This window comes from Phyllobates terribilis, unplaced genomic scaffold (genome assembly GCF_046119375.1).
Source record: "Phyllobates terribilis strain yellow unplaced genomic scaffold, ASM4611937v1 Scaffold_3__8_contigs__length_932513732, whole genome shotgun sequence".
NCBI classification, from domain to species: domain Eukaryota; kingdom Metazoa; phylum Chordata; class Amphibia; order Anura; family Dendrobatidae; genus Phyllobates; species Phyllobates terribilis.
This window is the reverse complement of record NW_027362763.1, coordinates 9,548,161-9,692,339: the sequence shown is the minus strand read 5'-3', so window position 1 is coordinate 9,692,339 and position 144,179 is coordinate 9,548,161. Positions and strand designations below refer to the sequence as shown.

At 45.1% G+C, this 144,179-nt stretch overlaps 1 pseudogene; it reads right to left on the bottom strand.

Annotated features, from left to right (window-relative positions):
- Nucleotides 1–48,315: 48,315 nt before the first annotated feature.
- LOC141257871 (uncharacterized) lies at nt 48,316–129,150 on the bottom strand (annotated as a pseudogene).
- Between the last annotated feature and the right edge of the window lie 15,029 nt (nt 129,151–144,179).

Genomic DNA, 144,179 nt, shown 5'->3' with positions numbered 1-144,179 from the left:
CACAGATAACACAGTGATAACTCTGAGTACAGATAATGTAGTAGATGTCACCTGCAGTCCTATGTAATACCACAGATAACACAGTGATAACTCTCTGAGTACAGATAATGTAGTAGATGTCACCTGCAGTCCTATGTAACACCACAGATAACACAGTGATAACTCTCTGAGTACAGATAATGTAGTAGATGTCACCTGCAGTCCTATGTAACACCACAGATAACACAGTGATAACTCTGAGTACAGATAATGTAGTAGATGTCACCTGCAGTCCTATGTAACACCACAGATAACACAGTGATAACTCTCTGTGTACAGATAATGTAGTAGATATCACATGCAGTCCTATGTAACACCACATATAACACAGTGATAACTCTCTGAGCACAGATAATGTAGAAGATGTCACCTGCAGTCCTATGTAACACCACAGATAACACAGTGATATCTCTCTGAGTACAGATAATGTAGGAGATGTCACCTGCAGTCCTATGTAACACCACAGATAACACAGTGATAACTCTCTGGGTACAGACAATGTAGTAGATGTCACCTGCAGTCCTATGTAACACCACAGACAACACAGTGATAACTCTCTGAGTACAGATAATGTAGTAGATGACACCTGCACTCCTATGTAACACCACAGATAACACAGTGATAACTCTCTGAGCACAGATAATGTAGAAGATGTCACCTGCAGTCCTATGTAACACCACAGACAACACCGTGATAACTCTCTGAGTACAGATAATGTAGTAGATGTCACCTGCAGTCCTATGTAACACCACAGATAACACAGTGATAACTCTCTGAGTACAGATAATGTAGTAGATGACACCTGCACTCCTATGTAACACCACAGATAACACAGTGATAACTCTCTGAGTACAGATAATGTAGAAGATGTCACCTGCAGTCCCATGTAACACCACAGATAACACAGTGATGACTCTCTGAGTACAGATAATGTAGTAGATGTCACCTGCAGTCCTATGTAACACCACAGATAACACAGTGATAACTCTCTGAGTACAGATAATGTAGAAGATGTCGCCTGCAGTCCTATGTAACACCACAGATAACACAGTGATAACTCTCTGAGTACAGATAATGTAGGAGATGTCACCCGCAGTCCTATGTAACACCACAGATAACACAGTGATAACTCTCTGAGTACAGATAATGTAGTAGATGTCACCTGCAGTCCCATGTAACACCACAGATAACACAGTGATAACTCTCTGAGTACAGATAATGCAGTAGATGTCACCTGCAGTCCTATGTAACACCACAGATAACACAGTGATAACTCTATGAGTACAGATAATGTAGTAGATGTCACCTGCAGTCCTATGTAACACCACAGATAACACAGTGATATCTCTCTGAGTACAGATAATGTAGTAGATGTCACCTGCAGTCCTATGTAACACCACAGATAACACAGTGATAACTCTGAGTACAGATAATGTAGTAGATGTCATCTGCAGTCCTATGTAACACCACAGATAACACAGTGATAACTCTGAGTACAGATAATGTAGGAGATGTCACCTGCAGTCCTATGTAACACCACAGATAACACAGTGATAACTCTCTGAGTACAGATAATGTAGTAGATGTCACCTGCAGTCCTATGTAACACCACAGATAACACAGTGATAACTCTCTGAGTACAGATAATGTAGTAGATGTCACCTGCAGTCCTATGTAACACCACAGATAACACAGTGATAACTCTCTGAGTACAGATAATGTAGTAGATGCCACCTGCAGTCCTATGTAACACCACAGATAACACAGTGATAACTCTCTGAGTACAGATAATGTAGTAGATGTCACCTGCAGTCCTATGTAACACCACAGATAACACAGTGATAACTCTCTGAGTACAGATAATGTAGTAGATGTCACCTGCAGTCCCATGTAACACCACAGATAACACAGTGATAACTCTCTGAGTACAGATAATGTAGTAGATGTCACCTGCAGTCCTATGTAACACCACAGATAACACAGTGATAACTCTCTGAGTACAGATAATGCAGTAGATGTCACCTGCAGTCCTATGTAACACCACAGATAACACAGTGATAACTCTCTGAGTACAGATAATGTAGTAGATGTAACCTGCAGTCCTATGTAACACCACAGATAACACAGTGATAACTCTGAGTACAGATAATGTAGTAGATGTCACCTGCAGTCCTATGTAACACCACAGATAACACAGTGATCACTCTCTGAGTACAGATAATGTAGTAGATGTCACCTGCAGTCCCATGTAACACCACAGATAACGCAGTGATATCTCTCTGAGTGCAGATAATGTAGTAGATATCACCTGCAGTCCTATGTAACACCACAGATAACACAGTGATAACTCTCTGAGTACAGATAATGTAGTAGATGTCACCTGCAGTCCTATGTAACACCACAGATAACACAGTGATAACTCTCTGAGTCAACTGGTTCTACTACAAGTAATCCCGTTAGGCCGCGGCTCCACTATCAGTATCCGGTCAGTATTCGGTCAGTATTTTTCTTCAGGTGAGGAACAATCAGAGAGAAGGTAGAATAGAAACAAGTCACCAATTCTGCATTTATCACCCACTCCTGGTTTTGGCTCCCACTCCTGAGAGAAATACTGACCGAATACTGACCAGATACTGATAGTGGGGCCGGGCCTTAGTCTGATGTGTGGAGCTGTATTTCTGTGCAGTGTTACTGATTAGTGCTTTTATCTTTACATAGGACTGACTTGACGTATTTTGGAAAGAAAACCTGACACCAGACGACATGTCGGTAAGAGAAGTGTTTGTGCCCTCTGCTGCCGCCTTGTGGATTCTGGGTTCAGTGTTCACCTTCCCGGGTGAGCAGGGACCGGCCTGTCCGTCCAGTGATGTCCGTGTGAGCAGGACAGACGTTACATGATATTCTGTACAAAGACTGAACGTGGTCACCTGTCCACAGACCGGCTGACAACCTGCTGCCTGCTGGGACCGCACCTGACAACGGGGCTCTGCAGTCCTGTCTGAGCGGAGTATCACTTGAGCGTCTGCTCTGCCGCATTGTTCCTTGGCTGTAGGATGCTGAAGATATTCGAGGTTGAGGTGGTGCTGACTTTTCTAATGTTAGCCCCTGGGTGTGGTCACAGAGGAAGGTCACTCACATTCTTTACAATGTTAGCCCCTGGGTGCGGTCACAGAGGACAGTCACTCACATTCTTTCTAATGTTAGCCCTTGGGTGCGGTCACAAAGGACGGTCACTCACATTCTTTCTAATGTTAGCCCCTGGGTGCGGTCACAGAGGACGGTCACTCACATTCTTTCCAATGTTAGCCCCTGGGTGCGGTCACAGAGGACGGTCACTCACATTCTTTCCAATGTTAGCCCCTGGGTGCAGTCATAGAGGACTGTCACTCACACTCTTTCTAATGTTAGCCCCTGGGTGCAGTCACAGAGGAAGGTCACTCACATTCTTTCTAATGTTAGCCCCTGGGTGCAGTCACAGAAGATGGTCACTCACATTCTTTCTAATGTTAGCCCCTGGGTGCTGTCACAGAGGATGGTCACTCACATTCTTTCTAATGTTAGCCCCTGGGTGCCGTCACAGAGGACGGTCACTCACATTCTTTCTAATGTTAGCCCCTGTCTGCGGTCACATAGGACGGTCACTCACATTCTTTCTAATGTTAGCCCCTGGGTGTGGTTATAGAGGACGGTCACTCACATTCTTTCTAATGTTAGCCCTTGGGTGTGGTCACAGAAGACGGTCACTCACATTCTTTCTAAAGTTAGCCCCTGGGTGCGGTCACAGAGGACGGTCACTCACATTCTTTCTAATGTTAGCCCTTGGGTGTGGTCACAAAGGACGGTCACTCACATTCTTTCTAATGTTAGCCCCTCGGTGCGGTCACAGAGAACGGTCACTCACATTCTTTCTAATGTTAGCCCCTGAGTGCGGTCACAGAGGACGGTCACTCACATTCTTTCTAATGTTAGCCCCTGGGTGCGATCACAGAGGACGGTCACTCACATTCTTTCTAATGTTAGCCCCTGGGTGCGGTCACAGAGGACAGTCACTCACATTCTTTCTAATGTTAGCCCCTGGGTGCGGTCACATAGGACGGTCACTCACATTCTTTCTAATGTTAGCCCCTGGGTGCGGTCACAGAGGATGGTCACTCACATTCTTTCTAATGTTAGCCCCTGGGTGCGGTCACAGAGGACGGTCACTCACATTCTTTCAAATTTTAGCCCCTGGGTGCGGTCACAGAGGACGGTCACTCACATTCTTTCCAATGTTAGCCCCTGGGTGCAGTCATAGAGGACTGTCACTCACATTCTTTCTAATGTTAGCCCCTGGGTGCATTCACAGAGGATGGTCACTCACATTCTTTCTAATGTTAGCCCCAGGGTGCAGTCACAGAAGATGGTCACTCACATTCTTTCTAATGTTAGCACCTGGGTGCTGTCACAGAGGACGGTCACTCACATTCTTTCTAATGTTAGCCCCTGGGTGCGGTCATAGAGAACGGTCACTCACATTCTTTCTAATGTTAGCCCCTGGGTGCGGTCAAAGAGGACTGTCACTCACATTCTTTCCAATGTTTGCCCCTGGGTGCGGTCACAGAGGACGGTCACTCACATTCTTTCCAATGTTAGCCCCTGGGTGCGGTCACAGAGGATGGTCACTCACATTCTTTCTAATGTTAGGCCCTGGTACGGTCACAGAAGATGGTCACTCACATTCTTTCTAATGTTAGCCCCTGGGTGCGGTCACAGAGGACGGTCACTCACATTCTTTCTAATGTTAGCCCCTGGGTGCTGTCACAGAGGACGGTCACTCACATTCTTTCTATTGTTAGCCCCTGGGTGCGGTCACAGAGGATGGTCACTCACATTCTTTCTAATGTTAGCCCTTTGGTGCGGTCACAAAGAACAGTTACTCACATTCTTTCTAATGTTAGCTCCTTGGTGCGGTCACAGAGGACGGTCACTCACATTCTTTCTAATGTTAGGCCCTGGGTACGGTCACAGAAGATGGTCACTCACATTCTTTCTAATGTTAGCCCCTGGGTGCGGTCACAGAGGACGGTCACTCACATTCTTTCTAATGTTAGCCCCTGGGTGCTGTCACAGAGGACGGTCACTCACATTCTTTCTAATGTTAGCCCCTGGGTGCGGTCACAGAGGATGGTCACTCACATTCTTTCTAATGTTAGCCCTTTGGTGCGGTCACAAAGAACAGTTACTCACATTCTTTCTAATGTTAGCTCCTTGGTGCGGTCACAGAGGACGGTCACTCACATTCTTTCTAATGTTAGCCCCTGGGTGCGGTCACAGAGGACGGTCACTCACATTCTTTCCAATGTTAGCCCCTGGGTGCGGTCACAGAGGATGGTCACTCACATTCTTTCTAATGTTAGCCCCTGGGTGCGGTCACAGAGGACAGTCACTCACATTCTTTCTAATGTTAGCCCCTGGATGCTGTCAGAGGACGGTCACTCACATTCTTTCTAATGTTAGCCCCTGGGTGCTGTCACAGAGGATGGTCACTCACATTCTTTCTAATGTTAGCCCCTGGGTGCGGTCACATAGGACGGTCACTCACATTCTTTCTAATGTTAGCCCCTGGGTGCGGTCACAGAGGACGGTCACTCACATTCTTTCTAATGTTAGCCCCTGGGTGCCGTCACAGAGGACGGTCACTCATATTCTTTCTAATGTTAGCCCCTGGGTGCGGTCACAGAGGCCGGTCACTCATATTCTTTCTAATGTTAGCCCCTGGGTGCTGTCAGAGGACGGTCACTCACATTCTTTCTAATGTTAGCCCCTGGGTGCGGTCACAGAGGACGGTCACTCACATTCTTTCTAATGTTAGCCCCTGGGTGCATTCACAGAGGATGGTCACTCACATTCTTTCTAATGTTAGCCCCTGGGTGCGGTCACAGAGGACGGTCACTCACATTCTTTCTAATGTTAGCCCCTGGGTGCATTCACAGAGGATGGTCACTCACATTCTTTCTAATGTTAGCCCCTGGGTGCGGTCACAGAGGACGGTCACTCATATTCTTTCTAATGTTAGCCCCTGTCTGCGGTCACAGAGGACGGTCACTCACATTCTTTCTAATGTTAGCCCCTGGGTGCATTCACAGAGGATGGTCACTCACATTCTTTCTAATGTTAGCCCCTGGGTGCGGTCACAGAGGACGGTCACTCACATTCTTTCTAATGTTAGCCCCTGGGTGCAGTCACACAGGATGAAACAATAAAACAATCACATATTACAAAAATTCATACATATATAGTTTGTGATAAAAATGATTTGTCCCTAAGTGTCAGGATCGCTTTCTAATTACTAATAGATCTCAGAGCCGGTGTCAGGACTTTCCAGGACTTTTTGCTCCTCTCTTGCTTCATGTGTTCAATACTATTCAAACAACGCCAATTACCCAACGGGCAAATAGACAGATTGGGGTATATTAGAGCTGAGAAAACCAAACGGAAAAAAAAACCTTAAAAATAACTTTTATTGAGCACAGCTAAAAGTGTTTTGGGTAGTGTACCAACCAGACACCACCCACTAAAATGAATATCAATACATTGGGGTGACGGGTATCGGGAGGGCAAAGAGAGATAACGGACTCAGGCAATCCCTAGTAGTCCCTTAGTATGCTGATAACCTGTCTAACAGCGGGTGGTTAACACCTGTAAGGTAGCGCTATTCATCACGCTGGGGCACTCACTTCACCAGGTCAATCAAAGCACGCCTGCAACGTTCTCCGGTAATTCACAGTCCAGCAGTTTATTACATCTCATAAACCGCTCATAACATAGTCCATCTCAGTGGCTCGCCGACATGTTACACGTAATATCCCAGAGCCTTTCTAGTGACAGACATGCCCACTTGGCTCCAGACACAGCCTTCAGCAAGGTAACAATATCAATGTCCACATCAAGCAGCGTTTTTACCTTTGCCGGGTCGTAGCTGCTTCAGTCAGCTCGGTTCTGCCACAGCTGTGGCTTCAAGGCTTCCCAGATGGGGCCTCCGGGCCACGTACCTTCAAAGGCTACTGGTATCTCAAACACAGGGGGATCCAGCCTCTGCCTTCCAGGCTAGTGGAGTCCCACACAGGGACCAGGCCTCTCGCCCTCCAAGGCTACTGGTATCCTAAACACAGGGGGATCCAGCCTCTGCCTTCCAGGCTTCACCAGGCCTTTCTTTCTAGGCCTCACCAGGCCACTCTTTCTCTCCCTGTTTCAAAACTACCAGGGTTTATATATCCTTTTGTGCACACAGGACCTGTGATGATGTCACAGTCACGTGATCAGTCACCTGAGGGGGAGGTAAATGGTCAGCTAGAGCACACCCCCTGGACATTCTAGCAATGCAGCAAGCTGCTGCATTACACACCCTAGCAATGCGATTTTGTGCCCCCGCTCCACGTCGACTCTCCCTTGTTTACCCTAATAGCCCCTAAACAATCTATATAAATACAAATATAAATCTTCATTTGTTCAAAATCTTAAATCTCCGAAAGTTCTTCACTGATTGGTTCGAAATTTTGACATATCGTTGCATGTTTTTATGTACCTACTATGTTTTTATATACCAGCTGTTGGACATAAAAGCAGCAGTGAGAGGAGGGTGTTACGAGCTCAGTCCAAGGCTGACTCTCCCCAGCCGCCCGGCATTCTCCCCCCCTTAGTGACATCTCATTCATAAACCTTTCTCCCTCTCCTTCCTTCGCCCCAGCCACTGCCTGTACTCTTCTCCTTTCATATCCCCCGTGAGTGTTGGGGGGGAGGGGGGAATGACGAGACCGTCTGTTCGAGGCCGAAAGACGCTGCTGCCCATCACCACGACCACCTGAGAGGCGGCTGCCTCTGCTCTTCAAATAAGTGCATGTCAGATACAGACATCTAGCAGTCTGCAACACGATATAGTAGTATTGAAATGGTTATTAATAACAAACTCATTCAATGGACCGTGTGTAGATTGAAACACTCAACCCACAATCACAGTCCCCACACAGGGGTTACACAGATGATATTCACTCAATAGTAACCAAAAATAGAGGACTTATCTTAAGGTTGATAGAAAGTTCCACCTGGAAGCGTCACCACACTCTGTTCACCCTCAGGTATCAGTCTTTGCTTCTATGACCTTTCCGCCATGGCTGTCTGACTTCTATGCTTGTTATTATAGCATTCTGTATTATAGCATTTTTTTATATATACTAGTGTTGAGCGAGCACTAAAATGCACGGATGCTCGAAGCTTGGGCCGAGCTCACCGTGATACTCGGGTGCTCGACCCGAGCAACGAGCCCAATGTTAGTCTATGAGAGACCTGAGCATTTTTGCGGTGGCACCCCCGGCAGTCTGTAGAAAGCCTAAAAAGTGCCCAAAACGATAGTGACAGTGCGCAAATGACATGGGCACAGCATGGGGATCGCCTCAGGAAGCATTTCTGACCCCCAGGTCACTGCTGTCAGCAACGTGGTCAGAGTTATTAAGCCACTTTTACCGGCTCACAATAAAACGTTCAAAAACTAAACTGAAACTGCTTTCCTGTGAAATATGTAAAGGAACATCCTTTCCAGGGTAAAGACTTGTGTATAAGGTAAAATAACCAAAAACAAAAATACTCCTCCACACCTTGGGCTATGTTCACAAATAGCATTTTTTATGCGTTTTTGCACTTTTGTATTGCTTTCAACCATGACAAATGCATTCACCGGGAAATGTAATTTTAACATTTTACAACCTTATCTGGCCATGTGCTGTGTAACACATGCATACAGTGCTGAGTGACACATGCATACAGTGCTGAAAAGACATGGGAACAGCATGGGGAAGACCCCTGGAAGCTTCTCTGACACCCAGGTCACTGCCTAAAAGTGTGCCCATCAGAAGTCATCCTTGCCGCATCAGAAGAGGCAGACTTGCAACTATCCCCGTGCAAGTCCTTGTCCCAGGGCAGTGTTCAGTTGTACCTCCCCCATTCCTTGCAATGCAAGTGCAAGTATGCAGCCTGCCACCCACCGACCGCCAGGCTGCAATACCATACTGCTTGCTTGCACTTGAAATTGGGCCTTTTAGGCATATGGAGGCGGAATCTGGCCACCACGTCATGGCTGCGTCGGCGGCCTGGTATCCATACTCAGTCCCCAGCCGCTCGGCGGCCGAGTGTCCATACTCGGTCCCCAGCGCCGGGTGTCCATTCTCGGTCCCCAGCCGCATTGCGGCCGGGTGCCCACACACGGTCCCCAGCCGCCCCTATTTGTCCCGGTGCGCCTTATACACAAGCACACATACCAAAACATTACCTGTGCCCTCCCCAGTGCATTTAGTGGGAAGGACAGCCTAACCACAAACACATGGACAAGTGAATGTGGACAGGGATGGTCCATCTCACTGACGCCTTCACACTGGGTTAATATTGTGGAAGCCGGGACACAGTTGGACACTGGGATGCAACACGTCCTCCAGACATAGAGGATTGCGGGTCCTGGGTAAATCAGGCTTCCACACAAAGTTCAGAAGGTAGACAGCAACAGAGGTCGGCCTTCTACACAACGAGTAAATTATTCATGATCATGAGGCCATCCATCTCCTTAGCTTTCTGTTCCTTGGAATGCAAGCGCATGTATGTAGTAGCGGCTAGGCCTGAGGTGGTCAGCGTTTTGGCGCATATCCTACCTCCTCCGAGGATTGCTGGATGTTTTCCTGCTACTATCCCAGTTCTATGACTCCTGTTAAAACAAAGCTTCAGGTGATGAATGATGGATGAGGTGGTGGCAAAGGAGAAAGAGCAGGAGGAACAGGGACCATTCACATCAATATCAGGCCAGTCAACCACACATGTCTTGTAAGATATGTTTCTGTACCAAAAGGAGCGGTTCGGCTACACAGTTATAGGGCATACAGTGAGTGCAATGCCTACCAAAAATTTCAAGGCACTCCAATGCCCCTTGGAAGTGACATGGAGGTCAGAGGGCCTTAACTAAACCATTTTTTCCATTTGTAGCAACTGGGTCTTCTGTACACTGTTGGCCTAAGCAGTGAGTGGAAGGCTTTCCAAAAATTATGAGGAACTGCAATGCCCCTTGAAACAGACATGGATTACAGCGTACTAAAAGCCTTCTACCCATTATTGGGAAGTGGGTCTCCCTTAGTGTTCGCCTATGCATTGAAAAGCAAAAGCTGACTAAAATTAGGAGGAAATGCAATGCCCGTTGGAAGAGTCGTGAAGGTTAGAGGTAATTAAAAACAACATTTCAATGCCCCTTGGAAGAGCTGTGGAGTTCAGAGTGGTTTAACAAGACGGTTTTAATGACCCTTGGAAGAGACGTGGTGTTCAGAGTGGTTTAACAAGATGGTTTTAATGCCCCGTGGAAGAGACGTGGAGTTCAGAGTGGTTTAAAAAGACGGTTTTAATGCCCCTTGGAAGAGACGTCGAGGTCACAGTAGCTTAACAAGACTGTTTTAATGCCCCTTGGAAGAGACGTGGAGGTCACAGTAGATTAACAAGACGGTTTTAATGCCCCTTGGAAGAGACGTGGAGTTCAGAATGGTTTAACAAGACGGTTTTAATGCCCCTTGGAAGAGACATGGAGGTCACAGTAGATTAACAAGATGGTTTTAATGCCCCTTGGAAAAGACGTGGAGTTCAGAGTGGTTTAACAAGACGGTTTTAATGCCCCTTGGAAGAGGCGTGGAGGACACAGTAGCTTAACAAGACGGTTTTAATGCCCCTTGGAAGAGACGTGGAGTTCAGAGTGGTTTAACAAGACGGTTTTAATGCCCTTTGGAAGAGACGTGGAGGTCACCGTAGCTTAACAAGACGGTTTTAATGCCCCTTGGAAGAGACATGGAGTTCAGAGTGGTTTAACAAGATGGTTTCAATGCCCCTTGGAAGAGACGTGGAGTTCAGAGTGGTTTAACAAGATGGTTTTAATGCCCCTTGGAAGAGACGGCGAGGTCACAGTAGCTTAACAAGACTGTTTTAATGCCCCTTGGAAGAGACGTGGAGGTCACAGTAGATTAACAAGACGGTTTTAATGCCCCTTGGAAGAGACGTGGAGTTCAGAATGGTTTAACAAGACGGTTTTAATGCCCCTTGGAAGAGACGTAGAGGTCACAGTAGATTAACAAGATGGTTTTAATGCCCCTTGGAAAAGATGTGGAGTTCAGAGTGGTTTAACAAGACGGTTTTAATGCCCCTTGGAAGAGGCGTGGAGGACACAGTAGCTTAACAAGATGGTTTTAATGCCCCTTGGAAGAGACGTGGAGTTCAGAGTGGTTTAACAAGACGGTTTTAATGCCCTTTGGAAGAGACGTGGAGGTCACCGTAGCTTAACAAGACGGTTTTAATGCCCCTTGGAAGAGACGTGGAGTTCAGAGTGGTTTAACAAGATGGTTTCAATGCCCCTTGGAAGAGACGTGGAGTTCAGAGTGGTTTAACAAGATGGTTTTAATGCCCCTTGGAAGAGACGTGGAGGTCACAGTAGCTTAACAAGATGGTTTTAATGCCCCTTGGAATAGACGTGGAGTTCAGAGTGGTTTAACAAGACGGTTTTAATGCCCCTTAAAAGAGACGTTGAGGTCACAATAGCTTAACAAGACGGTTTTAATGCCCCTTGGAAGAGACGTGGAGTTCAGAGTGGTTTAACAAGACGGTTTTAATGCCCCTTGGAAGAGACGTGGAGTTCATAGTGGTTTAACAAGACGGTTTTAATGCCCCTTACAAGATCCATGCACTACAGCATATTAAAAACATTATTCCCATTATTGGGGAGTGGGTCTCCCATAGTCTTTGCCTATGCCTTCCAAGCAAAAGTTGCCAAAAATTAGGACCGAGGAACTTGCAATGCTGGCAACACGGACCACGGTCACCCTGGTGGTATAGTGGTGGTGGAGGCTGAGGATAAGGAGAAGAGCAAAAAACAGCCAAAATGAGGAAGCGTATACCCATGTGTGGGTGTGAAGCAGTGCATGGGAATACACCTCCTGAAATAACACAGTGGATTTGACTTTATGTTACTCTGCTGTCATTTGGTGATGATAAGTCTGGCCAAATCCAGCCCTTGTTCATTTTGATAAGGGTCAGCTTGTCAGCATTGTCAGTTGACAGGCGAGTGCGCTTATCAGTTATAATTCCCCCAGTGGCACTAAAAACACGCTCCGATAACACGCTAGCGGCAGGGCCGGCTATGACCTCCAAGGCGTACAGAGTGAGTTCATTCCAAGTGTCCAGCTTGGATACCCAATAATTAAAAGGCACAGAGGAATCACGGAGGAAGCTGGTAAGGTCGGCAAGGTACTCCCTCACCATCTTTTTAAACTTTCCACTCTTTGTGAGAGTACCCCACGCCTCAGGGCCTGTAAGCTGGGCGGGTCTCAGAAAACTGTCCCAGAACGTTGACAGTGTTCCCCTGCCTCTACTGGATTGGAGTTGCGTCTCTCTCGCCTGTACGCCTTGGTTGGGCAACGAACTGTGACCTCTGCCGCTAGCGTGTTCAGATGGGAATTTTTTTTAACAGTTCTGCAGCAAGGGCCTTCTGGTACTGCCCCATTTTTGTAGACCTCTCCACCTCAGGAATAAGAGAGTGAAAGTTCTCCTTGTAGCGTGGGTCTAAAAGTGTCACCAACCAGTAATGACTGTCACCCAACATTTGTCACACAACATTTTGACAACGTGCGGGTCACGGTTAAGGCAGCGTAACATAAAGTCAGCCATGCGTGCCAGACTGATAACAGGCAAGACTTCCGTGTCCTTACCAAGATGACGACTGACCATGCTCTCCTCCTCCTCCTCCTCCTCCTCCCCCCTGTCCTCAGGCCACCCATGCTGAACCGACGGTATGACAGTTGTACAGGTACTACCGTCTACAGCGCATGATACCAGCTCCTGTTCTTCCTCCTCCTCCTCCTCTCCCTCCTCTCCCTCATTGTCCCCCAATGCACATTGGGATGAGATAAGGCTAGACTGTGTGTAATCACCCACTACGGCTTCTTGATCCATCTCATCATACTCTGGCTGCAATGCCTCCTCTTTAATTCTCTGCAGAGAGTGTTGCAAAAGACAGACAAGTGGGATGCTGACGCTAATGATGGCGTCATCGCCACTCACCATCTTGGTGGACTCCTCAAAGTTTGTCAGGATGGTACATATGTCAGACATCCAGGTCCACTCCTGAGGTCTTATGTGTGGAGTCTGACCTGAATATCGACGGCCTTGTTGCAGCTAGTACTCCACAACTGCTCTCTTCTGCTCACAAATCCTTTGCAACATGTGGATGGTAGAGTTCCAACGTGTGGGGACATCACACACCAGTCGGTGTGCCGGAAGCTGCAAACACTGCTGCAACACAGCAAGGGTGGCGGAAGCTGTAGCCGACTTCCGAAAATGAGCTGACAGGCTGCGTACTTTGACGAGCAGATCTGGCAACTCGGAGTACTATTTAAGAAACCGCTGAACCACGAGGTTAAGCACATGAGCCAGGCATGGTACGTGTGTGATCTCGCCTCGCCTCAGAGCCGCCACCAGGTTACGGCCATTGTCACACACGACCATGCCTGTATGTAGGTTCAGCGGTCTCAGACACAGACCTGCCTGCTCTTTCACAGCTGTCCACAACTCACAAGCAGTGTGAGGTTTATTACCTAAGCTTATGAGTTTCAGCACAGCCTGTTGCCGCTTGGCTGAGGCAGTACTGCAGTGCTTCCAGCTTGTAACTGATGTGGTGATATCTGAGATGGAGGCTGAACATGAGGAGGAGGATGATGCACAGGTGCTGTACACTGGGGGGGCAACTCCGACTGACATAGGGCCCGCAATCCTCAGTTTGAGGAGGATGTGTTCCGTCCCAAGGTCCGACTGGGTCCCGGCTTCCACTATGTTTACCCAGTGTGCTGTTGGGGAGATGTACCGTCCCTGGCCACAAGCACTTGTCCGTTGTCAGGGGGACCCTCCCAGTAACTGCGTTGTTGAGGGCACGGCAGATGTTTTGGGACACGTGCTTGTGTAGTGCGGGGATGGCACACCGGGCAAAATAGTGTCGGCTGGGGACCGAGTACCGAGGGATGGCCACGCCATAAGGTTGCGAAGGATTCCATCTCCACGAGCCTAAAAGGCAGCATTTCCAATGCAAGCAGTTGTGAAATGTGCGAATTCAGGACTGTGGCCTGTAGGGCGTTGGCTGCGAATTTGCGCTTTCGTTCAAAGGTCTGGGATATGGACAATTGAACGCTGTGGTGGGACGTGGACGTGGACGTTGATGCCGTTTCTTGAGAAACTGCCATAACAAGTGAAGACTGAGAGCAGGGGGCATCTTTGCATGCTGTATGGACAGGGGATTGCCTTGCACGCACAACAGGGGGTTCTCTTACATGCACAACAGCACTGATACTGGTCGTGGACCCTGGGGTTCGCCCCACAAAGTCGGGTGCTTTGCTGACATGTCCCTGATCATGCTGGTGGTGGACAGGCTGGTAGTTTTGTCACCCCTGCTGATACTGGCCTGGCAGGTGGTACAAATGGCCTTTTTGGGGTTATCAGCAGAGTCTTTAAAAAAATTCCAGATTGTGGAAGACCTACCGGTTGTACTGGCAACGTCCCTCGTGGTGTGTTTTGGTGTGTTGGTGCTATGGGGAACGGTTGCCCGCCTTCTGTCGCGGCCACCACACTGCTTCTTCCTGCCTGTTGGGGTACTCTGCCTCCCTCCCCCTGTGTGCTGCTGGCCTCGCTCTGCGTGTCCTCCTGCCACGTTGGGTCAGTTACTAGATCATCCACCACCTCCTCCTCTTCCACTTGCGCACCACGATCCTCCTCCTCACTTCGTGGCAATTGTATCTAGTCATCGTCCACCTCTTGTGACAAATTGCCAGCATCGCCTTCCTGTGTCCGTGGCTGTTCAAATATTTGGTCATCGCTACATGGGATCTCCTCTTCCACCACTTCAAGCGGAGCAGGTGAGGGGCCCAAATATGGAAATGGACCAGTGAACAGCTCTTCAGAGTGTCCAAGTGTGGGATCAGTTGCTGTCTGACGACACTCGGCATGGTGGGAGGAAGGAGCATTAGGGTGAGGAGGAGTATGCAGTCGAGACTCACGGCTACTAACACTTGACCATGTGGAAGACAGACCGAAGGTGGTGGTGCCCAGGTAACTGGAAGTATTATCTGCTATCCAATTAATAACCTGTTCACACTGATCAGTTCGCAATACTGGTGTTGTTCTGTGCTTCTCTAGTAATTCGGTCAAGAACTGGGAGCGAGAAGATGTGGCTGTTGGTTGTGGCACATTTTCACCTTGGCCACGGCCCCGTCCTCTGCACGAACCATCACCAGAACGTCCACTTCCACGTCCCTTGCCACGCGCCTTGCCCATTGTAAATGAAGTAAAATAGCTTACACTCGCACTATCAATGGAAAAAGGGTAATAAAGAGTAGATTAGAACCGTGGAAGAGGAAAACCACAGCTCTAGTTCTCTGGCCTACACCCGACTCTTTTAAACAGATATATTTGTGTCTGAACAGTCAGCGAGACACTCAAAATGTTTTTTTTTATGCAAAAAGGTGGATAACGCCCAGATTTGAACCGTGGAAGAAGAAAACCACAGTTCTAGTTATCTGGCCTACACCAAACTCTTTTAACCACTTCGCGCCAGAGCCTGTTTTTGCCTTTGTGACCGGGCCAATTTTTTCAATTCTAACCACTGTCACTTTATGGGGTAATTACTCTGGAATGCTTCAACGTATTCCCCTGATTCTGTGACTGTTTTTTCATGACATATTGTAATTCATGATAGTGGTAAAATTTCTTCGATATCACTTGCATTTATTTGTGAAAAAATCGGAAATTTGGCGAAAATTTTGCAATTTTCAAAATTTGAATTTTCATGCCCTTAAATCAGAGCGATATGTCACGCAAAATAGTTAATAAATAACATTTCCCACATGTCTACTTTACATCAGCACAATTTTGGAACCCAAATTTTTTTTTATTAGGGAGCTATAAGGGTTAAAAGTTGACCAGCGATTTCTCATTTTTCCAACAAAATTTACAAAAACATTTTTTTAGGGACCACATCACATTTGAAGTCACTTTGAGGGGCCTTTATGACAGAAAATACCAAAAAGTGACACCATTCTAAAAACTGCACCCCTCAAGGTGCTCAAAACCACATTCAAGAACTTTATTAACCCTTCAGGTGCTTCACAGGAATTTTTGGAATGTGGAAGAAAAAAATTAACATTTGACTTTTTGAATGTAAAATTTGTTTGAATAATTAGCGGACGCCATGTCACATTTGGAGAGCCCCTAATGTGCCTAAACAGTGGAAACCCCCCACAAGTGACACCATTTTGGAAACTAGACCCCTTAGGGAACTTATCTAGATGTGTGGTGAGAACCTTGCACCCCCAGCTGCTTCACAGAAGTTTATAATATTGAGCCGTGAAAATAAAATTTTCACATTTTTCCCATAAAAAAATGTTTTTCATTCCCTAATTTTGCATTATCATAAGGGTAACCGGAGAAATTGCACCATGAAATTTGTTGTACAATTTCTCCTGAGTACGCCGATACCCCATATGTGGGGGGAAACCACTGCTTTGATGTACGGCAGGGTTCGGAAGAGAAAAGAGCGCTATGTTGGCTGGGATAGGCAGCAGACACCATGTCACATTTGAAGAGTCGCTGACATGCCAAAACAGCAGAAACCCCCACAAGTGACCCCATTTTGTAAACTACACCTCTCAAGGAATTCATCTAGGGAAGTAGTGAGTATTTTTTAATTTTTAAATTTATACCATTGGGCAGTGAAAAAAGCATAATTATATTTTTACCACAAAAAAATGTTTACCCTCAGATTTTACATTTTCACACAGGGCAATGGGTAAAAATGGTGCCGAAATGTGTCACACAATTTCTTCTAAAAGTGTCAATACCCCATATGTGTCTGTACCGTACCGCTCAGCCATACGGCGAGATCTGGGGGGGACCGAGCACTATTTGACAATTGGAGAACAAATTATTGTAGAATAGGCATTTGGATTTGGGAGCACAAAATTTTCTGAATTTGTTTTGGGGGGCAAGGGCCATTTTGCTTTTCCAGAGCCTTTCTGCTACCAGTAACTTGGAAGTCCCTTATATTTTTAACAGATGACGGACCTGAGTGGGGACTAGCTTTTTTTGAGGACTGAGTTGAAGCTTTTATTGGGAACATTTTACGTAACATTTATCCGGCGCTCGAGGCTGAGCACTTACATCGGGGTTTCCATCTAAATTTCCAAGTGATGTAATTCAGATGAAACCCCTGCGGGATCCATTCACTGTAATGAGGCAGCAGAGTTACTCTGGACTCCGTCTGGCCTCTGTTTAGCGGTGTCCTTTTTTTCAGAAGTGCACAAAACTGTGGCCAACCGCACTTTTATGCACGCCTAAAACAAATGACACCATGGGATCCCAGGCTAGACGGCGTCCACAGTGGCCTATATCTGCCTCATTACAGGGAATCTTCCATCATGGGTTCCGGCTGAATCATGTATTTCAGAGATTTACACGGAAACTCTGGTGTAAGTGCTCAGCGCAGAGCGCAGGATAAATGTGAGCAGAGCCTTACTGCGATCTTTGGGAGACATAATAAACTAATCAGTAGCAGGTGAAGAATTGGTTTTATTTATTTTTTACGCCGTTCCTTGTGTGGTATAAGTGATTAGACGACTTTATTCTTCGGGTCGGTGCGATTACAGAGATACCAGATTTATATCGGGTTTTTATGACTGACAGCTGTCACACACTAAAAGACGCTTTTTTTGCAAAATCTAGTTTTTGCATCACCATATTTTGAGAGCTATAATTTTTCCATATTTCGGCCGACAGAGTCATGTGACGGCTTGTTTTTTGCGGGACGAGTTGACATTTTTATTGGTACAATTTTTGGGTACGTGACATTTTTTGATCGCTTTCTATTCCGTTTTTTTGGAGGTAAAATTAACAAAAACAAACAATTCAGGAATTGTTTTTTGAGGGTTTTTTTTATGTGTGTGGTAAAAGTGATAAGGAAGCGTTATTCTTCGGGTCAGTACGTTTACAGCGATACTACACTTACTGTATTTTTTTTTATGTTTTGGTGCTTTTTTATAGAAAAAAATATTTTTTTTGCATTGCTTTATTCTGAGCGCTATAACTTTTTTATTTTTCAGCTGATGGAGCTGTATGGCGGCTTTTTTTTTTGCGTAACAAGATGACGTTTTCAGCGGTACCATTTTTATTTCTATTTTGCTTTTTGATCGCATTTTTTTCCACTTTTTGTTTGGCGATATGATGAAAAAGCATATTTTTTTGCTCCGTTTTTTATTTATTTTTATTACGGTGTGCACAGAAGGAGTTAATTAGTGTGACAATTTTATAGCTCGGGTTGTTTCAGACGCGGCAATACCAAATATGTATACTTTTTTTGGTTTTGTAAAAATATACGGATTTATTGGTTTAATATTTTATTTACTTATTTTTATTTATTTTGTGATTTTTTTTTTAATAGTTTAAAAACTTTTTTTTTTTACTTTTTTTTACATTTTTTCTTAGTCCCTGTATGGGACATTAATTTTTATTTTTCTGATCACTGATCTCATGTAATGTAATAGACATGTATTACATTACATTACATGAGATCTTCCCTGACTGTTTCAGTCAGAGTCTCCTGTCTGGCTACAGCTGCAGCCGAGCCAGACAGGACACCATATATGGCAGAGCTGGAGGCAGTCATGTGACCTCCAGCTGCCATAGCAACCCCAGGTCCTGGAAGGACTCGGAGGTCTTCGGAGAAGTAAGTTGACGACCCCCTCTCCTCCTGCTGTCCCCTATATGCCGCGATCACTATAGATCGCAGCATATAGAAGACAGCTAAGGGTTAACATCACTGGGACCTGATCTAATCAGGTCCCGATGATGTTCCCTGTCAGAGCTAACGCTCTGCACCGCTCCCACAGCGCTTGCAGGACCCTGGGGGTCCTGAGCGCTGCGAGACCACCCACCGTTTTTAAACGTCGGCGCTGCACAGAGCCCAGCAAGCGCCGACGTTTATCTACAGTGGGCGGTCGAGAATCGGTTAAACAGATATATTTGTGTCTGAACACTCACAGACGCACTCAATTTTTTTTGGGGGGGGTGGGAATACCAAAAAGTTAATAAGGTGGGTATTTGTACAGTCTGACTGAGGGGAAAAAAAAAAGAGGATTTAGATGAAAACGAAAGGATTTTTCCTGGCCTCTGAGACCTGGGGCTAAGTCTAGCAATTTGAAAAGCAGCAGCACCCAGGACTGTAATGCAGTGTTTGCTGGTATAACCACTGCGTCTCCTATACAGCCTGCCTACCTGCCTGATATCTGGGATGGATATTAGTCTTGAGAAGGACTGTTTGTTTGATTTGGCAGCCTTTACAGACCCTACACTAACTATTTCGCAGTATACATCTCTCCCTAAATCAGCAGCACTGACCCTACACTGTCTGATCCGGAGCGACTGTGTCCAAGATGGCGGCGCCCCGTTTTAAATACTCGAGACACTGTGCTTCCAGCCAATCACTGTAATGCCCACAACCAACATGGCTGCGGCATTACAGTGACTGGCTGGCAATCCCTGCATGTTCATTGGCTCTGTAAAGAGCGCCAAACATGCACGGCGGAGACCCGAGCTCCTGCCCGAGTAACCCGGAAATGCTCGGTGCTCGCCGAACATCCCGAGTAGCGTGATGCTCGGGCGAGTACCGAGCAGTTTCGAGCATGCTCGCTCAACACTAATATATACACATCTTCCAGCACATTTGGGCTATATTGCCCTTTTTCATTCATCCTGTCATGTGTTATCGCCTCCTCCTTTTTTAGGGAGTTTTTTTGTGAAGCTCTTTTGGCCATGATTGATGTCCATCACACTGTATATACTATATACCGTATACTAGGTGACTAATATTGTTGCTCCGGTCTCAGGCGACATTAGAGGAGATGCGTTTGCCCTATTATGGACGCATCTGACGGAATGTATTTTCTATAGCAATTTTTGCTATTTTAAATGTTTTTAATTGTTCATGTTTATCTTGGTGTTTAATAAAATCATATTATATTTGGTGATCAGTGTAGATTGCACACTTCTTTTTTTTGCCTTATACTGTTTGGTGTGCTACTGGTTGATCCCTACTTTATATTTGGTAGTGCCCTCGGACTTACAATGGTCAATACTTATTTCACCCGCTGTATATAGCAAATCATCGAAAATAAATTGTGGTAGCAGGATCGATGTGTGATCCAAATGAAGTCCAAAAGGATCAGACTCCCCCCTGGAGAGCGTTGCTTGTGTCTGGGATTGGTGTACGAGATGATATTCCGAGAGAGGCTGATTCTGAGCAGTGGTCTTCAGGATCCAGAGAAGATGATTGTCCTTGGTCCTCTGGATACTGACGTTAGCTACGGGCTTTTTATTGTTGATCATGGGCCCTTTTCTGTGTTGTGGTTCCAGTTTGTCCTCAGTAAAGCTGCTGGTAGTTACAGATGCTTTTTGTTTTAGCGTGATACATGTTCTGTGGGTTTTTTCATTGCTCTGTGAAATCCTGGAAGCGGACTCTAATCACCCTCTTACCAAATTTGTTGCCATAATGTTTAGCCAGATCACCCCCTACCTTTGCCAGTTTTTTATTTGCCTGTATTGCTATTATATATTGCTATACTATTATTTTTATCTATATATGTATAATACAACCCCTGGCAAAAATTATGGAATCATTGGGCTCGGAGGATGTTCATTCAGTTGTTTAATGTTGTTGAAAAAAAGCAGATGACAGACATGGCACAAAACTAAAGTCATTTCAAATGGCAACTTTATGGCTTTAAGAAACACTAAAAGAAATCAAGATTAAAAATGTGGTACTCGGTAAGGGTAATTTTTTTCAGACCAAGCAGACGGAAAAAATTATGGAATCACTTAATTCTGAGGAAAAAATATGGAATTATGAAAAACAAACACACAAAAGAACACTCCAATACATCACTAGTATTTTGTTGCACCACCTCTGGCTTTAATAACAGCTTGCAGTCTCCGAGGCATGGACTTAATGAGTGACAAACAGTACTCTTCATCAATCTGGCTCCAACTTTCTCTGATTGCTGTTGCCAGATCAGCTTTGCAGGTTGGAGCCTTGTCATGGACCAGTTTTTTCAACTTCTACCAAAGATTTTCAATTGGATAGAGATCTGGACTATTTGCAGGCCATGACATTGACCTTATGTGTCTTCTTTCAAGGAATGTTTTCACAGTGTTTGCTCTATGGCAGGATGCATTATCATCTTGAAAAATGATGTCATCATCCCCAAACATCCTTTCAATTGATGGGATAAGAAAACTGTCCAAAATATCAATGTGAACTTGGGCATTTATTGAAGATGTAATGACAGCCATCTCCCCAGTGCCTTTACCTGACATGCAGCCCCATATCATCAATGACTGTGGAAATTTGCATGTTCTCGTCATGCAGTCATCTTTATAAATCTCATTGGAACGGCACCAAACAAAAGTTCCAGATCATCACCTTGCCCAATGCAGAATCGAGATTCATCACTGAATATGACTTTCATCCAGTCATCCACAGTCCACGATTGCTTTTCCTTAGCCCATTGTAACCTTGTTTTTTTCGGTTTAGGTGTTAATGATGGCTTATGTTTAGCTTTTCTGTATGTAAATCCCATTTCCTTTAGGCGGTTTCTTACAGTTCGGTCACAGACATTGACTCCAGTTTCCTCCCATTCGGTCCACATTTGTTTTGTTGTGCATTTCCTGTTTTTGAGACATATTGCTTTAAGTTTCCGGTCTTGACGCTTTGATGTCTTCCTTGGTCTACCAGTATGTTTGCCTTTAACAACCTTCCCATGTTGTTTGTATTTGGTCCAGATTTTAGACACAGCTGACTGTGAACAACCAACATCTTTTGCAACATTGCGTGATGATTTACCTTCTTTTAAGAATTTGATAATCCTCTCCTTTGTTTCAATTAACATCTCTCCTGTTGGAGCCATGATTCATGTCAGTCCACTTGGTGCAACAGCTCTCCAAGGTGTGATCACTCCTTTCTAGATGCAGACTAACGAGCAGATCTAATTTGATGCAGGTGTTAGTTTTGGAAATGAAAATTTACAGGGTGATTCCATAATTTTTTTCTCAGAATTGAGTGATTCCATATTTTTTTCCCTCTGCTTGGTCTGAAAAAAATTACCCTTACTGAGTGCCACATTTTTAATCTTGATTTCTTTTAGTGTTTCTTAAAGCCAGAAAGTTGCCATTTTAAATGACTTTAGTTTTGTGCCATGTCTGTGATCTGCTTTATTTCAACAACATTAAACAACTGAATGAACATCCTCCGAGCCCGGTGATTCCATAATTTTTGCAAGGGGTTGTACATAATTTTATACTTTTATTGCATTAAGATGATTCATATGTATGGTGAACGAAGGGATTTACAGGTTTCGTTGACGGAGTGAGGCAAGAGCCGGAGTCAGGAGTCTATTTCTGTAGGTCACAGACTGGAGAGGTCAGTGATGCCGTGTTTGGCACTTATAACACACATTAAAATATTTACAATAAATGTAATGGTAAAAAGGACCAATCTCTTAAACCATCTCTTGAGAGGGAACGTGTCACTTTTACATTGAGCATAGAAGCATGGCTTCATTATAAATTGTAAATGAAAAAAAAAGAGCTAAAACTCCATTGAGCCCTTTGCCCTATGACACCCCCCCCAATAAACAAGTAATGGAAGATAGCCCAGGTTTTCCTAGAATGGAGTGCTGGGAAAGGGTTGAGGGAAGTGGAGGTATCTGAGAACTTCCCCACAAATATTTTATTGGGGACCGATCTGGGACAGTTGGTCGCTAAATACGTTCCTGACAACCCTCCCAGATCTGGTGCTTCATGTGATCTAAACGTTGATAATATGGATATTGATGTGGTATATGATGATAATGTATTTTGTTATACAGGGAAACTCAGCCATGTCATGCTTCAGGGGTGATGTTGCTCAGGGTCCCCTACCAAAAGTAAGTATCAGTGCTAAGGGCGATGGGGACAGGCTCGAGGACCAAGAGGAAGGTGGTCACGTGCAGCTGGCCAGTGTCATAAAGGACTGTGACATGACTGGTAGTAGCTGTGCCATGATTAGCACTGATCCTCAGGTATTACAGGGTGATAGGAAAGTGTTATCCACTGCCTGTCAAGATGATGGGAAAGTGTTACCCAGAGCCTGTCAAGATGATGGGAAAGTGTTTTATTCAGCCTGTCAGGATGGGGGAAATTGTTATCCCCTGTCTGTGAAGATGATGGGAGAGTATTATCCCCAACCTGTCACGATGGTGGGAAAGTGTTCTTATTCCCCAGTGAGACAACCTACATAACCACTGTCACTCTCATTCATAATGCCCAGAACACAGGTAATGCACTGCCCTCAAGACCCTCAATATCCAGAGGGATAACAGGATCAGTAACTAACTCAGAGCAGATCCCAGATAGATCCAGTGAGGTTGGGGCTTTAATGTCGCTTGTGGCTACCTCTAGCCAGGAGTTCCAGGCTGCACTTCATGCAGATGCCAGTGTAGAGGTGTTGATGGATCTCATGGAGAAGCCCACCAAGAAGGAGAGGGTATTGTGGGATCCAGGGAGGTTGTCCCTGGAGATGGGCTTAGGAGAAAATCTGTGAATTGGTGTAACATCCCTGGCGGCGTGCTTGCATAGTGCACCACCTCCCACTATGCAAGACCACAATCTTACCTGTCAGTCCAGCCTGCAAATCTTGCTCCAGTTCATGCTGTGTGCATGTCTCTTGACTGTCTGCTTAGGGCGGCGGCCCGGTTTCTTCCTGATTCTTATAGCTGCTGTGGGCGCACCCCTAATGTGTCTCCAGCCTATTGCTGTGAGTCAATGGATATTTAAACCCCCTCCACCCAGTAGGAGGTGCCTGAGCAACACTAACATTCAGTGTGCTCCTTGACTCTGAAGTTACCAGGTCCAGTTCTGCTTCTTGTCTGTTTCCGCCATCTCTGGGGGCTGCATACCCAGACCTGTTATCTGTGACTTCTTGTCCATTCCGCCACCTCTGGGGGCTGTATACCCAGGCCTGTTATCTCTGACTTCTAGTCTGTTTCGCCTCTCTGGGGGCTGTATACCCAGGCTCGTTCTTGTATCTCATTGCAGTAGCCTGTAGAACTGTATCCTAGCCTGTTACCTGTTTTTCTCTATGTCTGTACCTTCCCTTTTCCTGCAGTGTCTGAACCTGCACTTAACTCCAACTCGTTGTCTCTGTACTTCTGTTTATGAATTTTCTGTCCACTCGCTACTTCATAGGAAGTACCTTGTGTGTATCTGGTTCTGCTTGTCCCTTTTCCCTTCCTCTGTATCTTCCTCCTATGTTCTAGCCATCTTCCTGTATTTTCCAGTCTGTTCCATGTGAACAGAGCCCTGTCCTCTCTGCCTTGTCCACCGCACCTGCGGTTTCTCTCCGCTCTGTGTTGCCCACCCCTCCGGTGGTTTCTCTCTGCTCCGACTTGCCCACCGCTCCGGCGGTTTCTCTCTGCTTGTCTACCGCATCTGCGGCTCTGTACCTGTCTCCCAGTCTGTACTGGACCCTATCCAGCCTGCGCTCCAACCTGCTAGTACCTCCCTGTCTGCACTCCAGCCGTGCTTGCCAGTATCTCCCTGTCTGCATACCAGCTGTGGTTGCCAGTGCCAACCTGTCTGCATACCAGCCGTGCTTGCCAGTGTCCACCTGTCTGCATACCAGCCGTACTTGCCAGTACCCACCTGTCTGCATACCAGCCGTACTTGCCAGTACCCACCTGTCTTCATACCAGCCGTACTTGCCAATACCCACCTGCCTGTATGCCAGTCTAACCTGCTTGTTCTTGCATTCCCCGGTGTGGGTCAGCAACTGTGACCGGGGTCTGACCTGGAGTCGCACCTGGTCCCTCTGCTCGGTTCCTCCTTGGTCCACGGAGTCGACTAAGCCGCCGTGCGACCTTGGTCGGAGCGGGTTGATACTTACACTGTGTGCAGAATTATTAGGCAAGTTGTATTTTAGAGGATTATTTTTATTATTGATCAACAACTGTGTTCTCAATCAACCAAAAAGACTCATAAATATCCAAGCTTAATATTTTTGGAAGTTGGAGTGGTTTTTTTTTAGATTTGGCTATCTTAGGAGGATATCTGTTTGTGCAGGTAACTATTACTGTGCAGAATTATTAGGCAACTTAATAAAAAAACAAATATAATCCCATCTCACTTGTTTATTTTCACCAGGTAAACCAATATCAGTGCACAAAATTTAGAAATAAACATTTCTGACATGCAAAAACAAAAACCAAAAAAAATAGTGATCAGTAATCACCACCTTTCTTTATTTTGACACTCAACAGCCTTCCATCCATAGATTCTGTCAGTTGCTTGATCTGTTTTCGATCAACATTGCGTGCAGCAGTCACCACAGCCTCCCAGACACTGCTCCGAGAGGTGTACTGTTTTCCCTCCCTGTAGATCTCACATTTTATGATGGACCACAGGTTGTCTATGGGGTTCAGATCAGGTGAACAAGAGCGCCATGTCATTATTTTTTCTTCTTTTAGACCTTTACTGGCCAGCCACGGGGTGGAATAGTTGGATGCATGTGACGGAGCATTGTCCTGCATGAAAATCATGTTTTTCTTGAACGATACTGGCTTCTTCCTGTACCACTGCTTGAAGAAGTTGTCTTCCAGAAACTGGCAGTAGGTCTGGGAGTTGAGCTTCACTCCATCCTCAACCCAAAAAGGCCCCACAAGTTCATCTTTGATGATACCAGCCCATACCAGTACCCCACCTCCACCTTGCTGGCGTCTGAGTCGGAGTGGAGCTCTCTGCCCTTTACTGATCCAGCCTCTGGCCCATCCATCTGGCCCATCAAGAGTCACTCTCATTTCATCAGTCCATAAAACCTTTTAAAAATCAGTCTTAAGATATTTCTTGACCCATTCTTGACGTTTTATCTTTTGTTTCTTGTTCAGAGGTGGTCGTTTTTCAGCCTTCCTTACCTTGACCATGTCCCTGAGTATCGCACACCTTGTGCTTTTTGATACTCCAGTAACGTTGCAGCTCTGAAATATGGCAAAACTGGTGGTGAATGGCATCTTGGCAGCTTCACGCTTGATTTTCCTCAATTCATGGGCAGTTATTATGCGCCTTTTTTGGCCAACACGCTTCTTGCGACCCTGTTGGCTATTTGCCATGAAACGCTTGATTGTTCAGTGATCACGCTTCAAAAGTTTGGAAATTTCAAGACTGCTGCCTCCCTCTGCAAGACATCTTACAATTTTGGACTTTTCAGAGCATGTCAAATCTCTTTTCTGACCCATTTTGCCAAAGGAAAGGAAGTTGCCTAATAATTAAGCGCAGCTTATATAGGGTGTTGATGTCATTAGTCAACACCCCTCCTCATTACAGAGATGCACATCACCAGATTTACTTCATTGGTAGTTGGCTCTCAAGCCTATGCAGCTTGGAGTAGGACAACATGGAGAAAAAGTATCATTTGATCAAAATACGCATTTACCTAATAATTCTGCACGCGGTGTAGTTACGCCCCTCCAGGCACTCCTCGGTTCAGTGGGATCACTAATCACGCTCACGCCAGTCAGTCCGGGCGCGAGTGTAATAATTGGTCTCTCATGCCATCTCTAAAAGAGGGAGGTGTCACAAATGTAATGGTAAAAAGGACCATTCTTTTAAAACATCTCTTGAAAGGGGACGTGTAACCCTCCTATTGAGCATAGAAGCATGGATTCATTATAAATTGTAACTGAAAAAAAGAGCTAACAATCCATTGACCCCTTTGCACCATGACTCTCAGCTGTGAACAGGTAATTGAAGTAGGTTGTCTGCTGGAGACCAGACATGGAGTCTGTAGACAGAGGGAACTCCAGGCTGTGAGATGATACTTTTGTCTCCTGTGTAAAAAAAGTCTTCGAGGCTTCAAAGCCACATTTGGCTAAAAATGGCTGAATCTTTGGAGCCAGATACCAGATATGAATATTGCTTTTTTTGTGACAGGTGTAGGTCCTATAGTTATGGGAGACATATTTTCAGCATTGTGGCGCAGTGCATTTACTTGCATCGTTATGTGGTTTGCGCATCAGCCTCTAATTAACAAAGATGGATAACATTGTATATACCATGTCTCATATCTAATTTTTTTCTTTACGGCCTTCTGATCGATCTCGAACCATGGCAACTTGATGGATAAACGATCTGTAGGAGGATTGATCTTGTGCAAGAGTAGATAGGTCCACCAGGGTCTTCACCGCCATTATCTTTATGGTATCAATCCATCAGGTTGCTAGCCTTCCTCTATGCTTTGTTCCTTCTCTTCTTCCATGATGTCCTTCTCCAGTGATAGCTCTATTCGTATGATGTGTTCAAAGTAGGCAATTTGTAGCTTGGTGATCCTTGATTCCAGTGACATGTCGGGCTTGATTTGTTCCAAAACTAATTTGTTTGTTCTTCTTGCCGTCCATGGTATTGATAATACCGTTTCTGAATCCTGCTTGTTCCTCTGGTAGCTCTTTGTCAAAGTAAGGCCACGTTCACATGTTCATTATTTGGTCAGTATTTTACATCATTTTTGAAAGCCAAAAAAAGGAGTGGGTAAAAAATGAAGACGTTGAGCTCATGTTTCTATTATATTTTTCTTATGATTGTTCCAGTCCTGGTTTTGGCTTACAAATACTCATGTAAAATGCTGACCATATACTGAACGTGTGAATGTGGCCTAAGGCTGTAACTGTCTTTTCAGGATCTTCAATAGTATTTTGCTGGCATGAAGTATGAACGCAATAGTCCTATAGCCTCCACAGTCTATAGCATTTGCCTTCTTCGGAATAGGGATAAACACTGATCTTGTCCAGTCCTTGGGACATTTACCAGTTGGCCATATTTGGTGACACAGGCATGACATGTGCTACTTCGGAAGACTTTATTCGCTTTATTGGAATATTGTCACATGCAGGCGCAATGATTTTGTCTTCCAGGATGTTCGGCTCTCCATCATTTCCAGTGTCAGTTCCATCTCATATCACTGAGTCGTGTTTGTAGGGGTGCTCCATGTACTCTTTCCATCTTTATTTGATCCGTTCTGGCTCACTTAGTTTGTTTCCATTGGCATATTTCAACGTGCCCACTCTTGGTTGAAACTTTCATTGTATCTCTTTGATCTTTTGGTATGCCTTCCTGGTCTTGCCCTTCAGAAGTTTGCTTCCTATCTCTGTACATATCTTTTGGTAATAAAGTTCTCTGTCTGCTCGAGTGACTCTCTTTAGTCTTTTACTGATGTTGTCTCCGTCTAGCTTGTTACCTTTTGTTTTTTGCCATTCGTCTTTCTTCGATGATCTTTAGGATCTCTTCTATTAACCAGGACTGCATGGGTCTGTTCTGCCTCTTGTTTATTGTCTTACTGGCTTCTTCAGTAATAATAGTCTTTATATGTGCCCATAATTCCTCAGGCTTTCTTTTATCCATGTCTAGTGATGTAATTCGGTTATGCAGACCATTCCAAAAAGCTTCAGATATGTTATTCAGATCGAATTTGAAAACGACCTGTTGTCTAGTCCATTTGCACAGCTTGACTCTAATCTTTGATGTGAAATGTTCATGATCATTTCCACGGTCAGCTCTTGGCCTTGTTTTCATGGAAATGATTGACGACCTCCATCTTTGACGAACACATATGTAGTCAATCTGATTCTTATAGGCCACATTCAGTGATGTTCATGTGTAGAGCCTCCGTTTCTGATTTTGGAAGAAGGTGTTCATGATGGACAGTTGATTTGTCGTGAAAAAGGTAAATGAATCTTCCTCCAGACTCATTTCGTTCAACAAGTCCAAAGTTTCCAACAACGGCTCCATTTTTTGTCGTGGCCCACTTTGGCATTCAAGTCTCCCATGCTAATGAGTAAGTCTTGTTTTGACGTCTTGTCAATTTCCTCTTGAACTTGATCATACAACAGTTCAGGGTCCTACTCCTCAGTATCTCTTGTTTGTGAGTAGACTTGTATAACTGTGACATGAATTGACGCTCTTTGTAATCGTCTACATATGACTCTATCACTGACTGCATTGTACTTCAGGACAGTGCCAACCAATCTTTGGTTGAGAATAAAAGCAACACCATTTCATTTTCGGTTATTGTTGCCAGAATAGTAGACCCAATGTTCTTTTGACTGGAAATGTCCATATTGAGTCCATCATAATTCACCAATTCCAAGTATGTTGAATCCTGTTCTGTCCATTTCGGCTTTAACGATGTCGAGTTTATTTTGATCTTTGGTTCATGGCTTGTACATTCCAAGGTTGAACTTTATGATATCTCTGCAGCTATTGATCTTTCCTTTCAACCAAGCAGCATCAACACCAAGACGACCTTGTAGCTTTGATCCTGGCGCATCATGAGCATTGATCATACTCAGGTTGACCATCGGCTCTTCCCCAGTAGCTTGTTGAGTGCCTTCCGACCTAGGGGCGCATCCTCCAGCACTATACTGAAATCCTTTAATTGTACTCGCCATCAAATTTTCTTGGCATAGTACAGAAGTAGATTGCCAAGACTTTCTTACGCTCAGTAATGTGGCAACCGTGAAGGAGCCAACTGCATCAACGTTGTATGTTGTCAATACAAACCGCCTCATCACGCAACGCCCTGCTGCTGACGCTAGTGCTGGGCAGTATGCTTAGTATGGTACCTCAGTTGAAACCTATCTGCCTGGGGTGTCCCTGATGGAAAAATACATCGCCGACAGCATAGCTTCACCATCACTGATGCATGCAAATACACAGCACACACAACAAATACACAATACAGAAATCAAAAACACAATACACACAGCAGATGCACATACAGTCAACAAATACACAAAACAAAAGACATCAAAAGCACAGAACAAATATACAGAACAGCCATCAAATACACACAATAAATACACAACACACACAACAAATACACAATACAGAAATCAAAAACACAATATACACAACAGATGCACATACAGTTAACAAATACACAATACAAAAGACATCAAGTGCACAATACACAGAACAAATGCACAATACAGACAAATACACAATACATTCATCAAATACAGAATACACAACAAATGCACAATACAGAAAACAAATACACAGTACAGACAACAAACACACACACTACAAAGACAAGATGCAAACAACAAATGCAGAATACAGACAAATGCACTATACTGACATCAAATATACAATACAGAGGACACAACACACATAACAAATACACAATACAGGCAACAAACACAGAATACACATATCAAATACACATTACGCTTAACAAATACAAAGTGGCATATCAAATACACAACACATACAGCAAATAAACACATCAAATAAACAAAACAAATACAAAATACATACAGCAAATACACACAACAAATACACAATACACATAACAAATACAAGTAACAAATCAAATACACACAACATATTTTAACGGGATGCATTAAGAGGCATAGATGCTGATGAGGAGAAGATAATTTTACCTCTATACAAGTCATTAGTGCGACCACACTTAGAATACTGTGTTCAGTTCTTGTCTCCGGTGTATAAGAAAGACATAGCTGAACTAGAGCGGGTGCAGAGAAGAGCGACCAAGGTTATAAGAGGACTGGGGGGGTCTGCAATACCAAGACAGGTTATTAGAGGACTGGGGGGTCTGCAATACCAAGACAGGTTATTAGAGGACTGGGGGTCTGCAATACCAAGACAGGTTATTAGAGGACTGGGGGGTCTGCAATACCAAGACAGGTTATTAGAGGACTGGGGGGTCTGCAATACCAAGACAGGTTATTAGAGGACGGGGGGTCTGCAATACCAAGACAGGTTATTAGAGGACTGGGGGGTCTGCAATACCAAGACAGGTTATTAGAGGACTGGGGGGTCTGCAATACCAAGACAGGTTATTAGAGGACTGGGGGGTCAGCAATACCAAGACAGGTTATTAGAGGACTGGGGGGTCTGCAATACCAAGACAGGTTATTAGAGGACTGGGGGGTCTGCAATACCAAGACAGGTTATTAGAGGACTGGGGGGTCTGCAATACCAAGACAGGTTATTAGAGGACTGGGGGGTCTGCAATACCAAGACAGGTTATTAGAGGACTGGGGGTCTGCAATACCAGGACAGGTTATTAGAGGACTGGAGGGGTCTGCAATACCAAGACAGGTTATTAGAGGACTGGGGGGTCTGCAATACCAAGACAGGTTATTAGAGGACTGGGGGGTCTGCAATACCAAGACAGGTTATTAGAGGACTGGGGGGTCTGCAATACCAAGACAGGTTATTAGAGGACTGGGGGTCTGCAATACCAAGACAGGTTATTAGAGGACTGGGGGGTCTGCAATACCAGGACAGGTTATTAGAGGACTGGGGGGTCTGCAATACCAAGACAGGTTATTAGAGGACTGGGGGGTCTGCAATACCAGGACAGGTTATTAGAGGACTGGGGGGTCTGCAATACCAAGACAGGTTATTATGTGGCACCCCAGGGGTCTGGTTTCCACAGTAACGGCAGTGTTATGTCTGAGAGCAGGTGGGAGGTCTCTTGGTCAGGGATCCTGTGCATGCCACACCTCCTGCCCAGTCCTGGGAGGGGAAGAACTTCCCCTATATAAACCTAGGGCTGAGGCAGGGTTAGTGAGTAGAGAAGAAGTAGAGACAGAGAAGCAGTTATAGGAAAAGAACATCAGGAGCTCTGTGGGAGCAGTGCTACAAGGAGTCAGGGGCTGGCAGCTGCAGAGCTCTCCCTGACTGAGAAGTTATCACCGGACCCGGAGTCCGAGGCTGTGGGGACTAACTCCTATCCAGCAGCAGAAACCGACCGGCAGGGGATTGCAGGTCCTCTGGCCCAGAAACCCGAAGGCACGGTCACACGCGTGGGACCAGCACCGCCGTCGTGGAGCGGAAGCTACTAGAAGGCCCCGAGTCACTGGCCATACGGGTGAGCACCACACGGTACACTCAGGGACGTGGGCTACTTATACCCGCTTCTAGCAAGGTAGCCAGAAGAGTATCGTTAGTTTGGGAGGCCTACAACTCCGCCTGGCCAGGGGAGATCCCATCTGCTCAAGGACTGACCAGGCCCCAATCGCTAGCCAGTACTCCGGGAGGGTCTATCGTTGTCACCAGTAAAGACCCTGAACTACACCGTACCGTCTCCGAGTGGTTCCTGCTACCCCCATCATCCACGTCGGCTGCCCTGAGGCCATACCCCTCCCGTTGGGGGTTATACTATCACGCTGCACAATCCTACCACCGGCCTCAGCGGTCTGCCCTGCAGCAGCAGCTCCTTAGCTGTACTCAACGGGTGGCGTAGTCGTCCAACATCTACCGCTAATACAGCGCCACTTAGTCTGACTCCCTGGGCACGGACCGGATCACCGCCACGAGACTACAACCCTCAAGAGATCCGGCTCCGGGTAAGCTCCCGCGTGCGCAACGCAGCGCGACACAGGCCCAGGGGCGCGTCAACTTTTGGCGTAGTCGGCAGGATCTCGTGCCCGCAACCACCGGGTACTGCGTGCGTGAAAAAGACTGTTCAAACTTACCAGTGGTGAAGATTCCCGCCATCCGGCGCCATCTTCAGCCTTCTTCCCGCCATCGGTGAAGATTCCCGCCATCCGGCGCCATTTTCAGCTTTCTTCCCGCCTTCCGTGGAGTTTTCCCGCCGTTGGACGCCATCTTGAAGATGCCGCGCGGGAAGAAGAGGGGCGTGGACTCCAAAAGCGCGCGAGAACTGAAGCCCCGCCTCACGTCCGGACGTTGCGTAAGGTCCTGGAAGGAGCCCAGCAGACGCCGACGTCACAGGAGCGCGACGGAAGGTCCTCAACCCTGACGATTCACTGCGGAGCCGCGGCCTACGGAAAAGGATCATCGCAAGGTAGGCCACGGTCCACTAGGGGGGAGAAGGATGCCGGATACGGAGGAGAGCTTCACCGCTTCAACCCCCGCCAGCGCCACCGCTGTTGCGGTCATGCCTTTCACCATGCCCTATATCCCGGGGGCAGCCTGGCTACCCCAGTACTCAGGGGAGTCACATACCCTGCATGACTTTAGAGAAAAGCTGGATAGCCTCTTCCAGGTGTACCCCCTCACAGAAGAGCAAAAAGTGAGCATCCTGGTGGCCCAATTAACCGGGGCAGCCCAAAGGGAGGTAAAATCCTGGCCACCTGGGGGGAGGACTGTCGCAGGGATACTAACCCGGCTGAGGGACACCTTTGATACCCGCACCTCAGCCGAGATCAAGCTTAGATTCTACGGGTGCAAACAGCGGGCACATGAGAGTATAAGGGACTATGCCCTGAACCTACAAGAGGCCCTGAGAGCCATTAAGCAGACCGACCCTGACGGCGTGGGAGACGAGGACAGGCTGTTGACTGAACAATTTATAGAGGGTTTATATTGCAATGCCCACCGAACCCAGTTGCGGGCAATGGCCTTACAGGACCCTCATCTGGGATTTGCACAGTTCAAGGACAGAGCCATCCGGGTGCTTCGAGAACCGGCACCAGGTGGCGTTGTGACCCCCAGACGCCCCACTACCACTTACTACCAGGAGGCGGCGCCCTTGTCGGCAGGGCCTGTGGGAGCTGATGCGCAGGCTTTGAACAATGACCCGGCTCCAGACCTGCACCATCAGGTCCAAGAGCTAACTAAAAGCGTTGCTGTGCTAACCCGAACTGTGCAGTCTTTACAGGTTTCCACTCCAGGGAAGATCCAGCTGGCATCCGGACCGGAGGACATCCCGTGGCGTCGACCAAGGAGGACCCCACCGGCCAGAGGAAGACCCAGCGACCGATACAACGAGGACGGACGACCCATCTGCCGCCGCTGCAATCAACCCGGACATATGGCAAGGTACTGTCCTTTAAACTGGCACAACCTGGGGTAGAGGGCCAACCCCCAGGAAAAAGATCACCAGGCCCATCGAACTGGCGCGACAAATATGTGGGAGGACGTCCAGTCTTACCCGTGGTACTGGATGGCATTCCTATGAGTGCCCTACTGGACACCGGGTCACAGGTCACCACCATCCCGTACGTGCTCTTCAAGCAGTACTGGAATGACTCGAATATCACCTACCCTGACGATGACTTGAGTATCATCGCCAGCAATGGTCAGCCCGTGCCACAGATTGGATTTAAAGAGGTGACCATTAAAATTGGTAGAGTCGAACTGGCAGCACAGGGACTGATCATTGTAGACATTGACAAACACGAGAGTCACCCAAAGATAACTCTAGGAACTAATGTAATTGAAAATTGTCTTGCAGAGGTGATTTTCCTTTTACAGCAGGTTGCCAAGAACGCCAGCTCCGGCCAGCAGCGAGTGCTCCAGAAAGAGATCCGGGCACTGATGCGACGGCAACAGCTAGAACTCTCCGGTGGTGAGATTGGTAGCGTGCGAATGTGTGACCCTTTCCCTATTGCCATGCCCCCGAAAAGTGAAATGATGATTTGGTGCCGGGCAGCTATTGGTCTGAGAGGTAGAGATTACCAGGCAATGGTAGAACCAGTTTACTCAGACAGTAGGCCCACCATTTTGACAGCACGGGGGGTGGTCAATGTACGCCATGGGAGGGTGCCCGTTCGCATAATAAATATCGGGAAGAGGGAAGTGTACCTGCCCCGGTATGCCACGCTAGCCAAATTGTATACCATCAATCAAGATTCCATACAGTCCGTAGAACCCTTGCCTCCATCTTCCCCGGAGGAAGGTAACGGCTCTCAGAAAACAATGGAGGACTGGTGTCAGCAACTACATTTGGGTACTGACTCCACTCCCTCACACCAGAAACAGGGAGTCTATCGGGTGGTTCAAGAGTACGAGAGAGTGTTTAGTAAACACCCGTTAGACTTCGGGCGAGTCAAGGGGGTAGAACACCACATCCCCACGGGAGACCATCCTCCCATAAAAGAGAGGTATCGACCCGTACCCCCTGCACACTACCAACACGCCAAGGGGATGCTTAGAGACATGAAGGAGGCTGGGGTGATCAGGGATAGCTGTAGCCCCTGGGCAGCTCCACTAGTCTTAGTCAAAAAGAAAGACAACACCATGAGGATGTGTGTAGATTACCGGAAAATCAACCGTATCACACACAAGGATGCGTACCCCTTACCAAGGATAGAGGAGTCTTTGGCTGCTTTAATATCTGCTAACTTCTTCTCTACCTTGGATCTCGCTAGTGGGTACTGGCAGGTTCCTGTAGCAGAGGCGGACCGGGAGAAGACCGCATTCACCACCCCGATGGGACTTAGCGAGTTTACCTGCATGCCGTTCGGACTCTGCAATGCACCAGGAACCTTCCAACGATTAATGGAGTGTTGTCTGGGCCACAGAAACTTTGAGACGGTCCTGTTGTACCTGGACGATGTCATCGTATATTCCAAGACGTATGAGGACCACCTGAAACACGTGGCGGAAGTGTTCGAAGCTCTGGCAAGCTACGGCCTAAAGGTGAAACCCTCCAAGTGTCACCTCCTGAAACCAAAGGTGCAGTACCTGGGACACGTGGTGAGCGCTGATGGAGTGGCTCCCGACCCTGATAAGATCACCGCAATTAAGGAATGGCCAAGTCCCTCCAGTGTAAAGGAAGTGCGGCAGTTCCTCGGGTTGGTAGGCTATTACCGCAGATTCATCCCCGGTTTCACCAAGAAGGCAGCTCCTATGCAGGACCTCCTGATAGGCCAGTCCCGGAAGGCCAAGAACCAGAAGCCACCCTTCAGATGGGAGAAGTTAGAAGAAGAGTCCTTCCGCCAGCTGAAGATGGCCCTCACGGGGGATGAAATCCTGGCGTACCCTGATTATAGCCAGCCCTTTATCCTCTACACCGACGCAAGTAACATCGGGCTAGGAGCCGTGCTGTCCCAGATCCAGCAGGGGAAAGAACGAGTAATCGCTTACGCCAGCCGAAAACTGCGACCCACCGAAAGAAACCCTGAGAATTGCAGCTCATTTAAGCTAGAGTTCCTGGCAGTGGTGTGGGCAGTCACCGAACGCTTTAAGCACTACCTCGCTTCTTCCCGGTTCACCGTGTACACGGATAACAACCTGTTGACACACCTGGACACGGCAAGACTCGGTGCCCTAGAGCAGAGATGGATGGCCCGTCTGTCCAACTACGAGTTCACAATCAAATACCGGGCAGGACGCTCCAATACCAACGCGGACGCCCTGTCCAGGATGCCAAACCTACCGGACGTAGGAGAAGATCCAGAGGGACTGGAAGAAGTCGAACTCCCCGCGTTCCACCGTCATGGGACTATCCAGTATTCCCATCGGGTAAGGAGTAAGCAAGCCGCTACGTTTAACCCCTTGCCTCACTACAACTGGGAGGAAACGCAAGACAGTGACCCTGCCGTCCGGCTGGTGAAGGAGATGCTGACTCGGCCAGAGGCTCGCCTTGACCCAGACGCTCCGGAGGAAGCCAAGCAACTGTGGGCTGAGAAGAGTCGACTGTTCCTTTACAAGGGGAAGTTGTGCCGCAGAATGGTTAACTCCCGGACGCATGAACTAATCTGGCAAGTAGTGGTGCCACGGAGAGACGCAGCCATGGTGATGGAAGCATACCACGACGGGGCTGGACACTTCGGATGGAAGAAGCTGGAGTTCCTGCTGCGTGGGCGGTTCCACTGGGTAGGCATGAGGGGAACCATCGAGAGGTGGTGCAGAGACTGTGGCCCGTGCAACCTAAGAAGGAAGGACCGTGCCAGCCAGAAGACTCCCCTGCAGTCCATCGTCACCCGGCAGCCGTTGGAACTGGTAGCCTTGGATCATGTAAAACTGACCCCAAGCAGAAGTGGCTACGTCTACGCGTTAACCATTGTGGATCATTACTCCCGGTTCTTGGTTGTCGTCCCCGTTAAGGACTTAACGGCTCAAACAGCAGCTAGAGCCTTCCAGCAGCACTTCTGCCGTCCACACGGGTACCCGGACCAAGTGCTGACGGACCAGGGACCTGCCTTTGAAGCGGAGGTCTTCCAAGAATTCTGCACTCTGTATGGCTGCCGGAAGATAAGGACGACACCCTATCATCCGCAAACTAATGGACTTTGTGAGAAAATGAACCAGGTGGTGATAGATCTTCTGAAAACATTGCCCCTGGAAGAACGCAGTCTGTGGCCTGAGAGGCTGCCCGACCTATTGGACCTATACAACCACATCCCGGTAGGTTCCACCAACTGTACCCCGGCTTACCTAATGAGGGCGAGACCTGGTAAGTTACCTGTTGACCTGGAAATGGGAGTCCTGACACCCGAGGACACTTCACCAGAAGCAGACTGGGACACAGAGAGGCAGCAGCAGTACCGGAAAGTACAGGAGAGCGTGGAGCGAAGTCTCTGTCAGGCTAGGGAAAGACAAGAGAAAACTTACAACCAGTATGCTCCCGCTGTTCCCCTGGTACCCGGAGAGCAGGTCTTGAAGAGGAAAAGACGGCTCCACAAGTTGGACGACCAGTGGGAGAAGGACCCGTACACCGTACTGCCCTCAAGCCACGAGAACCCGAAAGTCTGTACCATCAGTAAAGACGGAGGGGAGACCATAGCCATTGTATCCCGGGATCACCTGAAGAAGTGTCCTGAACAGCTACGGAACCCTGAAGAGGAACAAGAAGACCATCGACCCGTAGAGGAAAGGGAAGATATGGTTAGTACTGTGCTCGGAGACTTCCCTCGGTCCTGGACTCAAGTCAATGGTGCAGTTGTGGTACCCGTCCTCACGTTCCTCCAACCTGCATCCCAAGTGCCTACGGAGCAACAGGTAGAGCTGGAAGAGCAGCCGGTCCAGGAGGCAGAAGACTCCACACAAGCAGAACAGGAGGATCAACCCTCTGCTTATAGTGAGCCTGCCGTACCCCTAGTGAGCCAAAGAGCCGGTAGACAGCTGCCCAGTTTACCCTTGACAGCTCCTACACCCTGTAGTTCAGGGCTAGACAGTCAGCTCCGTAGGTCCACTAGGGCCACTAGAGGCCAGTTACCCGCACGTTGGAGGATTTGAAGTGTATAAATTGTTTTATTTGTGGTTACCTGTTTTTCTTGTTGCTTGTGTATAATTATGTGTTTCTAGTTATTTATAGGAGTCCTTGGTGGATTTACCGGGAATCCTTTGTGTATAGTTGGAGCGTAACCCAGGACGGACTAAAGACTGTTAAGGACTCGGGGCAGGACAGACCCCTACCTGGTTACGTCTCCCTGTTTTGGTGAAATGGACACCTTGCTTTTCTTCAAAACTGCACCCGGTTGCGGACACGCCGTAACCATCTTTATGTGTTTTCCTTATTGTATTATTATTGTTTATACCTTGTTATGTTTTTCTAAAAATATGTTTAGTCCCGGAGTACTAAATTTCACTAGGGGGGAATGTGGCACCCCAGGGGTCTGGTTTCCACAGTAACGGCAGTGTTATGTCTGAGAGCAGGTGGGAGGTCTCTTGGTCAGGGATCCTGTGCATGCCACACCTCCTGCCCAGTCCTGGGAGGGGAAGAACTTCCCCTATATAAACCTAGGGCTGAGGCAGGGTTAGTGAGTAGAGAAGAAGTAGAGACAGAGAAGCAGTTATAGGAAAAGAACATCAGGAGCTCTGTGGGAGCAGTGCTACAAGGAGTCAGGGGCTGGCAGCTGCAGAGCTCGCCCTGACTGAGAAGTTATCACCGGACCCGGAGTCCGAGGCTGTGGGGACTAACTCCTATCCAGCAGCAGAAACCGACCGGCAGGGGATTGCAGGTCCTCTGGCCCAGAAACCCGAAGGCACGGTCACACGCGTGGGACCAGCACCGCCGTCGTGGAGCGGAAGCTACTAGAAGGCCCCGAGTCACTGGCCATACGGGTGAGCACCACACGGTACACTCAGGGACGTGGGCTACTTATACCCGCTTCTAGCAAGGTAGCCAGAAGAGTATCGTTAGTTTGGGAGGCCTACAACTCCGCCTGGCCAGGGGAGATCCCATCTGCTCAAGGACTGACCAGGCCCCAATCGCTAGCCAGTACTCCGGGAGGGTCTATCGTTGTCACCAGTAAAGACCCTGAACTACACCGTACCGTCTCCGAGTGGTTCCTGCTACCCCCATCATCCACGTCGGCTGCCCTGAGGCCATACCCCTCCCGTTGGGGGTTATACTATCACGCTGCACAATCCTACCACCGGCCTCAGCGGTCTGCCCTGCAGCAGCAGCTCCTTAGCTGTACTCAACGGGTGGCGTAGTCGTCCAACATCTACCGCTAATACAGCGCCACTTAGTCTGACTCCCTGGGCACGGACCGGATCACCGCCACGAGACTACAACCCTCAAGAGATCCGGCTCCGGGTAAGCTCCCGCGTGCGCAACGCAGCGCGACACAGGCCCAGGGGCGCGTCAATTACACTTGGGGTTATTTACTGTGGAAAAAAGAAGGCTTAGGGGTGATCTTATTACTATGTACAAGTATATGAGGGGACAGTACAAAGACCCTTCTACTGATCTTTTTACTCTGAGGCCAGAGACGGGGACAAGGGGGCAACTTCTACGTCTGGAGGAAAGAAGGTTTAATCATAATCACAGACGCGGATTCTTTACTGTAAGAGCAGTGAGACTATGGAGCTCTCTGCCGCATGATGTTGTAATGAGGGATTCACTACTAACATTTAACCGGTTCAGGACCGCCCACTGTACATAAACGTCGGCGCTGCCCGGGCTCTGTGCAGCGCCGACGTTTAAAAACGGTGGGTGGTCCCGCAGCGCTCAGGACCCCCAGGGTCCTGCTAGCGCTGCGGTACCGGTTCAGAGCGATAGCTCTGACATGTGGCATCACGGGGACCTGAATGGATCAGGTCCCCATGATGTTAACCTGTTCCTATCTTCTAGATGCCACGATCCATAGCGATCGCGGCATTTAAAAGATAGTAACAGCTGGTGGTCGGCGATCGGGACCCCCCACATACCTCAGGAGCGGCGGGGATCACGGTGCTGTGACCTCTGACATCATTGAGACCTGATTGGCTCAGGTCTCGATGATGTCAGCGTCACACCAGCCAATCAGAGAGATCACCAGGGAAGTTTGTTTTAGCAACAAACTTTCCCGGGCGATCTGCCTGATAAATACACTGTTTCTCCTCCGATCTCAGTGAGAGAGCAGAGGAGAAACAGTGTGACAAGAGCTGTGTCAGCCTTGCCACTGTGAAAGTAAAAAAAATAAAATAAAAAAGAAAGTAAGAGTTAGGGTTAGTGAGTCTGTCAGATCAGTCAGTCCTGTCAGATCAGTCCTGTCAGATCTGTCAGTCAGTCAGTCAGTCCTGTCAGATCTATCAGTCAGTCAGTCCTGTCAGATCTATCAGTCAGTCAGTCCTGTCAGATCAGTCAGTCAGTCCTGTCAGATCAGTCAGTCAGTCCTGTCAGATCTATCAGTCAGTCAGTCCTGTCAGATCAGTCAGTCAGTCCTGTCAGATCAGTCAGTCAGTCCTGTCAGATCTATCAGTCAGTCAGTCCTGTCAGATCAGTCAGTCAGTCCTGTCAGATCAGTCAGTCCTGTCAGTCAGTCAGTCCTGTCAGATCTGTCAGTCAGTCAGTCCTGTCAGATCTGTCAGTCAGTCAGTCCTGTCAGATCAGTCCAGTCAGTCAGTCCTGTCAGATCAGTCCAGTCAGTCAGTCCTGTCAGATCAGTCCAGTCAGTCAGTCCTGTCAGATCTGTCAGTCAGTCAGTCCTGTCAGATCTGTCAGTCAGTCAGTCCTGTCAGATCAGTCAGTCCTGTCAGATCAGTCAGTCCTGTCAGGTCAGTCAGTCCTGTCAGATCAGTCCCCTCCGTTCAGTCCGGTCCGTTCAGTCCAGTCAAAAAATCTAAAAATAAAATGGCCCGTCAGACTTATACCGCAGAGGAGGTGTATGCCCTGCTGTGTTCTGACACTGATGACAGCGCAATCTCAGATGGAGATGTGGATTTTGAGGGCTTTAGTAGCGGTGACACTGAGAGCTCAGAAATGAGCAGTGATTCTGGTCCATCCTCAAGCCCAAGGACCAGTACAGCAATAGGGGCAAATAGCGCTACTGGAGAAACGTCTCCAAATCAGGGAACACTGCCCAGTACAAGCGCTGTCCCTGCTACTACTGAACTGGCGCACGCCAGTGTACAAGGGGCTTTGCCACATGATCTAGCATTTCCCAGATGGGAGGCTTCAGATTCGGCTGCTCCATTCAGCCCTGATTTCAACGCCACTCCTGGTATAAATGTGGAGGTGGAAGATTTTGGACCAATTCATTTTTTTAATTTATTTTTTACAGACAGCTTGCTAGAGCTTATTGTCGTGCAAACAAATTTATACGCGTCCCAATTCATAAGCCAGAATCCCCGATCTTACTATGCTAGGGCAAATTTATGGACACCAACTAATGTCCCGGAAATAAAAAAAATTTTAGGACTTACATTTGCCATGGGGCTTGTTAAAAAACCGAGCATTCGATCCTACTGGTCCAACCACCCTGTTCAAGCCACCCCTATGTTTTCAGTCATTCTGCCTAGGACCCGTTATGAAATGCTCATGCGGTTTTGGCATTTTAACGACAATAGTCAATGCCTGCCCAGAAATGCCCCAGAACATGACAGGTTATATAAAATTAGACCCATCATTGAAAATTTGTCAGAAAAATTCTTAAGCCTCTACACCCCAACACAAAATATTTCTATAGACGAGTCCCTTGTAAAATTCAAAGGAAGACTGCACCTCAAGCAATTTATCCCATCTAAAAGGGCAAGGTTTGGAATAAAGCTCTATAAAATTTGCGAAAGTTCAACCGGATACACATCCGCTTTCCGCATATATGAGGGGAAAGATAGCCAACTAAACCCACCAGGATGCCCTACTTATCTGGGGACATCTGCAAAAATTGTTTGGGAGCTGATAAGTCCATTTTTTCAAAAAGGCTACAATCTATATGTGGACAATTATTACACCAGCATACCCCTATTTAAAAGTCTGGTTGAACACAACATCGGGGCGCGTGGGACCATCCGTAAAAACCGTCAGGGGTTTCCACAACCATTGGTCAACCAAAAGTTCCAAAAGGGGCAGTCAGGGGCTGTACGCAACGGAGAGCTGCTTGCCCTGAAATATAGGGATAAGAGGGATATTTTTGTCCTCAGCTCGATCCACACAGATGCCACAAGGGCCACTGTAGAACTAGGATCCACCACTCCGAAGCAAAAACCTGTGTCAGTCATTGACTACAACAAACACATGGGGGGTGTGGACCTTGCAGACCAGGTTCTACAGCCATACCAGGTATCAAGAAAGTCCTATACCTGGTATAAAAAGTTGGTTATTTATTTGTTTCAGGTGGCCACATACAATTCTTTTGTGTTGTACAAAAAAGCAGGAAATTCAGATCCTTTTCTTGATTATCAAGAAAAGGTAATTGAAAATCTTGTCTTTCAAAGTGTTAGCCCCGCTCATCCATTAGAATCTGAGGATGTGAAAAGACTCACTGAGCGACATTTTATTGCACTTATTCCAGCAACGGCAACAAGAAGGAACCCCCAGAAAAGATGTCGTGTATGTACTAAGAGAGGAATGAGGCGTGATACCCGCTACTATTGCCCACAATGCCCATCATTGCCAGCCTTATGCGTCACTGACTGCTTTAAAATCTTCCACACAGAACCACGTTTTTAAACTGTAAAAATGTATCCCAATTTGTCATTCAAACATTTGGTTCATTTAGTGAATGACATATTCGAGTAGAGCTCACTTAATTTCCAGGGGGGTTCTCCAGAATCTAAACCTTCCATTGCGTGCTTGTTTCTGGAAATCATCCATTGAGTTAAAATGGTCACTAAACCCATAGATGAATTCCCAGAGGGGTGTCATTTCCAAAATGGGGTCACTTCAGGGGGGATTCTTTAGCTCTGGTACTCTGAAAAGTGCCAGAACAGCATAATCCCCCCTGAAGTGACCCCATTATGGAAATGACACCTCTGTGGGAATTCATCTATGGGTTTAGTGACCATTTACCTACTTATTTTCCCACCACTAGATTAATTTATACAGAGGAGTAGATTGTAAAATTCGGTCACTTGTTGTGGGTTTCCTCTGTTTAGGCACCTCAGGGGCTCTCCAAATGCAACATGGCGTCCGCTATCCATTCCAGTCAAATTTCCATTCCAAAAGTCAAATGGCGCTCCTTACCTTCCGAGCCATGCCGTGCGCCCAAACAGTGGCTTTGCACCACATATGGGGTATCAGCGTGCTCAGGAGAAATTGCACAACACATTTTGGGGTCCATTTTTTCTGGCTGCCCTTGTGAAAATTAAAAATTTGAGGCTAAAGTAGCAGTTTTGTGTTAAAAATGTGTTTTTTTATTTTCACCCTTCAACATTATAAAATTGTGTGAAGCCCCTGGGGGTTCAAGGTGCTCACCACACATCTAGATAAGTTCCTTGAGGGGTCTAGTTTCCAAAATGGGGTGACTTGTTGGGGGTTTCCTCTGTTTAGGCACCTCAGGGGCTCTCCAAATGCAACATGGCGTCCGCTATCGATTCCAGTCAAATTTCCATTCCAAAAGTCAAATGGCGCTCCTTACCTTCCGAGCCATGCCGTGCGCCCAAACAGTGGCTTTGCACCACATATGGAGTATCAGCGTGCTCAGGAGAAATTGCACAACACATTTTGGGGTCCATTTTTTCTGGCTGCCCTTGTGAAAATTAAAAATTTGAGGCTAAAGTAGCAGTTTTGTGATAAAAATGTGTTTTTTTATTTTCACCCTTCAACATTATAAAATTGTGTGAAGCCCCTGGGGGTTCAAGGTGCTCACCACACATCTAGATATCCAGATAAGTTCCTTGAGGGGTCTAGTTTCCAAAATGGGGTGACTTGTTGGGGGTTTCCTCTGTTTAGGCACCTAAAGTAGCAGTTTTGTGAAAAAAAGTTAAATGTTCATTGTTTTCTTCCACATTCCAAAAATTCCTGTGAAGCACCTGAAGGGTTAATAAACTTCTTGAATGTGGTTTTGAGCACCTTGAGGGGTGCAGTTTTTAGAATGGTATCAGTTTTGGGTATTTTCTGTCATAAAGGCTCCTCAAAGTCACTTCAAATAAGATGTGGTCCCTAAAAAAATGTTTTTGTAAATTTTGTTGTAAAAATGAGAAATCGCTGGTCAACTTTTAACCCTTATAGCTTCCTAACAGAAAAAAATTTTGGTTCCAAAATTGTGCTGATGTGTAGTAGACATGTGGGAAATGTTATTCATTAACTATTTTGTGTGACATATCTCTCTGATTAAAGGGCATGAAAATTCAAAGTTTGAAAATTGCAAAATTTTCAAAATTTTCACCAAATTTCCGTTTTTTTCACAAATAAACGCAAGTGATATCGAAGAAATTTTACCACTATCATGAAGTACAATATATCACAAAAAAACAGTCTCAGAATCAGGGGGATCCGTTGAAGCGTTCCAGAGTAATTACCTCATAAAGTGACAGTGGTCAGAATTGAAAAAATTGGCCGGGTCACGAAGGCAAAAACAGGCTCTGGCGCGAAGTGGTTAAGAAGGGCATGGATGTATAATATTACAGGTTATATATACTAGATTCCTTGATAGGGCGTTGATCCAGGGAACTAGTCTGATTGTCATATGGAGTCAGGAAGGAATTTTTTTCCCCAATGTGGAGCTTAGTGTTTGCCACATGGGTTGTTTTCTGCCTTCCTCTGGATCAACAAGTTAGGCTATGGGGTGAACTAGATGGACTTAGTCTTCCTTCAACCTTAAAAACCATGTTACTATGTTACTATGTTACAATACAGACAACAAATACACAATTTACAAATTAAAAATACGATACACATAACAAATACACAACACAGATAAGACATACAGTGCTGGCCAAAAGTATTGGCACCCCTGCAATTCTGTCAGATAATACTCAGTTTCTTCCTGAAAATGATTGCAATCACAAATTCTTTGGTCTTATTATCTTCATTTAATTTGTCTTCAATGAAAAAACACAAAAAGAATTGTCCTAAAGCCAAATTGGATATAATTCCACACCAAACCTATAAAAGGGGGTGGACAAAAGTATTGGCACCCTTTGAAAAATCATGTGATGCTTCTCTAATTCGTGTAATTAACAGCACCTGTAACTTACCTGTGGCACCTAACAGGTGTTGGCAATAACTAAATCACACTTGCAGCCAGTTAACATGGATTAAAGTTGACTCAACCTCTGTCCTGTGTCCTTGTGTGACCACATTGAGCATGGAGAAAAGAAAGAAGACCAAAGAACTGTCTGAGGACTTGAGAAACCAAATTGTGAGGAAGCATGAGCAATCTCAAGGCTACAAGTCCATCTCCAAAGACCTGAATGTTCCTGTGTCTTCTGTGCGCAGTGTCATCAAGAAGTGTAAAGCCCATGGCACTGTGGCTAACCTCCCTAGATGTGGACGGAAAAGAAAAATTGACGAGAGATTTCAACGCAAGATTGTGCGGATGGTGGATAAAGAACCTCGACTAACATCCAAACAAGTTCAAGCTGCCCTGCAGTCCGAGGGTACAACAGTGTCAACCCGTACTATCCGTCAGCGTCTGAATGAAAAGGGACTGTATGGTAGGATACCCAGGAAGACCCCACTTCTTACCCCGAGACATAAAAAAGCCAGGCTGGAGTTTGCCAAAACTTACCTGAGAAAGTCTAAAACGTTTTGGAAGAATGTTCTCTGGTCAGATGAGACAAAAGTAGAGCTTTTTGGGAAAAAGCATCAAAATAGAGTGTACAGGAAAAAAAAAAGGCATTCAAAGAAAAGAACACGGTCCCTACAGTCAAACATGGCGGAGGTTCCCTGATGCTTTGGGGTTGCTTTGCTGCCTCTGGCACTGGACTGCTTGACCGTGTGCATGGCATTATGAAGTCTGAAGACTACCAACAAATTTTGCAGCATAATGTAGGGCCCAGTGTGAGAAAGCTGGGTCTCCCTCAGAGGTCATGGGTCTTCCAGCAGGACAATGACCCAAAACACACTTCCAAAAGCACTATAAAATGGTTTGAGAGAAAGCACTGGAGACTTCTAAGGTGGCCAGCAATGAGTCCAGACCTGAATCCCATAGAACACCTGTGGAGAGATCTCAAAATGGCAGTTTGGAGAAGGCACCCTTCAAATATCAGGGACCTGGAGCAGTTTGCCAAAGAAGAATGGTCTACAATTCCAGCAGAGTATTGTAAGAAACTCATTGATGGTTACCGGAAGCGGTTGTTCGCAGTTATTTTGGCTAAAGGTTGTGCAACCAAGTATTAGGCTGAGGGTGCCAATACTTTTGTCTGGCCCATTTTTGGAGTTTTGTGTGAAATGATCAATGATTGGATTTTTGCTTCATTCTCTTTTGTGTTTTTTCCTTGCAAGCAAATTAAATGAAGATAATAATACCAAAGAATTTGTGCTTGCAATCATTTTCAGGAAGAAACTGAGTATTATCTGACAGAATTGCAGGGGTGCCAATACTTTTGGCCACCACTGTACATATTATCACAGCAGTAATGCGCACACATTCCCAGCGCCGTGCTATTCACTGCGTTCGTCGCTCTGCTCCCTCCCGTGTCAGGCAGCCAAGCTGAGTCTTCATGCAGCTCTTCCAACTCTGCTACATATCCCTACTATCTCCACATGGCTATAGGGACCAGATCCTGTAGGAAGTTACCCCTGCTGTGTCCTGCTGGGTTTAAGTTCCCCAGCCTATTTCCCCAGCCTATCTCTTGGTAGCAGGGGGTGTATTAGGCAGCTTCTCCCACCACTCCTTGCCTGAACGTTGGTTCCTAGTTAGTTCGTTTGCTAGTATCCTATTTATTTGCTTGTTTATATTGATTCTCCTGGTATCGACCCAGCTTGTATACCCGTCCTGTCTAACCTCTCCGCTCCTGACCTCGGCTTTGTACTCTGAGCCTGTGCTGCATGCCCTGATCCCAGATTGTCTGACCACGTCTTAGCCTTTGTCCTCCTGTATCTCGTACCTGTGTTTCTGACCCTCCTGTCAGCTGCTGCAGACCTGTGGACTGCCCTGGAGTGGAACCTGGTGACTACCTGCAGCCAAGCCTATCCTCACCATCAGAGGCTCTAGTGAATACCTGGTAGTCATTTAGTTACATCCCCCCCCAGGGTAAGCCCGGCCCATAGCACAGTGGGTCCACACCCAGCAGTGTTGCAGTGCGTTCAGGCCATAGACCCCACTTACAAATCCGGACCCAGAGATCTCAAGTCAAACGTGCAAGTACTGTACGAGGAGGTGTGCTCTCAACGTGAGCATCAGGACCAGATGATGCAGGCTATGGTGGCAACCCAGCTGCAAAGTCTGTCCGCCGCAATGTCCGCCCTGCCTTCCGCCTCTGCCACGATTTGCCAACCCTCCTCAGGACTGTCAGCCTCCCCGAGAGAATCGCCTAGAGCCTCAGTTTCTGGTGGAACTGCTAAGCTACAGCTTTCTCTTCCGTCTTGCTAAGATGGTGACCCCAAGGAGAGCCGCGGCTTTATTAATCAGTGTCAGATCCACTTCACACTCCACACTCATCGCTTTCCTTTGGACCAGCCTAAGATAGAATTTATGGTCTCTCTGCTGTCTGGACAAGTCCTGGTCTTGGCAAATCCCATTTGGGAACGTGGTGATCTGGAGACCTGTGGTGTTGGGAGGTTCCTGGAGATGTTCCAAGCGGTATCCAAGATTCCAGGACTTACCTTTTTAGCTGCTTCTTTCCTTTTGTCTCTTATGCAGAGCACAGATACCATGGCCCAGTATGCTTTACGCTTCCATGCCTTAGCAGCGGAGCTAGCTTGTAACGAAGAATCCCTGGTGACAACCTTCTGCCAGGGCCTGTCCAGTCATATGAAGGATGACTTGACAGGCATAGATCTGCCATCCTCGCTGGATGCCCTTATACACCTGGCTAATAGGATAGATCTCTGCTTCCATGAGAGAGCCCTGGAACAAGCTTTGGTGTCTCCTCATGCCAGAAGACCACCAGCCACTGAGCCAATGCAGGTTGAGCAGGCCAAACTGTTCACAAACAACAGCAGAGGTACAGAGAGAACGTAAGCATGAACTGTGGGGGCAAGGAACATTTTGTTCGCCAGTGCCCTGTGAGACCGGAAAACTCCAGCACCTAGAGTTGGCTGTAGAGATAACCCTAGGTGAGAGTAATTGCTCTCCAAGGCTATTGAACAAAGTTATCCTGGCCTGGGAGGAGAATTCTCTCTCTGCGGCTGCCCATCAGGATTCTGGCTCCGTTGGCAACTTCATCCACCAGGATCTGGTTAGTCAACTTCAGCTCCCTACTCAACAGCTTGATGATCCACTGATTGTTGCCTCCATTGACAGACAACTCCTGGCAGACCCTATTCAATTCATCACGCTGCCAGTCACACTGCGGATTGGAGTCCTGTATTCTGACAAAATTTATTTCTATGTGCTACCCGAATCCGTGAATCCTGGTCTTCTGGGTCTTCCATGGCCGCGTTTACACGCGCTGGTTATTGACTTGTTCAGTGGTCAGGTGCTTTACTGGGGACCATATTGTGCTTTCAACTTCATTGCCAAGGTCACACCCAACGACTCCGCCCTCCATGATTTCCCACCTTGCTTCTCTGCCCAACCATTATCGTGCCTTTGCAGACATCTTTTTTGAATAGAAGGCCGAGGTTTTGCCACACCATAGATCTTATGATTGTCCTATCGATCTGCAGCCTCGCACATCTCCACCCTGTGGCCAGATGTATCCACTCTCATTGCCAGAGACTTGTGGCATGTCGGAATACATCCAAGAAAACCTAGCTAAGGGATTCATCTGTAAGTCCCCTTTTCCTGTCGGTGCTGGCTTCTTCGTGACTAAAAAGGATGGCTCCCTGTGTCACTGCATCGATCGGTGTCTTAAGTAATCACCATCAAGAACAAGTATCCTCTGCCGTTGATCTCAGAACTTTTTTGGAGAATCCGTGGGGCAAAGATTTTCACTTAATTGGATCTACAAAGGGCTGATAACTTGACCCGGATCCACAATAGCGCCGAATGGAAGACAGCTTTTAATACCCGCGACGGTCACTACGTGTATCTCGTCATGCCCGATGGTCTGTGAAATGCACCCTCCATGTTTTAGGAGTTCGTTATTGAGATCTTCTGGAATCTCCTCTATGTTTCCATGATTGTGTATTTGAATGATATCCTGATATTCTTCTCTGATCTACCTACACACATCTGCCAAGTATTGCAGCATCTTCGGGAGAACAATTGTTTTTGCCAAGTTGCCCAAATGTGTTTTTGAAAAAACCTCCTTGCTCTTCCTTTGTTACATTGTTCCCAACCAGCATCTCGAGATGGATCCAGAGAATGTTTCTGCCGTTCACTTCTAACCTTGTCCTCAAGGTTTGCGTGCCATCCAGCGCTTCATGGGTTTCGCTAACTTCTACAGGCAATTTATTTTACACTTCTCGTCCTTCATGGCAATGTCAAGTTGTAGTCTGAGTCAGCCTTTCAACACTTGAAAGAGGCCTTCACAAGAGCTCTGGTACTGCACCACCCAAATCTTAACAAGCAGTTCCTTCTGGAAGTGGATGCCTCCGCTATCACTGCTGAAGCAGTCCTTCTGCAAAGGACTTCTTTGGGGAGGTCTGTCTCCTGTGTCTTCTCTAAGCTGTTATCTTTGGCTGAGCTAAACTATACTATCGGAGAGCGTGAACTATTGGCCATTAAGATGACACTTGAAGAATGGAGACATCTATTGGATGGTGCCAGCTCTCTGGTGATAAAATTCACGGACCATAAGAATTTAACCTTTCTGCAGTCCACCAATGGTTAAATCCTTGCCAAGCCAGGTGGGCGCACTTCTACGTTCAGTTCAACTTTGAGTTGCAGTTCCGTCCTACGAGAAAGAATGTGTAAGTAGATGCCTTGTCTCGATCCTTCGATGTAACTGATTCTAAGGAGGAACCACAGCACATAATTAACCCTGCTAAGATTGTCAAAGTAGCTCCAATTCTTTTAAAAGACTGTGCCCTGGGCCTTAATGACCTGGTAAGTATATATATGTCTTGGCGATCGTGCCCACACAGAGGCTGTGTGTGCGCGATCGCTGCCGGGTGTCAGCTGATTCTGACAGCTGACACCCAGTACTCAGTGCCAGGAGCGGTACCGCATCGCTCCCGGCACATTAACTCCCGAAATGCTGATATCGAAGTCGATCCCAGCATTTCGGGAGCAAGCAGAGGAAAGCATTACCTTGAATCGGAAACCCTGCGACGTCATCGTGGGGTCCCGATCGTTGCCATAGTGACCTGATGTCATCATGACGACATCCGGGTCACCAAGCACCAGCAAGTTAGTTAGATCATGTGCAGAGCATGATCTAACATTCTTGCTTGCAGTGCAGCGCTGACAGCCCGCATAGCATAGGGATGCTCCAGCATCCCTGTGCTATACAAGTGATCAGCCTGCAAAAAACGAAAGTCCCATAGTGGGACAAAGTAAAAAAGTGAAAGAAATTGAAAAAAAATTGTAAAATTATGAACAATAAAAAAATATATTTATATTTATATTTATATTTTATTCATAGCAATCTTTACACAGGCCCCGGGTTGTCATGCCCACGCATCGGTGACCCGCGATCACGTGATAGGGTCACCGATGGGCGGGGTAAGTGACGCGCTTCCGGCGCGGCGCTGTTAAATGCCGCTGTCAGAGATTTGTATAAATCAGCTGACATGTGCCTGGTTCAGTACGGGCTCAGCACCGGAGCCCGCGCTGAACAGGGGGTGCCGACGTGGTGCTTACTATTACGTACCACGTCGGAAAGGGGTTAAAGATTTCCCATGACCCACTTCCTGTGGACTGAGAGCAATGAATCTTGACACAGTTATTAGTCCTTCTCTACATAGGTGCCACCTGAGGACACACACTTCTCTCATCTCTTCAAGCAACTGTAAACACCTCGCTTGTAAAAGTCGATAGGTTGCTCCAAAAGCCACGCTGTGACTTCGGAATTCAGAGTCTCATTAGCTGGAAAATGTTTACCCTTCAAAAATAACTTCATTTTTGGAAAGAGGTGGAAGTCCGATGGTGGGTCGGGTGAATAAGGGGGATGCAGTAGAATTTCAAAGCCACAGGAGCATGCTTCCATTTGGCCGCGACCAATCAGCGAATTTGGCGCCAAATTTAAACACCGCTCTGCTGATTGCGCCCGGTCAGCCGCATACATATTCTAGAATACCCGATGCGTTAGAATCGGGCCACCATCTAATATTATTATAAAAAAATAAATAAATAAAAATACACAAATTTGGTATCGACGTGTCCAGAACTACCTGACCTATAAAACTGTCTGACTAGTTAACCCCTTTAGTAAACACGGTAAAAAATAAAAAAACTAAGCAAAAAACAATGCTTTATCATCAAACATAAAGTGGAATAAAACATGATCAAAAAGACGAATGTAAATAAAAATGGTACAGCTGATGGTTCCGCAAAAAAACAAGCCGCCACACAGTTCCATCAGCAGAAAAATAAAAAAGTTATAGCTCTCAGAATAAAGCGATGCAAAAAAAGTTTTTTTCTATAAAATAGTTTTTATTGTATAAAAGCTCCAAAACATAAAAAAGATATAAATTTAGTACTGCTGTAAACGTACTGACCTGAAGAATAAAGCCGCCTTATCAATTTTACCACACGCAGAACGGCATAAAAAAATAAAAAAAAAAAACAATTCCTGAATTGTTATTTTTTGTTTATTCTGCCTCCCAAAAATCGGAATAGAAAGCGATCAAAAAATGTCACATGCCCGCACATGGTTCTAATAAAAACGTCAACTTGTCCCGTGAAAAACAAACCCTTACATGACTCTGTCGGCTGAAATATGAAAAAATTGTAGCTCTCAAAATATGGCGATGCAAAAACTAGTTTTTGCAAAAAAAAAAGCGTATTTTAGTGTGCGACAGCAGCCAAACATAAAAACACGATATAAAGCTGGTATCGCTGTTATAGTACCGACCCGAAGAATAAAGTCGTCTAATCACGAGGAACGGCGTAAAAAATATATAAAACCAATTCTTCACCTGCTGCTGATTTGTTCATTCTACCTCCCAAAGATCGCTCACATTTATCCTTCGTACTGCACTGAGCGTTTACACCGGGGTTTCCATGTAAATCTCTGAAATACGTGATTCAGACGGAACCCCCGGTGGAAGATTCCTTGTAATGAGGCAGATGGAGGCACCATGGACGCTGTCTGGCCTGTGATCCCACGGTGTCCTTTTATTTATTAGGCGTGCAAAAAGTGTCATCAGCCACAGTTTTGTGATCCTCTGAAAAAAAGGACACTGCTAAACAGAGGCCAGATGGAGTCCAGAGTAACTCTGCTGCCTCATTATAGTGAATGAATCCCTCGGGGGTTCATCTGAATTACGTCACTCGAAGATTTAAATGAAAACCCCGAAATCAGTGCTCAGTGTAGAGCACAGGATAAATGGGAACATTTTATATAACATTTTTGATCCCCACTCAGGTTTTTCATCTGTTAATGGAAATATAGGGGGCTTCCACGTTACTAGTAGCACAAAGACTCTGGAAAAGTGAAATGGTCCTTGCCCCCCAAAAGAAATTCAGCAAATTTTGTGCTCCAAAATAGAAATGCCCACCTCCCTTTTGAGCCCCACGGTGTGTCTAAACCGCAGTTAGTGTCCACATTTTTGGTATTTCTGTAGTGATGAGAACCCGCCTAATTTACGGGTGCATTTCTCTAGAAGCACGAGCTGGGCATAACGTACTGGTTACTACAACAGCAGTTTACAATTTTCTCACAGCAACATCCACTGCAGCTTGTTTATGGAAAACACCCATGTAGTTAAAATCCTCACCACACCTGTAGATAAATTCCTAAAGGGGTATAATTTCCAAAATGGGGTCATTTGAGGGGGAATTCTGCTCTCCTAGCACTTAGGGTCTCTGTATATGAAGTCTGCATAATATGCCAGGAAAATCTGCGCTCCAGGAGGCAAATAGCTCTTCTTCCCTCCCGAGTCTCACCATGTGGCTACGGAGTACTGTACAGCCACATATGGGGTATTTCTACATTCAGCAAAAATTGTGTGACAAATTTTTGGTGCCATTTTTACCCATTTCCCAGTATGAAAATGTGAAAGCTGGGGCTAAAACAAACTTTGTGTAGTATTGTAATTATTCTTTCTCCACCGCCCAATGGTGTAAAATTCTGTGAGGCACATGTGGTGTCAACACGCTCCCTGCACCCCAAGATGAATTTATTGAGAGGTGTGGTTTGTAAAATGGGGTCTCTTATGGGGGGGTTCTGCTGTTCTGGCACCTTAGGGGCTCTGCCAATGTGACATGGCACCGTCAAACCAGCCCAGCAAAATATGAACTCCAATATGGCTTCTTCCTTTCTGAGCTTTGCACTGTGCCTCAAAAGTAGTTTTCGACCACATATGGGGTATCAGCGTACTCAGGAGAAATTACACAACAAATTTTGGGGTCCAAAATGGGGTCACTTGTGGGAATTTTCCACTGTTTAGGCACATCAGGGGCTCTCCAACCGCTATATGACACCCGCAGACCATTCCATCAAAGTCTTCGTTCCAAAATGTCACTCCTTCCTTTCTGAGCCCTGCCGTGCACCCAAACAATAGTTTTCCCCAACATATGGGGTATTTGCGTGCTTAGGAGGAATTGCACAACACATTTTGGGGTCAATTTTCTCCTGTTACCCTTTGAAAATAAAGAATTTGGGGCTAAAAAAACATTTTAGCGGGGAAAATGGGATTTTTTTTATTTTCACGGCTTCACGTTATAAACTTCTGTGGAACACTTGGGGGTTCAAGGTGCTCACCACACATCTAGATAAGTTTCCTGAGGGGTCTAGTATCCAAAAATGGTGTCACTTGTGGGGGGTTTCCACTGTTTAGGCACATCAGGGGATCCCCAAATGCAACAGGGCGTCCGCTAATTATTCAAGCAAATTTTACATTCAAAAAGTCAAATGGCGCTCCTTTCCTTCCGAACCCTGCCCTGCACCCAAAGAGTGGTTTTACCCCACATATAGGGTATTGGCGTGCTCAGGAGAAATTGCACAACAAATTTTGGGGTCAATTTTTTCCTGTTACCCTTGCGAAAATAAAAACACTTTGGGTCTAAAGTAAAATTTTTGCGAAAAAAAAGTTAAATGTTAATTTTTTCCTTTCACATTCCATTAATTGCTATGAAGAACCTGAAGGGTTAATAAACTTCTTGATTGTGGTTTTAAGAACATTGAGCGGTATAGTTTTTAGAATGGTGTCACTTTTGGGTATTTTCTGTCATATAGACCTCTCAAAGTGGCTTCAAATTTGATGTGGTCCCTAAAACAATGATTTTGTAAATTTTGTTGGAAAAATGAGAAAGCACAGGTCAATTTTTAACTCTTATAACTTCCTAACAAAAAAAAATGTGCTTTCAAAATTGTGTTGATGTAAAGAAGACATGTGGGAAATGTTATTTTATTAACTATTTTGTGTGACATATCTCTCTGATTTAAGGACATGGAAATTCAGTTTGAAAATTGCAAAATTTCCAAAATTTTTGCCAAATTTCTGATTTTTTTTTCGCAAATAAACGCAAGTGATATCAAATAAATTATATCACCATCATGAAAAAAAACAATCTCAGAATCAGTGGTATCCATTGAAGCGTTCCAGAGTAATTACCTCATAAAGTGACAGTGGTCAGAATTGTACAAATTGGCCTGGTCATTAGCGTGCAAACAGCCTTCGGGGTTAAAGGGGTTAAATTTAATCCTGAATGATAGGCAGTGTTTATATAAAAATACAAAAGATTTTATAAAGGGGACAAAACAATACAGCATATACAATTACTTAAAATAAAAAGGAATAATAAAGAAACTTACAGAAATGGTCACAGAAATGGCTCACAGCTTAGCGGATGGAAGCAATCCGATTGAGAAGCGTCTGGTGAAATGTAGAACGCACATTAAACCTACACAGGTATGTATCTTCCTTAGCATTAAACACAGATCATGATTTGTATTTGCCTTTTATTGTATCCTAAGTTACACCCACCCACCTGCCCTTGATGACCTCACGTGGGCTGAGTTGTGGGATGTTCTTAGCCCTTCAGGATTTTATGAAATCTCCAACTTATGAGATATCTATGCTTCTGAAGGTTTCTGGGATTAGACATTTTCGTCATATTTTTATCATGATTTTACCATTATTTAGACTCCAAATATGACAGGTATAGCATCATTTATCATGCTGTTATTCAATTGCAGGGATCCTAGCAGCCCTAGACTGATGTGAGTGAGTGCATCACGTTCGTCCCTTCTTTATGAAGCTGAAAATCTATATCCCATCAATATCAGATTGATGCAAACCCCAGTATTCCTAGTTGACCACTGGCACCGAACCGTCTAGTTGCAGATGTCCAGTTTCTTCTGAAGAGAACAAGAGTTACCTCCAACGGTGTTATATTTCCCACTTCTCTGCCTCTTGAATCTATAAATCCCAGTCTTTCTGACTTTTCTCTACAATAGATATCCTTCTTTATCCATTCGGTCACCGCAGGCAGTCCCTGCCTCAAAAGAAGTTTGCAGCTAGAGCTTCCTACTATTTAATTACTTTTCCTCACCACACCACATGTTCAATGGGGTTCTACTTCCATGAAGTGTAAGCTCATAGTCCCCCATGTTGAATGTGTCTTCCCTGGAGCTGTCTTATGGAATTTAATCATTCTCTATGACACCACCTATTGGATGTAGCAATCCTAAAAGTCAATATCGACCCTTTAACGAGCCTTGCCATATAACTTAGAATAAAAGCCAAACCAGGATCTCAATTCGGTGTCTCGGTGTGTTGGCTCTCGTCAGAGCAAAGTATGAGATCCAATTTGGCTGTATGAGAGATTTCTGACAGGGGTCCAAGGGGTAACATTTCTTCTCTCCTTGTGGAGAGTGACAGGCGTGTCACTCTGCACAAGGAGAAATGTTACCCCTTAGATCTTACTAATCAGTCTTTTTATTAGTCCTTAACATTTTGTTGGGAATTGGTCCCACTCGTTAGAAAAGGTCCAAACCTCAGATCTTATTTCGAGATCTCGGTATCACTTTTCCTATGATGATTTTGGATGCTGTCAGATCGATGTTGTATCTCAGTAGACGATCGTTTTTCAAGTTTATGAAAGATCATCTTCATGCTATGTCTCGTTCATTTTGGATATGCAGAGTTCAATTAGATTTTTCCTAATAAAGTTCTTATTTTGGATCAGCTCGGTGTTAATGTTCCCACGTTCCATGACTTGCCTCCACTCGGATTAAATACCTGGGGATATATACCTTTTAATGGAAATGGGAAATGCATCCATCTAGTACAATGCCCAAACTCATCAATGGAGTTACATGTGTGCCGGGTCTCTTGCTTTCTAGTTTTCTGATTGAGGGAATAAGAGCACCTCTGTTCTCCAGATATGTGGGAGTCCTGTTAGTGGAACCAGCATCTCTTAGATATTTATGGCACTTACTTTTAATATGTCATAAACCACTCAAAATCCAATAAAACCCTATTAAGTTTTATTACGGCCTTTGAAAATTATTGAATATGACAATATGGACCTTAGACCAAAAAATGTGTGCACCCCTGGTCTAGAGAGCATGACTGCGTCAAATATAACCCAGCAGCTCAGGTTGGGTGATGTGACGGGAGCTAGTTACCCCATCTGCAGATGTCCAATCTTCTTCTGCAGGTCCCTGACATGGAAAGGCTTTTCTTACACTGGGATATATAAAATATGACTATCGCACAGTGTCTCCAAGGTGAACTAAACTTTTATTCTCACAAGCAGGTTTTATAGAGAATCACACAGGCTATTTCTACCACCTATTGTTCTCACCAGATAATACCCACAGTAGGCTCCCAGACAGCAGTTATGCAACAACCCATTAATCAGCACATTGTCTGTTTGCCACTGCTAAGTGAGCACAGGAAGGTGGGGGCCAAGAGTGCTTCGGTCACATCACAGGATGTCCAACAATATACGATCCACAATATTCACCCCACTTTATAACATTATGTCCCATTAGCTGCATAGGCGCTACGACAACCCCCATGTGGCAAAATCTTGGAGTACGGGGTTGATCCGTCACAGGTGACACATTTGGTGAATCTTTTGCCAGTCTTGTCTAACTTTACACCACCTACTAATTGACTTACTTCGTGCCAAAATTTGGACGCTGTTTTCAGCATCCATTGAGGTACCAGGACGGAAAAAAATGTCTGGTAATAAATGTAGTGGTATGACATTTTTTTGGCACAAGTTGACCCTGATTTCTGGTGCAGTTGTCTTAGTAAATCTTCTTACTGTCCTGTACTGAAAGCCCAAAGTATTGTGAACCTGATCCCGCTATAAAGTATACACCAGGGAAAGCTGACTTTATGGATTATATCCATCAGTCCCAAAAATAGTCACAAGAAAACATGAAGCGAACAGTTACCCTAAATATCACCCTACGTGAAAAACTAGACAAAAAAAGTAGTTTTCTGTCTCCTTGTGTTCTCCATATTTGTACAACTCACAGATTTGTATCTATCTCCCACCAGGCTAGTCTGAGGGAAAAATTGGCCTCGTTACTGAAACCGGTATTACTTTTATCTATGTTACCGGGCACGGAGGACAAAGCTGAGAAACGAGCATGCTTCATAGGGGAGCCCGTCATTCCGCAGGAGTTCTCCCGGGAAGGCGACATCATGATCGGTGGAGTGCTGCAGGTCTACAGGAGCGATTCAGGGATTTATTTCCATGAGGATACTTCAAAAGTAGCAGTGAACCACTGCATCCTGTAAGTATAAAGCAAGCTGGACGCCCCCACAAGGTAAAGCGGAGAGAAAAGTCGTCACCTTATTACCTGTATCTACAAGAAAACTCTATTCTTCAGATAATGGTACAATCTATGTACATCTTTTTGCAGATTTTTGTTCATTGTCCATTTACTTACTAAATGCAAAGTTAATCAACTTTCTATATGTTCTTAAAGGGTTATTCCCCAAATCTCTTTATTTTTCAGAAAGTGCGGTAAATGCATACTTATTGTTAATATACAGGCCGAGTCCAAGATAATTCTCCTTTCTTGTACCTTTGTGGTTTTTTTTTTACATCTACAGGTGAATCTCACTAAATTAGAATATCATCAAAATGTTAATTTATTTCAGTTCTTCAATGCAAAAAGTGAAACTTCTATATTATACAGAGTCATTACACACAGAGTGATCTATTTCACGTGTTTATTTCTGTTAATGTTGATGATTATTGCTTACAGCCAATGAAAACACCAAAGTCATTATCTCAGTAATGCAAAAGCCTGCAAAGGCTTCCTAAAAAGGTCCCTTAGTCTGTTTCAGTAGGCTCCACAATCATGGGGAAGACTGCTGACTTGACAGATGTCCAGAAGGCAGTCATTGACACACTCCACAAGGTCCCAGAGTCTGGAGGAAGAGTGGAGAGGCCACAATCCAAGCTGCTGGAGGTCTACTGTGAAGTCTCCACAATCAGTGATGGTTTGGGGAGCCATGTCATCTGCTGGTGTAGGTCCACTGTGTTTTATCAAGACCAAAGTCAGCGCAGCCGTCTACCAGGACATTTTAGAGCACTTCATGCTTCCCTCTGCTGTCAAGCTTTTTGGAGATGGAAATGTCATTCCAGCAGGACTTGGCCCCTGTCCACACGGCCAAAAGTACCAATACCTGGTTTACACACAACAGTATCACTGTGCTTGATTGGCCGCAAACTCGCTTGACCTTAACCCCATAGAGAATCTATTATAGAGAATCTATGGGGTATTGTCAAGAGGAAGATGAGAGACACCAGACCCAACAATGCAGACGAGCTGAAGGCTGCTATCAAAGCAACCTGGGCTTCCATAACACCTCAGCTGGGCCACAGGCTGATCGCCTCCATGCCACATTGCCACATTGATGCAGTTGTGACGCCCAGCTGCGCTTGGTATCACAGATCCTAGAAGAGTGCATTGATGGAATCCTCCAGAAGAGGCCCCCATAAACATTCACACATCTCCACCTTCCACCTCAGACCAGCAGAGGGAGCCCGTTAGGGAGATAAATAGGGAAGGTGGAGCCAGGCAGTTCAGTCTGTTGAGGGAGTTCCTGCAGTAGAGAAGCCTGAGAGAGGTCAGTCTGCAGTGGAGCTCAGTGATTCAGCAGTTCCTCCGAAGAGTTCAGCAAGTACAGGTCTGAATGCAGAGTTGAGCTCTGTTGAGTTGTAGCTCAGAATAGTGAGCTTTAGGTGTGCCGGCGCCATAAGATCGGTGAAGCGCGGCAAGCTGCCGTTAGTGTGTATAGCCTAGTGAGGGCCCGAGTAGGCTGAAGGCGAGTGGAGAGTTAGTACATAGGGGGCAGAGGAGCTTAACTAGCTCACCACGAAGAATTTACCAGACACCGGTTACCGGGATCTCTATGACCCAGTAAGGCATAACCGGAATCCCTGGAGAGCTACAAGTCCCAGGATCGCTAAAGTGCTGTTACGTAACAGAGCCAGGAAACACATATGCCCCGCAAGCTGAGGAGCGTGTATTCCAAGAGAAGGCCCTACCACAAGGTCAGCCAGCGCAGGACAGGAACAAAGTTATGCCTAGCTCCAGGCAGGTCAGAAACTTACTACGCAGAGGCAAGAAACAGGAGGCCCTACACCTGCTCATTGGGGAGGATCCTGATATGCACCCTTCACCCTACAGTGCTCCGGGATGTGCCTGAATTTCCACCAGTAAAAGGTACTTAAGTGACTATCGTGTCTGTCCCTGTTCTTGCTCTGACCCGGCTGGGTCTCACCTGTCCTGCATCCCCCTCTCCGTACACTGCCCTGAGGCCCAGCTCCACCTGTGGGGAGCTACACCATCGAGCTGCCTTATCATCAGCCTCAGTGGACTGCGCAGCGCTGGTGATTCTTACAAGAAGCCACAGGTGGCGTCACAAACTTTAATAAAACTAATAAACAAACCAATCCCTTTTTAAAAGCTGACCCCAGAGTACGGGCCTGGGAGCCGACCACCGCGACATCCCCAAAGTCAGGCAAAAAGGCCCGGGTACCGAGTCATCCCCATTCACCCTGGGCGAGTCATCTTTCCTGGCGTCACGAACAGGATAGCATGCCCGCTGCAACGCCGCAGTGTTATGCCCGTTGCCACCAGGTACTGTGCGCCTTTATTGAAGTGAACTGTATATTTGACTGTGGTGAAGACAGCCGCCATTGCTGGGCCGCCGAGCGAGAAGAAGGGCGTAACCGCGGGAAACTGAGGGGCGTACCTGCAAAAGAGCGCGAAGCCCCGGACACGCCCCACGCCTCGACGTAAAATCAGGAAGCGCCAGGTCCTGTAAGGAGCGTCGCTGAACGCTCTGACGTAGGACGCAAGCGACGCAAGGTAGGCCACGGTTAGCTAGGGGGGCGCCAGAATGTCCGACGACCAGCACAACGCCGACATACCGGTTAACGTCCCTGATGTCCAATCCGCGCCCGACGCCGGGCAGACCGAGGCGGCCGCGCCTCCAGCAGCGCCTGTAACCCCTGTCATTCCAATGACACTATCATACATTCCTGGAGCAAAATGGCTCCCCCAGTACAATGGCAAACCAGATACCTTGTCTGGAATCAAGCGGAAGATATGCGGTATCTTAGATATGTACTCCATGACAGGCAAGCAAAGAGCCGCCGTTGTATTAGGACAACTGACTGGTGCTGCGGAACGGGAAGTGGAAACATGGTCGGCCACAGACCAGGAGTCAGTGTCCGCAATATTTCAAAAACTACGGACTGTCTTTGAGGATCTTACTGAAGCGGACCTCCGGATGAGGTTCTACAACTGTTCTCAACAGCCGGAGGACAATGTTCGGGACTACGCCTGCCGTCTTCAAGGGGCCCTGTGGGCTCTGAAACAGGTTAGTCCGACCAGCATCGAAAATAAACACAAAATGCTGAAGGAAAAGTTTGTCCGGGGACTGAGGTCTAGATCATCCAGATGCCACCTTTGACAATCTTAAGGACATGGCTATAAAAGGATTGCAGCCCCTGGAAACAAATGCCATCCAATGTTACCAGGGTGGGGCTACCCCAGTGCCTGCTACACCCACCTTTTCCCCGGTGGCTGCTGAAGCCAAGGTTCCAGCAACGTCCCCTAGAGAACTGGACAGTCTGCGCTCTGAAGTGCGTCAGTTGAGCAAAACCCTGACCGCTGTGCTGAGTGCCCTGCAGCTGCGGATGGAGCCCGAGGAAGGAGGGAAAATCCTGTTAGCCGATAGCCCTGAGGATGTCCTCTGGATGCGAAGGAGGAGGAGACCAACATCACCCTCTACGAGGACCAGTGACCAGCGACGTCCACTAAAGGACCCTACCTGCTACCGCTGCCGTAAGACCGGACACACCGCCCAGAATTGTCCTTCAAACGAGAAAACCCTGGGGCCGAGGGCTGACACCCAGGAGTAAATTCCCCAGGCCCATCAGACTGGTACAACAGGTTCGTCGGAGGAAGACCTTTCCTGTCCATTGTACTGGACGGGATCCCGACGCACGCCCTGCTGGACACAGGATCTCAGGTAACCATCATGCCTGACGTCCTCTACAAGAGGTTCTGGTAAAAGGACGACCTACAGTGCTGGCCAAAAGTATTGGCACCCCTGCAATTCTGTCAGATAATACTCAGTTTCTTCCTGAAAATGATTGCAATCACAAATTCTTTGGTATTATTCTCTTCATTTAATTTGCTTGCAAGGAAAAAACACAAAAGAGAATGAAGCAAAAATCAAATCATTGATCATTTCACACAAAACTCCAAAAAAGGGCCGGACAAAAGTATTGGCACCCTCAGCCTAATACTTGGTTGCACAACCTTTAGCCAAAATAACTGCGAACAACCGCTTCCGGTAACCATCAATGAGTTTCTTACAATGCTCTGCTGGAATTGTAGACCATTCTTCTTTGGCAACCTGCTCCAGGTCCCTGATATTTGAAGGGTGCCTTCTCCAAACTGCCATTTTGAGATCTCTCCACAGGTGTTCTATGGGATTCAGGTCTGGACTCATTGCTGGGCACCTTAGAAGTCTAGAGTGCTTTCTCTCAAACCATTTTGTAATGCTTTTGGAAGTGTGTTTTGGGTCATTGTCCTGCTGGAAGACCCATGACCTCTGAGGGAGACCCAGCTTTCTCACACTGGGCCCTACATTATGCTGCAAAATTTGTTGGTAGTCTTCAGACTTCATAATGCCATGCACACGGTCAAGCAGTCCAGTGCCAGAGGCAGCAAAGCAATCCCAAAACATCAGGGAACCTCCGCCATGTTTGACTGTAGGGACCGTGTTCTTTTCTTTGAATGCCTCTTTTTTTTTCCTGTACACTCTATGTTGATGCTTTTTCCCAAAAAGCTCTACTTTTGTCTCATCTGACCAGAGAACATTCTTCCAAAACGTTTTAGGCTTTCTCAGGTAAGTTTTGGCAAACTCCAGCCTGGCTTTTTTATGTCTCGGGGTAAGAAGTGGGGTCTTCCTGGGTATCCTACCATACAGTCCCTTTTCATTCAGACGTCGACGGATAGTACGGGTTGACACTGTTATACCCTCGGACTGCAGGGCAGCTTGAACTTGTTTGGATGTTAGTCGATGTTCTTCATCCTCCATCCGCACAATCTTGCGTTGAAATCTCTCGTCAATTTTTCTTTTCCGTCCACATCTAGGGAGGTTAGCCACAGTGCCATGGGCTTTACACTTCTTGATGACACTGCGCACGGAAGACACAGGAACATTCAGGTCTTTGGAGATGGACTTGTAGCCTTGAGATTGCTCATGCTTCCTCACAATTTGGTTTCACAAGTCCTCAGACAGTTCTTTGGTCTTCTTTCTTTTCTCCATGCTCAATGTGGTACACACAAGGACACAGGACAGAGGTTGAGTCAACTTTAATCCATGTTAACTGGCTGCAAGTGTGATTTAGTTATTGCCAACACCTGTAAGGTGCCACAGGTAAGTTACAGCTGCTGTTAATTACACAAATTACAGAAGCATCACATGATTTTTCAAAGGGTGCCAATACTTTTGTCCACCCCCTTTTTTAGGTTTGGTGTGGAATTATATCCAATTTGGCTTTAGGACAATTCTTTTTGTGTTTTTTTTCATTGAAGACAAATTAAATGAAGATAATAAGACCAAAGAATTTGTGATTGCAATCATTTTCAGGAAGAAACTGAGTATTATCTGACAGAATTGCAGGGGTGCCAATACTTTTGGCCAGCACTGTACATCCGCCAGCTCCAAATCTTTCTGTTTATGCCTCAAACGGACTCCCCCTTAACCTAATCGGGGTTAAGAATGTGACTGTAAAGGTGGGGAGAGTGGAGCTGAAGGACCAGGGACTAATTGTAGTAGAGACTAATCCTGATGACACCAATCCGTATATGGTACTTGGCACTAACATTGTTGTAACTGTTTGGGAGAAGTTGTGTTCTTGCTCCAACAGATTGCTGACACTGCCAGACCAAGACAGAGGAAGGCACTGCAGAAGGAGATCCAAGTCCTGATGTATCAACAGCAAGTAAGGTTAACAGACGGTGAAATGGGTAACGTGCGAGTGACGGACCCAATACCCATTGTCATCCCCCCAATGAGTGAAATGCTCATCTTGTGTAGAGCTGCTATAGGTCTTAGAGGACAGAGCTACCAGGCGGTAGTAGAACCCCTTTGCTCCGAGCACAGACCCACGCTCTTAACCGCCAGGGGGGTGGTGGATGAACGTAATAGGAGGGTGCCCGTCTGTCTTCTCAACTGTGGGGAAGATGAGGTCAGATTGCCCCGTTATGCCACTGTTGCCAAATTACATGCTGTAAATAACAACTGCATTCACAAGGCGGAGTCCTTAACCTCACCAAATGAAGGGGAGGAAAATGACCCTGCAACCCAGGTGGAGGATTGGTGTCAACAGCTCCATGTTGGACAGACACCACTCATGCCCATCAAAAACAGGGTGTACACCGGTTGGTTCAAGAATACTCGCAGGTGTTCAGTAAACATCCACTTGACTTCGGGAGGATTAAGGGGCTTCAACATCATATCCCCACAGGCGACCATCCACCCATCAAAGAACGTTACAGGCCTATACCACCAGCTCACTACCAGAAGGCAAAGGAAATGTTGCAAGACATGAGGAAGGCGGGGGTAATAAGGGATAGTTGTAGTCCCTGGGCAGCTCCCGTAGTGCTAGTTAGGAAAAAGGACGGGAGCATGAGAATGTGTGTAGATTACCGTCAAGTAAATCTCATTACACATAAGGATGCATACCCTTTACCATGCATAGAGGAGTCCCTAGCTGCCTTAAAGTCTGCAAATTACTTTTCCACCCTTGACCTCACTAGTGGGTACTGGCAAGTAGCTGTGGCTGAGGAGGATCAGGAGAAGACGGCCTTCACCACCCCGATAGGACTCTGCGAGTTCAACAGTATGCCGTTAGGACTCTGCAATGCCCCTGGGACGTTCCAGAGATTGATGGAGTGCTGCCTGGGACACCGTAACTTCGAGACTGTGTTACTTTACCTGGATGACGTAATAGTGTACTCCAGAACGTACGAGGACCACTTGAAGCACCTGGCAGAGGTATTTGAATCACTGTCCCGGTACGGGATGAAGTTGAAGCCCTCAAAGTGCCACCTGCTCAAGAGAAAGGTACAGTACCTGGGGCACATTGTAAGTCCGGAAGGGGTAGCACCAGACCCGGAGAAGGTCACTGCCATCCAGAAGTGGCCGGAGCTGAAGAACCTCAAGGAGGTGCGTCAGTTCTTGGGACTAGTAGGATACTACCGGAGGTTTGTAAAAGACTATACTAAGAAAGCAGCTCCTCTGCAAGACCTCCTGGTAGGGCAGCCCCCGAAAGGCAGAAATCCCCCATTCCACTGGGGTAAGGAGCTAGCCGAGTCATTTCAGGAGATGAAGGAGATCCTGACGGGCGATGAGATCCTAGCCTACCCTGACTACAGCCAACCGTTCCTGCTGTATACTGATGCCAGCAACGAAGGGCTGGGCGCTGTCCTAAGTCAGAAGCAGAATGGCCAGGAGAAGGTAATCGCATACGCAAGCAGGAAGCTCCGCCCGACCGAGAGGAACCCAGAGAACTATAGCAGCTTAAAGTTGGAGTTCCTGGCCTTGGTCTGGGCCATCACCGAAAGATTTAAGCACTACTTGGCCTCCAGCAAGTGAAACAGTCAAGCTAGGAGCACTGGAACAACGATGGATGGCTCGGCTGTCAAATTACCAATTTACAATTAAATACCGGGCGGGCCGCAAGAACGCCAACGCCGATGCCCTGTCTAGGATGCCTCACCAGTCAGACACAGAAGAAGAAGTGGATGACCTGGAAGAGATTGAGCTACCTGCCTTTCACCGGAATGAGATGATCCATGAGCAAAGAGCCTCCAGGAAGCAGCGTGGAAAGACGTTAAATCCCCTGCCTCACCACAGCTGGAAAGAGACTCAGGACAGTGACCCGGTTGTCAGCCGCATCAAGGAGCTGATAACCCAAGAAGGTTCCTCCCTGGAAAAAGACACATCTCTGCAAGCAAAGCAGCTGTGGAATGAGAGAAGCCGGCTGTTCATCTACCGTGAGAAGCTGTGCCGGAGGTACGTCAATCCAAAAACCCATAAGATGGTATGGCAGATAGTGGTCCCCAAGACAGACATCCAAATGGTGTTGGAGGCCTACCACGATCAGGCGGGGCACTTTGGCTGGAAAAAGCTAGAGACCCTGCTGAAGTGTCGATTCTACTGGGTAGGAATGCGCAGCTCCATTGAGCGGTGGTGCCGAGACTGTGGACCCTGTGGCCTTAGAAGAAAAGACTACAGCAGCCAGAAGGCACCCCTGCAACCCATTAAGATGACTCGACCTCTGGAGATCATGGCCCTGAACCATGTCAAGTTGTCCCCCAGCAGGTCAGGGTATTTGTATGCTCTGACCATGGTGGATCACTACTCACGTTTCCTGGTGGTCGCCCCCGTCAAAGACCTGACGGCGGAGACAGCACCAAAGACCTTCCAAGGTTATTTCTGTAGACCCCATGGTTATCCTGAGCAGGTGCTGACAGATCAAGGCCCGACCTTTGAGGCTGAGTTGTTCAAGGAGTTCTGCCATCTCTACGGGTGTAAGAAGATAAGAACTACACCGTACCACCCACAAACAAACGGTCTCTGTGAGAAGATGAATAACATCATCATCGACCTGCTAAAGACCATACCACTTGAGGAGAGAAATCAGTGGCCAGACCTACTACCTGACCTAGTGGATCTGTACAATCATATACCAGTAAGTTCCACCAATTGCACTCCGGCATATCTCATGCGGGCAAGGCCAGGAAAGCTGCCCATGGATCTGGAGCTTGGTGTTGTTGAGCCTGAAGCTGATATGACCACTGAGGACTGGGACACCACCAGACAAGAGCAGTACAGGAGGGTACAAGCCTGTGTCGAGGACAGTCTCACTTGAGTGAGGGATAAGCAGGAGGCCCACTACAACAAAAGTGCGCCCGCAGAGCCTTTCACACCTGGTGAAACAGTATTGAAAAGGAAAAGACGCAACCACAAACTTGATGACCAGTGGGAGAAAGAACCCTACACTGTGTTACCGTCAAGATTTGATAACAAGAAGACTTGCATAATCAGTCGAGATGGAGGAAGGACGACTGCAACAGTGTCCAGGGACCTCCTAAAGTTGTGTCCAGACTTACTGAAACCCCAAGATGAAGTGCCTCTCACAATCCCGGAAGAACCTGAAGAAGCAGTGATACACACTGACCTAGGAGATTTCCCGGCAGATTGGCCTCAAATAGGAGGTGCAGTAATCATTCCAACACTCCAATTCTTCAAACAGCCAGAAAACCCTCCACAGCAAGTTGAACCTGTAAGTGCTGCAGAAGAGCCAGCTCAAGAAGTATCCCCGGACGAAGGGTCCCCGGTAGGAGCAGAACAAGAGGGCCCAGCCAATGGTGAACTTGCCAGTCCAAAAGAGAGATTAAGGCAGTTTTACCACTTAGTCACACGTAGAACCGGTAGGGTAACTGAAAATACAGACTCTGATACCCCACAGACCACCGCACTACGCAGATCAACACGTAGCACGCGAGGTAAACCACCTGTCAGATACACTCAGTAAGATAGTTACCCCTGGGGTATTAAAATTGTAATGTACAGTATTAATTGTGTATTTTCATGCATATGTATATTAATTTGTGCTTTGCCTTGCAAATAGACAATTCAAGTGACATGGACGCTTTACCTTATCAATTCCTTTATTATTTGCATAAAGAACTTCGTGGCTGAGGACTGTGGGAAGCCCAAAAACTACTTATTGTATATATTGCGCTCCCTGGAGTGCCCCTTTAGGTGACCTCAGAAGGAAAACCTGTCTGGAGTGGCTCTTTTGGAGGTCCAACTCAGGATCTTCATGCCCTGCAGCCACCCCAGGGCCTACGTTGAGGGTTTGGGACAGGTCCTTCAAAACCACCAAGTACTCTACCCTGTGAGATGGACATCCTTCCTGGGAACCTCACCATAGGAGACTTGAATTCTGAGGACACTTTGCATTTGTTAATATTGTTATGCAACGTTTAAGCTTGGTGCCTCCCATAAAGGGAAGATTTTTAATGTTTCTTATTGTTGTTTTAAAATGTACTTCAGCCCGGGAGTGCTGAGCTTTGCTAGGGGGGAATGTGATGCCCAGCTGCGCTTGGTATCACAGATCCTAGAAGAGAGTATTGATGGAATCCTCCAGAAGAGGCCCCCATAAACATTCACACATCTCCACCTTCCACCTCCGACCAGCAGAGGGAGCCCGTTAGGGAGATAAATAGGGAAGGTGGAGCCAGGCAGTTCAGTCTGTTGAGGGAGTTCCTGCAGTAGAGAAGCCTGAGAGAGGTCAGTCTGCAGTGGAGCTCAGTGATTCAGCAGTTCCTCTGAAGAGTTTAGCAAGTACAGGTCTGAATGCAGAGTTGAGCTCTGTTGAGTTGTAGCTCAGAATAGTGAGCTTTAGGTGTGCCGGCGCCATAAGATCGGTGAAGCGCGGCAAGCTGCCGTTAGTGTGTATAGTCTAGTGAGGGCACGAGTAGGCTGAAGGCGAGTGAAGAGTTAGTACATAGGGGGCAGAGGAGCTTAACTAGCTCACCCCGAAGAATTTACCAGACACCGTGTCCGAAGCTTACCGGGATCTCTATGACCCAGTAAGGCATAACCGGAATCCCTGGAGAACTACAAGTCCCAGGATCGCTAAAGTGCTGATACGTAACAGAGCCAGGAAACACATATGCCCCGCAAGCTGAGGAGCGTGTATTTCAAGAGAAGGCCCTACCACAAGGTCAGCCAGCGCAGGACAGGAACAAAGTTAGGCCTAGCTCCAGGCAGGTCAGAAACTTACTACGCAGAGGCAAGAAACAGGAGGCCCTACACCTGCTCATTGGGGAGGATCCTGATATGCACCCTTCACCCTACAGTGCTCCGGGATGTGCCTGAATTTACACCAGTAAAAGGTACTGAAGTGACTATCGTGTCTGTCCCTGTTCTTGCTCTGACCCGGCTGGGTCTCACCTGTCCTGCATCCCCCTCTCTGTACGCCGCCCTGAGGCCCAGCTCCACCTGTGGGGAGCGATACCATCTAAGCTGCCTCATCACCGGCCTCAGTGGACTGCCGCAGCGCTGGTGAATCTCACCAGAAGCCACAGGTGGCGTCACAAACTTTAATAAAACGAATAAACAAACCAATCCCTTTTTAAAAGCTGACCCCAGAGTACGGGCCCGGGAGCCGACCACCACGACATCCACAAAATCAGGAAAAAAGGCCCGGGTACCGAGTCGTCCCCATTCACCCTGGGCGAGTCACAGTAATTGATGCAAAAGGAGCCCGACCAAGTATTGAGGCATTTACTGATCATACATTTCAGATTTTAAAATCATTTTTCAAGCTGCTGTTATAAAGTATTCTAATTTACTGAGATAATGACTTTTGTGTTTTCATTGGCTGTAAGCCGTAATCATCAACATTAACAGAAATAAACATGTGAAATAGATCCCTCTGCGTGTAATGACTCTATACAATAGATCCCTCTGTGTGTAATGACTCTATATAATAGATCCCTCTGTGTGTAATGACTCTATATAATAGATCCCTCTGCGTGTAATGACTCTATATAATAGATCACTCTGCGTGTAATGACTCTATATAACAGATCACTCTGCGTGTAATGACTCTATATAATAGATCACTCTGCGTGTAATGACTCTATATAATAGATCCCTCTGTGTGTAATGACTCTATATAATAGATCCCTCTGCGTGTAATGACTCTATATAATAGATCCCTCTGCGTGTAATGACTCTATATAATAGATCCCTCTGCGTGTAATGACTCTATATAATAGATCCCTCTGCGTGTAATGATTCTATATAATAGATCCCTCTGCGTGTAATGACTCTATATAATAGATCCCTCTGCGTGTAATGACTCTATATAATAGATCCCTCTGCGTGTAATGACTCTATATAATAGATCCCTCTGCGTGTAATGACTCTATATAATAGATCCCTCTGCGTGTAATGACTCTATATAATAGATCCCTCTGCGTGTAATGACTCTATATAATAGATCCCTCTGCGTGTAATGACTCTATATAATAGATCCCTCTGCGTGTAATAACTCTATATAATAGATCGCTCTGTGTGTAATGACTCTATATAATAGATCTCTCTGTGTGTAATGACTCTATATAATAGATCCCTCTGCGTGTAATGACTCTATATAATAGATCCCTCTGCGTGTAATGACTCTATATAATAGATCCCTCTGCGTGTAATAACTCTATATAATAGATCGCTCTGTGTGTAATGACTCTATATAATAGATCCCTCTGTGTGTAATGACTCTATATAATAGATCGCTCTGTGTGTAATGACTCTATATAATATATCACTCTGTGTGTAATGACTCTATACAATAGATCCCTCTGTGTGTAATGACTCTATATAATACATCCCTCTGTGTGTAATGACTCTATATAATAGATCCCTCTGTGTGTAATGACTCTATATAATACATCCCTCCGTGTGTAATGACTCTATATAATAGATCCCTCCGTGTGTAATGACTCTATATAATAGATCCCTCTGTGTGTAATGACTCAATATAATAGACCCCTCTGCGTGTAATGACTCAATATAATAGATCCCTCTGTGTGTAATGACTCTATATAATAGATCCCTCTGTGTGTAATGACTCTATATAATAGATCCCTCTATGTGTAATGACTCTATATAATAGATCCCTCTGTGTGTAATGACTCTATATAATAGATCCCTCTGTGTGTAATGGACTCTATATAATAGATCCCTCTGTGTGTAATAACTCTATATAATAGATCGCTCTGCGTGCAATGACTACATATAATAGATCCCTCTGTGTGTAATGACTCTATATAATAGATCCCTCTGTGTGTAATGACTCTATAATAGATCACTCTGTGTGTAATGACTATATAATAGATCGCTCTGTGTGCAATGACTCTATATAATAGATCCCTCTGTGTGTAATGACTCTATATAATAGATCCCTCTGTGTGTAATCACTCTGTATAATAGATCCCTCTGTGTGTAATGACTCTATATAATAGATCCCTCTGTGTGTAATGACTCTATATAATAGATCCCTCTGTGTGTAATGACTCTATATAATAGATCCCTCTGCGTGTAATGACTCTATATAATACATTCCTCTGTGTGTAATGACTCTATATAATAGATCTCTCTGTGTGTAATGACTCTATATAATAGATCCCTCTGCGTGTAATGACTCTATATAATACATTCCTCTGTGTGTAATGACTCTATATAATAGATCCCTCTGTGTGTAATGACTCTATATAATAGATCCCTCTGTGTGTAATGACTCTATATAATAGATCCCTCTGTGAGTAATGACTCTATATAATAGATCACTCTGTGTGTAGTGACTCTATATAATAGATCCCTGTGTGTAATGACTCTATATAATAGATCACTCTGCGTGTATTGACTCTATATAATAGATCCCTCTGTGTGTAATGACTCTATATAATAGATCACTCTGTGTGTAATGACTCTATATAATAGATCACTCTGTGTGTAATGACTCTATATAATAGATCCCTCTGTGTGTAATGACTATATAATAGATCCCTCTGTGTGTAATGACTCTATATAATAGATCCCTCTGTGTGTAATGACTCTATATAATAGATCCCTCTGCGTGTAATGACTCTATATAATAGATCCCTCTGTGTGTAATGACTCTATATAATAGATCCCTCTGTGTGTAATGACGCTATATAATAGATCCCTCTGTGTGTAATGACTCTATATAATAGATCCCTCTGTGTGTAATGATTCTATATAATAGATCCCTCTGTGTGTGATGACTCTATATAATAGATCCCTCTGTGTGTAATGATTCTATATAATAGATCCCTCTGTGTGTAATGACTCTATATAATAGATCCCTCTGTGTGTAATGACTCTATATAATAGATCCCTCTGTGTGTAATGATTCTATATAATAGATCCCTCTGTGTGTGATGACTCTATATAATAGATCCCTCTGTGTGTAATGACTCTATATAATATAGGAGTTTCACTTTTTGTATTGAAGAACCGAAAAAAATTAACTTTTTGATGATATTTTAATTTTGTGAGATGCACCTGTATATCTGCTCCTCTGCACATCCTCCTTCACATAGCAGAATGGGAGGACGGGCGGTCCTATTCTTATTTGCTAATGCTATATTTCCCAGTAGCACTTGCTTCTCCTTAGTGGTGCAGGCCCCTTCCCCCTCTCCAATGTGCTCCTAACTATTCACACCTCTCTGAAACATCATTAAACTAATCTAATTGTAGAACTCATCTTATGCTCCTATACAGTACTCTGCCTGACAGACTTTATATTCTGCCATCTACAGCAGTAGAGTTGCAGTATAGTTGCAGTAGAGTTGCAGTAGAGTTGCAGTAGAGTTGCAGTAGAGTTGCAGTATAGTTGCAGTAGAGTTGCAGTACAGTTGCAGTATAGTTGCAGTAGAGTTGCAGTACAGTTGCAGTAGAGTTGCAGTATAGTTGCAGTAGAGTTGCAGTATGGTTTCACATCATCAATAGCTGGTTCTAGAAGAGCTTAACTCTCCTCCACGACAGCGGTGTAGAGCTGTGTTTGTTGCCTGCTGATGACAGACCAGTTTTGCGAAACTGAAAATGCAGCTCTATAGATGCATATGACAGAAGTTTATTTTCTGCCATATGCATCATTAGAGCAACATATACAGTTTCACATCACCGGTCTCTCAGTAGAAAGCAACAAACAGAGCTCTAGTAATCTCAGCCCTAGTATACTGAGCCATCCTGCAGTATATCTCTCCTCTCAACCCCTCGATTCAGAGCCCCATCTTGCATATATTACTGGAAGAAACACACAAACCGTACATTTATTCTAGAATAACCTAACATCCAGCCTATATTACTGGAGGAAAATGCAGCTCACATCCAACCTATATTACTGAGAGACACATACAGACCTGACTTCTAATCTTATTACTGGAAAAGACACTCAGATCTCACATCCATCCTATTTTATTAATATTAAATAAATTATATTTTATTGTTTATTATATACATATATTTGTTCGTACCTTCTAGATTAAAGTAAGAAAACCCCACGGCGATCACTGAAATATCTCAGAACTGACAAAATGTAATTTTCAATGTAAATATACATAATGCCAATTATTGAGAATAAGACTTTGCTTTTCAATTTTGGTTTAACAGAAAAAAAAATACTAATGAGAATGGTCTGGTCAAAAACAATGGTTCCCTTAACTTAAAGAGGTTGTCCACTACTTAATCATTGATGACCTATTCTAGCTAGGTCATCAATGTCTGATCAGTTAGGCTCCGACACCCGGCACCCCGCCGATCAGCTTCACTCGGTAGCAGTGGTGGCCGCCTGCCGGTACTGCTCACTAGCGGAGCTGCTCCATCTTGATTTGAATCGGAGGCGGACGTGTAATATGCTGCTGCCGCCACTTTCCGAACATGGAGCAGCTCCGTAATTGAGAAGTTCCAGCTGCTGACGCCAGCGAGTACATGTGATCGGCGGGGGTGCCGGGTGTCGAACCCCGACCAGTCAGACATTGATGACCTATCCTTAACTCTTAACACTTTCCACAGATGTTGAATAGGATTTAGATCAGGGCTCGTAGGAGCCACTTCAGAAGAGTCCAATGCTTTGCTCTTAGCCATTCTTGGGTGATTTTCGCTGTGTTTTGGGTCATTATTAGTGATGAGCGAGCATGCTCGTCACTGCTCCTTACTCACTTGATCGGTGCTATCGCAGCATTTAGCGAGCGAGCAGAGGGACAGAAGCCCCTCTGCTCTTGGATCGGAGACCCCGCGTCATCAGTGCGGGGTCCCGATCGTTACCATGGTGACCCGATGTCGTCATGACAACATCCGGGTCACCAGGCACCAGCAAGTTACTTTGATCATGCGCAGTGCATGATCAAAGTAAGTTGTGTCTTCAGGGCTGACAGGTTATAATGTATAGCAGTGATCCTGCATTGCTATACATTATAACTGCGATCAGACTGCAGAAAGTGAAAGTCCCAAAAGTGAAAAAAAAAAATAAAAATATTTTTTAAAAAATAATTTAAAGAAAATAAAAAAATGAATATATATATATATATATATATATATATATATATATATATATATATATATATGAATATATACAATATATATACTGTAACAGCCTAACCAAGGACAAATCACACAAGGTGAGATGCCATCTCCAAATAGATAAACAACAAAACCACACTAACGTCTACTAGGTATCACGAGATCACTATATAAGCAGAAATATACCCAAAAAGAGATAAAATGGATACCCAGGACACATCGGAGATATATATAAAATATAATTTTATTCAGAAAATATTTTACTATATAAACATTACATAATAGGTTATGGGGAGAGAGTAGCTAGAACAGTAAGGAGAGCAAGATATAATAGTCCCAATGGACTATACTACTGTATATATATATATATATATATATATATATATATATATATATTTATAAATAAATATTATTCTGAAAAAAAACAAAAAAACAATAAAAGTACATATATTTGGTATCACCGCGTCCAGAGCCACCTGACCTATAAAATGGTCCCACTAGTTAACCCCTTTAGTGAACACGGTAAAAAAATAAAAATAAGCAAAAAACGCTTTATCATCATACCGCCAAACAAAATGTGGAATAAAACGCGATCAAAAAGATGTCTGTATAAAAAAAATAGTACAGCTGAAAACGTAATCGTGTCCTGCAAAAAACAAGCCACCATACAGCTCCATCAGCAGAAAAATAAAAAAGTTATAGCTCTCAGAATAAAGCGATACAAAAAAATTTATTTTTGCTATAAAATACTTTGTATTGTGTAAAAGCGGCAAAACATAAAAAAACTATATACAGTTAGATCCATATATATTTGGACAGAGACAACATTTTTCTAATTTTGGTTCTAGACATTTCCACAATGAATTTTAAACAAAACAATTCAGATGCAGTTGAAGTTCAGACTTTCAGCTTTCATTTGAGGGTATCCACTAGAGATGAGCGTTGTTCTACTCGAACTGTTCGCCAATCTCAAATTCGAGCTGTTTTGGGCGGTGTTCGAGCCGTTCGGCGAACACGAACAATTTGAGAAAAATTCGGCTGTTCGAGGTTATGTTCGATAACTGTTCGTGCACCAAAATCATAACTGGATTTTTTCTCAGTAATGATGAAAATTAATGTTAATACGCAGTTTGAGTGTACAGCGGGGTGGGGGGAGGGGCAGGGGATGGATCTCTGCAGGAATAATGAAGATCTCCATTTTTTTTTCTCTTTCCCGCATTTGCAGTGGGGAGGTGCAATCTGTCAGCCTATCAGCAGCGCACACACGGAGCGAAGTGCTTTTTTTCACACAAGCAAGGGCATGTGTCATTGGCAGTGTATGTCACATGTCCTTGCCCTATAAGACCAAGCCATTTTCCCCGTCGCCACCATTTTCTCACTGCTGCAGCTGCGTGTTAGACGGCACCGCTGTTGCTGTGTGCGCTATACCTTGTTAATTTCAAGCCAATTTTCGCACAAATCTACAGATAGCTTGGGAGTAGGGAATAGTTGTGATTGCAGTCCTTTTAAGGACTAGGTTACAGCATTTCCTACGACTTTTATCAGGCAGGTCTGTGCTCTTAAATAGATAGGTTGTGGGAGTAAAGACTAATTGTAATTGGAGTCCTTTTCAGGACTAGGTTACATCAGTTCCTATCAGTTTTTGCCAGGCAGGTCTGTGCCAGTGCTGTGCAAGTTTTTTTCACAGCATTTGGCTGAATCTAGCAAAGCTAATCCTTTTTGGCCTATTGCAGAGTGTGTTAGTCAGTGGAGTAGCCTATCTGTGTTGCAAGATATACCACCTGTGTATAGAATACCAATTTTTTTACTGCACCTAGTGAAGTAAAATCTTTTGGGCATAGCATCATTCTATTAGTCCATCTATACTGACCTCCATCAGGTTGCAAATTGAATATAATTTTTTTCTGCATCTAGCTCTGAAAAAATATTTGGCCTTCTAGCAGTGTGTGGGACTTGTTCTATTAATCCATCTATACTGACCTCCATCAGGTTGCAAACTGAATATAATTTTTTTCGGCATCTACCTCTGAAAAAATATTGGGCTTCTAGCAGTGTGTGGGACTTGTTCTATTAGTCCACCTATACTGACCTCCATCAGGTTGCAAATTAAAAATATTTTTTATCTGCATCTAGCTCTGAAAAAATATTTGGCCTTCTAGCTGTGTGTGGGACTTGTTCTATTAGTCCATCTATACTGACCTCCATCAGGTTGCAAATTAAAAATAATTTTTTGTCTGCATCTAGCTCTGAAAAAATATTTGGCCTTCTAGCAGTGTGTGGGACTTTCTCTATTAGTCCATCTATACTGACCTCCATCAGGTTGCAAATTAAAAATAATTTTTTGTCTGCATCTAGCTCTGAAAAAATATTTGGCCTTCTAGCAGTGTGTGGGACTTTCTCTATTAGTCCATCTATACTGACCTCCATCAGGTTGCAAATTAAAAATAATTTTTTGTCTGCATCTAGCTCTGAAAAAATATTTGGCCTTCTAGCAGTGTGTGGGACTTTCTCTATTAGTCCATCTATACTGACCTCCATCAGGTTGCAAATTAAAAATATTTTTTTGTCTGCATCTAGCTCTGAAAAAATATTTGGGCTTCTAGCTGTGTGTGGGACTTTCTCTATTAGTCCATCTATACTGACCTCCATCAGGTTGCAAACTGAATATAATTTTTTTCTGCATCTATCTCTGAAAAAATATTTGGGCTTCTAGCTGTGTGTGGGACTTTCTCTATTAGTCCATCTATACTGACCTCCATCAGGTTGCAAACTGAATATAATTTTTTGTCTGCATCTAGCTCTGAAAAAATATTTGGGCTTCTAGCAGTGTGTGGGACTTTCTCTATTAGTCCATCTATACTGACCTCCATCAGGTTGCAAATTAAAAATAATTTTTATCTGCATCTAGCTCTGAAAAATATTTGGCCTTCTAGCAGTGTGTGGGACTTGTTCTATTAATCCATCTATACAGACCTCCACCAGGTTGCAAACTGAATATAATTTTTTTCTGCATCTACCTCTGAAAAAATATTGGGCTTCTAGCTGTGTGTGGGACTTGTTCTATTAGTCCATCTATACTGACCTCCATCAGGTTGCAAACTGAATATAATTTTTTTCTGCATCTACCTCTGAAAAAATATTGGGCTTCTAGCTGTGTGTGGGACTTGTTCTATTAATCCATCTATACAGACCTCCATCAGGTTGCAAACTGAATATAATTTTTTTCTGCATCTAGCTCTGAAAAAATATTTGGGCTTCTAGCTGTGTGTGGGACTTTCTCTATTAGTCCATCTATACTGACCTCCATCAGGTTGCAAACTGAATATAATTTTTTTCTGCATCTACCTCTGAAAAAATATTTGGGCTTCTAGCTGTGTGTGGGACTTGTTCTATTAGTCCATCTATACTGACCTCCATCAGGTTGCAAATTAAAAATAATTTTTATCTGCATCTAGCTCTGAAAAATATTTGGCCTTCTAGCAGTGTGTGGGACTTGTTCTATTAATCCATCTATACAGACCTCCACCAGGTTGCAAACTGAATATAATTTTTTTCTGCATCTACCTCTGAAAAAATATTGGGCTTCTAGCTGTGTGTGGGACTTGTTCTATTAGTCCATCTATACTGACCTCCATCAGGTTGCAAACTGAATATAATTTTTTTCTGCATCTACCTCTGAAAAAATATTGGGCTTCTAGCTGTGTGTGGGACTTGTTCTATTAATCTATCTATACAGACCTCCATCAGGTTGCAAACTGAATATAATTTTTTTCTGCATCTAGCTCTGAAAAAATATTTGGGCTTCTAGCTGTGTGTGGGACTTTCTCTATTAGTCCATCTATACTGACCTCCATCAGGTTGCAAACTGAATATAATTTTTTTCTGCATCTACCTCTGAAAAAATATTTGGGCTTCTAGCTGTGTGTGGGACTTGTTCTATTAGTCCATCTATACTGACCTCCATCAGGTTGCAAATTAAAAATAATTTTTATCTGCATCTAGCTCTGAAAAATATTTGGCCTTCTAGCAGTGTGTGGGACTTGTTCTATTAATCCATCTATACAGACCTCCACCAGGTTGCAAACTGAATATAATTTTTTTCTGCATCTACCTCTGAAAAAATATTGGGCTTCTAGCTGTGTGTGGGACTTGTTCTATTAATCCATCTATACTGACCTCCATCAGGTTGCAAACTGAATATAATTTTTTTCTGCATCTACCTCTGAAAAAATATTGGGCTTCTAGCTGTGTGTGGGACTTGTTCTATTAATCCATCTATACAGACCTCCATCAGGTTGCAAACTGAATATAATTTTTTGTCTGCATCTAGCTCTGAAAAAATATTTGGCCTTCTAGCAGTGTGTCGGACTTTCTCTATTAGTCCATCTATACTGACCTCCATCAGGTTGCAAATTAAAAATAATTTTTATCTGCATCTACCTCTGAAAAAATATTTGGGCTTCTAGCTGTGTGTGGGACTTTCTCTATTAGTCCATCTATACTGACCTCCATCAGGTTGCAAACTGAATATAATTTTTTGTCTGCATCTAGCTCTGAAAAAATATTTGGCCTTCTAGCAGTGTGTGGGACTTTCTCTATTAGTCCATCTATACTGACCTCCATCAGGTTGCAAATTAAAAATAATTTTTATCTGCATCCAGCTCTGAAAAAATATTTGGCCTTCTAGCAGTGTGTGGGACTTTCTCTATTAGTCCATCTATACTGACCTCCATCAGGTTGCAAATTAAAAATAATTTTTATCTGCATCTAGCTCTGAAAAAGTATTTAGGCTTCTAGCTGTGTGTGGGTCTTGTTCTATTAGTCCATCTATACTGAACTCCATCAGGTTGCAAACTGAATATAATTTTTTTCTGCATCTACCTCTGAAAAAATATTTGGGCTTCTAGCTGTGTGTGGGACTTGTTCTATTAGTCCATCTATACTGACCTCCATCAGGTTGCAAACTGAAAATAATTTTTGTCTGCATCTAGCTCTGAAAAAATATTTAGGCTTCTAGCTGTGTGTGGGACTTGTTCTATTAGTCCATCTATACTAACCTCCATCAGGTTGCAAACTGAATATAATTTTTTGTCTGCATCTAGCTCTGAAAAAATATTTGGCCTTCTAGCAGTGTGTCGGACTTTCTCTATTAGTCCATCTATACTGACCTCCATCAGGTTGCAAATTAAAAATAATTTTTATCTGCATCTACCTCTGAAAAAATATTTGGGCTTCTAGCTGTGTGTGGGACTTTCTCTATTAGTCCATCTATACTGACCTCCATCAGGTTGCAAACTGAATATAATTTTTTTGTCTGCATCTAGCTCTGAAAAAATATTTGGCCTTCTAGCAGTGTGTGGGACTTTCTCTATTAGTCCATCTATACTGACCTCCATCAGGTTGCAAATTAAAAATAATTTTTATCTGCATCCAGCTCTGAAAAAATATTTGGCCTTCTAGCAGTGTGTGGGACTTTCTCTATTAGTCCATCTATACTGACCTCCATCAGGTTGCAAATTAAAAATAATTTTTATCTGCATCTAGCTCTGAAAAAGTATTTAGGCTTCTAGCTGTGTGTGGGTCTTGTTCTATTAGTCCATCTATACTGAACTCCATCAGGTTGCAAACTGAATATAATTTTTTTCTGCATCTACCTCTGAAAAAATATTTGGGCTTCTAGCTGTGTGTGGGACTTGTTCTATTAGTCCATCTATACTGACCTCCATCAGGTTGCAAACTGAAAATAATTTTTGTCTGCATCTAGCTCTGAAAAAATATTTAGGCTTCTAGCTGTGTGTGGGACTTGTTCTATTAGTCCATCTATACTGACCTCCATCAGGTTGCAAATTCAAAATAATTTTTTTCTGCATCTAACCCAGCCAATAGTTTTGGCCTAATACCACAGTTTGGCCACTCAGCTCTGCTCGGTTCCCATCCATTGTTTTTTTGTGCAAACAACTCCAGAGTTGTGAATTAGTTAACCACCAAAATGAGTGGAAAAAGGCCTGCTGCTGGTGGAAAGGGGAATAAGCGTGTTGGGAAGGGGAAAAAAGGTTGTGTCCGTGGGGTAGGTGTTAAAGCAACAGTAACATCTGCAGAAGAAAGACCATCTTCCAGCCAAACTAAAATGTCTACTTCTTTTAGCGGACATTGTGATAAGATCCCTTTCTTACGGCCACGCCAATCGCTACAAATTCCAGATGAGGCACAAAAACAGCAGGTGCTTCAACGGATATCAAGTGCTCCTTTAAGTGGGCTCTCCTCCACATCAACTTCAACATCACAAATACTCCAGTCCTCAAAGGTGTCACCCCAATCGCACTTGCTTCCTCACAGCTCCCAAATCTCCAGCTGCCCATCTGAGTATGAGGTAGAACAGATGGTTGAGTCTGCAGAACTGTTTACTCATACTATAGCCTGGGAATCAGAGGTCGACTCCAGCGCTTCTGTGAATCCAGACGAGGAAATGATCTGCACTGATGCCCAGAATCTTTATGAATCGGATCCAGGACCAGACACAGAAGGTTCTGACCATAATGTAGACCCTCATTCCCAAACTGTAACTCCTGTTGGTGGAGACAATGAGGAAGACGATGATGAGACTCAAATACCTGATTGGAGCGACAACTTTAGTTTTTTGTCAGGGCAGGAACAGGTTGGCTCTGAGGACGACGGGTGTGATAACGCACAGGGTGATGATGATGAGGTTGGAGATCCCACTTACTGTCAACCCACAGTCAGCCAAGAGATGAGGTCAGCAGAGGAGGTGGAGGAAGATGCTAGTGACGACGAGGTCAGGTTGCTCCTTCCTGGACAGAGACGTAGTACTGGAAGCACGTCAACAACTGCATCCTCAAACACAACTCTGCCTCTCACCACAAGTCGTGGTGGCTCTTCAGGTCGCATGGGTGCTAAGCCTTGCATAGCCTGGGCATTTTTTCAGATCGATAAAGATGACCCAACTCGTGTTATCTGTAACATTTGTCAGCAAAAGCTAAGTAGAGGCCAAAAAATACATAGTTTGAGTACTTCATGCATGAACCGGCACATGGACATGAAGCATAAATTGCAGTGGGAAGCTCAGTGTGCTACAATGCGGCCTAGCCGGCCGGGCCAACCACCGTCTGCCATATCTTGTGCATCCGCGGCCTCTTCATCCTCTGTGACTGGGGGGATAGCAGTCACACCTGTTTTGGGGCGCAGACCTGCCACCTCTTTACCCGCAACAGCCAGCGTGATTGGCAGGTCATCATTTTCTTTGGAGGTGGTAACACCAGCTGGTGTTGAGCGCTGTCCGACATCGATAGCACCACCTTTGGATCAAGGCAACCTAACATGTTCGCCTGCATCTTCCTCACAGACCGGCAGTTTGCCGGGGACACCCTTATCAACCCCGTCTAAGCACAATAGCCAGCCCTCGGTCCCTCAGATGTGGACAAGTAAAAGACCATTTCCTCCTAGCCATGAGAAAGCTCTTGGCTACAGAAATGCTGCCTTTCCGCCTGGTGGACACAGAGGATTTTCGAGACCTTATGTCCGTCGCAGTGCCCCAGTACCAGATGCCCAGTCGGCACTACTTCTCAAAGAAAGGTGTGCCTGCGCTCCACCAGCATGTCGCACACAACATCACCACTTCTTTAAGAAACTCTGTGTGTGACAGGGTGCATTTCACCACAGACACTTGGATGAGTAGGCATGGACAGGGGCGTTACATGTCGCTGACTGGGCACTGGGTAACTATGGTGACAGCAGGACAAGGGGCTGCTGTCCAAGTCTTGCCGTCCCCACGAGTTGTGCGTCAATCCTCTTTATGTCAAAGTTCCTCCACTGCTTCTGCCTCCTCAACCTCCTCTCGGTCTTCCACCTGCACCCAAAGCCTGTCTGGTCATGCCACAAGCTTTCTAACAGCGCAGAAGGGATCCTGCACACCTCCTTACTATGCTGGCAGTAGGGCTCAACGTCATCAGGCGGTTTTTACTTTGAAATGTCTGGGAAATGTGAGTCACACAGCTGAGGAGTTGTGGTCAGCTCTGGAGAACCAATTTCATGAATGGTTGTCCCCACTGGACCTGAAACCAGAGAAGGCCGTGTGCGACAATGCTGCAAACCTGGGTGCGGCCCTTCGCCGGGGCAATGTCACACACGTGCCTTGTATGGCTCACGTGTTGAACCTGGTTGTCCAGCAATTTTTAGCCCACTATCCCAGACTAGATGGCCTTCTGCAGAGGGCACGGTCGCTGTGTGCTCACTTCCGCCGTTCGCATCCCGCAGCTCAGCGACTTACATCTCTACAGAAGTCATTGGGCCTGCCACTTCACTGGCTAAAATGCGATGTGCCTACCCGGTGGAATTCAACTCTGCACATGTTGCAGCGACTGTGGCAGCACCGACAAGCCCTGGTGCAATACGTTCTGACGTATAGCCTGGGCCAACAAGATCCGGAGGTGGGGCAAATCACGCTGGAGGAGTGGTCTCAGATCAGGGACCTATGCACCCTTCTGCACAGTTTTGAAATGGCGACGAAGATGTTTAGTGCTGACGATGCCATTATCAGCATGACTATTCCGGTGATTTACATGCTGGAGCACATGTTAAACAGAATTCGGAGTCAGGTGGTGGCACAAGAGGAGGTGGAGGAAGTAGAGGAGGAGGAGTTGTATGCGGAAGGGCTAACATCTGCAAGGTCCAGACGGTCGGCAGCACCAAGGCGGCAGGCATGTGAGGGTGGGGGAGATGGTTTTACCAGGGCGCATGGTAGCAGCCAAACTAGTGAGGAAGGTGCAGGAGCCCAGGAAGAAGTGGAGGACGAACTGATGGAAGACTCATCAGATGAGGGAGACCTTGATCACATTTCTGTTGTGCGAGGTTGGGGGGAGAGGACAGAGGAAGGAAGCATGATTGTTACCTCGCCACCAACACAACAGGGACTTGGTGCTCCTGGATGCGCAACACACATGAGTGCCTTCTTGCTGCACTACCTGCAACATGACCCTCGAATTGTGAGAATTAGAAATAATCCTGACTACTGGGTTGCCACACTGTTAGATCCCCGGTACAAAAGTAAATTTGCAGAAATTATTCCTGCCATAGAAAGGGATGCACGCATGCAGGAGTATCAGCAGAGACTGTTGCAGAATCTTACATGTGCTTTTCCACAAAACACCAGTGGTGCACGTAGTGAATCTCACAGTTCCAACTTGCCAACCGTGGGACCGTCAAGTGTTCAGCACTCAAACCGTAACAGAACCACAGTATCTGCTGGTAACATCAATTTTGCGCAATCATTTCACCACTTTTTTAGCCCATCCTTTGCAAGGCCACAGGAGACAAGAAGTCTGACACATAGTCAACGCCTAGAGACGATGGTACAGGAGTATCTCCAAGTAAACATTGATGCCATGACTGTGTCACTGGACCCTTGCTCTTTTTGGGCTTCCAATCTGGATAAATGGCCGGAGCTAGCCACTTACGCCTTGGAGATCTTGTCATGCCCCGCAGCCAGAGTTCTGTCTGAACGTGTGTTCAGCGCTGCTGGTGGTGTGCTGACAGATAAGCGCACGCGGCTCTCCACTGATAATGTAGACAGACTCACGTTCATAAAGATGAACAAATCATGGATCCGAAACGACTTTTCTACCCCTGTGTCATCCTGGGGAGAGTAAAAGCTTGATGATTGGTTAAAATCACCCTACCAACCGTTTTAAGCTTTCAAATTACTAATCATGTTTATCTGTAACTTGGCTGGAAAATAATTTGGGCTTTGTAGCAGTGTGCAGCACTGATTCTATTAGGCCATCTATAATAAGCTCCACCAGATTTAAAATTACTAATCATGTTTATCTGTATCTTGACTGTAAAATAATTTGGGCTTTGTAGCAGTGTGCAGCACTGATCCTATTAGGCCATCTATACTAAGCTCCACCAGATTTAAAATTAATAATAATTTTTAGCTGCATCTAGCCCGGAAAATAATTTTGGGGCTCCTAGATGCGCAAGACACATAAGTGCCTTCTTGCTGCACTACCTGCAACATGACCCTCATATTGTCAGAATTCGAAGTAATCATGACTACTGGGTTGCCACACTCTTAGATCCCCCAAACTTTTCAATCAACCTTTTCATTTTAATAAAGACCAAAAAAATGGTCATTTTTGAAATTATAAGCATTAGCAGGTTATTAGAAACTGAAATCAAACAGTTTTCAACTCAAAACTTTATTCTAGGTGATGTTACATTTTCACATAGGACCCCTTGTTCGAAAGGAGCTTCTGAACTCTCTCGTCCATTGAATTTGTCAGGTTTTGGATGGTTTCTGCTTCAATTGTTTTGCATGAGGACAGAATACCCTCCCAGAGCTGTTGCTTAGATGTGAACTGCCTCCCGCCATCATAGACACTCCTTTTGATGATGCTCCAGAGGTTCTGAATGGGGTAGAGGTCAGGGGAGCATGGGGGTCACACCATAAGTTTGTCCCCTTTTATGCCCATATCAGCCAGATATGCAGATGTGTTATGTGCAGCATGAGATGGTGCATTATCATGCAAAAAAATGATCTTGCTGTGAAATACATGGTTCTTCTTCTTGAACCATGGCAGGAAGTGCTGTTTGAGAAAATCCACATACATTATGGAGTTCATCTTTAGCGCCTTCAGGGATCCTAAAGGGGCCGACAATCTCTCTCCCCATGATTCCAGCCCAAAACATTACTCCACCTCCTCCTTGTTGGCGCTGTAGCCGTGTTTGCGTGGTGTGTCCATCAACCAGCCATCCTCCACTCCATCCATCTGGACCATCGAGCGCTGCACGGCACTCATCCGTGAACAAAACAGTTTTGAAATCAGTCTTCATGTAATGTTTGGCCCACTGGAGCCATTTCTGCTTGTGTGAAGTGGATAGAGGAGGTCAACAGGATGGCATATGCACAGCTGCAAACCTCTGAAGGACCCTGCATCTTGTTGTTCGGGGGACGTTGGAGGCACCAGCAGCTTCAAAAACTTGTCTGCTGCTATGACAAGGCTTTTTTGCCGCTGCTCTTTTAACCTGACGTAATTGCCTGTAGGAAAGAGTCCTCAATTTGCCCTTCTCAGCACGCACACGTGTGTACTGTGAATCAGCTACATACTTCTTGATTGCCAAGACACTTCATCCTGATCATCGCACAATGTTGATTGTAGTCAGGCCTTGACCTAAACACTCCACAATTTGTTGCTTCTCAGCAGCCGACACATCCTTTTTCTTTCCCATTTTGGCAGAAAATGTAGGCTGCTTAATAATGTGAGACAGCCTTCTTAAGTAGTCTTGCCTTTCATTGGACACACCTGCCAAACTAATTAGCACAGGTGTCTGCAATTGCTTACAGTGATATAAAGAGCCCTGACACACATCACCATCAATGAGTTTAACTGACAAACAAACAAATTCTTCCCTTATCACTCCTAAACACTTTTTGCATAATAATTTGGAACACAGTGTACATGTGCTTTTCCACAAAACACCAGTGGTTCACGTAGTGAATCTTACAGTTCTAACTTGCCAACCGTGGTCTGTATGGAGTTGTTCAATAAAGGGCCCAAAATTAAGATAACATAGATGGGAGAGGTCTCTATGAATAGGAATTCCTAAGTATTTGATACCCTGTGAGGGCCAGGCAAAGGGAAAGTTGGACTGGATGGAATCCTATATGGATTTGGGGAGGGAGACATCGAGGGCCTCAGACTTCGCTGCATTGATTTTAAAATTTGACCATGTAACAAAGTGATCTATTTCAGCCATAACAGCATGGATGGATATATGTGATTGAGTGATATATACTAGTACATCATCAGCAAATAGAGAGCACTTGTACTCGGTGCCTCCCACCTCAATCCACCTAATATTGGGGTTATGGCGAATTGATGAGAGCAGGTGCTCCGTCACTAGGATGTATAAGAGAGGGGACAGAGGACATCCCTGCCTTGTCCCATTGGTGATTGTGAAAGGTGATGAAAATGTTCTGACGCACCCCCTGGGCCTTGGGACACCCGGAACCGGACCCTTTTTGGTGGATGCTGGTGGTTGTAGTCTTCGTGGCGGCGACCCGGTTCCGTGGCTCAGGGTGGTCAAACCAGTGGCGGAACTATTTATGTGGTTTTGATGTTTAAATGTCCGACTACGCCACCCGTGGATTGCGGTCAGAGTGAACCGCCGCTGCAGGGCAGACCGCTGAGGCTGGTGTTGTGGGTGCAGCAGAGCGTAGCATAACTCCCCACGGTAGGAGTATAGCCTCAGGGCAGTGTATGCGGAGGATGGGGGTGATGGTGCAGGGCAGCAGCAGTAACGACACGGAGTCAGTGATGCAGTCCAGGGCCTTTACTCACAGTTCTTATTATCCAGACCACGTCTGCAGGTAACGGCTGCCCACGTCGTACTGTGCTCACCAGGTGAGGAGCTCAGACAACTCCCAGATAACTTTGGAGCGCTTCACAGGACCCCCTTTGTGTGTCCTTTGTCTGGCCTTTCTTACCAACCCTTCTGTCCGGCTGCCTCGGGCCTCCTCTTGGTAAACTTGGCGCCAGTTTCCCTAACCCTATGTGCTGCCCTCCTAGCGGGTGTAGCGAGGGGCTGCGCCACATAAAATGTCACAGCCTCCGGTTTCTAGCTGAGGGTCGTTTCCTGCCTCCACTAGTTTCGGGGACCGGTCTCCCCCTTTGGCCTGACCCCTCCATGCAGGTGGATTCGGGCGTGTGGTGACGACTCGCCCGTCCGCACCCCTGGGATCCCTTCGTTCCTCGTTCCTGGAGCCTTCTCCGCTCCTCTTCCTTCCTTCTCCCTCTTCCAGGCCTGGGCCTCTGTTACTAGGCCCGCCTCCGGAGCAGAGCTCATGCAGAGCCCCTGCTCCCTGCCACTTCTGCTCAGACTTCTCTGCACTGAACTAAGATGGTGCCCACCTTTTATACTCCCTTCTCAATGCACCCAGGAACTGCTTCCTCCCTGCTCCTGCACTACAGGGTTCCCCTTCCTCAGTGTTCCCTCCCCCCACTCCAGCCAGGGACAGGGACGGTCGTGCCCATCTCAGGGGCATATTGGTCGCCCTGCCCCACGGCAATGTGGTGTAATGCATGCAGGTGTCGGGTCCTGATCCACACTCCATCCTTACCTGAGAGTGAGATATCACACCTCTGGGTGAGGTGCAATACCTCTGTAGCAACCGAGCCCTCAGGGTGCTACAGTTCCATTTATCTTCCGCCTAGGTGACGTATTGCGATACAGGGCCGTGATTTTGGCTATAAAAGGGTCCCCTAGACCCCTATCCCAAGCTTTTTAAGAGAATCATATATGGCGTGCCAGGAGACTCTATGGAATGCTTTCTCAGCATCCAACTAGAGTATCTAATTACAAATTTTTATCTGCATCTAGCCCAGGAAATACTTTGTGCCTAGTAGCAGTGTCTGCTAGTCAGCGGATTATCCCGGCTGTTAAGCAAGCTACACCACCTGTAGTTTGGACACTTAATTTTTTCAAAGGAAATGCTTCAGGACCACGGGATACTCAGTGAAGAGCATCAGGAGGCACCCCAAGGCATAGGGGCTGGGACTGGCAGTAGGATGCCTTGCGGTGGACAGCCGAGCTCGATCCTTATAAAAGCTTTTTAACTGCAGCAGCTTTAGTGGACGCTACTGGAGCTGGAATTACGCGGCTGCTGGCATGAGACTTGCCCTCCAATAGATCCTTGTAAAAGGATTTAAAGTGTATTCATTCAAATTAGAGGGACAATTTAAATTAAAAAGCTTAGAGCTGCCTCCACCACAGGGGGGCTCGCTCGACCCACCAGCGGACAGGCACCAGTATTGGGAGAGGGGGGCTGGCCGTCAGGGTTCACCGCGGCTCTGGCACAAACCCGGCGACACGGAGGTGGCACGGGCAGGAGCGGACTGAACGTGTCGGCTTCTCACTTTTTGGATTTTAGAAGGGCATGACATGCCTATATCTGTGTCTCTCCCTCCTTTTACTCCTCCACCTCTTTTCTTTTCGCATGACTATATGTACTTGTCACTTTTCCATGTGTTAGTTGTGTCTTCTGAGCAGTTTGTCAGCTTTTGGACACCTTTGAAGGTGTTTTCTATGTGTTTCTATGTGTTTTTGTTTGCCTGCCATTGGTTTTAATGGTGTTCGAAGGTGTTCGACGAACAGTTCGACGAACAGTTCGGCGAACAGTTCGGCGAACAGTTCGGCATACAGTTCGGCGAACAGTTCGGCGAACACACGGGTGTTCGACGAACCGAACCGAACTCGAACACTACGGGGGTGGCTCAACACTAGTATCCACATTAAAATTGGATGAAGGGTTTAGGAGTTTCAGCTCCTTAACATGTGCCACCCTGTTTTTGAAGGGACCAAAAGTAATTGGACAGATTAAATAATTGTAAATAAAATGTTCATTTCTAGTACTTGGTTGAAAACCCTTTGTTGGCAATGACTGCCTGAAGTCTTGAACTCATGGACATCACCAGACGCTGTGTTTCCTCCTTTTTGATGCTCTGCCAGGCCTTTACTGCGGTGGTTTTCAGTTTCTGTTTGTTTGTGGGCCTTTCTGTCTGAAGTTTTGGCTTTAACAAGTGAAATGCTGCTCAATTGGGTTGAGATCAGGTGACTGACTTTGCCATTCAAGAATATTCCACTTCTTTGCTTTAATAAACTCCTGGGTTGCTTTGGCTTTATGTTTTGGGTCATTGTCCATCTGTAGTATGAAACGACGAGCAATCAGTTTGGCTGCATTTGGCTGGATCTGAGCACACAGCATGGCTCTGAATACATCAGAATTCATTCCGCTGCTTCTGTCCTGTGTCACATCATCAATAAACACTAGTGACCCAGTGCCACTGGCAGCCATGCATGCCCGCGCCATCACACTGCCTCCGCCGTGTTTTACAGATGATGTGGTGTGCTTTGGATCATGAGCTGTACCACGCCTTCACCATACTTTTCTCTTTCCATCATTCTGGTAGAGGTTGATCTTGGTTTCATCTGTCCAAAGAATGTTCTTCCAGAACTGTGCTGGCTTTTTTAGATGTTTTTTAGCCTTTTTATTCTTGATGCTTATGAGTGGCTTGCACCGTGCAGTGAACCCTCTGTAGTTACTTTCATGCAGTCTTCTCTTTATGGTAGATTTGGATATTGATACGCCTACCTCCTGGAGAGTGTTGTTCACTTGGTTGGCTGTTGTGAAGGGGTTTCTCTTCACCATGGAGATTATTCTGCGATCATCCACCACTGTTGTCTTCCGTGGGTGCCCAGGTCTTTTTGCATTGATGAGTTCACCAGTGCTTTCTTTCTTTCTCAGGATGTACCAAACTGTAGATTTTGCCACTCCTAATAATGTAGCAATTTCTCGGATGGGTTTTTTCTGTTTTTGCAGCTTAAGGATGGCTTGTTTCACCTGCATGGAGAGCTCCTTTGACCGCATGTTTACTTCACAGCAAAACCTTCCAAATGCAAGCACCACACCTCAAATCAACTCCAGGCCTTTTACCTGCTTAATTGAGAATGACATAATGAAGGGATTGCCCACACCTGTCCTTGAAATAGCCTTGGAGTCAATTGTCCAATTACTTTTGGTCCCTTTAAAAACAGGGTGGCACATGTTAAGGAGCTGAAACTCCTAAACCCTTCATCCAATTTTAATATGGATACCCTCAAATGAAAGCTGAAAGTCTGAACTTCAACTGCATCTGAATTGTTTTGTTTAAAATTCATTGTGGTAATGTCTAGAACCAAAATTAGAAAAATATTGTCTCTATCCAAATATATATGGACCTAACTGTAAATGTAGTATCGCTGTAAATGTACTGACCCGAAGAATAAAGCTGCCTTATCAATTTTACCACACATGGAACAGCATAAAAAAAAACCAATTCCTGAATTGTTGTTTTTTTCACTTATTCTGCCTCCCAAAAATCAGACTAGAAAGCGATCAAAAAATGTTATGTGCCCGAAAATGGTACCAATAAAAACGTCAACTTGTCCCGCTAAAAATAAGCCTTGACGTGACTCTGTCGGCCGAAATATGGAAATAATAATAATCTTTAATAATAATAATCTTTATTTATATAGCGCCAACATATTCCACTGCTCTTAACAATTCACAGAAAGTGAAATGGAAAGATTATAGCTCTCAAAATATGGTGATGCAAAAACTAGTCTTTGCAAACAAAAAGGGTATTTTTAGTGTGTGACAGCTGTCAAATATAAAAACCCAATAAAAATCTGGCATCACTGTAATCGCACCAACCTGAAGAATAAAGTCGTCTAATCACTAATCACACCGTACGAGAAATGGCGTAAAAAAAAAATAAAAACAATTCTTCACCTGCTGCTGATTTGTTCATTCTGCCTCCCAAAGATCGCAGTGAGGCTCGGCTCACAGTCATCCTGCACTCTGTGCTGAGCACTTACACCGGGGTTTCTGTGTGAATCTCTGAAATCTGTGATTTAGACAGAACTCCCAGCGGAAGATTCCCTGTAATAAGGCAGATGGAGGCACCGTGGACACTGTCTGGCCTGTGATCCCATGGTGTCCATCTTTTTATTAGGGGTGCATAAAAGTGTCATCGGCCACAGTTTTATAAACCTCTGAAAAAAAGGACACCGCTAAACAGAGGCCAGACGAAGTCCAGAGTAACTCTGCTGCCTCATTATAGTGATTGGATCCCTCGGGATAGGGTTGTGTTAGGGTTAGGGTTACGGTTAGAATTAGGGTTAGGATTAGGTTTAGGGTCGTGTAAGGGTTACAGTTAGGATTAGGGTTGTGTTAGGGTTAAGGTTGTGTTAGGGTTGTGATAGGGTTAGGGTTGAGATTGTATTAGGATTGGGGTTGTGTTGGGGTTGGGATTTTTTCAAAAGTAAAGAAAAAAAAATGATGACAAGTACTGACTACTTGAGTTTGCATCGGGTGCTTGGGTATGCACCGAGTATTGCAGGTGCTCGAGTGACATGCTTGAGTCCCTGCCCCGCATGTTTGACAGCTGTTATACAGCCAATAAAACCACGCGGGGATTGCCTGCCATACACGATCAATCCCCGCATGTTTTTTATTGGGTGTCTAACAACCGTGAAACATGCGGGATGGGGACTCAAGCATGTCACTCGAGCATCTGCGATACTTGGTGCATGCCCGAGTGCCCAATGCAAACTCAAATAGCGAGCACTTGCGCTCAAGACTAATGACAACATATTCAGTATGATGACCTAATGTTATCAAATTCTGTGTCATACCTCTGGGTTCAAAATGTTCACTATACCCCTTGATAAAATCCTTGAGAGTTGTAGTTTCCAAAATGGTGTCACTTGTGGGGGGTTTCCACTGTTTAGGCACATCAGGGGCTCCCCAAACACGATATGGCGTCCACTAATTATTCAAGCAAATTTTTCATTAAAAAAGTCAAATGGCGCTTCTCCCCTTCCGAGCCCTGCCGTGCGCCCAAACAGTGGTTTTCCCCTACATATGGGGTATCGTCTTACTCAGGAGAAATCGCACAACAAATGGTATGGTGCAATTTCTCCTGTTACCCTTATGAAAATGCAAAATTGGGGGGCTGAAAAACATTTTTGTGGGAAAAATGTGAAAATTTTATTTTTACGGCTCAATGTTATAAACTTCTGTTAAGCACCTGGGGGTTCAAAGTGCTCACCACACATCTAGATAAGTTCCCTGAGGGTTCTAGTTTCCAAAGGCACATAAGGGGCTCCCCAAATGCAACATGGCGTCCACTAATTATTCAAGTAAATTTTTCATTCAAAAAGTCAAATGGCGCTCCTTTCCTTCCGAGCCCTGCCATGCGTCCAAACTGTGGTTTTCCCCCAAATATGGGACATCAGCGTGCTCAGGAGAAGTACACAACACATTTTGGGTCCATTTTTTCCTGTTACCCTTGCAAAAATAAAAAATTTGGGGTCTAATGTAAAATTTTTGTCAAAAAAAGTTAAATGTTCATTATTTTCTTCTACATTCAAAAAATTCCTGTGAAACACCTGAAGGGTTAATAAACTTCTTGAATGTGGTTTTGAGCACCTTGAGGGGTGCAGTTTTTAGAATGGTGTCACTTTTAAATATTTTCTGTCATAAAGGTCCCTCAAAGTCACTTCAAATGTGTTGCGGTCCCTAAAAAAAATAGTTTTACAAATTTTGTTGGAAAAATGAGAAATCGCTGGTCAACTTTTAACCCTTATAGCTTCCTAACCAAAAAAATGTTGATTTCACAATTGTGCTGATGTAAAGTAGACATGTGGGAAATGTTATTATTAACTATTTTGTGTGACATATCTCTCTGATTTCAGGGCATGGAAATTCAAAGTTTGAAAATTGCTAAATTTTCTAAATTTTAGCCAAATTTCCAATTTTTTCACAAATAAACGCAAGCCATAGCAATTAAATTTTACCACTTTCGTGAGGTACAATATGTCACGAAAAACAATCTCAGAATCAGTGGGATCCGTTGAAGCGTTCCAGAGTTATTAGCTCATAAAGTGACACTGGTCAGTATTGTAAAAATTGGCCTGGTCATAAACGTGCAGACAGGTAAAGGGTTGCATACTGCTGTTAGTAGCACTTAGGGAGAGATTGTGCCGGAGGGATAGTGCAGGACAGGAGAGGGCTCATTGCACGTCCTTTCTGCTGCAACTCATATCAGTAGACCTTCTCAGGGCCACTAATATTCTTTTTGCTCTTAATCCTGCAAATTGTTGTGAAAAGAAATATAATACGCCAGCTATACTGCTCAAGTTGTGCACTAAAAGCATACAGCCAGACTTGGTTGGTTGCAATAGCATTACTTTATAGTGCAAGCAGTGAAAAAAGTAAATCTGAGGTATGCTAAATTTCCTGCGATACAAATCCTGCAATGTTTTCTCAGCATCTAAATATTACACGCCATTTATACTGCTCCATTGGTGCATTAAAAGCATACAGGCAGACTTGGTTGGTTGCAATAGCATCGCTATATAGTGCAAGCAGTGAAAAAAGTCCATCTGAGGTGTGTTAAATTTCCTGCAATACAAATCCTGCATAGTTTTATCAGCATTGAAATATTATACTCCATTTACACTGAGCTAGTTGTGTGTCAAAGTATACAGTCAGACTTGGTTGGTTAGCAATAGCATCGCTATATTGCTACTGTAGTGTAACAAGTCCATCTGAGGTGGGCAATTTTGTTGCCATACTAATCCTGCAAAGTTTTTTCAGCAGGGAAATATACGTAATATAAAATGGGCAAGGCGCGTGGTAAGGGATGGGAAAGTGGATGTGATGTTGATGGTGAGCGCAGAGGCTGAGTCCGTGGGCAAGGTGAACCTGTGCCTGCTGAGGGAACACAGCACACACGCATCATGTTGACCTAGCTACCTGTCCCACTTTTTAGGGGGGCTTGGAATAGCACTCTTGAAGCCAGACCAGTGTGAAATGGTTGTTGGTTGGATAGCAAATAATGCTTCCAGTCAGTTTGCCAGCACTACCTTGTCTTCCACACGGTCCAGTCTCAGTAGCCGTGATTGTGGACCACATAATTCTCACCCTGATCCTTCTTCCTCCCACCATGCCAAGTGATCCCACACTTGGACCCTCCGAAGAGCTTTTCACATTTCCATTTATACGTTGTGGCCTCTCGCCCTGCTCTTTTTAAGCGGGACATCGGGAGATTGCAGGTAGGGATGCCCAAATATTTGAGCAGCCACACTCATAAGGAGGCGAAGGTGGGAAACTGCAATTAATGTGCCAAAAGAGGGTGATGATTATGAGACACAATTGCCAACAAGTGATGTTGTTAAGTCATCAAGTCAGGAGGAGGACCAGGGTGCGAAAGTGAAAGACGAGGTGGTGGACGATGAAGTCACTGACCTAACCTGGAAAGGTGACATGCAGAGAGAGGACAGCAGCACACAGGGGGAGGCATCTGTAGCACTACAACTGGCAGGAAGAGGCAGTGGGTTGGCCAGAGACACAAGGCGGGCAACTGTTCCTCAGAATACCAACACGGAGGAAGTTGCCAGGCCAAGGGTTAATTGTTCCCGAATCTAGTGCTGTTTTAAAGACTGTCCAGATAACCCAAAAAAGGCCATTTGCAACATCTGTCATGCCAGCATCAGCACCGGCAGCACAACTACCTGCCTGACCACCATCAGCATGCTCAGGCACATGACAGAAAAGCACCCGACTAGTTGACCTGAACGCCAGGGTCCAGAAACAGTGTCTGCAGATGACACAACTGCCTGTTCTATGTGCCCGCTAATCCCCTGTCCATGACGCAGGTGAAAATGCCTCCCACCCTGCACCTGTCATTGCACACTTGCAACCACCATCAGCAACCATGTCCACGTCCTTGTGCCAGTGCAGCGTTCAGTTGTTCCTACCACAGTCCTTGGAACACAAGCATAAATATTCAGCCACCCACAGGCCACAATACTAAACGGGCACATTTCCAGACTGCGTGCCCTGGAATTGTTGACGTTTAGGCTTGTAGAGACAGAAACTTTCTGCAACCTCATGGTAGCAGCCGTCCCTCGGTACTCGGTCCCCAACCGAGACTATTTCTCCCGGTGTGCCGTCCCTGCCTTACACCAGCTCATGTCCCATAACATCAACCATAACCTGACCAACGCTGTTACTGGGAAGGTCCACTTAACCATGGACATGTGGACAGGTGCTTGTGGCCAGTGCCACTACATTTCCATGACGGCTCACTGGTTGAACATTGTGTAAGCCGGGACCCAGTCGGACCCTGTGACGGAACACATGCTACCGACACTGAGGATTGCGGGCCCTGGTTCTGTCAGTTTTTCCCCCACCTTCTACAGAAGTTCCTGCACCTCCTCACCATCCATATCCGAAATGTCAACATCAGATGCAAGCTGGAAGTACTGCAGCATTGCAGTACTGCCTCGGCCAAGGAGCAGCAGGCTCTGCTGAAGCTAATCTGCTTAGGAGACAAACCGCACACCACCACAGAGTTGTTGAAAGGTCGACAGGCAGGCATAGTCGTGTGTGACAACGGCCATACCCTAGTGGTGGCTCTGAAGCTTGGCAACCTCATACACATACCATGCCTGGCCCACATGCTCAACTTAGTGATTCAGCAGTTTCTCAAAACCTACGCAGATATGCCTGAGCTACTTGTGAAAGTATGCCACATGTGTGCCCATTCTTGCAAGCTTCGACCGGCCTGGCAGTGTTGCAGCAGTGTTTGCAATTTCTAGCTCGCCGACTGGTGTGCGATATCACCACGCTTTGGAGCTCAACGTTACATATGTTGACAAAGCTTTGTGAGCAGCAGAGGGCAGTAATTGAATCCCAGCTCCAACATGCCCATCGATATTCCAATCAGCCCCCCCACATAACTGCTGATGAGTGGGCATGGATGTCTGACATCTGTGCAATTCTCCAAAACTTTGAGGACTCCACCAAGATGGTGAGTGACGATGATGCCATAATCAGCATAGCCATCCCACATCACTGCCTACTGAAATGCTCGCTGCTCACAGTTAAAGAGGAGGCTTTGCAGGCGGAGCAATAAACTATACAGGGTGATGCTATACAGCCCAGCCTCATCTCATCTTCTCAATGCGGATAGGGTGATAATGAGGAGGAGGAGGAAGAGGAACAGGAGCTGGTTGCCTGCACTAGAGACAGTACCCAGCACTGAGTCCCTGATTTCCAGGGTACTCAGACAAGGAGGGAAAAGTTTTGGAAGATACTGAAGGAGTACCTTGCTGACCGTACCAGCATCCTCCGTGATTCCTCTGTGCATTACAAATATTGTAGACACGTGGCATAAACTGTCTCCTTTTCACCCAAACATGGGTATACACTTCAGGATTTCGTCTTTTTGGTGTCGTACTCCTCCTCCACCACCATATCAAAATGATGATCATGCTACCCTCACTATAAATTTTTTAAGAGTGTTTATGATGCCCTCATTAATAATTTTTAAAGGCTTACCTCTAACATTCTTTGATATATAGGATACCTACTTCTTAATAATGGGAAAAATGTTTTCTGAGGCTCTCCACTATGTCTCTTCAAAGGGTTATTGGAGTGCCTCCTTCTAATGTTTGGCATCCCTTTCACTTAGTACATACGCTTTACCAGTCTAGGAGACCCACTCCTTAATAATTAGTAATGGGCAAAAATGCTTTTTTTCTGAGGCCCCACCTTCTAGTTGAGGGAACATTTTTGGAAACCAAAAGAGCCGGTGGGTTCTACATGATCCAGTGCCTTGTTTGGGGCTTTCAGGTAGTTGTCACATAGGGAGGCCTCACACTGCAGACAAGATTTCACAGCTGGGACTGAAGACTTTGTACAGTAAACACAGAAAATTCTGGTCTCCACCATATCAGGCTAAGTAGATGCGAAACGCTCCACTATATTCCCCAACAGGGTTGATGAAATAACAATCTTTATTGCTGCTACGTTAAACTAATAGCTTTTTTTCAGGGCCGATTCGAATCTATTCTATATTCTGCAGTATTACCGCTCTTATCTGCAGTTCATTTGTGTAGGGTCAGCTGTTGCAGTAGGGATAGCATATTACAGACATTCATTCAGGGATTACTGCCTTATAGTCCTAGCCACCTAAAAAAAATCAAGTGTCAGGGATTAAATCCAATTATCACAGGCTGGGAATCATGCAGAACCATCCGCTGTGATCTTTGGAGCAAACAGCTGTCTGCTGCCCGCTATCGTCCAGACAATTACACGGTTGGCCGATGATCAGCGGAGGAGGCCGCATGTTGTTCCCACTAATTAGTTATCAGAAAAAGAATAGTGAGCATATGGCATATACACCTCCGATTTCCAATGTATGGAATATGTGTATATACCATGTACGATCACTGCTAACTCCACGATAACCCCACACTACTCGCTGCCACCACTAGTGGGTTTTTAATACAAGGTTACTGGATGCCTGGAATAAGTAGCTTATGGCTTTGAGGTGGGGCATAATTACAGAACAAAAGGAATAGAACTATTAAATTTTATATTAAATCCAAAGGGAGTCAGTGTTTATGAAAAATATACAAACAATTTTACAAAGGGGAACACAACAATACAGCATATACAGGCACAGAAAATAAAAGGGATTAAGAGAAGAACTTAATTTACCAATCGCAGAGACGATTCAGTTTAGCCGAAGGAGAGCACTTCGATTATCCATTTCAATGAACAGGGGTCCCTGCATACACGATTTGTATCTCTCTACACAAACTCATATCATAATTGGGCTTGACCTTTTATCAGCCCCTGAATCCCTCCCACACACTCCCCCATGAGGACCTCACATGGTCCAGTTTGGAGGTGGACCCAATCCTTCATGATTTTATTAAAGCCCCAAATTATGAGATAACTCCTCTCCGGATGATCGCTAATAGCTATTTCTAAAGAGCGTGAGATATTCCCATTGATCCTTAAAAAGCCTTTTCCTATCTATTCAATCTGTACTCTTTGTCTATACGCGATACACATCCTCGTTCAGTCAGCTGGCCCATATGTTAAACTGTGTAATTCACTAGACTGTTGGCTCTCGCATGTTAATTAAGTTAGTTCGCTATTCAGTTTCCTACTTGCATTCTATTGTACAATCCTACATCTAAGTGTCAGCTCAGATTGCAAATGGCAGAGGGAAGGAGGCGAGTGACTTCAGCGATTTTTAATATTTTTGCTGACTTCAAGGTAACGTCTATTCTGTTCCCTATTAATAACGCTGTTAACTGCATTTAGTATAGGGATAGATGCTAGGTATCATATGCTGGAAATGAATGTTTATTCTGGTGACATTCATCTCTTCCACTATCCATAACTTGATTGCTTTTTTCCATACACTCATTGACAGATTCATGTTTTTTATGGTGATCTTTACTCAGAAATTCATCAAAGCAGGCAGGGTTGCTTGCATTCCGCCAGTTTGTTGCTGCCACATACAAGAAAAAATCTTGTCAGGGCCGATTCAAATCCATTCTATATTCTGCAATATTACCGCTCTTATCTGTAATTCGTGTATGGTGTGCTGTCGCAGTAGAGATAGTGTATTACAAGCATCTAGTCAGGGATTATTGCCTCATATGCCTTGCTGCTGCCACCTAAAAAAAATCAAGGTAACGTCTATGCTATTCCCTATTAATATCGCTGTTAGCTGCATTTAGTATAGGGATAGGTGCTAGGTATCATCTGCTGGAAATGAGTGTTCATTCTGGTCACATACATCTCTTCCACAGTACATAACTTGATTGCTTTTTTCCATACACTCATTGACAGAGTCATGATTTTTATGGTGATCTGTACTCAGACATTTATCAAAGCAGGCAAAGTTAACTCATACTAACTAATAGTCTGACAACATCATTCCCAGCAGCGACCTGGGATTCAGAGATGCTTCCAGTGGTATTCCCCATGCTGTTCCCATGTCATTTCAGAGCTGTTTCCATTGATTTGATCAATTTTTAGAGCCCTCCAGCCAGGGGCGTACAAAGGAATCATTGTGCCCCACAGCAGAAGTTCTAATTGCCCCCCCACAAACAAAAAAATGTAAATAATTGTCGGGGTCATAGAAGAGCAGATCTCACCACTTTCCAGCCTTTACATAGTAATTTTCCTTCTGCTGAAGTTCTAGATTCCTCTTTCATTGCCCCATAAAGTATGATGCCAACAAAAGTGTCCCCCAAACACAGTATGATACCCACATGGTGAATTCCTCTACATTACCCTCCACTTGCACAGTATAATGACCCTACTTTACCCCACTTCAACTGCCAGGGCAAAGTATGGTGACCCCAGCACAGTATAATCCCACAACTGTGACTCCCACACATCCCTCCATGCAGTATGTCAGGGATTCCACCCACACACAGTCAGGGGCGACACCGGGGAGATCACACAATATCTCACCGTGCCGTCATGCTGTCAGTATTTCATCCAGAGTCGCAAGCACGCGATCCAGACTACTCTCTACGTAGGTATCGGTAAGCGACCAGTGTGCGTCTGGCGCCACACCCTGGGCTCCACAGACTGGAATTCGTGTTTAACGCCCTCCGTACGGTCACTGTCAGCTTCACGATAGCCCAATTATTAATACTCTCTGCCACCACTGGCCGAGTTTGAAATATAATACAGGCCTGGCCGGACGCCTGCGTTTTGGTAGCGTATATGGCTTTGGGGAAGGGAACAATTACAGAACAAAAGAAACAGAACTATTCAATTTTATATTTAATCCAAAAGGGAGGCAGTGTTTAGGAAAAATATATACATAAGGATGTTACAAGGGAGACATTAAAATACATATGCAGATACATAAAATAAAACAGGATAAAAAGTGAAACTTACACTATAAAGTTCGCTGCGGTGACTCAATATAGGTGGAGGAGGGGCTCCCCGGTTGGAATATGCTGTTATTGAACAGGACCCGTTGCTTATAATTCTTATTCCCCCCTGGCAATGAGTGCTCCTGTCTTCTCCATAGATTCTTTTATACCTAAGGGGAGATCTGCCCACATGCCCCTAGTGGTGACATCATGTGGGCCGGTCTCAAACCTGTACATTTTTATTAAAAATGCTAACTTCTGCGATAACTAATCGCTCGTTGATAGCAGAAGCTTGCAAACTACGCCATTTTTTCCCTTATGATTTTATCTTTATTTTGATATCACACTTCACATAGCTGCAGTCTGCTATTCTGGTGTTTTTGTGCTACAGCTCCCTGATTTTGGTTACAGCCCTGGAAAACTACCTACATATTCCTGGGCTGATTTGGTCACTACCCATTTGGGTTTCGTTATTGCCGGACGTATGGAACTCATACTATTTCATATCTAATATCGGAGCTGATCTGGCTATGGCTGGTGGCCAGGAATTGTCTGTGGGTGTCTTTGAACTTAACGAACCATTTCCTCTTTCCTCCAAACTCATTGCTTGGGAGAAGGTGTCAGTCTATCTCAGGTCTGTGTTAAGAGGAAATACATTTGCATTTTAGCTTGTGACACTTCATGTGTAAAGCCTTTTGGCTGTGGGGGATAATTTTCAGGAAGACACAGTATAATTGTCATCTCTGGACAAACACTACAGGAGAGGACATGGGAGAAGAGGCTAATATTCTGTTAATATGTCCCTGACATTAATATTTTCCTGACATCTCTCCCTCTTTGAGGTGGCATAAGGGGTGATTTACAGATCGCCCCTTGAGCCCACCTCCTGGCCCGCCCTTCCTGCGGATCCAGCTTTCCGGTCACCCTGACCGGTTTGGGATACATCTTCTCCCCACCTCTGACAGGCTATGGGTACCTCCCTCCTATACTCCTGACAGATAGGGGGACACACCTTCCTCCTACCTTGCCTGGTTATGCTGCCTTCCTTTTTACCAGTCATCATCTTTACCTTGGGAGCTGCGCTCCCTAGGGGGGAGCTATCACCTGCCATGTCACAGTCCGTCGTGACACTGTTCATCGGCACGGGACCACTTTCCCTATGATCCCCATGTTTCTCCCCATCCTTCCACATCACCTCTGGAGCCGTGCTAGTCATGGGGCAGCTACCACTGACCATGTCACTATCTGGCGTGACACTGGTCACCTGCACGGGACGACCTGCTTCCTGGTGTCCGTACCTGCTCCCCTTGCCCCTAGCACTTATACTGGCTCTCTTTAGGTAATCCTCAGCAGCATCACCTTGCAGGGTGAGGCGGCTGAAGTCTCCTTTACCACAACACACACTTTTATTATACATCACATTGACATTTTTGACAGCGGCATTACATGACATATCACATCTGGGAGGGTTGTCAGGGATGTATCGGGCAACCAACCATCCCAGATCAGTTCCCAATAGCACATTAGTGGGGAAATTCTCCGACACCCTCACTTCCCTTAATCCCCTTCCCGCACCCCAGTCCAGGAAAACTCGGGCCATCGGTATGGGACGGCAAACACCCTCAAACCCGGTGACAGTCAGGGTCTTCCCAGGAATGAGTTCCTCTGATAACACAAACTCAGGGTGGATCAGGGTGTGTTCTGCGCCAGTGTCCTTAAGGCCGACAGTGACAGTGTTGCCCACGGTAACGGGTTCTAAGTTCTCCCAGGCCCGACCAACCGCCCCACCCACAAAAAGAATGGCTGCAGTAGGCCCTGGGGCCTCAGGTGTGGGGTTCATCTTCTGCCTCTCCGGGCAGACAAGGCTGATGTGACCCGTTTGGTCACAAGTATAACACCTACGGGAGTCAAATGCAGGCCGGGAGCTAAAAGATGGGGCAGTACACACTGAGGGCCGGCTGGCTGGAACACTGGGGGTGGTTGTCGGCTTACCCCCCTTCCAGCTGGCGGTGGCTGACTTCCGCACCTCTGGTGTGCGGTTGGCCTCATAGGTATCCGCGATCTGGGCTGCTTTGGCGGCTTCCTTCGGCTCCCGGTCCAGTACAAACTGTCTCACCTCCACAGGGCAAAGATGAAGAAACTGGTCCTTCACCATCAGATCCTTCAGGTCCTCGAAGGTGGTGACTGACAGTCCTCGGATCCACTGCTCAAAGTTGGTTCTGAGCCCGTCTACCACATCGCTGTAGGTGTCATGTGGTCCACGTTGGAGGGCTCTGAACTTTTTCCGGTAAACCTCCGGAGTCAGCTGGTACTTTTTTATCAGGGCCTGCTTGATGGCCTCATAGTCTCCATCTTGGTCTCGAGGGAGGGAAGCAAACACCTCCAAGGCTTTTCCTCGGAGCCCTGGAGTTAAGTACCTGGCCCACTGGTCCGTGGGCAGCTGATACTGCCTGCAGGCCTTTTCAAAGCCTCGCAGAAATGTGTCCAAGTCACCATCCTTTTCCATCACAGGGAAGTGCTCAGGACGGGGTTTAAAGCAGTTGGCACTGTTGGACTCACGGGTCTGCGTAGAGGATGACTCCTTCTGAATCCGGGCTAGCTCCAGCTGGTGTTGTCGGTTAGCTTGTCACTCAGCAGCCTCTCGGTCAGCTTGTGCCTGGCACTCAGCAGCCTCTCGGTCAGCTTGTGCCTGGCGCTCAGCAGCCTTCCGGTCAGCTTGGGCCCATTGCTCTGCTCGCTCCTGGAATTTCAGGATCAGCTGCAGTCGTCCATCACGATCATCTGCGGCGAGCTGCTCCAAAGCCATCTGCAGGTGGGGGTCCACACTACCCTGGTTGGGGGTATGGCTGGCAGTCACAGGTGGGACCCCTGCAGCAGCGCCATCTGGGCCTTGGCTGGCCACCCCATCATCAGGGCTCTGCTGTTGGACAGGCTCTGCAGCCCCTTGCAACAGTTCAGCAATCATTTGGACCTTGGTTTTGCCCGTGGGGTCAATCTGCCTCAGCTCACAGAGGGCAGTGATAGTGGTCTTCGTCTGCTGGTGATACCAGGGCTCTCCACGTGTAGCCATTATTGCCAAATAAAAGATAGGATAGAAAAACAAGAGAGGGGAAGGGGATGCAACTGCTACACGTATAGTAATGTCCCAGATAAAAAATATTAAAACACTGAGTCTGATTTCTTAAAACTCTGCACAGAATTCTCGCAAGAACCGTGCAAGTTTTCAGTGACACGAATGATTGCTCAATCCAGCCACTGATGTTCTGTAATCATCCCACCGCTGCCACCAATTTGTCAGGGATTCCACACACAGTCAGGGGCGACACCGGGGAGATCACACAATATCTCACCGTGCCGTCACGCTGTCAGTTTTTCATCCAGAGTCGCGAGCACGTGATCCAGACTACTCTCTACGTAGGTATCGGTAAGCGACCAGTGAGCGTATGGCGCAACACCCTGGGCTCCACAGACTGGCCTGGCCGGACGCCTGCGTTTTGGTAGCGTATATGGCTTCGGGGAAGGGAACGATTACAGAACAAAAGAAACAACTATTAAATTTTATATTTAATCCAAAAGGGAGGCAGTGTTTAGGAAAAATATATACATAAGGATGTTACAAGGGAGATATTAAAATACATATGCAGATACATAAAATAAAACAGGATAAAAAGTGAAGCTTACACTATAAAGTTCGCTGCGACGATTCAATATAGGTGGAGGAGGGGCTCCCCGTTTGGAATATGCTGTTATTGAACAGGACCCGTTGCTTATAATTCTTATTCCCCCCTGGCAATGAGTGCTCCTGTCTTCTCCATAGATTCTTTTATACCGAAGGGGAGATCTGCCCACACGCCCCTAGTGGTGACATCATGTGGGCCGGTCTCCAGCCTGTACATTTTTATTAAAAACGCTAACTTCTGCAATAACTCATCGCTCGTTGATCGCAGAAGCTTGCAAACTACGCCATTTTTTCCCTTATGATTTTATCTTTATTTTGATATCACACTTCACATAGCTGCAGTCTGCTATTCTGGTGTTTTTGCGCTACAGCTCCCTGATTTTGGTTACAGCCCTGGAAAACTACCTACATATTCCTGGGCTGATTTGGTCACTACCCATTTGGGTCTCGTTATTGCCGGACGTATGGAACTCATACTATTTCATATCTAATATCGGAGCTGATCTGGCTATGGCTGGTGGCCAGGAATAGTCTGTGGGTGTCTTTGAACTTAACGAACCATTTCCTCTTTCCTCCAAACTCATTGCTTGGGAGAAGGTGTCAATCCATCTCAGGTCTGTGTTAAGAGTAGTGTTGAGCCACCCCCGTAGTGTTCGGGTTCGGTTCGGTTCGTCGAACACCGGGATGTTCGAGGAACTGTTCGTCGAACTGTTCGTCGAACACCTTAGAACACCGTCGAACACCGTTAAAACCAATGGCAGGCAAACAAAAACACATAGGAACACATAGAAAACACCTTCAAAGGTGTCCAAAAGCTGACAAACTGCTCAGAAGACGCTTTCTTTAAAAAAGCCGGCCGGCAATTCAGCAGCGGCATACACCGGTACCCGACAATTTAGACATGAAGGAATAGAGCATCACACATAGATTAGATAGATAGAAACATGTCAGTCACATATATATGAAGTACAGTAACAGTGTTGCTTACTGTACTTGTCATTTAGTGTAAAGGATTTATTAAAAAATATAATAGTGTTTTCGTGCACCGTCTCTTTAAAAAAGCCGGCCGGCAATTCAGCATCTGTACCCGACAATTTATAACAGACAGAATAGAGCTTCACACATAGATTAGATAGATAGAAACATGTCAGTCACATATATATGAAGTACTGTGACAGTGTTGCTTACTGTACTTGTCATTTACTGCAAAGGATTTATTAAAAAAAATAATAGTGTTTTCATGCACCGTCTCTTTAAAAAAGCCGGCCGGCAATTCAGCATCTGTACCCGACAATTTATAACAGACAGAATAGAGCTTCACACATAGATTAGATAGATAGAAACATGTCAGTCACATATATAATAAGTACAGTGACAGTGTTGGTTACTGTACTTGTCATTTAGTATTAAAATAAAGGATTTATTATTAAAAAAATTGGCGTGGAGTTCCCCGTAATTTTAGTCTCTAGCGGAGGTTAAGCAGACAGCTGGGGCAGATGTTTGAAGCCTGGGAAGGGGGTAATACCCACGGAGCTTCCCAGACTACTAATATCAGCCCCCAGCTGAATACCTAGCCTTTACTAGCTATTAAAATGGAGGACCCCCCCAAAAAAAATGACGTGGGGTCCCCCCTAATTTAATAGCTAGCAAAGGCTAGGCAGACAGCTGGGGGCTGATATTAATAGCCCAGGAAGGGAGCCATGAATATTGGCCCCCTCCCAGGCTAGAAACACCAGCCGTCAGCCGCCCCAGAAATGGCGCATCCATAGGATGCGCCAATTCTGGCACTTAGCCTCACTCTTCCACGCTGCCCTGGTGCGGTGGCAGGGGGTAATAGGGTTGGGGTTGATGTCAGCTTATAATGCCAGCTGACATCAAGCCCAGGTTAGTAATGGAGAGGCGTCTATAAGATACCCCCATTACTAACCCCATAGTCAAAGTTAAAAAAAAAACACAAACACCCAGAAAAAAGTCCTTTAATTGAAATAAACACACAATCCTTTATTGTTCTAAATTAAACCATACTTACCATCACGCCCATTCCAGCTGAAGCCAACGATCTCCTGCAATAAAAGAAAAATAATAAAGCAACCTCATCCTTACCTTTCCATGGTTCCCAGGACAGCTTCAGCTCTGCTACATCGAGATGACAGGCTGGACCGCAGCAGAACGCTGCCATCCAGCCTGTCATCCCGCAGACACTGAGAAGCGCAGGCTTGCTTGCGCTCCTCAGTGTCTGACTGTGACGGCATCCAGATGAGCCGACAATGAACTCGGCTCACCTCATGTACGTCACTGACAGCGTGGGAAAATTCTCCTGCACTCAGCGCTTCAGCGTGAGAATTTTCCCACGCTGTCAGTGACGTGCATGAGGTGAGCCGAGTTTATTGGACATGACCTCAGCTCATCTGGATGCCGTCACAGCCAGACACTGAGTAGCGCAAGCAAGCCTGCGCTTCTCAGTGTCTGCGGGATGACAGGCTGGATGGCAGCGTTCTGCTGCGGTCCAGCCTGTCATCTCGATGTAGCAGAGCTGAAGCTGTCATGGGAACCATGGAAAGGTAAGGATGATGTTGCTTTATTATTTTTCTTTTATTGCAGGAGATCGTTGGCTTCAGCTGGAATGGGCGTGATGGTAAGTATGGTTTAATTTAGAACAATAAAGAATTGTGTGTTTATTTCAATTAAAGGACTTTTTTCTGGGTGTTTGTGTTTTTTTTAAATACTTTACTAGAAATTCATGGTGGTCATGTCTAATATTGGCGTGACCCCATGAATTTCGGGCTTAGGGCCAGCTGATAATGCCAAGCTGGCCTTAACCCCTTTATTACCCAGTGAGCCACCGCACCAGGGCCCTTGATGAGTTGGGTACCGCACCAGAAGATGGCGCTTCTATGAACGCGCCATTTTCTGGGGCGGCTGCGGACTGCAATTTGCAGCGGGTGGGGCCCAGAAAGCTTGGGCCTCCCTGCGCTGCAGATTCCAGCCCCCAGCTGCCTAGTTGTACCTGGCTGGACACAAAAATAGGGAAAAGACCCACGTATTTTTTTTTAAATTATTTCATGAAATTCATGAAATAATTAAAAAAAAATTGCCCTGGGGCTTCGCACTATATTTGTGTCCAGTCAGGTACAGCAGGCAGGAACGGGCTGCCCCCAACCACCAGCTGCCTATTTGTACCTGGCCGGACACAACAATATAGGGAAGCCCTTTTTTAAAAAAATTATTTCATGAAATAATTAAAAAAAAATTGACGTGGGGCTTCGCCCTGTTTTTGTGTCCAGCCAGGTACAACTAGGCAGCTGGGGGCTGGAATCCGCAGCGCAGGGAGGCCCAAGCTTTCTGGGCCCCACCCGCTGCAAATTGCAGTCCGCAGCCGCCCCAGAAAATGGCGCGTTCATAGAAGCGCCATCTTCTGGCGCTGTACCCAACTCATCCAGGGCCCTGGTGCGGTGGCTCACTGGGTAATAAAGGGGTTAAGGCCAGCTTGGCATTATCAGCTGGCCCTAAGCCCGAAATTCATGGGGTCACGCCAATATTAGACATGACCACCATGAATTTGTAGTAAAGTATTTAAAAAAACACAGCACCCAGAATAAAGTCCTTTAATTGAAATAAACACACAATTCTTTATTGTTCTAAATTAAACCATACTTACCGTCACGCCCATTCCAGCTGAAGCCAATGTCTTCTGCAATAAAAGTAAAATAATTAAGCAACCTCATCCTTACCTTTCCATGGTTCCCACGACAGCTTCAGCTCTGCTACATCGAGATGACAGGCTGGACCGCAGCAGAACGCTGCCATCCAGCCTGTCATCCCGCGGACACTCAGAAGCGCAGGCATGCTTGCGCTCCTCAGTGTCTCGCTGTGACGGCATAAAGATGAGACAAGCTCATGTCCAATGAAGTCGGCGCACCTCATGCACGTCACTGACAGCGTGGGAGAATTCTCCTGCACTCAGCGCTACAGCGTGAGAATTCTCCCACGCTGTCAGTGACGTGCATGAGGTGAGCTCATTCATGTCCAATGAACTCAGCTGACCTCATGCACGTCACTGACAGCGTGGGAGAATTCTCACGCTGAAGTGCTGAGTGCAGGAGAATTCTCCCACGCTGTCAGTGACGTGCATGAGGTGCGCCGAGTTCATTGGACATGAACTCGTCTCATCTTTATGCCGTCACAGCCAGACACTGCAGAGCGCAAGCATGCCTGCGCTTCTCAGTGTCTGCGGGATGACAGGCTGGATGGCGGCGTTCTGCTGCGGTCCAGCCTGTCATCTCGATGTAGCAGAGCTGAAGCTGTCGTGGGAACCATGGAAAGGTAAGGATGAGGTTGCTTTATTATTTTTCTTTTATTGCAGGAGATCGTTGGCTTCAGCTGGAATGGGTGTGATGGTAAGTATGGTTTAATTTAGAACAATAAAGGAATGTGTCTTTATTTCAATTAAAGGACTTTATTCTGGGTGTTTGTGTTTTCTTTTAACTTTGACTATGGGGTTAGTAATGGGGGTGTCTTATAGACGCCTCTCCATTACTAACCTGGGCTTGATGTCAGCTGGCATTATAAGCTGACATCAACCCCAACCCTATTACCCCCTGCCACCGCACCAGGGCAGCGTGGAAGAGCGAGGCTAAGTGCCAGAATTGGCGCATCCTATGGATGCGCCATTTCTGGGGCGGCTAACGGCTGGTGTTTCTAGCCTGGGAGGGGGCCAATATTCATGGCTCCCTTCCTGGGCTATTAATATCAGCCCCCAGCTGTCTGCCTAGCCTTTGCTAGCTATTAAATTAGGGGGGACCCCACGTCATTTTTTTGGGGGGGGTCCTCCATTTTAATAGCTAGTAAAGGCTAGGTATTCAGCTGGGGGCTGATATTAGCAGCCTGGGAAGCTCCGTGGGTATTACCCCCTTCCCAGGCTTCAAACATCTGCCCCAGCTGTCTGCTTAACCTCCGCTAGAGACTAAAATTACGGGGAACCCCACGCCAATTTTTTTTAATAATAAATCCTTTATTTTAATACTAAATGACAAGTACAGTAACCAACACTGTCACTGTACTTATTATATATGTGACTGACATGTTTCTATCTATCTAATCTATGTGTGAAGCTCTATTCTGTCTGTTATAAATTGTCGGGTACAGATGCTGAATTGCCGGCCGGCTTTTTTAAAGAGACGGTGCACGAAAACACTATTATATTTTTTAATAAATCCTTTACACTAAATGACAAGTACAGTAAGCAACACTGTCACTGTACTTCGTATATATGTGGCTGACATGTTTCTATCTATCTAATCTATGTGTGATTCTCTATTCCTTCTATTCTAAATTGTCGGGTACCGCTGCTGAATTGCCGGCCGGCTTTTTTAAAGAGACGGTGCATGAAAACACTATTATTTTTTTTGATAAATCCTTTACACTAAATGACAAGTACAGTAAGCAACACTGTCACTGTACTTCTTATATGTGTGACTGACATGTTTCTATCTATCTAATCTATGTGTGAAGCTCTATTCTTTCGGTTCTAAATTGTCGGGTACCGGTGTATGCCGCTGCTGAATTGCCGGCTTTTCATGTTTCACTGTGAGCATTGTTCCCATCGATTTGGGCAATCACTGTAATGCCACAACCACCATGGCTGTGGCATTACAGTGAGTGGCAGACAATCCCTGCATGATTGGTGCTCTAAATAGCGCCAGACATGCAGGACACGCTTTTGGTGCACGAACAGTTATCGAACAGCCGAATTTTTTGCAAATCGTTCGGGTTCGTCGAACAACTCGAACACCACCCAAAACAGCTCGAATTTGAGATTGGCGAACAGTTCTAGTCGAACACCGCTCATCTCTAGTTAAGAGGAAATACATTTGCATTTTAGCTTGTGACACTTCATGTGTAAGGCCTTTTGGCTGTGGGGGATAATTTGCAGGAAGACACAGTATAATTGTCATCTCTGGACAAACACTACAGGAGAGGGCATGGGAGAAGAGGCTAATATTCTGTTAACCTGTTCCTGACATTAATATTTTTCTTACACAGTATAATGGGCCTTCGTACAGTATAATGGCCCCCACACAAACCTTCACACTCCACAGAGTATAATGCAGTCCCAATGGTCCTCCACACAGTATAATGCACTCCCCATTGTCCTCCACAAAGTATAATGCACTCCCTATGGTCCTCCACTCAGTATAAGATGCTACCCATGGTCCTCCACACAGTATAAGACACTCGCCATGGTCCTCCACACAGTATAAGACACTCGCCATGGTCCTCCACATAGTATCAGACAGTCGTCATAGTCCGCCACACAATATAAGACACTCACCATGGTCCTCCACACAGTATAAGACAATCGCCATGGTCCTCCACACAGTATAAGACACTAGCCATGGTCCTCCATACTGTATAATGCACTCCCCATGGTCCTCCACGCAGTATAATGCACTCCCCATGGTCATCCACACAGTATAATGCACTTCCCATGGTCATCCACACAGGAAAAGCAGGCTCCAGCACACATAGTGCTGAGATGGCGTTTAATGAGCCCAGATTATAGGGCCGGGTTTTACGAGCAGCTAAAAGAGCTGGTGGGGGATCAGCTGCTCACTTACCTCCAGTCCAGGTCTTGGAAGGTCTGATTTAAGACAGCTGCGCCGGTCTCAGTCTGTCTGTGTGTTGTGTGAGCAGGACCTTGCATGAGCTGCTCAGACCTGCGGAAGTTCAGGAAAAGCACTTCATTTAAACAGCTGTATATGGACTTGTTATTTTGAGTTTGGTTCTATCTTTTTTTTGTGCCGGAAAAGGCTGTTTTGGGTTTTCTTAATGAGCGGTTTATGCTATCAAAATAAACCAGCCTGGATTCTCTGACGAAAACGCTTTGTGTGCCAACCTCAACCGCAGCTGAGTGAGTACAAAACCCTACAGTACATATCTGAACACATTCTTAAAAACACATAAAACAGACATAAATATATATACACAGTCATACACACTGACATACACACAGACACATTAGAATTATTTTTAATATGGGGATTGGGGAATCTGGCGACAAGCCTCGCTAACCTGCCCCCGGCCTGTGTCTCGTCCAGCTCCTCACAGACATGGCCCTGGACCATCAGCGGGGGCCCACTCGCCGTCGGGCCCAGGCCGCTCCCCCAGCACCTCCGCAGGACCTCTGGCGCTGCTTGATTGCCAGCACTTCAGACATGACCTCGCGCAGTGCACTGTGCGGCTGTGTCTGCTAGTAATGATGAGGCAGGGGCGACACAGACGCGGCACGCCCCTGCTGTGCCATTATTACCTAATAAATTATTATCTAATTTATACAATGTGATTTTCTTGATTTTTTGGGGGATATTCTATCTCTCAATGTTAAAATTAACCTACCCTTAAAATTATAGGATGTTCATGTCTTTATCAGTGGGCAAACTTACAAAAACAGCAAGGGATCAAATAATTATTTCCCTCACCGTACACTACCGCTCAAAAGTTTGGGGTCACCCAGACAATTTAGTGTTTTCCATGATACTTTTATTTATCAAATGAGTTGCATAATGATTAGAAAATATCGTCCAGACATTGACAAGGTTAGAAATAATAACTTTTATTAGAATAATTTTCTCCTTCACACTTTGCTTTGGTCACAGAATGCTCCTTTGCAGCAATTCCAGCATTGCAGACCTTCTAGCTGTTAATTTGCTGAGGTCATCTTGAGACATTTCACCCCATGCTTCCTGAAGCCCCTCCACAAGTTGGATTGGCTTGATGGGCACTTTTTGCGTACCATACGGTCAAGCTGCTCCCACAACAGCTCAATGGGGTTGAGATCTGGTGACTGCGCTGGCCACTCCATTACAGATAGAATACCAACTGCCTGCTTCTTCCCTAAATAGTTCATGCATAATTTGGAGGTGTGCTTTGGATCATTGTCCTGTTGTAGGATGAAATTGGCTCCAATCAAGCGCTGTCCACAGGGTATGGCATGGCGTTGCAAAATGGAGTGATAGCCTTCCTTATTCAAAATCCCATTTACCTTGTACCAATCTCCCACTTTGCCAGCACCAAAGCAACCCTAAACCATCACATTACCTCCACCATGCTTGACAGATGGCGTCAGGCACTCTTCCAGCATCTTTTCAGTTGTTCTGCGTCTCACAAATGTTCTTCTGTGTGATCCAAAACACCTCAAACTTTGATTCGTCTGTCCATAAAACTTTTTTCCAATCTTCCTCTGTCCAATGTCTGTGTTCTTTTGCCCATATTAATCCTTTCCTTTTAGAAGCCAGTCTCAGATATGGCTTTTCTTTGCCACTTTGCCCTGAAGGCCAGCATCCCGGAGTCGCCTCTTCACTGTAGACGTTGACACTGGCGTTTTGCGTGTACTATTTTATGAAGCTGCCAGTTGAGGAGCTGTGAGGAGTCAATTTCTCACACTAGAGACTCTAATGTCCTTGTCTTGTTGCTCAGTTGTGCAGCGCGGCTTCCCACTTCTCTTTCTACTCTGGTTAGAGCCTGTTTGTGCTCTCCTCTGAAGGGAGTAGTACACACCGTTGTAGGAAATCTTCAGTTTCTTGGCAACTTCTCGCATGGAATAACCTTCATTTCTAAGAACAAGAATAGACTGTCGAGTTTCACTTGAAAGTTCTCTTTTTCTGGCCATTTTCAGAGTTTCATAGAACAAACAAATGTAATGCTCCAGATTCTCAACTAGCTCAAAGGAAGGTCAATGTTATCGCTTCTCAAATCAGCCAAACCATTTTCAGCTGGGCTAACATACTTGTGCAAGGGTTTTCTAGGGTTTTCTAAACATCCATTAGCCTTCTTACACAGTTAGCAAACACAATGTACCATTAAAACACTGGAGCGGTGGTTGTTGGAAATGGGAGTCTATACACCTATGTAGATATTGCAATAAAAACAAGATGTTTGCAGCTAGAATAGTCATTTACCACATTAACAATGTATAGAGGGTATTTCTGATTCATTTAATGTTGGCTTTATTGAAAAAAAAAGTGCTTTTCTTTCAAATATAATGAAATTTCTAAATGACCCCAAACTTTTGAACGGTAGTGTATGTCAGTAGAGGAATTTATGTATTCATTAATCGCAGTGTGCTGACGCATAGTGTATATATATATGTTTGTATAGAGTCCACAGATTTGTACACTTAAATATTCAATTTAATACTAAAGGTGTGTGGGATGTTTTTTTTATTCAATATTGCTTAAAAAAGCACATAGATCTCACATAAAACCAATATTACTGAGAGGCACACATAGACCACACATCCAACCAATATTACTAAGAGGCACACATAGACCACACATCCAACCAATATTACTGAGAGGCACACATAGACAGCACATCCAACCAATATTACTGAGAGGCACACATAGACCACATATCCATCCAATATTACTGAGAGGCACACAAAGACCACACATCCAACCAATATTACTGAGAGGCACACATAGACCACACATCCAACCAATATTACTGAGAGGCACACATAGACCACACATCCAACCAATATTACTGAAAGGCACACATAGACCACACATCCAACCAATATTACTAAGAGGCACACATAGACCACACATCCAACCAATATTACTAAGAGGCACACATAGACAGCACATCCAACCAATATTACTGAGAGGGACACATAGACCACACATCCAACCAATATTACTGAGAGGCACACATAGACCACACATCCAACCAATATTACTGAGAGGCACACATAGACCACACATCAAGCCAATATTACTGAGAGGCACACATAGACCACACATCCAACCAATATTACTGAGAGGCACACATAGACCACACATCCAACCAATATTACTGAAAGGCACACATAGACCACACATCCAACCAATATTACTGAGGGGCACACATAGACCACACATCTAACCAATATTATTGAGAGGCACACATAGACCACACATCCAACCAATATTACTGAGAGGCACACATAGACCACACATCCAACCAATATTACTGAGAGGCACACATAGACCACACATCAAGCCAATATTACTGAGAGGCACACATAGACCACACATCCAACCAATATTACTGAGAGGCACACATAGACCACACATCCAACCAATATTACTGAGAGGCACACATAGACCACACATCCAACCAATATTACTGAGGGGCACACATAGACCACACATCCAACCAATATTACTGAGAGGCACACATAGACCACACATCCAACCAATATTACTGAGAGGCACACATAGACCACACATCAAGCCAATATTACTGAGGGGCACACATAGACCACACATCCAACCAATATTACTGAGAGGCACACATAGACCACACATCCAACCAATATTACTGAGAGGCACACATAGACCACACATCAAGCCAATAATAGTGAGAGGCACACATAGACCACACATCCAACCAATATTACTGAGAGGCACATATAGACCACACATCAAGCTAATATTACTGAGGGGCACACATAGACCACACATCCAACCAATATTACTGAGAGGCACACATAGACCACACATCTAACCAATATTACTGAGAGGCACACATAGACCACACATCCAACCAATATTACTGAGAGGCACACATAGACCACACATCCAACCAATATTACTGAGAGGCACACATAGACCACACATCAAGCCAATATTAGTGAGAGCCACACATAGACCACACATCCAACCAATATTACTGAGAGGCACATATAGACCACACATCCAACCAATAATACTGAGAGGCACACATAGACCACACATCAAGCCAATATTACTGAGAGGCACACATAGACAACACATCTAACCAATATTACTGAGAGGCACACATAGACCACACATCCAACCAATATTACTGAGAGGCACACATAGACCACACATCAAGCCAATATTACTGAGAGGCACACATAGACCACACATCAAACCAATATTACTGAGAGGCACACATAGACCACACATCTAACCAATATTACTGAGAGGCACACATAGACCACACATCCAACCAATATTACTGAGAGGCACACATAGACCACACATCCAACCAATATTACTGAGAGGCACACATAGACCACACATCCAACCAATATTACTGAGAGGCACACATAGACCACACATCAAGCCAATATTACTGAGAGGCACACATAGACCACACATCCAACCTACATTACTAAGAGGCACACATAGACCACACATCCAACAAATATTACTGAGAGGCACACATAGACCACACATCAAGCCAATATTAGTGAGAGGCACACATAGACCACACATCCAACCAATATTACTGAGAGGCACACATAGACCACACATCTAACCAATATTACTGAGAGGCACACATAGACCACACATCCAACCAATATTACTGAGAGGCACACATAGACCACACATCCAACCAATATTACTGAGAGGCACACATAGACCACACATCAAGCCAATATTACTGAGAGGCACACATAGACCACACATCCAACCAATATTACTGAAAGGCACACATAGACCACACATCCAACCAATATTACTGAGAGGCACACATAGGCCACACATCTAACCAATATTACTGAGAGGCACACATAGACCACACATCCAACCAATATTACTGAGAGGCACACATAGACCACACATCCAACCAATATTACTGAGAGGCACACATAGACCACACATCAAGTCAATATTACTGAGTGGCACACATAGACCACACATCCAACCAATATTACTGAGAGGCACACATAGACCACACATCAAGCCAATATTACTGAGGGGCACACATAGACCACACATCCAACCAATATTACTGAGAGGCACACATAGACTACACATCTAACCAATAACACTGAGAGGCACACATAGACCACACATCCAACCAATATTACTGAGAGGCACACATAGACCACACATCCAACCAATAATACTGAGAGGCACACATAGACCACACATCAAGCCAATATTACTGAGAGGCACACATAGACCACACATCTAACCAATATTACTGAGAGGCACACATAGACCACACATCCAACCAATATTACTGAGAGGCACACATAGACCACACATCAAGCCAATATTACTGAGAGGCACACATAGACCACACATCCAACCAATATTACTGAGAGGCACACATAGACCACACATCCAACCAATATTACTGAGAGGCACACATAGACCACACATCAAGCCAATATTAGTAAGAGGCACACATAGACCACACATCCAACCAATATTACTGAAAGGCACACATAGACCACACATCTAACCAATATTACTGAGAGGCACACATAGACCACACATCCAACCAATATTACTGAGAGGCACACATAGACCACACATCCAAACAATAATACTGAGAGGCACACATAGACCACACATCCAACCAATATTACTGAGAGGCACACATAGACCACACATCAAGCCAATATTACTGAGAGGCACACATAGAAAACACATCTAACCAATATTACTGAGAGGCACACATAGACCACACATCAAGCCAATATTACTGAGAGGCACACATAGACCACACATCCAACCAATATTACTGAGAGGCACACATAGACCACACATCAAGCCAATATTAGTGAGAGGCACACATAGACCACACATCAAGCCAATATTACTGAGAGGCACACATAGACCACACATCTAACCAATATTACTGAGAGGCACACATAGACCACACATCTAACCAATATTACTGAGAGGCACACATAGACCACACATCCAACCAATATTACTGAGAGGCACACATAGACCACACATCAAGCCAATATTACTGAGAGGCACACATAGACCACACATCCAACCAATATTACTGAGAAGCACACACAGACCACACATCCAACCAATATTACTGAGGGGCACACATAGACCACACATCCAACCAATATTACTAAGAGGCACACATAGACCACACATCCAACCAATATTACTGAGAGGCACACATAGACAGCACATCCAACCAATATTACTGAGAGGCACACATAGACCACATATCCATCCAATATTACTGAGAGGCACACATAGACCACACATCCAACCAATATTACTGAGAGGCACACATAGACCACACATCCAACCAATATTACTGAGAGGCACACATAGACCACACATCCAACCAATATTACTGAAAGGCACACATAGACCACACATCCAACCAATATTACTAAGAGGCACACATAGACAGCACATCCAACCAATATTACTGAGAGGGACACATAGACCACACATCCAACCAATATTACTGAGAGGCACACATAGACCACACATCCAACCAATATTACTGAGAGGCACACATAGACCACACATCCAACCAATATTACTGAGAGGCACACATAGACCACACATCCAACCAATATTACTGAGAGGCACACATAGACCACACATCCAACCAATATTACTGAGAGGCACACATAGACCACACATCAAGCCAATATTAGTGAGAGCCACACATAGACCACACATCCAACCAATATTACTGAGAGGCACATATAGACCACACATCCAACCAATAATACTGAAAGGCACACATAGACCACACATCAAGCCAATATTACTGAGAGGCACACATAGACAACACATCTAACCAATATTACTGAGAGGCACACATAGACCACACATCCAACCAATATTACTGAGAGGCACACATAGACCACACATCAAGCCAATATTACTGAGAGGCACACATAGACCACACATCAAACCAATATTACTGAGAGGCACACATAGACCACACATCTAACCAATATTACTGAGAGGCACACATAGACCACACATCCAACCAATATTACTGAGAGGCACACATAGACCACACATCCAAACAATAATACTGAGAGGCACACATAGACCACACATCCAACCAATATTACTGAGAGGCACACATAGACCACACATCAAGCCAATATTACTGAGAGGCACACATAGAAAACACATCTAACCAATATTACTGAGAGGCACACATAGACCACACATCAAGCCAATATTACTGAGAGGCACACATAGACCACACATCCAACCAATATTACTGAGAGGCACACACAGACCACACATCCAACCAATATTACTGAGGGGCACACATAGACCACACATCCAACCAATATTACTGAGAGGCACACATAGACCACACATCCAACCAATATTACTGAGAGGCACACATAGACCACACATCAAGCCAATATTACTGAGGGGCACACATAGACCACACATCCAACCAATATTACTGAGAGGCACACATAGACCACACATCCAACCAATATTACTGAGAGGCACACATAGACCACACATCAAGCCAATATTAGTGAGAGACACACATAGACCACACATCCAACCAATATTACTGAGAGGCACACATAGACCACACATCCAAACAATAATACTGAGAGGCACACATAGACCACACATCCAACCAATATTACTGAGAGGCACACATAGACCACACATCAAGCCAATATTACTGAGAGGCACACATAGAAAACACATCTAACCAATATTACTGAGAGGCACACATAGACCACACATCAAGCCAATATTACTGAGAGGCACACATAAACCACACATCCAACCAATATTACTGAGAGGCACACATAGACCACACATCAAGCCAATATTAGTGAGAGGCACACATAGACCACACATCAAGCCAATATTACTGAGAGGCACACATAGACCACACATCTAACCAATATTACTGAGAGGCACACATAGACCACACATCTAACCAATATTACTGAGAGGCACACATAGACCACACATCCAACCAATATTACTGAGAGGCACACATAGACCACACATCAAGCCAATATTACTGAGAGGCACACATAGACCACACATCCAACCAATATTACTGAGAGGCACACACAGACCACACATCCAACCAATATTACTGAGGGGCACACATAGACCACACATCCAACCAATATTACTGAGAGGCACACATAGACCACACATCCAACCAATATTACTGAGAGGCACACATAGACCACACATCAAGCCAATATTAGTGAGAGACACACATAGACCACACATCCAACCAATATTACTGAGAGGCACATATAGACCACACATCAAGCCAATATTACTGAGGGGCACACATAGACCACACATCCAACCAATATTACTGAGAGGCACACATAGACCACACATCTAACCAATATTACTGAGAGGCACACATAGACAAAACATCTAACCAATATTACTGAGAGGCACACATAGACCACACATCCAACCAATATTACTGAGAGGCACACATAGACCACACATCAAGCCAATATTACTGAGAGGCACACATAGACCACACATCCAACCAATATTACTGAGAGGCACACATAGACCACACATCTAACCAATATTACTGAGAGGCACACATAGACCACACATCCAACCAATATTACTGAGAGGCACACATAGACCACACATCCAACCAATATTACTGAGAGGCACACATAGACCACACATCCAACCAATATTACTGAGAGGCACACGTAGCCCACACATCAAGCCAATATTAGTGAGAGGCACACATAGACCACACATCCAACCAATATTACTGAGAGGCACACATAGACCACACATCAAGCCAATATTACTGAGAGGCACACATAGAAAACACATCTAACCAATATTACTGAGAGGCACACATAGACCACACATCAAGCCAATATTACTGAGAGGCACACATAGACCACACATCCAACCAATATTACTGAGAGGCACACATAGACCACACATCAAGCCAATATTAGTGAGAGGCACACATAGACCACAAATCAAGCCAATATTACTGAGAGGCACACATAGACCACACATCTAACCAATATTACTGAGAGGCACACATAGACCACACATCTAACCAATATTACTGAGAGGCACACATAGACCACACATCCAACCAATATTACTGAGAGGCACACATAGACCACACATCAAGCCAATATTACTGAGAGGCACACATAGACCACACATCCAACCAATATTACTGAGAGGCACACACAGACCACACATCCAACCAATATTACTGAGGGGCACACATAGACCACACATCCAACCAATATTACTGAGAGGCACACATAGACCACACATCCAACCAATATTACTGAGAGGCACACATAGACCACACATCAAGCCAATATCACTGAGGGGCACACATAGACCACACATCCAACCAATATTACTGAGAGGCACACATAGACCACACATCCAACCAATATTACTGAGAGGCACACATAGACCACACATCAAGCCAATATTAGTGAGAGACACACATAGACCACACATCCAACCAATATTACTGAGAGGCACATATAGACCACACATCAAGCCAATATTACTGAGGGGCACACATAGACCACACATCCAACCAATATTACTGAGAGGCACACATAGACCACACATCTAACCAATATTACTGAGAGGCACACATAGACAAAACATCTAACCAATATTACTGAGAGGCACACATAGACCACACATCCAACCAATATTACTGAGAGGCACACATAGACCACACATCAAGCCAATATTACTGAGAGGCACACATAGACCACACATCCAACCAATATTACTGAGAGGCACACATAGACCACACATCTAACCAATATTACTGAGAGGCACACATAGACCACACATCCAACCAATATTACTGAGAGGCACACATAGACCACACATCCAACCAATATTACTGAGAGGCACACATAGACCACACATCCAACCAATATTACTGAGAGGCACACGTAGCCCACACATCAAGCCAATATTAGTGAGAGGCACACATAGACCACACATCCAACCAATATTACTGAGAGGCACACATAGATCACACATCTAACCAATATTACTGAGAGGCACACAAAGACCACACATCCAACCAATATTACTGAGAGGCACACATAGACCACACATTCAACCAATATTACTGAGAGGCACACATAGAGCACACATCAAGCCAATATTACTGAGAGGCACACATAGTCCACACATCCAACCAATATTACTGAAAGGCACACATAGACCACACATCCAACCAATATTACTGAGAGGCACACATAGGCCACACATCTAACCAATATTACTGAGAGGCACACATAGACCACACATCCAACCAATATTACTGAGAGGCACACATAGACCACACATCCAACCAATATTACTGAGAGGCACACATAGACCACACATCAAGTCAATATTACTGAGTGGCACACATAGACCACACATCCAACCAATATTACTAAGAGGCACACATAGACCACACATCAAGCCAATATTACTGAGGGGCACACATAGACCACACATCCAACCAATATTACTGAGAGGCACACATAGACTACACATCTAACCAATATTACTGAGAGGCACACATAGACCACACATCCAACCAATATTACTGAGAGGCACACATACACCACACATCCAACCAATAATACTGAGAGGCACACATAGACCACACATCAAGCCAATATTACTGAGAGGCACACATAGACCACACATCTAACCAATATTACTGAGAGGCACACATAGACCACACATCAAGCCAATATTACTGAAAGGCACACATAGACCACACATCAAGCCAATATTACTGAGAGGCACACATAGACCACACATCCAACCAATATTACTGAGAGGCACACATAGACCACACATCCAACCAATATTACTGAGAGGCACACATAGACCACACATCAAGCCAATATTAGTAAGAGGCACACATAGACCACACATCCAACCAATATTACTGAAAGGCACACATAGACCACATATCTAACCAATAATACTGATAGGCACACATAGACCACACATCCAACCAATATTACTGAGAGGCACACATAGACCACACATCAAGCCAATATTACTGAGAGGCGCACATAGACCACACATCCAACCAATATTACTGAGAGGCACACATAGACCACACATCAAGCCAATATTACTGAGAGGCACACATAGACAACACATCTAACCAATATTACTGAGAGGCACACATAGACCACACATCCAACCAATATTACTGAGAGGCACACATAGACCACACATCAAGCCAATATTACTGAGAGGCACACATAGACCACACATCCAACCAATATTACTGAGAGGCACACATAGACCACACATCTAACCAATATTACTGAGAGGCACACATAGACCACACATCCAACCAATATTACTGAGAGGCACACATAGACCACACATCCAACCAATATTACTGAGAGGCACACATAGACCACACATCCAACCAATATTACTGAGAGGCACACATAGACCACACATCAAGCCAATATTAGTGAGAGGCACACATAGACCACACATCCAACCAATATTACTGAGAGGCACACATAGACCACACATCTAACCAATATTACTGAGAGGCACACAAAGACCACACATCCAACCAATATTACTGAGAGGCACACATAGACCACACATCTAACCAATATTACTGAGAGGCACACAAAGACCACACATCCAACCAATATTACTGAGAGGCACACATAGACCACACATCCAACCAATATTACTGAGAGGCACACATAGACCACACATCAAGCCAATATTACTGAGAGGCACGCATAGACCACACATCCAACCAATATTACTGAGAGGCACACATAGACCACACATCCAACCAATATTACTGAGAGGCACACATAGACCACACATCTAACCAATAACACTGAGAGGCACACATAGACCACACATCCAACCAATATTACTGAGAGGCACACATAGACCACACATCTAACCAATAACACTGAGAGGCACACATAGACCACACATCAAGTCAATATTACTGAGAGGCACACATAGACCACACATCCAACCAATATTACTGAGAGGCACACATAGTCCACACATCAAGCCAATATTACTGAGAGGCACACATAGACCACAAATCCAACCAATATTACCGAGAGGCGCACATAGACCACACATCCAACCAATATTACCGAGAGGCACTCATAGACCACACATCCAACCAATATTACTGAGAGGCACACATAGACCACGAATCCAACCAGTATTACTGAGAGGCGCACATAGACCACACATCCAACCAATATTACTGAGAGGCACTCATAGACCACACATCCAACCAATATTACTGAGAGGCACACATAGACCACACATCAAGTCAATATTACTGAGTGGCACACATAGACCACACATCCAACCAATATTACTGAGAGGCACACATAGACCACACATCAAGCCAATATTACTGAGGGGCACACATAGACCACACATCCAACCAATATTACTGAGAGGCACACATAGACTACACATCTAACCAATATTACTGAGAGGCACACATAGACCACACATCCAACCAATATTACTGAGAGGCACACATACACCACACATCCAACCAATAATACTGAGAGGCACACATAGACCACACATCAAGCCAATATTACTGAGAGGCACACATAGACCACACATCTAACCAATATTACTGAGAGGCACACATAGACCACACATCAAGCCAATATTACTGAAAGGCACACATAGACCACACATCAAGCCAATATTACTGAGAGGCACACATAGACCACACATCCAACCAATATTACTGAGAGGCACACATAGACCACACATCCAACCAATATTACTGAGAGGCACGCATAGACCACACATCAAGCCAATATTAGTAAGAGGCACACATAGACCACACATCCAACCAATATTACTGAAAGGCACACATAGACCACATATCTAACCAATAATACTGATAGGCACACATAGACCACACATCCAACCAATATTACTGAGAGGCACACATAGACCACACATCAAGCCAATATTACTGACAGGCGCACATAGACCACACATCCAACCAATATTACTGAGAGGCACACATAGACCACACATCAAGCCAATATTACTGAGAGGCACACATAGACAACACATCTAACCAATATTACTGAGAGGCACACATAGACCACACATCCAACCAATATTACTGAGAGGCACACATAGACCACACATCAAGCCAATATTACTGAGAGGCACACATAGACCACACATCCAACCAATATTACTGAGAGGCACACATAGACCACACATCTAACCAATATTACTGAGAGGCACACATAGACCACACATCCAACCAATATTACTGAGAGGCACACATAGACCACACATCCAACCAATATTACTGAGAGGCACACATAGACCACACATCCAACCAATATTACTGAGAGGCACACATAGACCACACATCAAGCCAATATTAGTGAGAGGCACACATAGACCACACATCCAACCAATATTACTGAGAGGCACACATAGACCACACATCTAACCAATATTACTGAGAGGCACACAAAGACCACACATCCAACCAATATTACTGAGAGGCACACATAGACCACACATCTAACCAATATTACTGAGAGGCACACAAAGACCACACATCCAACCAATATTACTGAGAGGCACACATAGACCACACATCCAACCAATATTACTGAGAGGCACACATAGACCACACATCAAGCCAATATTACTGAGAGGCACGCATAGACCACACATCCAACCAATATTACTGAGAGGCACACATAGACCACACATCCAACCAATATTACTGAGAGGCACACATAGACCACACATCTAACCAATAACACTGAGAGGCACACATAGACCACACATCCAACCAATATTACTGAGAGGCACACATAGACCACACATCTAACCAATAACACTGAGAGGCACACATAGACCACACATCAAGTCAATATTACTGAGAGGCACACATAGACCACACATCCAACCAATATTACTGAGAGGCACACATAGTCCACACATCAAGCCAATATTACTGAGAGGCACACATAGACCACGAATCCAACCAATATTACCGAGAGGCGCACATAGACCACACATCCAACCAATATTACCGAGAGGCACTCATAGACCACACATCCAACCAATATTACTGAGAGGCACACATAGACCACGAATCCAACCAGTATTACTGAGAGGCGCACATAGACCACACATCCAACCAATATTACTGAGAGGCACTCATAGACCACACATCCAACCAATATTACTGAGGGGCAAGCATAGATCACACATCCAACCAATATTATGGAAAGGCACACTTAGACCACAAATCCAACCAATATTACTGAGAGGCACACATAGACCACACATCCAACCAATATTACTGAGAGGCACACATAGACAACACATCTAACCAATATTACTGAGAGGCACACATAGACCACACATCCAACCAATATTACTGAGAGGCACACATAGACCACACATCAAGCCAATATTACTGAGAGGCACACATAGACCACACATCCAACCAATATTACTGAGAGGCACACATAGACCACACATCTAACCAATATTACTGAGAGGCACACATAGACCACACATCCAACCAATATTACTGAGAGGCACACATAGACCACACATCCAACCAATATTACTGAGAGGCACACATAGACCACACATCCAACCAATATTACTGAGAGGCACACGTAGCCCACACATCAAGCCAATATTAGTGAGAGGCACACATAGACCACACATCCAACCAATATTACTGAGAGGCACACATAGACCACACATCTAACCAATATTACTGAGAGGCACACAAAGACCACACATCCAACCAATATTACTGAGAGGCACACATAGACCACACATTCAACCAATATTACTGAGAGGCACACATAGAGCACACATCAAGCCAATATTACTGAGAGGCACACATAGTCCACACATCCAACCAATATTACTGAAAGGCACACATAGACCACACATCCAACCAATATTACTGAGAGGCACACATAGGCCACACATCTAACCAATATTACTGAGAGGCACACATAGACCACACATCCAACCAATATTACTGAGAGGCACACATAGACCACACATCAAGTCAATATTACTGAGTGGCACACATAGACCACACATCCAACCAATATTACTGAGAGGCACACATAGACCACACATCAAGCCAATATTACTGAGGGGCACACATAGACTACACATCCAACCAATATTACTGAGAGGCACACATAGACTACACATCTAACCAATATTACTGAGAGGCACACATAGACCACACATCCAACCAATATTATTGAGAGGCACACATACACCACACATCCAACCAATAATACTGAGAGGCACACATAGACCACACATCAAGCCAATATTACTGAGAGGCACACATAGACCACACATCTAACCAATATTACTGAGAGGCACACATAGACCACACATCCAACCAATATTACTGAGAGGCACACATAGACCACACATCAAGCCAATATTACTGAGAGGCACACATAGACCACACATCCAACCAATATTACTGAGAGGCACACATAGACCACACATCCAACCAATATTACTGAGAGGCACACATAGACCACACATCAAGCCAATATTAGTAAGAGGCACACATAGACCACACATCCAACCAATATTACTGAAAGGCACACATAGACCACATATCTAACCAATAATACTGATAGGCACACATAGACCACACATCCAACCAATATTACTGAGAGGCACACATAGACCACACATCAAGCCAATATTACTGAGAGGCGCACATAGACCACACATCCAACCAATATTACTGAGAGGCACACATAGACCACACATCAAGCCAATATTACTGAGAGGCACACATAGACAACACATCTAACCAATATTACTGAGAGGCACACATAGACCACACATCCAACCAATATTACTGAGAGGCACACATAGACCACACATCAAGCCAATATTACTGAGAGGCACACATAGACCACACATCCAACCAATATTACTGAGAGGCACACATAGACCACACATCTAACCAATATTACTGAGAGGCACACATAGACCACACATCCAACCAATATTACTGAGAGGCACACATAGACCACACATCCAACCAATAATACTGAGAGGCACACATAGACCACACATCAAGCCAATATTACTGAGAGGCACACATAGACCACACATCTAACCAATATTACTGAGAGGCACACATAGACCACACATCCAACCAATATTACTGAGAGGCACACATAGACCACACATCAAGCCAATATTACTGAGAGGCACACATAGACCACACATCCAACCAATATTACTGAGAGGCACACATAGACCACACATCCAACCAATATTACTGAGAGGCACACATAGACCACACATCAAGCCAATATTAGTAAGAGGCACACATAGACCACACATCCAACCAATATTACTGAAAGGCACACATAGACCACATATCTAACCAATAATACTGATAGGCACACATAGACCACACATCCAACCAATATTACTGAGAGGCACACATAGACCACACATCAAGCCAATATTACTGAGAGGCGCACATAGACCACACATCCAACCAATATTACTGAGAGGCACACATAGACCACACATCAAGCCAATATTACTGAGAGGCACACATAGACAACACATCTAACCAATATTACTGAGAGGCACACATAGACCACACATCCAACCAATATTACTGAGAGGCACACATAGACCACACATCAAGCCAATATTACTGAGAGGCACACATAGACCACACATCCAACCAATATTACTGAGAGGCACACATAGACCACACATCTAACCAATATTACTGAGAGGCACACATAGACCACACATCCAACCAATATTACTGAGAGGCACACATAGACCACACATCCAACCAATATTACTGAGAGGCACACATAGACCACACATCCAACCAATATTACTGAGAGGCACACATAGACCACACATCAAGCCAATATTAGTGAGAGGCACACATAGACCACACATCCAACCAATATTACTGAGAGGCACACATAGACCACACATCTAACCAATATTACTGAGAGGCACACAAAGACCACACATCCAACCAATATTACTGAGAGGCACACATAGACCACACATCTAACCAATATTACTGAGAGGCACACAAAGACCACACATCCAACCAATATTACTGAGAGGCACACATAGACCACACATCCAACCAATATTACTGAGAGGCACACATAGACCACACATCAAGCCAATATTACTGAGAGGCACGCATAGACCACACATCCAACCAATATTACTGAGAGGCACACATAGACCACACATCCAACCAATATTACTGAGAGGCACACATAGACCACACATCAAGTCAATATTACTGAGAGGCACACATAGACCACACATCCAACCAATATTACTGAGAGGCACACATAGACCACACATCAAGCCAATATTACTGAGAGGCACACATAGACCACGAATCCAACCAATATTACCGAGAGGCGCACATAGACCACACATCCAACCAATATTACCGAGAGGCACTCATAGACCACACATCCAACCAATATTACTGAGAGGCACACATAGACCACGAATCCAACCAGTATTACTGAGAGGCGCACATAGACCACACATCCAACCAATATTACTGAGAGGCACTCATAGACCACACATCCAACCAATATTACTGAGGGGCAAGCATAGATCACACATCCAACCAATATTATGGAAAGGCACACTTAGACCACAAATCCAACCAATATTACTGAGAGGCACACATAGACCACACATCCAACCAATATTACTGAGAGGCACACATAGACCACACATCCAACCAATATTACTGAGAGGCACACATTGACCCCACATCCAGCCTATATTACATGGAGATACAACAGAGCTCACAGCCAGCCTATATTACTGGGACAGACATTCAGACATCATATACAACCTATATCACTGTGAGAGATACATAAACCTCACATCCAGCCAATATTACTGGGAGAGACACACAGACCTCACATGCAGCCTATATTACTCGGAGATACACCAGAGCTCACATCCAGCCTATATTACTCGGAGATACAACAGAGCTCACATCCAGCCTATATTACTGAGTCAGACATTCAGACTTCAAATGCAACCTATATCACAGTGAGAGACACATAAACCTCACATCCAGCCTGTATTACTGGGAGAGAAACACAGACCTCACATCCAGCCTATATTAATGGGACAGACATACATACCTCATGTATAGCCTATATTACTGTGAGAGTGGCCCTCTCTCTGCAGGTTTCTTGTGGCACCATGTTCTTTCCATTTGATGATGGATTTGATGGTGCTCAGGGGGATCATCAGATATTGAGATATTTTTATTTATAACCCAACCCTAAATAGTACTTCTCAACAACTTTGTCCTTCGATTGTTTGGAGATCTCCTTGGTCTTCATGGTATTGTTTGGGAATCTCCTTGGTCTTCATGGTGTTGTTTGGAGTTCTCCTTGGTCTTCATGGTGTTGTTTGGGGATCTCCTTGGTCTTCATGGTGTTGTTTGGAGATCTCCTTGGTCTTCATGGTGTTTGGAGATCTCCTTTGTCTTCATGGTGTTGTTTGGAGATCCCATTGGTGTTCATGGTGTTGTTTGGAGATCTCCTTAGTCTTCATGGTGTTGTTTGGAGATCTCCTTTGTCTTCATGGTGTTGTTTGGAGATCTCCTTGGTCTTCATGGTGTTGTTTGGAGATCTCCTTTGTCTTCATGTTGTTGTTTGGAGATCCCATTGGTCTTCATGGTGTTGTTTGGAGATCTCCTTAGTCTTCATGGTGTGGTTTGGTTAGTGGTGCCTCTTGTTAATGGTGTTGCAGCCTCGACATGTGACAGATCGAGGTCCTGACACTAAGCATGGGACTTAATTGCTTGCACCAGAAATTGTTAGTGGCTTCATAGCAAAATGGGTGAATACATATGCACATGCCAATTTTTAGTTATTTGATCCCATTAATTTAAATTATACCCTTATTTTTCTCACTTCACCAAATTAGACTATTTAGTGTTGATGCATCACACACACAATCGGATTATAAAAATATTTAAACACTAGTTATAATGTAACAAAACAGGTAAAAAGCCAAGGGATTGAATAGTTTCACAAGCCACTGTAAGTATGGTAAAGTTTTTCACAAAGGTGCACAAGATGACCAGTCACTACCTTCCTTCAAGTCGTTTAGCTGTTTGTCGCTCTTGTTCCACTTTGTTCCAGTCTCCGAGAGGCTGTAGTATTTTTGAAGTGCTGCACAAGTTCACGTATACCACTTGTATTATAATGAATCCGCTCATTAAATTGCGATCAGTCAATCACTCGTATAATAATATCCAACAATCGTCTTACAAAGCTTTTCTCACTATGAAGGTTCATCTGTTGTAGTTTTTTCTTCACCTTCATACTGGGGATACTGGATGATCTGTCCTCCTCAATAGAAGCATCTCAGTTTGGGTTACCAATCCCCCCCCAGAAAAATGTCTGGTTTCCCACCTTCATTTGCGCTGTCTTACATTGGCTAGTGCTCAAGTTGAGATTAAAAGGCGATTTTTTCCACTTCCGCACTCTTGTTTTTGCATGATATCATAAAGAAGAAGATGGGCCTAAGCCAAATTACTCCATGTCCACCAGTCGATGAGCTTTCAGCTGATCATGTAAGTGGTTAGCCATAACCTCCCTCCGTTTATGCTTATATATCAGTACTCCCTTTGCATTCTCCACCAACATAACCATTCATATTGCCGATTCCCAATATACAGGAGGTGGTCGGGTCAGTCTGGCATATCCGCTCACCTCATTCTGTTGTTGATAAATCGACCATTCACATTTCTGTCTTTTTTGGGTGTTGTATGTTGCAGGCCGTCTCTAAAATACTTCCGACATCTCCTGGCTTTCCTCTTTGCCATAGAAGAGATAAACAACAGAAAGGACATTTTACCGAACGTTACCTTGGGTTACACAGTCTTTGCTACTTGCACATTGGACAGGAACGCTCTCCTGAGCCTGCTGAGTATTATTTCAGGGAGGATGGCAATGACCCCAAATTACAGTTACCAAAGTGGTAAATTGGCCGGTATAGTAGGACATAGACTTTCCTCCTTGTCCGTTTCCATGGGAAGCTTGTGTGGACTATATCAGTATCCTCAGGTACGTTCCTACTCTTATGAGACTCATTTATTTTTGATGATGTTTGCCCATTTTACCTTAATAACTGTATGTTGTGGGAGTCTCCTGCACTCTCCACTGTCAATCTGCTTATAAAGTTGAGATGTTTTATATTGCACAGCTTTACATTATGATGTTTTTAGGGTGATACAATGAGTAGATGACCTGAGACCTGGATGAATCTCTCTCCTCATTCCATTTTGCTAAAAGCTGAGAAAGTTTGTGGATATTGCACTAGGTACATGAGCTAGCACTACAGCCTGGGACGTGGATAGTCAAGTATATTTAAGGGATGGATTTTGCATTTTGTAAGCTAGTTAATTTTGAGCCACACCAGAACTGAGGCAAGAGCTTGGTAAGCTAGTAGCTAACAAAGTAGAGTGAAGGCAAAGAGATTGGTGATTCGGTGATACAGAGCTTTATGGTTACACAGCGGAGTTAAGGCACAGAGCTTGTTGGTTACACGGTAATGATGAGTGACAGAGCTTGGTGGTTACACGGTAATGATGAGTGACAGAGCTTGGTGGTTACACGGTAATGATGAGTGACACAGCTTGGTGGTTACACGGTAATGATGAGTGACACAGCTTGGTGGATTCAGAAACCACAATCTTTTAACATTGTGTACAATATAACTCCCACCAGATGGTTGCAGGGTATCGCAGACTGTCTTGATTACTGTGTCATATTAACATAGTTTTTAAGGTTGAAGGAAGACTAAGTCCATCTAGTTCACCCCATAGCCTAACATGTTGATCCAGAGGAAGGCAAAAAAAAACCATGTGGCAAACACTAAGCTCCACATTGGGGAAAAAAATTCCTTCCCGACTCCATACGACAATCAGACTAGTTCCCTGGATCAACGTCCTATCAAGGAATCTAGTATATATAACCTGCAATATTATACATCCAGGCCCTTCTTAAATGTTAGTAGTGAATCACTCATTACAACATCATGCGGCAGAGAGCTCCATAGTCTCACTGCTCTTACAGTAAAGAATCCTCGTCTGTGATTATGATTAAACCTTCTTTCCTCCAGACGTAGAAGATGCCCCCTTGTCCCCGTCTCAGAGTAAAAAGATCAGTAGACAGGTCTTTGTACTGTCCCCTCATATACTTGTACATAGTAATAAGATCACCCCTAAGCCTTCGTTTTTCCAAACTAAATAACCCCAAGTGTAATAACCTGTCTTGGTATTGCAGACCCCCCAGTCCTCTAATAACCTGTCTTGGTATTGCAGACCCCCCAGTCCTCTAATAACCTGTCTTGGTATTGCAGACCCCCCAGTCCTCTAATAACCTGTCTTGGTATTGCAGACCCCCCAGTCCTCTAATAACCTGTCTTGGTATTGCAGACCCCCCCGTCCTCTAATAACCTGTCTTGGTATTGCAGACCCCCCAGTCCTCTAATAACCTGTCTTGGTATTGCAGACCCCCCAGTCCTCTAATAACCTGTCTTGGTATTGCAGACCCCCCAGTCCTCTAATAACCTGTCTTGGTATTGCAGACCCCCCAGTCCTCTAATAACCTGTCTTGGTATTGCAGACCCCCCAGTCCTCTAATAACCTGTCTTGGTATTGTAGACCCCCCAGTCCTCTAATAACCTTGGTCGCTCTTCTCTGCACCCGCTCTAGTTCAGCTATGTCTTTCTTATACACCAGAGACCAGAACTGTACACAGTATTCTAAGTGTGGTCGCACTAATGACTTGTATAGAGGGAAAATTATATTCTCCTCATGAGCATCTAGGCCTCTTTTAATGCATCCCATTATTTTATTTGCCTTTGCAGCAGCTGCCTGACACTGGCCAAAATTTTGGAGGAAAAAAGTGCGTCTTATAGTCCGAAAAATAGGGTACATATATTTTCCCCTATTCTCATTGTTCTCCTTTTATGTATTAACCTTTTGTGTGAACCGTATCAAAAGCTTTTGAAAAGTCCATATACACAACATCCACTGCATTTCCTTGGTCCAGTCCAGAACTTGCCTCCTCATAAAAACTGATCAGATTAGTTTGACAGGAACGGTCCCTCGTAAACCCATGTTGATATTGGGTCATGAGGTTATTCTTCTTCAGATACTCTAGTATAGCATCTCTTAGGAAACCCTCCAGGATTTTACCCACAGTAGAGGCTAAGCTTACCGGCCTATAATTTCCAGGTTCGGTTTTTGTCCCCTTTTTGAATATTGGCACCACATTTGCTATACGCCAGTCCTGTGGTACAGACCCTGTTATTATGGAATCTTTAAAGATTAAAAATAATGGTCTATCTATGACGTTACTTAATTCCTGCAGTATTCGCGGGTGTATCCCATCCGGGCCCGGGGATTTGTCAACTTTAGTGGTTTTTAGACGCCGCCGTACTTCCTGCTGGGTGAAGCAAGTGACATTTAATGGAGAATGTTTGTTATCACTGATCAGGTTTTCTGTCATGCGATTTTCTTGTGTAAATACTGTTGCAAAAAAATCATTTAGCATATTGGCTTTTTCCTCATCCTCATCCACCATTTCACCAAGACTATTTTTAAGGGGGCCAACACTATCATTTTTTAGTTTTTTACTATTTATGTAGTTAAAGAATATTTTGGGATTATTTTTACTTTCTCTGGCAATGATTCTCTCTGCCTCAATCTTTGCTGCCTTGATTTGGTTTTTACAGAATTTATTTAATTTTCTGTATTTATTTAATGCCTCATCACTACCTACTTGCTTTAGTTCTCTAAATGCTTTCTTTTTGTCACTTATTGCACCCCTTACAGCTCTATTTAGCCATAGTGGTTTCCTCCTATTTCTAGCATGTTTATTCCCATAGGGTATATATTGTGCACAGGTCCTATTCAGGATGTCTATAAATGTCTCCCATTTGCTTTGTGTAGTTTTATGTCTCAGGATATCGTCCCAGTTTATTGCACTAAGATCATCTCTCAACCGTTGGAAATTTGCCTTCCTGAAGTTTAGAGTCCTTGTAACCCCTCTACTACACATCTTATTAAAGGATACATGAAAACGTATTATTTTGTGATCACTATTACTCAAGTGACCCCCAACTCGTATATTTGATATGCGGTCTGGTCTGTTGGTTAATATTAGGTCTAGCAGTGCCCCCCTTCTTGTTGGGTCCTGAACCAGTTGTGAAAGGTAATTGTCTCTCATAGTTGTCAAAAACCTATTACCTTTGCTTGTACAACAGGTTTCTGTCCCCCAATGTATTTCAGGGTAGTTGAAGTCCCCCATAATAATGACTTCTCCTTGAGTCGCTGCTTCATCTATTTGCTTTACGAGGATATTCTCCGCTGCTTCCATTATTTTTGGAGACTTATAACAAACCCTTATCATTAATTTATTTTTTTTTTCCCCCCTCCCCTTATCTCCACCCACAGGGACTCTACATTTTCATTAGATTCACATATATTCTCACACAAAATGGGTTTTAAGGATGATTTTACATATAAACACCCCCTCCCCCCTCGCTTGTTTGTACGGTCATTTCTGAACAGACTATAGCCCTGTAAATTAACTGCCCAGTCATGGCTCTCGTCCAGCCACGTCTCAGATATCCCTACTGTTATGCACACGCCCGGACTGACTGGCGTGTGCGGGTGTTGTGGTTCCACTGGACCATGGACCGGAGAGTGCCTGGAGGGGCGTGACTAAGTATCTGGCCGATCCGACCAAGGTGGCACGACGGCATACGACGCCAGTGCACCAGGGAGAAACCGGGCAGAGGGACCAGGTGCTACTCCAGGTCAAACTCCGGACACGGGGGTTGACCCACACTGAGATTACTGGAACAGGCAGGTTAGGCTGGCACAGACTGGTGGATGTAAGCAAACACGGCAGGTATGCAGATGGGTGGATACAGGCGAGTATGCAGGCAGGGAGGTACTGGCCGAAAGGACGGGCTGGAGCACAGAAAGGTTAAGACCCAGTACAGACTGGGTCACAGAACCGCAGATGCGGTAGACAACCACAGCAGAGAGGGAACGCCCAAAGCGGTGGGCAAGAACAGAGCAGGACGGGGCTGCAGGAGCAGCGAGCACAAGCAGGGCAGGACAGGACTGCCGGAGCAGCGGGCAGAAGCAGGGCAGGACAGGACTGCCGGAGCAGCGGGCAGATGCAGGGCAGGACAGGACTGCCGGAGCAGCGGGCAGAAGCAGGGCAGGACAGGACTGCCGGAGCAGCGGGCAGAAGCAGGGCAGGACAGGACTGCCGGAGCAGCGGGCAGAAGCAGGGCAGGACAGGACTGCCGGAGCAGCGGGCAGAAGCAGGGCAGGACAGGACTGCCGGAGCAGCGGGCAGAAGCAGGGCAGGACAGGACTGCCGGAGCAGTGGGCAGAAGCAGGGCAGGACAGGACTGCCGGAGCAGTGAACAAAAGGGTCAGAGCGGAGCAAGGCTGCCGGAGCAGTGAGCAAAAGGGTCAGAGCGGAGCAAGGCTGCCGGAGCAGTGAGCAAGGAGTCAGAGCAGGACGGACAGGGCTCTGTACACACGGAACAGACAGGAAGGGAAAGGCAGAGCCAGATACCCACAGGGTACTTGCAGTGAAGTAGCGAGTGGACCAGAAACTCACAAACGGGAGTACAGAGACATCAAGCAGGAGTTAGGTACGAGTTCAGACTCTGCAGAAAAAGGAAAGGAACGGACATAGAGGCAAAACAGGTAAAGGATAGGAGAGAGTTCAGACTGGAACTGAGTGTACGAAGGAGACCGACACTGCAGCGGGATACAGGAGCGGGTCTGGGAATACGGCCCCCAGAGAGGCGGGACGAACAGGCAAGGAGCGTGTTCAGACAGGACAGACAAGATACAGGAACGGATCTAGGTAATCGGCCCCTAGAAGGCGGGAGGAACAGGCTAGGAGCGTGTTCAGACAGGCCTGGAAATACAGCCTCCAGGAAAGGCAGCAGGCAAGAGTACACAGACAGGACTCAGTTCAGACACGGGAACTGACACCGCAAGGCAGGAGACATAGACAGGACTCAGTTCAGACAGGAACAGATACCGCAAGGCAGGGACACAAACAGGACTCTGTTCAGACGGGAACAGATACCGCAAGACAGAGACACAAACAGGACTCTGTTCAGACGGGAACAGATACCGCAAGGCACAGACAGGCAGATCTAGGAATACGGCCCTTAGAAGGCGAAAGAACAGGCAAGAAGCGTGTTCACAAGAACAGACCACAGTTCAGACACAGAACTGGAAAACAGGCAGGAAAACAGGATAGGACCTGGCATGTCAGAGACAAAAAGCCGACTGACAGGACACAATGCTCAGGCGCCATCTTGAGGAAGAAGGTGGTATAAATACCCAAAGATGGACAGCAATAGGCTGAAGGTGCAACAGGGGCGTGTCCGCAGCAGGTACAAGAAACAGGAAGTTCAGCGGGCGTTGCCCTATGCAGCCAAAACAGACAAACAGACAGCAAGGAGGGAAGCCAGAGAGACATTCTGGACTGGAGATCAAGTGCGCGCTCTTGCACAGTGGGAGATGGACCACCATGCAAGAACGCCGCCAGGTATGTTACACCTACCATGTCATAATTATTTTCCAACAAAATTAATTCTAATTCTTCCATTTTGTTGGTGAGGCTTCTGGCGTTAGTGTACATGCATTTTATGTATCTCTCTGTACCTCTATTCCTTCTTACTATATTGACTGTTCTAACCCCACCCCCAATTTCTTTCATTCTTTCTTGTGCCCAGGTCACTATCTACACTATCTTCCCCACCTATAAAATGAATACTCTCCCCCCAATCCCTAGTTTAAACACTCCTCCAACCTTCTAGCCATTTTCTCCGCCAGCACAGCTGCACCCTCCCCATTGAGGTGCAGCCCGTCCCTAGCATAGAACCTGTAGCCAACTGAGAAGTCAGCCCAGTTCTCCAGGAACCCAAACCCCTCCTTCCTACATCAATTCTTGAGCCACTTATTTATCTCCATAATCTCCCGTTGCCTCTCTGGCCAGGCACATGGTACAGGTAGTATATCAGAGAATACCACCTTGGAGGTCCTTGCTTTAAGCTTGCAGCGTAATTCCCTGAAATCATCTTTAAGGACCTTCCACCTACCTCTAACTTTGTTATTTGTACCAATGTGCACCATGACCGCTGTGTCCTCGCCAGCTCCTCCCAGTAATCTGTCAACCCAATCAGCGAGGTGCCGGACTCGAGCCCCAGGTAGGCAGCACACTGTTCGACGATCCCTGTCTTTGTGATAGATTGCCCTATCTGTTCCCCTAATAATTGTCAGGTAAGTTTCTTAAATCAGGGACTCTCGACTTGTAACTACCTACGATACAGACTGTTGGCTGGAAGGGGCATCAACCTCTTCTAGTTTCCAGGGCTATCGCAATTCCTGGAGGACTCACTTCAGCAAGTCCAATAATGACAACAATTTAAAGCAGTCCGTCAACTTTGGTGGTGATCCAGAGCTATCCCATTGGATTTCAAGATGCTATTCCTCTCTGCTCCACCCATGGATTCTTTTCACTCCTCTTTGCTGAGGGTTGCAATACTCTGTCCATTATACTCCCATGCACATTCAGTCTTTGGCCATCTGGTGGGTGGTCCAGTACTCTCACAGTCCCCATTTGAACATCCAAATATACACAGGCAGCAGATTCTGTGGAATTAATCTAACTTCTTTCTCCGTCATGCCAATAACAAGGTTACCCTTTCGCTGTCATAAAGAGCCCAAACCAAGGTCATCATTTATGAGGTAAGGTAGTCAACTAGCTTTAGGCAGTACTCTCCCCTACCTCTAGAGCGTGGTAAATAATAATAAATAGATGGTCATGGATTTTCAACAATTATGTGCAAAAATACAGCAACTTTTATCGTGATATGAGCAGAACTGCGGCGCCGCATGACAAATCTCCTACATCTGGACACATAGATTAGACCCTGTTGCTTCCATAGAGGCTTGATTCCACATAGTTTGTGAACCATCGCAGCGCTGTTCATAGTAAATTGGATATTTTCCCAAAAGAGCCCTTTTCTAGTCCTATATCCACAAAATAAGCCATATAAAGTAATTCTGGATGGTGAGAGTCTTACGTAAGGGAGGGAGTGGATGACATGATGGAAAAATGGATGTAGATGTCCCTTTCCATTATGCCCTTGTTATGTACATATTCTTGATATCGCCGCAACTGTAAGGACCTGTAAAATTAAGCTAACATAATATTTTTCTAGGCCTCAACAAGCCTGGTGAGTTTCAACAAATTTATTATTCCTTCTGCATTGTTTTGATACATTTGGCACAATTATTTGCATTTTTGTCAATTTCTCCATGTATATACAGTGGCATGTAAAAGTTTGGGCACCCCTGGTCAAATTACTGTTATTGTGAAAAGTTAAGCAAGTTGAAGATGAGATGATTTCTAAAAGGCCTAAAGTTAGATTACTATTATTATTTATTATAGCACCAATTATTCCATGGAGCTATACATGTGAAAAGGGATATACATAATAAAAAAACAAGTACAATTATCTTGAACAATACAAGTCACTGACTGGTACAAGAGGAGAGAGGACCCTTCCCGCGAGGGCTCACAATTTACAAGGGATGGTTGGATACAGTAGGTGAGGGTAGAGCTGGTCGTGCAGTGGAGCGGTGGTTACTGCAGGTTGTAGGCTTGTCGGAAGAGGTAGGTCTTCAGATTCCATTTGAAGGTTTCCACGGTAGGTGAGAGTCTGATGTGTTGGAGTAGAGAGTTCCAGAATAGGGGTGATGCATGTGAAAAATCTTGTATGCGATTATGGGAAGAAGAGATAAGAGGGGAGTAGAGAACGAGATCTTGTGAGGATCAGAGGTTGCGTGCAGGTAAGTACCGGGAGACTAGGCCACAGATGTATGGAGGAGACAGGTTGTTGATGGCTTTGTATGCCATGGTTAGGGTTTTGAACTGGAGTCTCTGGGCAATGGGGAGCCAGTGAAGGGATTGACAGAGAGGAGAGGCCGGGGAATAGTGGGGTGACAGATGGATTAGTCGGGCAGCAGAGTTTAGGATAGATTGGAGGGGTTCAAGAGTGTTAGAAGGGAGGCCACAGAGCAGGAGGTTGCAGTAGTCGAGGCGGGAGATGATGAGGGCACGGACTAGGGTTTTTGCAGATTCTTGAGTAAGGAATTTACGGATCTGGGAAATATTTTTGAGTTGGAGTCGGCAGGAAGGGGAAAGGGCTTGGATATGAGGTTTGCAGGAGAGATCAGAATCCAGGGTTACCCCGAGGCAATGGTTACCCCGAGGCTCTTGGAGAGAGTGAGCAGTCATTTACTTTAATAGATAGAGCTGTTGGGGGGTTTACTGAGTGGTGGAAAGATGATGAATTCTGTTTTGTCCATGTTAAATTTTAGAAATCTAACAGAGAGGAATGATGAAATAACAGACAGACATTGTGGGACTCTGGTTAGTAAGGAGGTGATATCGGGTTTAGAGAGGTTGATCTGTGTGTCATCAGCAAAGAGGTGATACAGAAAATTGGGGGGCTCTATGAACTGTCCCAGGCTGAAGGTGTAGATGGAGAAGAGCAGGGGCCCTAGGACTGAACCTTTTGGGACACCGACAGATAGGGGGCGAGGTGAGGAGGTGGTGTGAGAGTGGGAGGCGCTGAATGTCCGGTCTGTTAGGTATGATGAGATCCAAGATAGGGCCAAGTCTGTGATGCCGAGAAATGACAGAGTCTGTAGTAAGAGGGAAATGGTCCACGGTGTCAAAAGCAGAGGACAGGTCCAGAGGAGGAGGACAGAGTAGTGTTGCTTGGATTTTGTGGCTAGTATTTGGATTTAGTGCAGTAAGTGAGGTCACCGGAGCTAGTCAGTTGATCATCAGCTGATTGAACTCCAGTGACCTCACTCCCAGCAGCTCAGCTCTATACACTGATAGGAGCGATTACACTCCTGTCAGTGTATAGAGTGCTGTCCTCTAGAACAGTCACACCAGTGATTGCTGATGCCACTGCTCTAGAAGTGACCCAGATTTTTGTGGGACACTGTGAATTATGTCATCACATCGGACAGGTGAGGTATATGGTTGTTTTTTATTTATTTATTTATTTTTAACAGGTGACAATGGTTTCAGCGGAATAGGCGTTAGGTGATTATACGGTGTTTTTCATTTTTAAATAAATTAAAACCGTGTGTACTTTTATTTAAAATAAAAAACTTTATTCTTGCCATGTCTTTATTTCCAAACCTTTACTACGGGGATAGTAAAGGGGGCGTCTTATAGATGCCCTCCATTACTAACCTGGGCTTCATGTCAGCTGCCAATACAAGGCTGACATGAACCCCAACCCTATTACCTCACTTATCACCGCACCAGGGCAAGTGGGAAAATGGAGGCTAAGCACCAGATATGGCTCATCTTATGGGTGCGCCATTTCTGGGGCCGTTGAGAGCTGATATTATTAGGCTTGGAGGGGGCCAGGATCTATGGCCCTTTCACTGGCATAAAACAAGCCTGCAGCTGTCTGCCTACCCTTTGCTGGTTAGATTTTATAGGAGGACCCTACGTCATTTTTTTTCTGTAATCTAGCCAGTATAGGCTAAGCAAACAGCTGTGGGTTGTTATTAATAGCCAGGGAACATTTTTGGCTAATGTCCCCTTCCCCGGCTAGTAATATCAGCCCCCAGTGGTTGGCTGTGCTGGTTATGAAAGTGACGTGGGAGCCCACGCCATTTTTTTATTTTTAGGCTATGTGCCCACGATCCGGACGTAGCAGCGCTTTGGACGCAGCCTATTTTTGCTGCATCCAAAACGCTGCGTTCTATTGAACGCAGGTAAATCCGCATGTGTTCCCTGAACAATGCGGATTTACTGCATTTAAGTACATTGTAGTGGTTGAATTTCTGTTGCGGAGACCAACAATTCCGCAAGAGAAATTGAAATGCTGCGGTCCTGAAAGTCGCGCCGCATGTCAGTGTCCATGGGTGATCCGCAGACTCAGAAATGCCTTCTAGAAATACCATCCACTATGCTGTAACATCTGGCCACTGCAGATTCGCCGCTGCATAAATACGCAGCGTCAAACCCGCAGCATTTCCTGATCGTAGACATGTAACCAAACTCCCCCGCAGCATGTCAATTTCTGTGGTGGAGACGCTGGCTGTTTTTTGGCACAAGGTTAGAGGATAGGAAATTGGCATCACCTGGCCTTCCCTAACGATGATAGTGAACAAGACAGAACCCTAACCGGCTAATTAAGGTCTGAAATCTTGGTCAAAGTTATCTGAGCACTCAAATCTCCAACGGTGCCCAAACTTTTGCATCGGCTCATATTCTTTTTTTGTAATTTTGTAAAATATAAAAGATGAAAATATTTTTTGTTGCCTAAAATACCAAGGAAATGTGTTGTCTTTTAACACATTTAGGCCTTTAGAGATCATTTCATTTTCAGCTTGCTTAACTGTTCACCATAACAGTAATTTTGACCTGGAGTGGCCAAACCTTTTCTTGCCATTCTAACCTCCAACACTGTCACATGAAAATCTTCCTGTGATCCAATAACTTGTCTACTCAGAATCTTAGAATTCCTCAAGAAATATTCTGTTGATTGAGACCGAGATCTGCTGAATATGATTACTAGTATTTTGCAAAGAATTATCGAATCCCTTTTGACATTTTTTTTTACGTGTTTCTCAGCTCAGTTATGCGAAAAAGGATTCATTTTTTGAACATGAAATAAATTCTCCCTCGTTCCACCACACTTTCCCCGGGCAGAAAGCTCAGCATAAAGCTCTAGTACATTTACTCCAAAATTTGGGCTGGACTTGGGTGGGGATCATTTCTTCAGAAGACGAAAGCAGCCAACGCTCCAGCCTGAAGCTGAAGGAGACATTGAGAGAGAACCGGATCTGCATTGAATTTGCCGTAACTCTCCATAAGCAAGCAGTACATGAAGATAATATGTCTGAAAAGACAATAGAGAAATCCTCCTGTAATGCAGTGATTTTAAATATTAACTTAGATGAACCGATATTCTTCGAAGTTGCAAAGAAAAAATCCTTCGGAAAAGTTTTCATTTCACTTTTCTCCTTTCCGAATTATGTCAATGCCGATATAATCAGCTATCTCAATGGCTCTCTGATGCTGAGTCTGCACAAAGTGGAGATTCCTGGTCTAAAGAACTTTCTGCTGGCTGCCGAAGCCCCAAAATATGACAATTATTTCATTTTGAAAAGAATGTGGACAAAAATTTTTCAGTGCTTGCCAGATAACTTCATGGATGAGTCTAAGATGCCCTGTAATCAGACATATGACGTCCATCTTTCCAATGGATTGTTGTACGATGTTGAGAACTTTCGAGTCACATTTCAAGTGTACGCTGCTGTTTACGCCCTGGCACATGCCCTACGTGATTTGATTAGGCAAAGTGATGAGGAAGAACCCTCATTTGATTCACAAAAGCGCCTGCAACACTGGAAGGTATGGTAATATGGCTCCTTACAGGAGAAGTAAAAGGTAGAAAGGTGTGGCATGGATGTAGCTCTTACGAGAGGCTGCCCTTTAAAAAAAAGACAATTGCAGTTTGACTTCCTGGACACAACCGTGGATAGAGCAGCACGCAAAGCTTTTTTGGTTACTATCAATTTGACCCCTTCCTGGCAAGGCCAATTTTCATGTTGGCTGTTTTTTTCTTTTTTACCCCCTTCTTCCAAGAGCCATTCATTTTTTTTTTTTTTTTTTTTTCCACCAACATAGCCAGATGACAGATTACTTTTTGCCAGACAATTGTAGTTATCAATGGCACCATACATTTTGTTATACAATTTACTAAAAATAAGGGAAAATAGGGGAGGGGGGTGAGGGGGCGGTTAAAATACATTTGTACCATTATTTATTTTACATTTTTTATGGCCTTCTTTGTATGGTAAGATCAACCTGGTGATATGATTCTCTGAGTCGGTGCGAATATGTTGATTCCAAAATTTTTATTTATTTTTATATTCTTTTACTGGTTTTAAAAATTTTTTTTAGAACTTTCTAAAAATTATTTTCTGTTTTGCGTCAACATTTTCTGAAACTCATAACTGCTTTTTTTTTTCATTAGAGCTGTACTTGGCTTTTCTCTGGCTGTCCCATAGGCAGCGAACGGAGAGGAGTCAAGCAGGTGTAGTCTCCTCTCCATTGAAGACGGGATCCTACAGATAGACAATAATGGGTTGTTTTTGGGAAAAGCACTTTATCTGAGAATCTGACAATCAACCCTTTCTGGTAGAGAGTTTTCAACTCTGTCATCTGTCTATTACTAACCTCCCGTGCCTCCTGCTTTGGTGTGTGTATGAGGATATATAACATTAATAGGTCTTCCCCAAAAAAATTACAAATTGCTTTAAGCCCAAAAAAAAAAACCCAAAAACTTCTGTAGTTCAAGAATTTCATCTTCAAGAACTTCTGGTTGCTGCATTTTAGCTAAGTATGAAGATCTGGCACAACTAGAACAGGAAAAAAAAAAGTGATCAAAGCTATTTGATATACAGAAATACCTTGATCAAACACTCATTTAGAGATTATAGAATTCATCCTCTTCTCTATAATGGCATCAATTCTGCAACGTTAATGGATGCTTAAAATGCAGTCCAAACATGATGATCGTTAGCGGAGAAGGTTAAGTGCTACACAGATTACTCTTCCCTCAATGAGACTTGGAAACCAAGCGATAACCATTACCCATGTGAAAAATAAAGGGACTGGAAACATACACCATTTTATTTACATGAGGAACCAATTCAGACGTAGAGAAATTGAGTCCTCATATGGCATTCATTGAAGGCGAGGTGGTCTTAATCCAAGGGTATTAGAACTCCGCAACCATGTAACCTGTGGACATTTGATCCTGTTTTTGTGGGAATATTCTCAGTGGGAAAAACAAGATAATCTTGTAGTTATAATACCTTCTAATGGCTAACAAAAAATAAAATTAATGATGTTACAAAGCAAGCTTTCAAGACATCTAGGTCTCTTCCTTAGGCTTGTCTTGAAAGCTTGCTTTGTAACATCATTTATTTTATTGGCTGACACTGTACCAAATCCTTTTTTTTCTTTGTGTAATAATCAGAACACAGTTTTACCTCAATCCCAAGGCATTCACCTTGACTACCAAAGATGTTCATCCTTCATTAAAGGAGTCTGACAGGCAAGGAGATCCCTTAATCCATCGACTCTTCCCCTTATAAGCTTATTGCAGAGTTACTGTTTTATGACTCGAAAAGAGCATTCACTGGACCTTTAAAGGTCTCAACAGACTTAGTTCAGTAGTTCAACAGTTTTATGACTTCATCACCGGAATACTGACTGGGTATAATGACTTCACCGACTTAATTCCAATATGCCAATCTTTAAACTTCAACTAGGAAGTTTCACTAGGTTTTAAATATTTTCGCCATATCTAATATAACTATGTTTGTAATACAACTCCAACTAGGAGGAAAGACTGGGATATTGATGGTTTAGCCACCTAATACCGACAAATCCAACTTGTGACTCTAGAGAAGGAGGGAAGACTGGTGTCAAGAAATAACACACCGGGAGGTCACGCAGATCCTCTCCCTGTGATTTTTCTTGTCGTGATCAGCTCTCTGCTGCCCCCTATCGTCCGGACAATTAAGCGATTGACCCAACGATTATTGCAGGAGGCCGCAGGCTGTTTTCACTAATAGGCCGGTTATTGGGAAACTAACAGTGAGCATATGATATATGCACCTCCGATTCCAACTCATGGAATATGTGTATTTACCCCCCGATACAGTCACTGCGAACTCCACGATAACCCAAGACTACTCGCTGCCACCTCCGGTCGTTTCTTAATTTACATGCCGACTGGACGCCTGGTTCTGGTAGCGTATGGCTTATGGGTGCAAATGATAGTACAAAAGGAACAGTACTATTAAATTTTATATTTCATCCAGTACAATGTATATTTTTTATAAATATTGCCTAAACGATTTTACAAAGGGGACAAAACAATACAACATATACACTACAGTTCAAAAGTTTGGGGTCATTTAGAAATTTCATTATTTTTTAAAGAAAAGCACATTTTTTTTCAATGAAGCTAACATTAAATGAATCAAAAATACCCTCTATACATTGTTCATGTGTTAAATGACTATTCTAGCTGCAAATGTCTAGTTTTTTTTGCAATATCTACATAGGTGTATAGAGGTCCATTTCCAACAACCACCACTCCAGTGTTTTAATGGTACATTGTGTTTGCTAACTGTGTAAGAAGGCTAATGGATGTTTAGAAAACCCTTGCAAAAGTA